The sequence below is a fragment of the Colossoma macropomum genome, unplaced genomic scaffold (assembly GCF_904425465.1).
Source record: "Colossoma macropomum unplaced genomic scaffold, Colossoma_macropomum, whole genome shotgun sequence".
In the NCBI taxonomy this organism is placed as follows: domain Eukaryota; kingdom Metazoa; phylum Chordata; class Actinopteri; order Characiformes; family Serrasalmidae; genus Colossoma; species Colossoma macropomum.
Genome location: NW_023494804.1, coordinates 1,860,877 through 1,988,626, shown reverse-complemented (window position 1 = coordinate 1,988,626; position 127,750 = coordinate 1,860,877). Strand labels below are relative to the sequence as shown.

Sequence of the window (127,750 nt, the reverse complement as noted above, 5' to 3'; positions counted from 1 at the left end):
CGGCTTATTTAGTAGCTACTATTAGTTATTCAGTATCTTCTATGAATTATTTAGTAACTACTATGAATTATTCAGTAACGTCTGTGAATTATTAAGTATCTACTATGAATTATTCAGTATGCACTAAGAATTCAGAGTGAAGAACTGGAGTGGTCCCATATACAGACCTTTGGAGTTTAAGGTGTTTAAACTGGGCTTTAGTTGAAGGTCTGTTGGACTGTGTGTCCAGCGCTGCACTGTAAACAGCTGAAAGGCCTGAGTGAGTCGTGATGCTGCTCTGTGCCTGTAGTCGTGTTTATAACGCTGATAAATCTGTGCAAAATCCCCAGTGACTCACTTTCCTCCCCAGTTACCATGGCGCCTCCTAACACGTCCCCTCAGCGCACGCCCTCACCCGTCATCACTCCCCAAAGGTCACGAGCTGCATAAAACCATAATTATGATATAATACAGTGATGCATTCACAGCACATTGTTCCTCATATGTAACATGAGACACGAGACCAGCCATGCAGGCAGTAATTAAGCGTTAATTGAGAGAAATCTTACCATTCAGACAGTCAGTTACTCAGTCAGGCTGGTGCTCAGACACCATCGTCACTAGAAACAGTGGTGCGCCATTCGGCTAAATGTAGCAGTGGCTAATTTATGTGGTGCGATAATGAGCCTAATTAAAGAGCTGACAGTGTTATGAATGATAGAATGGCTAATGTGATTTCATGCAGAGAGAAAATGAGAAGAATCTGTTTTCTGCACACAGAGGCCTCTGCTGAACATACAGCGGCACCAAAAAGTATTTGGACGCTACACCTGTTAAACCGATCAGGGCCTGTATCCTACATTTGCCTTGTACTTTGTTTATTGCTGTGACATCTTCTTATAGTGTTCGTATTTAAAAAAAGATGGTTCTTCAAGGGTTCTTTAGTGAAGAAAATGGTTCTATATAGAACCATGAACACTCAAAGAACCCTTTGCATGATTAAAGGGTTCTTTGCATTGCGAAAGGGTTGTTTAGACTGAAGAAAGGGTTCTATCTAGCACCAATAAGCGTTCTTCTATTGTTACAGGCCTGACATCATAACATCATTTTTGGTGTAATGTAGAACCCTTTTCAAAAATGTTCTATATAGAACCATCTACAGCACATTCTGAAGAACCCTGTAATCATGCGAAGGTTTCTTTGAGTGTTTATGGTTCTATATAAGACCATTTTCTTCACTAAAGAACCCTTGAAGAACCATGCTTTTTAACACAAACATTGTAAGAAGATGTCACAAAAATAAACAAAGTACAAGGCAAATGCAGAGAACCAGAAAAGAACCAGAAAGAACCAAAGTATCAGCAGAGGTGGTCTTCGCACTAGGCAAGGGCAGGCAGCCAACTGGGGCCCTCATGAGCCAAGGGCCCCACAAAAATGCAGATTAGATATACTGTACACGTTGATGTTCAGTAATCTATTCTGAAATTTATAAACAATTTTAAAATAGCTGTTATTTGAGATTGTAGTGATTATTTTCAGTCATTTCATTGCTTAAAGGGGAACTGCATCCATTTTTCAAAAATTCTACATAATAAAATCTTTAAGATGTAAACAGAGTCATTCAGAGTGGTTTGGTGTGAAACGCTCTGTTCTAGATAAACTTACCGAGTCAGAACTGTTCACAGTGGTGGCGATAGGAACCAGACGTCCACCTCTAAAAGCTCCCTCACAGAAAGTTACTACATGAAATGGTTATGAATTCACTGCCTGATGACTGAGACACTGTTTTATGATAGTTTTGAGAACTTCAACTCCATTCATGATGGAGGGATACATGCAGGGCGCTGTGAGGCAAAATAGTCCCCAAAGAAAACTTATTATTTCAGATTTTCCACTATTTCCCATCATCAACATTCCACATAAACTCAGAAGACTCGTGTAGGTTCACTGGTGGTTCTGGATAGTAAATAAAATGTCTATATTTGTGTTGTAGTCATGGCAACCCCTGGTTCCTACCACCACCACTGTAAAGACATCTGAACCATTTCACACCAAACCACTCTGAATCTTTCTGTTTACACCTGACACACTGAGTTATGAAGAAAATTTGAAAAAAATGGTGGAAATTCCCTTTAAGTCTTCAATAATTGTTAGCTACATTAGCCTTGTAGCTGCAGCACTAAAACTAAAGAGGCAAACATTAAAAACCAAAAATGAAAGTTTGTACACAGTGCGGCTCCTTTGTTGGTTTTATTCCAGGCTGGTGTAGTTTTACTTTCCAGGAGCGACTCTGAGAAGCAGTAAACACACACAGCTCTCTCAGGGGGAGAGATAATGAGAGAGAACTCCAGCTCCTCAGCCTTATCAATTACACGGCTTTAATTAGTTTCGGAGGGCCAAGCACAGGCACACCTGCCAGAATGATGCATCAATCAGATGCGTCCCATATAGAATAAATACATAAGGGTCATTCTCCATTGGAGGGGAAACCGTGTCACAAAGCTCTCAGGGCTTAAAAAGATGCTTAAAATATCAGACACAGCTCTAAAAGTCAGTAAGTACATTTACACAGTTAAGCTAAGATTAAATAACACTTTTCCCTGATGATTCTCTGATTTTTCTCTTTTATCCTGTTTCATATTCGCTCTGCATCTGTAGAACAGCTCATCACAAAACCAACTTTCAAACCATTTTTAATGTAAAACAATATTTTTAAAAGTGTTGAACTTAGGAATGTGTATAAAACAGATTCATGTTTACTTTTTATATCATTAACATTAAACTACATTTAAAAATTATGTATTTTATTTAAAAATCTATTTGTCACAGAGGTTGTGGTCTCTGGTGTTATCAGGACTCTTATTTTACATTTTATCACAGTATTTTAAGCTCTATTAAACTGCTTCTTTGGGTCGAGGCTCATCAGAGAGGAAGCATCTCAAGGCATGAGAAGGCGAGTCACACTCGCTCACTTTATTCATTAATTTATTAATGTTTCATTAAATTATTAATATTTTGTTTATCAGGCAGCTCATAACTTCAATATGTCACCGGTGTTTTGTGCTTTAATGGCTGGGTAATTAATATTTTGTCAAAATATGGCCAAAATATCATTTTTATTACTGATTTTAAATAGTTGGACAAGGTCACCTGATCAGCCAACAAGTCAGCCAGTTTACAAAATCCAGAATGTCACTGGAGTCACCGTCACTGGTGTTACACCATATTCATACAACACCAGTGACTGTGAAATATGTTTGAATTAAGCTCCTTGTTGCATATATGATAATAGGAGATGTTAATGGACACATTAAGATTGTTTAGTTTCAGGATGAAAGAAACTGATTTTTAAAAATGTATCCACCTGAATTCCCACTGCAGATGGAGAAGACCCAAATATTCCAAATGTATTTAGTAAATATATTTTTGCAATGTATGAAAATGGCTACAAATGTATTTGTTAAATATATATTAAAATGCATTTATTAGTCTTTGTTATTTTATGTGAAAAAGTTTCCTGCTGGATATGTGAGAAAAGCAGCTATAGCTGAGCTAAAGTTTAAAGCAGAGCAAAATAAGTCAGCGTTTTGGTTTATATTATATTTTTAGTCTGAACTATCACATCAGCACATCACACAGCCAAGACGGTAAAATAGATATAAATGTTGTGGCTCCCAAGGTGGTTTGATTATTGTTGAAAGGACAAAATGGCTCTAATTTACATTTCGGTTGCGACTCCTTACATAGGAGAAAATAGAGGATGGGACTGTGTAATGGAAAGTGTCCCAAATAATGAGGAAATTGAGCCACAAAAACAAAAAAATTAAGAGACTATTAGACTCGGCTAATGTTGGGGTTTGCATCCTCAAGCTGAGTAAAGGAAAAAGCTGTGTAATCACTTTATCATTTTATGTTGAGCTGAGTTTCATTTTTGACAGTGTGGTTAATATGGCAATATAATCTGAAATGCATTTTAGTGTTCAGAATGTATTTCAAGTATATAAAAATACACATCCATATATATTTTTCCATATGAGATTGTCTTGGTTAGTTATTTCACACAGCTGAGGGATTTAATGGTCAGAAACTGTTATTATTTACACTTAAAGAGGTTTACAGCTCAATGCTTTGTTCATTTGATATCCTTCAGATGCTGAAATGTTTTTCACAGCATTTTTGTTGCTTTTTTTACTCAAATGATTCTGAATAAAGAAACATTTCGCCAAACAAACCCAAGGCTGTGCGTTGTGTTTGTAAACAATGGGCTTATATTCTCAACACGATCCTTGCTGTAGATAATACAGGACAGCTTTGACCATGTTTTACTGTAAGTAGTGATTTTGGAAATGTTGAAATTTAATTTAATATTAATACAGGGTGTAAAAGTGATTAATAATCAATATCAGATTGGAAAATGAATTTAACAGATGCTGTAATATTGATTAAAGATTGACTCGTTGATCGATATCCAGGATAGTATGAATAAGTGAGTGTTTGGCACCTCCTGATATAATTATATGAGTTAAACTGGGAGTTCTGTGGCGTTCGTGCAGAAAAGCATGTAAATGTGCATAAAGTGGATTAACACAGATTGAGAAACTGCTTTTTACTGTAAACTTAAACTGAAAGTTTGAGTCACTGTAAGATCAGCTGAAGCCTTCAAACACGGCCAGCCCTGATTTCTGTAATGATCTGTACCAGACAGAGAGAGAATTTATAATTATAATTTATAAATTTATAAAATAGAAAAAGGGTGCCATAAACTAATCCCATGTAAATGTATCATTTATTTGACATTATGTACATGAACATTATCACATAAGTTTTTTTTTAATTGCTTTGGCAACAATTATTCATTACAGTTCATGTCAATAAAGTTATTTATGAATTTGAAATTGAGAGAGAGAGAGAGAGAGAGAGAGAGAGAGAGAGAGAGAGAGAGAAAACAGAGAACGAAAACGCAGAGAGAGAGAAAAGGGTGAGATAGAAAAAAGTTCGAAAAGATAGCGAGAAAAAGAGAGAGAGAGAAGGGGGATAAAGAAGAGAGAGACGGAAAAAGAAGGAGAAAGAAAGAAAGAAAAAAACAAAGAAAAGTAAAAGAGAGAGAGAAAGAAAGGAAAAGAGAGAGTGGGAAATAGAAAAGAGAAAACAACAGAAAGATAAAGAAAAAATGAGAGAAAGAGAGAGAGAGAGAAAGAAAAAGGGAAAAAGAAAGAGAGAAAGAAAAGAGAAAAGGGAGAGAGAGAGAGAGAGAGAGAGAGAGAGAGAGAAAGGGGAAAAGAAAAAGATAGAGAAAGAAAAGAGAAAAGGAGAGAGAGAGAGAGAGAGAGAGAGAGAGAGAGAGAGAGAGAGAGAGAGAGAGAGAGAGAGAGACTGCACGCGGCCCCTTTAAGAGCTCCGCGCGCTGACGTGCGCAGCGTCACTTCCTGCCCCCCGCGCCCACGTGACGGGCGGTCTGTTGCGATGACGTCATTCGGCGGATCGGGATGACGTCAAACACAAAATGGATGTGAGCGAGTCGCGCGGAGGGGAAACACGGAGCGCGCGAACACGGTACGCGGGGCTACTGGGGGGTGAATGTGTTTTGGGGACGAAGAGCGGGGACGGGCTCGGGACAGAAGGAGTTTGGGGCGTGAGGAGCAGGCGCGGGGGCAGTTTGAGGGGGTAAAAGTAGACTGACGTAACGACGGGGAGCTCGAGCTCCCTCTCTCTCTCTGTGTGTGTGTCTCTCTCAGGTACACACAGTAGAGTACAGTGTCTGCTGTGCTTAGAGCGAGAAACACTGTTTTAGAGAGAGAGAGAGAGAGAGAGACAGGAGAGACAGACAGAAGTGTGCATGTGTTTGTTTATGTTGTGGGTATGAGAGAGCGAGAGAGAGAGAGAGAGAGAGAGAGAGAGAGTGTCTCACACAGGGCTACTGCTTTCAGACGAGGCTGAAGTTGACTTCTGGTTGGAATTCTCCGCTCCACCTTAAATGTTCAGCAGTTACATTCTGGCGCCTCTCAGACGCCAGAATGTAACTGCTGCACATTTAAGGTGGAGCGGAGAATTTCAATAAAAAGCCAACTTCAGCCTTAAATAAGAAACCAACTGAAGTACTCTCTCTCTCTGTGTGTGTGTGTGTGTGTGTGTGTGTGTGTGTGTGTGTGTGTGTGTGTGTGCGCGCGCACCATGCATTGAATAATCCACAGTAATCTGCAGGGTTCTTCAAACTTGTCTGCATGACTTCATAGTGAGTGTGCTTGGCCATGAAGTGATGAAGTGACCTGAAGCCTGCTGGAGCTGGAAACTCTCATGTTTACAGACACGTTTAGATAAGAGTCTAATTTAGGAACGACTTATCACCTTTTTTTTTTTAGCACTTGAACAACTTTAAAGGGGAATTCCACCAATATTTTCCAAATTTCTGCCTGAGTCAACCATTGAGATGTAAAGTGATTCAGAGTGGTGTGATGTGATTTCTTAGAGGGATTTCTTTACAGTGGTGGTGGTAGGAACCGGGGGTCTGCAACCACCACTGTGAACAGTTCTGACTCTGTAAGTTTCTCTAGAACGGAGCGTTTCACACCAAACCACTCTGAATGACTCTGTTTACATCTTAACCGTTGAATTATGCAGGAATTTTGAAAAATTGGTGGAATTCCTGTGCTGTCCTGTGGTCAGACATTAATCTCAGTGTCAAATGGACATGCTAATTGGAATATATGTACACATTAGGTAGGCTACATATTGGTGCATATTGCATTTTTTTCATTTTTGCCGCCAAATAATCCCAGCATATAAAGGTTTTGACAGGGTGGACTGTGATGAGGTGGAATTTCATGCAAACATCAGTTTTTAACAGCAAATAAAATGAAGTTTTTGGGAATATTACAAAAAATCTCATAAGTATTCACTCTGTCTATTTTGTGTGCTGTGGTGGACATTATGCTTGACACACCCTGTAAAACAGTAGATTATTATAGATGCACGGTCATATGGGCATCAGACAGACGTTTAGATTTGGCCGATGTTTCAGACTAATATGTGGTAGTGTGTTTACTGAAGAAGAGCAGAATGTTTAGGTGACGCTGGATTACTGCACCAAAATATCTGTATTGTATTAATTTTACTGCATTTATAACCCTACAGAAACTCTGCAGAGCTAATCCAGGTAGATGGCTTAATGACAGCATGTTATTTTTAAGGCCAAGTATACTGGGGTGATGAGGGGGAGGCAAAACACAGAAAAAGTATTATATTTTTCTCAAAATTAATGTTTTTTATATTCAAATAATATATTTTCTGTTAATGTGGAAACGGATATACTTCTGAGCTGGAAAAGTTATGATGAACTATTGTTAATTCAGCTTTTGTTCAGTAATATGTGGCCTGTAATCCTAAAATGTTAATGATGAACTTATGCAATTAATATATTTAAGCTTGAAAAACGCGTGTTAGCAGATTTTTGTCTCTTATGCACAAAGTCAAATGGTCTTTTCATAGATAGACAATCATCAGATCAGATTTCCTCTCTTTAGTATGGTACACACTTAAAAATGGTTCTCCAAGGGTTCTTTTGTAAAGAAAATGGTTCTATATAGAACCATGAACACTCGAAGAGCCGTTTGCATGATTAAAGGGTACTTTGCATCGTGAAAGAGTTCTTCAGATTGATGGAGAACATGTTGTAGATGGTTCTGTTTAGAACCTTTTTGAAAAGGGTTCTTCTCTTGTAACAAATGTGACATCGTAACAATAGAAGAACGACTTTTAGTGCTGTATAGAACCATACACAGCACCAGAACCACTTAATCATGCAAATGGTTCTTTGAGTGTTCATGGTTCTATATAGAACCATTTAGTTTACTAAAGAACCCTTGAAGAACCATCCTTTTTAAGAGTGTAGTCTAGTAGCCTATTTGCATATTATTAAAGTAGATGGAAGTATTTACTGCAATGAATTAACGACTCTTGTAGAACTAAACACAGTTACCTAAAATCAACACTGGCTAAATTTTATTTCTCTTTTTGGTGTAAAATTAAAAGCACAACAAGAGCTGAACCAATGCAACAGAAGAATATTAAACCCTAAAAAAGAAAATTAGGAACTAAATATTGCAATTCCATTAAACTTTCCATTGCATTTAACACAATAAATGCATATATATAATACTGTCGCTTTTACAAGTTGTTGTTTAATTTTATGTGTTTATTTACATATATGCCCACACAGTTTATAATATTTCACACGTATTTCCTCTTCTCTTCATTATTATTATGTTGGAGGGTTTTGTAACAACAGTGCCGATAATATGCATTTTAAAATATAATCATTTTGCTGCTGTTTCTTACTATATTCTCTCTTCTTCCAGGGCTGAGATGGAGTCTTTGGTGCACTACAGTAGCCCTGGCCATGCCATCTCACTACTGGGTGTCCTAAATGAGCAGCGTTTGAGGGGTCATCTCTGTGATGTGGTTCTAGTGGTTGGAGAGAACCGCTATCAGGCCCACAGAAGTGTCCTGGCAGCCAGCAGTGAGTATTTCCAGTCTCTGTTCTCCAGAAGGGACTCGGAGAACCGTGCAGTCATCCACCTGGACTTCTGCGAGCCTGATGCCTTTGAGATTGTGCTGAACTACATCTACTCCTCGTCCCTGTTTGTGGACAAATGCAGCCTGGCTGTCGTACAGGAGCTTGGCTACAGCTTGGGCATTCCCTTCCTGACCAACATCATGTCCACCAGGCCGCAGGTGTCTTATTGCGTGTCCAGAAAGAGGCTGTCTTTCTCCGAGGAGGATGACGGCGTGTACCCGAAGAGGAGTGTTATAGTACGCCAAAGTGGGATGGGTGCCACTCACAGAGGAACTTTCTCAAACCTGCAGGGAAAAGCACCAAAACACACAGACACGACCTCAAACGAGACTCCACCTGCTCGAGCTTTCCGAGAACAGACTCACCTTTCCTCAGGATATGTCGAACCAAATGAAAGGGGGACGAAGGTCCAACCTGTTAGCACGAATGCTAACGCACAGACAGAGGATGGTGACTCCAAACCTATCATTTCTTCCCTTCCGTCCATCCTCAAAGGCCACGAGTATAGGTCACCCTCCGGAAGGCCGCAGTTGACCTCCTCGGTATCCTTTAGTGAATCTGTACAGCTTGCCGGCTTGCACTCTGATCATACCGATGACAAAACTGGAGTGGAAAAGGTGGAACCTATGTATGATTCAAAGCCAGTTTCTGGAAGCCAGCACGGTCCGCATAACCAAACCATAGACAGGAGTGGACCGCTCATTAAAAGCTTGCTGAGGAGATCCTTGTCCATGGACAGTCCAGTCCCTGTATTCTCTCCAGTTTTGGAGCTGAAAGACTCTCAGAGCAGAGAGCAGTCTGTCGTAAAATTAGCGATGACGAAAACATCAGGGTCACCATCACCTGAAAGCAAGCATCAGATTTCCAAACATATGCCACCCCTCATTCTCAGGTCCAAACAGCATAATGCGCTAGACAAGGAAGGCACTCAGGGAGCTGAGGTACAAGTCAAAACGGAGCCCAGCAGCCCACTCGCTGACCCCTCAGAGATCATACGTATCACCGTAGGGGACAATCTACCCGTTAGCTTCAAAGATTTTCAGGCTAACTTTGACGAAGGCCCTAGATACTTCAGTCCTTCAAAAAGGAAGATGAAGCTAGACAGTAGCTCCAACCCGTTTAAGAGATCCAGGGTCTTAAACGAACACCAGTTTATGCATGAGGATGGCACATCCGATGAAACCCCTCACAACTCCAAAGCAGACGACAGCAATCAGGAACCTGGGGAGCTGAGGCCCAGCAAAATGTTCAAGTGCTGGAGCTGCCTGAAGGTGTTCAGGTCAAACGCTGGCCTCTACCGGCACGTCAACATGTACCACAACCCGGAGAAGCCGTATGCATGCGACATTTGCCACAAGCGCTTCCACACCAACTTCAAAGTGTGGACGCACTGCCAGACACAACATGGTGTGGTCCAAAACCCTGCCCCGTCGTCCAGCTCTTACTCCGTGCTGGACGAGAAGTTCCAGAGGAAGCTTATAGACATAGTGCGAGAGCGGGAGATCAAGAAGGCTTTGATTATGAAGCTCAGGAGAAACAAGCAAGGTCTGCAGGCACAACCCTTTGCTAAGAAAAACCGAAGGTCTAGATCTTACGGGTGTCCCTATTGCGGAAAAATGTTCTTTTTCCAGTCGCATTTCAAGCTGCATATGAAAGTGCACACTGCTGAGAGAGCTAGCATTGATGCGCAAGAAGATGATGATCTACATGAGAGGCAGGACCAAGCTGGGCATGTCAAGGAAAACGAAAACAAAGATGTGTTTCCCTGTAGGTTGTGCAATCAGAAACTGCTCTCTCTGGCAGAGCTGGAGGACCATGAGAGAGCTTGCAGGTATGCAACAGTCTGCCCTTACTGCGGCCTTAGATTCTCCAACACCTTGGTGAAAAAGGACCACGAGGCCCACTGCAAGTACAAGAAGCTGACTTGCCTGGAGTGCATGCGCACGTTTAAGTCCTCTTTCAGTATTTGGCGGCACCAAGTAGAAGTTCACAACCAGAACATGATGACTGTGAGGGAGCAGCTGACCCAAGGCCACCAAGATGTTAACCGGGATGCTGGGGATGCCCTAAGATCTATACCGCCACCGTCTAAGGAGTCCATGGCACGGGTCGATTTGAACAGCAGAGAAGAAGCAGTTTACAGCGACTCCTCGGCTCCCGCTACCTTCGATTCCGAGGATTCTTCGTCTTATGTCCCAGAGGATTTGAGCACAGGTCCGAGTGAGCTGAGGGTGAAAGAGGAGCCGCAGGAAGCGGCAGTGACGGACAGGGAACAAGCCACTGGCAAACCTGCACCCTTGGAAGAGCCAGGTGTTTGGCCTTGCGAAAAGTGTGGCAAGCTCTTCAGCTCCCACAAAGACCTCGAAAGGCACCAGGAGCTTCTCTGCCACATCAAGCCCTTCATCTGCCACATTTGCCACAAGGCGTTCCGGACCAACTTCCGCCTCTGGAGCCACTACCAGTCCCACATGTCATCCTCAGAAGATTCGGGGACTAGACAGGTGGACAGACAGCCCTCGTCTCCTTCCACCCCATCTCCGCCTCTGACCATCGCTATCCAGGAGCCTCCAGCTTCAACAGCATCCCCACCAAAAGTGACCCAGGCTGCAGTGACCAGCTCAGAAGAGGAATCCCAACGGTCCAAGTCTCCAGTGTCCAAGCCTAAGAGGCTGGAGCAAGAAAAGTCCGAAAACGGAAGTGGGCAACGTGCTCTTGGCCGTTCGGATAGCTTGGACAAGCCAGTAGCTTCTCAGGAATCAGACACCCTCTTCTATCATGCCCCGACTTTGTCTGCCCTTACCTTTAAGAGGCAGTACATGTGCAAGCTTTGCCACAGAACCTTTAAGACTGCCTTCAGCCTGTGGAGTCACGAGCAGAGCCACAGTCATCTGTAAGGGTTAGAGTTAGAGAACCTCATGTTAACAGTGGAGATGATATTTAAAAAGCTATCTCAGAGTGCCGGGGGTGTTTCCCAAAGCAGGATTTCTTGTTAAGCTGCATAGCTTAAGGAAAAAGTGAGGGTTGTCCAGTGGGACTAACCTTGACCTCACCTTCTATTGGGCAGGCTTGACTTTTGCCTTAAGTTATCATGCTAATTGTGATCAAATCACCATAAACGGAAGTCGTTCTTTCTGGCTGTGGGCTAAATTTTTCTCCTGTTACTCAGATTCAAGTCCAGATGTAGAGCCTAGGTCGGAGTATGGCTTTGGAAAATACATGGACAGTCTCAGTGTGCACAAGACCTCCAGATGAATCAATTCCGTGAAAAGAAACGTCCTTCTAAGTACAAATACAACTGAGATGACACACTTTCCTGCAGTTATTGGGCATCAACGGTCAACGGACAACTCTGTGAGATGCATGTACAGAGACTTTTACTCTCTTTTGTCTCCTTCGCATTTCAGACTTGCTGTCAGGTTTTCCAAAATGTACTATACTCTACAGGTCTGCTTAGAAACCTGCAATAACTCTGTTCAAAGTGCTTTGCATAGGATGTGCAGGAGTTTTAGTGGCCTTTACCTTTCTTCTGTTCATTCGCACTTTTATTATGTAATTCCAAAAAAGTCTTTGTTGCGCTCATTCAGCAGTAAAAGCACATTAGATCCAAATGACTATTATTCTCATAGGCAGTATTCAGAGGGTGAAATTATGGTCGATGTACTATACAGTCATATGCAAAAGTTTGAACACCCCCAGTCAAATGCCAGGGATAAATATAGCATTTTGTTGTGAATTTAAGTGCACAGTTTCCTTTTTCTAGGCTGAGTTTAACACATTGGGGAGAAAAAATAACAGCATTTCCTCCAATGTGTTAAATTCTCTATAAAGGATGTGTCTTATTTTCACTTAGAAAACATAGTTTGGCCAGGGGCGCACAAACATTTGCACAAACGACTGTACATCTAAAATCCGTAATCAACAAGCAGGACAAAATGGACAGAACTGACCACACAGAGAAGTGATCACTCTGTGCTCCTGCATTTCTCAAAGATTTGGACTAAATGAGATTTTATTATTTACATATATAAAATGCTTTTGGGTTGCCTTAATACACACTTCTGGTTCTTCAGGGATTCTTTAGTAAAGAAAATGGTTCTATATAGAACCATAAACACTCAAAGAACCCTTTGCATGATTAAAGGGTTCTTTGCAAAGTGAAAGGGTTCTTCAGATTGATGGAGAATGTGAGGTATATGGTTCTATCTAGCACATGGTTAGCAACATCTATTATTACAAGCGTTGTAACAGTAGCAGAGTGCTTTTTTTGGTGCTATGCAGAACCCTTTTCAAAAAGGTTTCTTTCCACCATGAAAGGCTTCTTCAGAATGATGGACAGTGAGTTGTTTATGGTTCTGTTGTGCACCAAAAAAGGGTTCTTTTATTGTTACAAGCTTGACATCGTAAAAGCAGAACGCTTTTCGGTGCTATATGGAACCCTTTTGAAAAAGGCTGAACACATGGTCCATCAATCTGGGGAACCCTTTCACCCTTTAATCATGCAACAGGTTCTTTGAGTGTTCGTGAACCGTTTTCTCTTCTAAAGAACCCTTGAAAGTAAGTGTTTACAGAAAATTTACAGAAAAGTTTTGTAATTTTATAAAATCGCTCCCCACCAATAAGTTTAATTTCATAAATCCAGCCTAAATGTGCATGGGTCAAGGTTCTGGACGCCAGCGGCGCAGGATATGAGAACTTGCTATTGTTTTTTTTGGGGGGGGGGTTTGTGCACATTTACAGATCCAAGAATCTTACACACAGTTTCTTGTTAGGCTTTTTTATTTTTTTCGTTTTGTTGATTTGTTTTAAAAGTTGTGCTCTTGGACACTTTATAGAGTTTCTCAGTAGTTGAATTCAGAACTTTGTGGAATATATTCAGTGATTGTATTGAACAAATAGAAGACTTTATATGTACAAAGAGGCTGGTAGGGAGTGAAGTTCTGTAAGCTGCGTTAAGTGAAGTGCAGTGTACACGATTCCCTCGTAACCGTATGTACAGAACGTGCAGTATCTGTGGGAGTACTCTTCTTGTTATTAACGTTATTAGAGTTGGAGTGAGCCTTAGGACATTCGCACTCTATCAGTACTGTATCAGTACTTCAGCCGCACTGTAGTGTAAGGGTTCCTTACTAAAGTAATACAGTAATTAATCAAGTCATGATGCAAGTAGATGGTAAACTACATGGTTTTTGGGTTTCTTATATACAGTACCTCAGCTATGCCTGATTAATGTAAGAGTTATTAAAAGCTATCGAAGCACAAGGGGGTTTAAATATGGTTTTTTTTCCCAGAATTTTCTCAAAATAAAGGAATATTTAGCATTTTTTTAGGCTGATGACCACTTCCTGTATCTGTAGGGTCTGTGGCGTTCCAGCAACTGCCTACTGGCTTTTACACCGATCAGGCATAACATTATGAGCACCTCCTTGTTTCTACGCTCATTGTCCATTTTATCAGCTCCACTTACTATATAGGTGCACTTTGTAGTTCTACAGTTACAGACTGTAGTCCATCTGTTTCTCTGCATACTTTGTTAGCCCCCTTTTACCCTGTTCTTCAGTGGTCAGGACCCCCATGGACCCTCACAGAGCAGGCACTATTTGGGTGGTGGGTCATTCTCAGTGCTGCAGTAACACTGAGGTGGTGGTGGTGTGTTAGTGTATGTTGTGCTGGAGTTTTTAACACTGTGTCCACTCACTGTCCACTCTATTAGACACACCTGCGTTGTTTGTCCACCCTGTAGATGTAAAGACAGAGACGACAGCTCATCTCTTGCTGTACAGTTTGTGTTGGTCATCCTCTAGTCCTTCATCAGTGGTCACAGGACGCTGTTGGCTGGATATTTTTGGTTGGTGGACTATTCTCAGTCCAGCAGCGACACTGAGGTGTTTAAAAACTCCAGCAGCACTGCTGGTCTGAACCACTCAGACCAGCGCAACACACATTAACACACCACCACCACGTCAGTGCTGAGAATGACCTATCCATGGGGGTCCTGACCACTGAAGAACAGGGTAACAAAGTATCAGAGAAACAGATGGACTACAGTCTGTAACTGTAGAACTACAAAGTGCACCTATATAGTAAGTGGAGCTGATAAAATGGACAATGAGCATAGAAACAAGGAGGTGGTCATGTTATGCCTGATCAGTGTATTATAAGCAGGAGAGTCAGGCTTTCTGTTCTTCTAAAGGAAAACATGCCAAAATGATGGTCCGTGATATCTGACCATACGTTACAGATGCAGCAGATGGAGATTAGGTTGAAAAGCGCTGAAACATTCCTTGCATTTTACTGGCTTAACTGTCTCTCTTCTATTGTGGCCTGTGTCGTGCAGAGAAATATTAAAACTGAAACAGTTATTCCTGATATGCTGCGTGCTTTCGCCGTCTGTCACCTGTGTAATGATAAATTGTTGGGATAGAAAAGTATTTTGGCTCCGATAGTGTTGATCTGTGGAGATACTTCACAAGAAGTCGGAAGGATCCAGCGCTCGGTTTCGTCATCACACCCACGTGACGTCCAATATCACGTTTGTAAAAGGTTTTAGGGCAAGAGCTGAGAGTAGAAAGGCGGCGTGTGACATAATTTCCTCTTTATTTGATTAATCAGCTGCTTGTGATTCTGTTTGAGTATATAACATGTGCTTCTCCATTTAGATTCTTCGAAGATTGTATGACCTTGAATGAGACGATTAAAAATCTTAATTATATATAATTAAAGGCAACGTTTGTATGTTCTTTGTTGACTTTTGTACCAATATTTTCTCTGTTTAATGAAAAAAGGTTTATCTTTTTTGGTATTTCTGTGGTATCCCTGCAATAACTAATATTTGTAATTACATGAATTGTTCTGATCTAATGTGGCTTTAAAAACTGCATCAGTTTTTGTGTTTAGTGCTTCTTTTCTACTGTTTCACTGCTTGCTTTCTGAAATAAAGGTTGATCCTGTTTAACAGGCTTCGACTACTTCCTCTTTCTGGTTTAGCATCATCTACTTACTGTCATTCTTGAGTTTCCTCTAAACTTTCCGTCTGACGTGTGCTAAAGACAAGGGTTCTCTATAGAACCATGAACACCCATAGAACCATTTGCATGCTTACATGGGTCTTTGCATGGTGAAATGGTTGTATATGTTGTATATGTATGTATATGTGTTGTAAACAGCACCAAAAAGAGTTCTGCTATTGTTTTGATGTAAAGCTTGTAACATCAGAAGAACCCTTTTTCGGTGCTACATAGAACCCTTTTCAAAAAGGTTCTGTGTAGAACCATATGCAACACATTCATCAATCTGAAGAACCATTTCACCATGCAAAGAACCATTTAAGCTCGCGCATAAGTGCTCATGGTTCTATACAGAACCATTGTCTTGACCTAAGAACCCTCGAAGAACCATCCTTTTTTAAAGAGTGTACATTTTCCATTTTGTAAAGTGTAAAGTTTGGCATATACTGCACAATAATAATCTACGTAAAGTTACTGTATAACCTGAAACATGCTAACATGTAAAACTGTAAAGTTAGCATAGTGTTTTAATATACCTAAACTTTACATTTTACATGTGCTACCTGGTTTCAGGTTATACAGTAACTTTACATTGTTCATTACTGTACAGTATATGTCAAACTTTACATTCTCAATGTTTTAGCATGTTTCATATAATACAGTATATTGTCACTGTCAGAACAAAACCTCCATTTATTTAGTTATTTGTTTGTTTATTCGTTTATTTCATTTTGTTTCCCAGAATTTGAAAATGCAAACTGCCCTTTACATTGTGCCCAAATTTCAAAATTAATGGACCAGTACAGAACTAGAGAAAGAGTGCTAGTATGTTTGTATTGTGCATATATAGTATTTATTTTTACATTTTAAATGTATTTCATATTGTACAGTATATGCTAAACTTTACATTTTACATGAGCTAGCATGTTTGTGTATATTATATAGAATTTATTAATTCTATATTTATTAATTTATTAATTTTACATTTTAGGTGTGCTAGTATATTTAATTGCATACACTATATGCTAAACTTTACATTTTACATGTACTAGCATGTTGTATAGTATATGCTACACTTTGCATTTTAGATGTACCTGTATGTTTTATATTATTCAGTATACGCTAAACTTTACATTTTACATTTACTGGCATGTTGTGTAGTATATGGTACACTTAACATTTTCGATGTGCTAGTATATTTCATATTATGCAGTATATGCTATACTTTACATTTTATATGTGCTAGCAAGTTTGTATATAATATATAGAATTTATTTTTACATTTTAGATGTGCTAGTATATTTAATTTTATATACTATATGCTGAACTTTACATTATACATTTACTGGCATGTTTGTATAGTATATGCTACACTTTACATTTTAGATGTGCTAGTATATTTCATATTATACCATGTTTGCTAAACTTTACATTTTACATTTACTGGCATGTTTGTATAGTATTTGCTACACATTACATTTTACGTGTGTTTGTGTTTTTCATATTATACCATATTTGCTAAACTGAAAGCTGGTGGGTGGAGCTTTTAGCCATCGCTGAGCCACTATTATGCTAAGTTTCAAATCATACTGAGTGCTAAACTTTACATTTTATGTGTTTGCATGTTTTACGTTGCACAGTAAATGCTACACTTTGTTTTACATATGTTGGCATGTTTTATATTATAGAGTATGACAACCATTACATTTTACATGTGTTTCTGCATGTTAGATTTCATGGTTTATAGAGTATCCTATGCTGCGTTTTTCACCAGCCAAATAAAAGCTATACTGAATGTACCAGCAGGCTTTAAAGAGGCTGCTGCTCAGGAAAAAGGAGAGAAACTCTTCCAGTAATGGTTTACACACTTTAAAAATAAAGGTGCCAAAAGGATTCTTTGGCGTCAAGAACCACTTTCAGTTCCCTAAGGAACCTTTCAGTGGATTATTCTTTAAAGAAGCATTTTTATAAGGATGTGTGACGATGAAGAACCTCTTAAAAGTATGAAGGACGTCATGTAAAGGTTCTATATTAATTAAAGGTTTATCCAAGCCGAGAACCATTGAGAAATTCTTTATTTTCAAGAGTGTAGGATCTGGGGCGTCAGTGTCATTGGTCAGCACCGTCCTTTGTGAAGCTGAGAATTGCTGAATCTATATTTGGTTCATATTCAAACAGTAGAATTGGCTTCATGCAGCTGGAAATGAGTCACTCCACAAAACTCCAGTACAAAAAAAAACCTCAAGGTCGCTTTTTAATTCGCTGCATTTTCCGGGGCCAACTGGAAAAACAAAGTGACCGATGGCATCAGCAGCGTTTTCTCTTTTTTCGATGTATTTTTATGCTCTTCAGTTTCAGCTCTAACAAGCCCTTCAGTGGGTGAACATGTTTTAATGAATACAGCTCAGTCATTTCCTTCGAACACGTCATGAACCAGCTATGCAGCAGTGACTCAGACATGACACTGGAGCATTAATGTAGCATGCTATGCTAACGTATAATAAATCCACCTGAATCACAGGGTTTTGAGGGTGATTCACTTTTATTCTCCCAAACAAAAAAGCCACACATTATTACACTGTACAAAATAATAATTAGGGTTTATAGGCAAGATTAAATTGTACACTGTACAAAAATAACAATAAAATCAGTGTAATAGTTTCCAGACAAAGCTAACATTGATCCTACTGCATCTGTATTACTATACTGATAATGAGGGACTAACTCACACAGTAAGACTGCACAATGTATCATTCCTTAATCGTTATCACAATATTGGCCTTATCAATACTGATATCACAGTTTGCAATATGGAAATGAGCCCAATTAGAGTTTTTAAAACTGTGCTGGATATTTTGATTAGATTTGTTTTACATTTCTGCATAATTTAATAGTTAAGATGTAAACAGAGCAGTTTGGTGTGAAACGCTCTGTTCTAGAGAAACTTACCGAGTCAGAACTGTTCACAGTGGTGGTGATAGGAACCAGACGTCCACCTCTAAAAGCTCCCTCACAGAAAGTTACTACATGAAATGGTTATGAATTCACTGCCTGATGTCTGAGACACTGTTTTATGATAGTTGTGAGAAGTTTTTGGCCTTAAACTCCATTCATAGTGGAGGGATACATAATATGCAGGGTGTTATGAGGCAAAATAGTCATCAACATTCCATATAAACTCAGAAGACTCGTGTAGGTTCACTGGTGGTTCTGGATAGTAAATAAAATGTCTATATCTGTGTTGTAGTCATGGCGACCCCTGGTTTCTATCACCACCACCACTGTAAAGACACCTGAACCATTTCACACCAAATCACTCTGAATCACTCTGTTCACATTTAAACCACTGAATTTATACAGCAATCTTGGAAAATCTGAGAAATTTTCCTTCAACCATGTTACATTACTGGTTCACCAACAACGTAATACGTTATTGCACTATAATCGTAATTCTTGTATTTCGTCCATATCATGCAGCCCTCATGAAGTAGTGTTGGTTACAGATACCAGGCTTTTCCAAACAGAGACAGAAAGGAGAAAGAGACCCTCTTCATGTTCACTATGGATGTGAGAGATGATAAGTGAGAGAAGAAACTGACTATTTAAATCAAAAACTGAACCTACATTGATCTGTGGGACCTGATTATGATCATGGATTAAGTGTTCCTAAATAAATGTAAAGGAATTGTTTGGCTACAAATCAAATAGACACAGCGCCCGCAATGGTTCTATTTAGAACTATGAGTTGCATATAGAACCATTTGCATGCTTAAATTGTTCTCTGCATTGTGAAATGGTTCTTTGAATTGATGGAGAATTGTGCTGTATATGGTTCTATATAGAATCTTTTTGAAAATAATGTTCTACAAAGCATCAGAAAGGGTTCTTAAATTGTTACAAGCTTGACATCATAGCAATAGCCGAACCTTTTTGGTGCTATACAGATATATGTATATGTATATATGTGTGTGTGTGTGTGTGTGTGTGTGTGTGTGTGTGTGTATATACATATATAGATAGATACAAAGAACCATATACAACATATTCTCCATCAATCTGAAAAATCGTTCCACCATGCAAAGAGCCATTTTGCATCAAATGGTTCTATACAGACCTCACTGTTCTAAACAGAAGCATTGCCTTTAATAAAGAACCCTTAAAGAACCATCTTTTTTGAGTTTGTAATGTAGTTGATCAGCCAAGACATGTTTGGTGTCTATTTTGTTAGTTTTAGCGCTGGTGCTACGAGGCTAATGCAGCTAAAATGCTACCCAAAATGTTTTAACAACACACGGTCTGAGGCAACTTAAGCATGCATGCTAATTGGTGGGGTATAAGCTTCCATTACTTCCATTCCATTACTTTCCATTACTTATTAGCTACGTTAGCCTCTTAGCTCCAGTTAGGGTTGGGTGGTATCCACTGTTTTGTACCTTGAAATCGTCTCTGAATATCACCACAGTATACAGTATTACCAAGTGGCAGAAACGTAAAAGCGGCGTAACTGACGTAAAAGCATTTACATTGCTTTTGTGCCATCTTGTTCAAAATAAAATAATCAAAAAGTATAGTTTGCTAACATGGTCATCAAATAAGCACACAATTTTCAAGCCATCATTCAACAGAAGTCAAACCATCTTTCTAACAATCACTAACTGTTAAACAGAGCAGCTAACTAGCAGAGAGGAGCTGGTTAGCATTAGCTTAGCGAGCTCTATTCACCACAAAACATATTTAATTCTGCCTAACTAAAGCGCCGACACAAGTTTAGATGATATAGACTCATATCTGAGGTGGTGAAGTCGAGCGGCTGGCGCTGAAGGGACAGAAAGGAGAAATTAAACCTGTTTTGTGGTGTTTGGATCTTAATGTGAGCTTAGCGAGCAGCTAAAGACCCAAAAAGAGCCACACACCACAGTACAGGTCTGAGTCTGACTGACTGCTGCTCTGCTAAACAAGCATAATGTGTTATTTAATATTTTTATATGATAAAAAACTAACATCTGACAGAGTAAAAAGAGGAGTGAGTGACAAAAATCAAAGCTGTTCTGTGGTGTTTAGGACTGTAGCGTTTTGGCTAAGCTAATGAGAGCTTAGTTAGCAGATCAAATGTGCCACACAGCACAGCACAGGCTCGGTTCTAGCTAACTGAAGCTAAACTGATTCCTGTTTGGAGGATAACCCGAGAGAAGTGACTGGTTTTAGAGTGAAAGCTTGTGAGTGGAGCTCTTAGCTGTTGAGCTGCTATCACCTCACTTTTATTGAGGTTTATCTCATTTTTCCCCTCTTTCTATCAGTGAGCTCCGAAACCACCAATCAGTGACCCTTCTACAATATAAACAAGTGGAAATTGGCTTTATTTAGCCTTTCAGAGGTGTAATTTTTAAATATCGTGGTATACTTTATTACCGATATACCTCCCAACCCTAACTCCAGTCTTAAAACACTAAAAAAGCAGCAAATAGGTCTTGGCAGATTGACTACGTTTGAAGTAAGAAGGGGAAAAACTGTGTAATTGTTTTGCCAAACGATTCGTTAAAAGCAAGCACAGATAATAAAACCTCTTATAAAGCTAAAGTGTCCTTGATCAGCCTCCTCATCGTGGTGCTCACAGACGTCCCGAGAGAATCTGTGATTTGGTAAGTGATTTTGTACAAATAAGGCTGGACGTCTTTCAGGCTCGTGTCGAACACGTTGTCGACTTCAGACTGAGTGGGCATCTTTGGCAGATACTCGTGCCGGTTGATGACTTCCACGATGTTGATGACTTTCTCGCCCAGCTTTTCGCCCACTTTCTCTCGGCATATCTGTCGCTCCTGCTCGTTGGCCAAGTTCACGACGTTGACCTTTATGGTCCACACCTCCCAGGGGATGCACTCGTCAGAAAACGGCCAGCGGGACTTCTTCTTCTGGTAGAACTCCAGCGAGATTTGGCCCATTCCGTCACTGCCGGAGTTGCCAAGAGCATCCTACCAAACAAACACAAAAAACAACCAAAAGTTCATGGTTATTGTCATTAAAACGACGTTTATAGCAGTGATATAGCTCTGTACTGAATAAAACAGACATTAGAAACTCATCTGACAGAGCAGGAGATAGAAGTAATAGCTCTCTTGGTGCTTTAGCCTTAAAGGGCTCATATCATACACTTTCCTTGTTTTCTGTATTGTTTGTTTTGTTGTGCAGTTGACAAAAATGTCACTATTTTTACTGAAATCAAAATAAATCTGTTTTTTGCATATTCACAGATGTAAACAAACCCTGCACTCTTTATAGCATTTATATAACTGAAGAAACAAAGTACATTATTGATCAGCGACAGTGAATAAAGTCACCCTCAATGTATGTCTGAATAAATGTTGGTTTATTGAAAGATGGTTCTTCAAGGGTTATTTAGTAAAGACAGTGGTTCTACACACAACTGTGGACACTCAAAGAACCATTTGCATGCTTAAATGGTTCTTTGCATGGTGAAATTGTTCTTCAGATTGATGGAGAATGTGTTGTATATGGTTCTACATAAAGCTGATATATATAGCACCAAAAGGTCAGATGAGGTAATGTGAGATGAGGTAATGGAGTGGGGTCCTCAGCCCAGAACAGCACACGGTTAGAAATAAAGGTTCTGTTCAGGTACATTTCTCATTCATCAAGCCACAAACAGTGTAAATGTTCCCTCAAAGCTCCAACAGTGGTTTTAAGGTCTGATTGTGAACCTTAAATAAGTTTTTCCAGGTGAAAAGTTCGTATTTGTACCTTTTCATAACCGAATGTTTTAAACAGAACAGTAAAATAAAAGCCTGGAGACGAGACGGGGTGTGTGGAGTCAGTACAGCTTAGAACATATCATTTGAGTGGATTATGGTTCAGTTATGTTCCCTGACTAAAGGTACTGAGATGGACCCTTGAGGGTCCCACCCCAGTGACAAGAGGGGGGACTGCCCCAGAGACAGTTTAGCACAATTTCCTTGGTTTTTTTGGGACAACTCAGATTAACGCTTGTGTTTGTAAAGCCTTAATCTTAAATAATTCTTGATGTCTTACTGTTTTCTGTTTTGTAATGGGTGTAAGCTGTTTTTCCACAACAGTGAAAATGTCTTCAACTATTATAATATTTTTGTCATATCGCCACCCTTACTGACTCTTTACGTTGTGTTATTTAGTAGATCTGACAATTTATAAACAAGTTTACAGATTATATTCCATTATTCACAAAATCTATACTGAATTTGTTGTAAGGATGCCTCATTGTTGCTGGTTTATTTGATGTTTTTACTGCTCTATTTTAGTATGTTATGAAATAATTTTATTTCTATTATTTCTTATGTCTATTTTCTCAGTTGTTTCTCTAGCTTTTTTATTTGTTTTCACTGCATATTTTATTGCTATTTTATGCCTATTTCTTTTTGAGCCTGTATTTATTTTAATTTTCTTTGTTCATTTTGTATTGCTAGTTTTTATTCGTTTCAGTTGATTAAATTTCATTTTAACTTCTTCAATTCCTGTTTAACTTGCTCGGCTATACTGTAAATGAGGGTCAACCCTCAATATACTACGAGCCAAAACAAAGGTTCTTTGACTGAAAGATGGTTCTTCAAGGGTTCTTTAGTAAAGACGGGGCTTCTATATAAAACTTTGAACACTCAAAACCATTTGCATGCTTAAATGGGTCTTTACATGGTGAAATGGTTATTAAAACTGATGAAGCATGCGCTGTATATGGTTCTATATAGAACCTTTTTGAAAGGGGTTCTATATAACACCAAAAAGGGTTATGATGTCAAGCTTGTAACAGTAGCAAAACCCTTTTTGGTGCTACACAGAACCACTGTCTTTACTAAAGAACCCTTGAAGAACCACCTTTTATTTAAGAGTGTAGTCAAAATATGATGTAATGGCTTTTTTCATCTCCATTCACTTACACAGCTTTGTTCAAAAGTGCATTAAAATAGAAAGAAACTACTGTCCTGCAGCTGCAGTCTGGACCCCACGAGTGTCCTGTATCAGCAGGTCAGTCCACTGTACCTTAAACTCGCCCACTGCTTTCCTGATGACCCGGTCCAGCTCGTCTGAGGACACTCGGACGAAGGTGAAGTCGATGAAGTCGCAGTCTATGTCCTGAGTGCCCACCGTGCCGATGGAGTAGGTGCCCTCCTTCTTATAGTGGAACTTGCCCGTGCTGCGGTGCAGCAGGATGGTGTGGAGCAGAGCCAGCAGGGCCTCATCCACCTGCCGGCCCTCCAGAGACACCTCCAGCACCTCTGAGCGGCAGTTCATCTCGAACAGACACGAAAAACGTCCACTATTTTAAAACGAAAGCCGATTTTAAGCGAGTGAGGCCGAAGTTAGACGAAGCAGTGGCGCAGCAGCTGCTGTCATCTCCTGCGCTGCGCAGCTGCTCTTTCTTTAAAGCTCATAAACGGCCGTTTTCCGCAAAAGAGAGCTCGGAAATTTATCGGAGAAAGATAGTAACACGTTTCTAAGCTTATATGAACCACCAATGTCTCTTGTTCGCGTCTGTAAATCTTACTTTGGGAGGATTTTACACGCGTTCTTCCTCTCCAGATTTGTAAACAGACCTCGGCGTTGGACGGCGAGGCGGGAGGGACGTTTCAGTCGTGTCAGTAAAAGGCGTTTCAAATAACAGAAGCGCGGTTTGGACTTGTTATTTGTTTTTGGGGGGGACAGTTCTCAACAGAACTCACGTTTCTGACACCCAAAAGCCTATACACCTCGTTTCATTTTTATGGAGGGTTGTATGTAAATGGAGATAGGTGTTTTGGGTTTGTGTGAGGGCTCTTATTATGAAAATAATATAAGACCGTGTTGTTCAAAGGGGTGAAATGTGACTACTGGTGGGAAATGACGAAGTGTCTGGCATTTTAGAGGGAATCTCGAACAGAAAAGCAATTTAATTTAGTATAATTGTAGTTTGTGGTGTTGACTCCGGCTCAGATCTTTTTAATGGTATGCATAAAGACTTTATTACAGCTGGAGAGACAGATAGTTGACTAGAAATGCTGTGATTCTTCACCAAAGTGAAATTTTGGTGCATAGGATGGAGGTGAACTGCAGCTGAGAAATAATGCAGAGGACCGTGGCCAGCTCTCCTCTGGCTCCCTCTGTGAAGGTGAAGTTGATCAATTTCGGCTTTCACACGGCAGCAGATTTGATCGATCTGCAACCAATACAACTATGCAAAGGTATTTTACACCACAGTATCAGTACTGACACATTTTATTAGTATTAGTCCTAAGCCGAGGTGAAAAAGGACGACAACCGAGTTCAGTTCAATAATAGCAAGTACTGTTTTGGTGCAGGTTCGTTTATTCGACCGGACTTTTGAGTTGTAGTTTCAAAAGTGAGACGTTGAATGTATTTAGATTTGAGGGGTGTGGCGAAAAACTACAATTCCCATGACGCACAGCAGCAAGACAAGCTAACAACGCAAGCATCAGAGGAGATTTTACAGCTGGGAGCTCTGAGATGAAAGTTTAACTCTGTAAAAAAATTAAGATTATACAAACTATACATCTAATAATCTGATAAAACCACTGTATTAGTCTGTATACTAAAATTTTGAACTTTGATCATTACTTTTTGGTCTGTTTTACAGCTGCAAATGCCAATGTCAATGAAAAAATACTTCTTTTTAATAATAATTCTGTCAGTGGTCATTATTTATTATATATTAAAACCATTTTTTCCAAATTATTAATGTGTAGCCTGTTCACCACCATTAGTTCGGGAGTTATGTGTGGCTGTTAATTACTAATCAATGAGAATATGATTGACAACAATAAAATACTAACAAGATATGTGTATAAAATCAGTAATTCACCACTTATTATAGCATCCATGCAATGTTTTATTAAAAAAGAAACATTCACACCATTTTCTGTTTTTTATTTTGAAATATTCTGCACATATCCCTTTATATCTTTTTTAAAGACTTAAAATATCCATACACACTTAAAGAAGATGGTTCTTCACAGGTCTTTAGTAAATGCAATCATTCTATTTAGGACCATAAGTTTTGTATAGAACCATTTCACCATTCAAAGAATGATTTAGGCATGCAGATGGTTCTATATAGAACTCATATTGTAAATAGAACCTTTGCCTCTGCTAAAGAAACCTTGAATAGCCATCTTCCTAAAGTGTGATGAACAGCATGGCTGGTCACCAGTAAAACCAGCATGTGTTGTGTTTTGGAAAGCAGAACTAGACCAGCATGAACCAGTTTAGACCAGTGTGGAGCGCATGCTGGTTTATGCTGATCTATCAGACCATTTTACTTTATGAATATAATAACCGTAGGTCAAAAATAAGACAATTACAAACAATTTTAGTTTGTCATTGACATATTATTGTGCTATTAACAGTGCTATAATGTGTTGTTTTTGTAGAAACAGGCATCACTCAGGAAGAAGCAGTTGAGGTTTTGCAGACATTGCGAGATGATGCCCAGCTTGACCAGCAGAGGGCAGCAACAGAAAGCCTAACAGCGCTGGACCTCCTGCACCAGGAACAGACTCAGGGCAGCATAGTGACGTTCTGCTCAGAGCTCGACGCTCTTCTCGGAGGGGGGCTTCCCGTGGGAAAGACCACTGAGATATGTGGTGCTCCAGGCATCGGAAAGAGCCAGCTGTGGTAAGACTGAAATAGAAACTAACTGGCCACTTTATTAGAAACACTTACCTCGTGTGTCCACTAACTGGCTAATTTATTAGAAACACCTACCCTGTGTTTCCAATAACTGGCCACTTTATTAGAAATACCCACCTTGTGCTTCCAATAACTGGCCACTTTATTAGAAATACCCACCTTGTGCTTCCACTCACTGGCCACTTTATTAGAAACACCCACCTTGTGCTTCCACTCACTGGCCACTTTATTAGAAATACCCACCTTGTGCTTCCAATAACTGGCCACTTTATTAGAAATACCCACCTTGTGCTTCCAATAACTGGCCACTTTATTAGAAACACCTACCTTGTGTTTCCATTAACTGGCCACTTTATTAGAAACACCTGCCTCATAGCTCCACTGTGTAGGTGTACACTCACAGACTGTAGTCCATCTCTTACTGCACAGTTTATCAGCCTCCTCTACCCCAGTCATTATGGGTCAGTTTCTGACCCCAGGATAATGTTGATTTAGACAGAAGATATCGTCTGCAGAATTATTGCAATTAGCAGTGTCATTGTGGGCCAAATTCAGTTAGGAGCACTTTGTAGTTCTACAGTTACAGACAGTGGATGTAGATATAAGGAAGTGTTCCAAATAAAGTGCTCAGTGAATGTAATTACCAACCTGACTGGCTTCTAAATCCAAAATATACCCCAAATAGTGCCAAATTGGCACACTGGAACCCTTTTTCTGGACAAGCTAATCCAGTTTACTTTATGTTTTCCTATTGTTTTTGTTCCCAAAGTTTCTTTTCCAAACTGAAAATCTACATTATAATCTTTTTATAATCTGAAGTGACCTTCAAAGTATGTACAGTCATATGCAAATAATTGAGCACCCCCATTACATGTTACATGTCAGTCAGATTTGACCAGTGAATTTTAGCATATGTGTAGTTAATTAATTATATAATTAAAGGGAAACTCCACTTTTATTCAATAAGTGGTGAAGACGTAAGCAGAGCGGTTCAGAGCGGTTTGGTGTGAAACGCTCTGTTTTAGAGAAACTTACCGAGTCAGAACTGTTCACAGTGGTGGTGATAGGAACTAGACGTCCACCTCTAAAAGCTCCCTCACAGAAAGTTCCTACATGAAATGGTTATGAATTCACTGCCTGATGACTGAGACACTGTTTTATGATAGTTTTAGAGAACTTAAACTCCATTCATGGTGGAGGGATACATGCAGGGCACTGTGAGGCAAAATAGTCCCCAAAGAAAACTTATTATTTCAGATTTTCCACTATTTTCCATCATCAACATTCCATATAAACTCAGAAGACTCGTGTAGGTTCACTGGTGGTTCTGGATAGTAAATAAAATGTCTATATTTGTGTTGTAGTCATGGCGACCCCTGGTTCCTATCACCACCACTGTAAAGACATCTGAACCATTTTACACCAAACCACTCTGAGTCACTCTGTTTACACCTCACACACTGAACTATGGAGGAATTTTGTAAAATTGGTGCCATTCCCCTTTAAGTCTACTGTATACATTTTTGAACTAAAGACAGAACTAAGGTTAGAACAACTGAACAAACGAATGATTAAATACAGGCTAAGCAATAGATAAATCTTGTACCACCTGAAAGAGACTGAAAGACCAGTAATTTGCATATCAGCATTTAATAAACTATCAACACATTTGATAATATCAGTTATCGACCCGAGGCACATGTGTCAAACACAAGGCCTACTGGCCACGTCAGATTCATGGCACAATCCTATTTGGGCCACAAATTCTTATAATCTTTTTACTAAAATTAGCCCTTATTAGTTTCACAGTGCGCTGCATTACAATCCCCATCATGCACTGCAACATAATGTGCACTCCAACCCCGCCTCCCCCACAGTATTCAAAGGGACAGCGGTTACACCACAAAAAGAAAAGATGCCAGGTGTCTAATTAAGGCAAAAACCCCTACCTCCCACCTCCTGGGGACATTTAAAGAGGTCTATTGTAGAGGCTATTTTTACACACACACACACACACACACACACACACACACACACACACACACACACACACACACACATATATATACAGGGTGTCCCAAAAAATATCATTTGAGATGTGAGTATCTGAGTAACTACATGTCCTGTGCAAACGAAATTAAACAGGCTTCATGTTTAACAACACAAGATTTATTTATCAAAATTCGAACAAGAAATTCAGAGGGACGTAGATTTAATAACCGATTTCACAGCTTCACAAATGTAATATCTTCCGATACTGGTGGCCGTCCAGATCCCTTTGTCCTGCACAGACGGCCTTCCTCTGAATTTTTGGTGCCATGTCCAAATCTGCTTTCCAGTTGGTGCATTATTATTGAATTTTCTGGAAAATGCTGCTGCACACTCGTTTGACAGTGTTCGAGCATATTCTAACACACAACATGCCTTTTCATTTCTAGTGAACGCTGTTCTCAACCTGAAAAAACAAACATTAAAAATTACACATTTTGTTAAAATTTGAGATCATTTGAGGGAGAATTGGCTGTTATTAGACTACGAAATGATGTCAGTTTTTTTGGGACAACCTATATATATATATATATATATATAATGATGTCGTTTTTTAGTTTTTGTCATAGTATGAAAGTGTCTGTTGCCCTTTATACTATGTATAAATTTCAGGATTTACACACCAAAAGAAACGACCCAAAAAGACTTGACTTACTTACCATTGACTTACATTAAAAGTAAAGTAGCTTTTTTCTTTCTCCTGTAAAGTTACCATTTTGGAGACAGGAAGTTTTGTTCCGACAACAGCAATATATATATACATATATTAATTTATATATATATAAATATAAATGTATGTGTGTGTGTGTGTGTGTGGTACATGTATGTATGTATGTATAATTTGTTTGGAATAGTTCAGGTATTCATGTAATTTTTCAAGATCTACCACAAGTGTCTATATTTTGCTTTTTGCAGTTTTGCCATATTTTGAATAACCAATGGGCAGTTCAGGTCATAGCAAAATGTTAATTACAAATGGACTAAAATTGTATGTCAGGGGTGCACAACTCCAGTCCTGGTGGGCCGGTGTCCAGCACGGTTTGGTGATTTACCTGCTTAAACACACCTGATTACATGTGTCTGCTATTTGGCAGGTTTAGTGAGTGTGTTTGAGTAGGGAAACCTCCAAACTGTGCTGGACAGCAGCCCTTCAGGACCGGAGCTGTGCACCCCCGTCATATGTGTTCTCTGGCCCACCGATTTGTTAAGATTTTTTTAATGGCCCTTTCAGTGGTTGAGTTTGAAACTTCTGACCCAAGGCTACCAGTGAGAGGAGTTCCAGGAACTGGGCCGGAGCGCCGCTGTCCTAGAATACGTCTGTGTAACCCAGATTTAAAGTGGTGATATCACACACACTCCGTGTTGTTCTCCCTCAGCATCCAGCTGGCTGTGGACGTGCAGATCCCGGTGTGTTTCGGAGGTTTGGGCGGGAAGGCTGTGTACATCGACACAGAGGGCAGTTTTGTGGTCCAGCGCGTGGTGGACATGGCAGAAGCTGCAGTAGAGCACTGTACTTTACTGGCTGAGGATGAAGGTAAACGTCATTAACCCTTTAAACCAGAGCTGTTTCTGCCCTTTAACCCAGTCTTCCTCTTTTAAAGGGCCCATATCATGGAAAACTGAATATATATATATATATATATATATATATATAATATATATATATATATATATATAATTTTTTATATATATACAGCTTTGAATTCATTGTTTTGTGATGTCATTAAAATGAATGCATTTGCATATACCTGCCTTTTCAGCCTACAGCAGTTTAGCCCCGTCCACTCACTCTTAAGCTACAAGGAGTGTTCCAGCTTAGAATGAATAAGGTACACAGTACTAGGCAGCGAATCAGAACAGAGATCATTTACATATATCAGTCTTAAAGTGTTTCAGTCCGGACTGCTTTTTAATGAGGCACAGCCAATCAGAACAGAGCTCATTTACATATAACAGGCGTAAAGGCGCAGTAACAAAACACACTGTTTAATTGTAAAGGATAAAGGAGAGTTTGGAAAACGTATAAACAAAAAGAATTGGGTATATAAAACCTCACAAACATCGTAAGTGGACCTCAGGGGAAAATGCAGGATATGAGCCCTTTAATAGCTAAAGCAGTGTGTCAAACTCAACCACTAAAATGCCCATATTAAAAAATCTTAACAAATCTGTGGGCCAGAGAAAAAAATGTTCTTATTTGGTTTTTAATTAATGTTGTGCTGTAATCCAAACTGACCATTGTTTATTCAAAATACGCAAAACCTTCAGCAGTAAAATATAAGCACTTGTAGTAAACCTTAAAATATTACATGGATATTTGAAATATTGAAAATGTAAACGTCCCCAGGCGCTCAGTCTTTTAAACCTGCCTAGGTGCTTGAATTACACACCTGGCATCTTTTCTTTGCTGCATGTTTATAAAGACTTGGGCTCAGTTTCTGAGCTGCTGAGCTGACGTTCGGTGTTTATGTTGGTTAAACTGCAGCTGAAATACATCTGGTGTGTTTAGGTGATATGACTAGTGTGGGATTATGTAGAGACTGCTGTTGGGGTAGGATAGTTGCACTACATTACATTGCAGTGCATGCTGGGGACTGTAGTACAGTGCACTGTGAAACGGGCTAACATTAATAGAAAATTAAAACACTTTTTGCGGGCCGGAACGGATTGTGTCACGGGCCTGATCTGGGCCTCGGGCCTTGTGTTTGACACATGAGAGCTAAAGTTAACCCATCCTCTACACACTTCTGCACATTTTAATGCACAATTACTGTTTATTTAACATATTTAGGAGAATATAGGGGAAATATATATAAAATGTGCCCTAAGCAAAAGTTATGGTACATTTTATATTTTATGTTTTATTGCTGTCCAATGTGTTAAACTCAGAAATAAATAAATAAATAAATCTCATAGATTTGAGTGCAACTTTATAAAGAAAGACATGCAAACTAATGGAATAGAAGCACAATTATTATAAACTATATTGAGACTTATAAACTATTAAGGTAAAACAGCCTCCACTAATTAGGCACATGCTACCATGAACAAATGCACTTTCCAAAAAATATGACATTAATGTGAGTTTATTTATATATTTCATACACAGTGGTTTACAGAAATAAACATATAAGGTTGACCAAAGATAAATTGCTAAAAACAGAATAAAAAAGACAGCATATCAGAAGACGTCCTAAGAGCTCTGATGGTTTGTCTTCTGCTGTGCCTTTCAGACAGTCTGTGAGCTCTCAGACTGATCTCAGTGAGCGATGCGGAGCGGACTGTGAATTATGGAATGTAAATTTTTTTCTCATGTTTATTCTCAGAGCAGCGAAAAGCACTGGAGGAATTCACCACGGAGAAGATTCTCTCCGGCATCTTCCTCGTCCGTTGTCATGGTTACGCAGACCTGCTGGCCGAGGCCTACCTCCTGCCGGACTTCCTGCTGAAGCACCCTGAGGTGTGCGGGTGTACAAAGGGCGCCACCTGTCTGCACTGCAGGCAGGGAACTGGGGTTCACTGGTTGAGCTAAGTCGGGGATATGGCTAAAATATAACATCACGATACGGGTTACGATATTTCGTTTTTTCTGCGGTTTGGGAACAAACTGAAACAGAGCACAGTGATGTTTGTAAACATAAACTAGTCACTTTATTTTTCACGTGGCCACTGTATTTCGAGGTTATGGCTGAAATATCTGCTTGGGGAGCAGAAGTGTCGTTCTTTACCTTTTTTAGTGAAGTCAAAGAAAGTGTACTTACTTTTTAAGTTATGGTTTTGTCTAATTAAACGTCTCCGAGGCGTTTCTGGGACAGTGTGCAGTTTGTGGCAGTCAATAGTCCACTGTAGTCGTGCGTCATTCTGTAGTCCTCGTTATGCCCATATTAGGAGCTCCGGGTCTGAGCTCCATTTCTCTATGGCCAGAATGAATAGGGTTTTCAAAAAATCGCCTCTAGCGCCCTGTGTTCAATAAAAATGTTCAGAACCCGATGCGTTTTGTCCCGTGTACATTTACCGAATATCACTGAATCCTCCGAATTACGAGGTCGTAAAGAGCTATAATACTAATATTGCTACATGTGAGCTACAGCTACTGCGCATCAATTTGACATCACTAAACTACACGAAACTAAGGTGGACTGTGGCGGTGCTCTGACCAGCTGTGGTATCTTATCAAAATGTTCTACAGTAGTGCATAATTACAGGTTTACCTCTAAATAAAAACTCTAGGTGGGATATTCTGATAGACTTATCAAAAATACTACCCGTGTTAAACTACGAGGCGGAATTTAGCTTCTTTTTTCACAGCTTCCTGTTTGAATATTCCTGTTCCATCTTAAATGGTGCAGCTGCTGCGACTGGCTATCACAAACATTAGCAAACGAGATAAAATACTGACCTGTCGGTTCTGTGAAACAGCAAAAATAATTTACTCAGCTGTTAAGTGGAAATAGAGAAACCTCCTCATATCAGGCCTTTCAACCCTCCATGAAGCTGAAGTCAGCTTTTTGTTTGACTTTTCCCGTTCCACCTTAAATGGCGCGGCAGTTCAGAACGTGACTGCTGCATCATTTAAGGTGGAATGGGAAAAGTCAAACAAAAAGCTGGCGAATGTCCTGAGAAAATGTCCCCAGAAAAATGTTACCAGCATTAAAATAATAATGAGGATGTTCTGAGAGCCTAAATCAGTTTATCAGGGTGAGCAGTGATCATTAAGCTGAGTCTGTACCGGATCAGCCCGAGTTCAGGTTCGTTTGTAGAGCTTTTCAAATCAAGCTAAAAGGAAAGATCTATCATGTTTCAGTGAGCATCAGATGAAGAACAGAGAACTACAGGGAAACCTGCTGATTTTGTTCTGACTTTTTTTCATCTCCCCTCAGTCTGAACAGGGACATGTACACTGACAAAGCCGGATTAAGGAGGCTGCCAGTCTAATGACGGGAATTCAGTGTGCAGTAGCTTTAGCTCACATGTAGAAAATTTCATATTTCAACTCTTTAACGATCCAGTGGTATTTGGGAGAAAAATGTACACAGGACAGAACGTATCGGGTTCTGAACATTTTTATTGAACACAGGGGGCGCTAGAGGTGATTTTTTGAAAACCCTATTCATTCTGGCCATAGAGAAATGGAGCTCAGACCCGGAGTTCCTAATATGGGCATAAGAGCGCTGACTACAAGATGACGACACGACTACAGTGGTCTATGCAGCTGAGTGAAGATGAAATTATGGCAAGAACAGCAATGCTACACACATGAACAGCACAGAGCTTCAGCGGACATGAGACTGTAGCTCCATAATGACTCAGTGTTAGCACTGAAAGCTGCTCAAAAAACACAACCAGATGACGAACTGACAGTTAAACATCACTGTTCGCTCCTAACAGACTCACTTTAACTGGTTTACATGTATATTCTCTATATAACTGGATTCTGCCCTCACTAGCAGGCCGCAGGTAGCAGAAACTAGCTGGCTAACAGGCTAACGCTACAATAACAAAAGAGATACTTTACATTTACCCTTTTTAATAAAGCTTTACTTAAAAACAGAGACATAGAAAAATTAAAAACTGTGACCTGTATTCCTGTTATGAGCCTAAAACGTCTGTATTTAAACATAAAAATCCCAAATAGCGCCGAACTAACCCCGCTAGCTTGATGCTAACAAAGCTAGCTTAACTGCCATGGTAAAAATACAAGGAGCATTACTGAAGCGCTGGTTCAAAAACAGATTTCTACATCAGACAGAAAGGGGATACTTCATGGCTCTCTGCCTGTATCTGATTCTCAGTGTAAACACAATTAAACAGATTAAACTAAGTGACTTTATTAGTGTGAATAATCAGTTTAGCTATAAATGAGATCTGACTGAAGCGCTCTCAGGTTCATGTTTCTGTTCACAGATCAATAAACAAAGCTGGCATTTGGCCAGACTAATACATGAAGTCAACCTAAGTATGATGTTCTATTTTTGAAAATAATCATATTTAAAATAGCATTTGGTTAAACGTCTACATGTGGTAAAAAATTGCAGTTAAAAAATCAGCCCCCTAGCAGAACCACTGCGGCCCACAGGCTGAAAACCACTGATTATCAAACGATGCAGTTGATTGTGATTGACTGCTTTCATCATTTGACAGTCCTGTTAACGACATACTTAATTAACAAGTTATGCTTTCATTGGGTTTACATTCTGTATCAATAGCTTCAAGTATGCAGTTCTGACTTTTTACTGTTTTGATGTCCAAAAAATGTCAAAATGGTTAAACCCACATTCCTTCCTTCTCCAATCACAGGTGAAGCTGGTGGTGATTGACAGCATCGCCTTTCCTTTCAGGCACGACTTTGACGACCTCTCTCAGAGGACCCGCCTCCTAAGCGGGCTCGGCCAGCAGCTAATCCAGTTAGCCACCGAGCACAGCGCCGCCGTATGAGCTTCTATAGCACACTCATACTGTACAATACATGTCTCTCTCTTTTTCTCTCTCTCTATGTCTCTCTACCTCTATTTCTCTGTCTCTGTCTCTCTCTCGATCTGTCACTGTCTCTATTTCTCTCTATCTCTCTCATTCGCTATCCCTCTCTTGTTCTCTCTCTCCCTCTCTATCTATGTATGTATCTATCTATCCTTCTCTCTCATTATCTTTCTCTCTCGCTGTCTTTATTTCTCTCTTTATTTCTGTCTCTCTCTTTTCATCTTTCTCTTGTTGTATCTATCTATCTGTATTTCTAGCCATTTCTCTCTCTCTCTCTCTCTCTCTCTCTCTCTCGCTCGCTCGCTCGCTCGCTTTCAGATTGTTGTGTTTGTTTGTTGTTAGGTGGTGCTGACCAATCAGATTACAACCAAAGTCTTAAATGGCCAATCCAAGCTGGTTCCTGCTTTAGGTAATCTTTACTGTCTTAAACTGTGTGTGTGTGTGTGTATATGTGTGTACACAGTAGCTACATAATGTTCATTTAACATATCGCTGCTGTTGGAACAAAACCTTGTATCTCCATTTTCGTCATTTTTCTGTTTTTGGCATAGTTTTAAAATGACTGTTACTCTTTACATTGTGTGTGAATTTCATGATGAATGGACCAAAAGAAACGACCCAAAATGACTTTTAAAAAAGTCTGGTTCCATTGACTTACATTAAAGGTAAAGTAGGTTTTTTCCTTCTCCTGTAAAGTTACTACTTTGGAGATACAAAGTTTTGTTCCGATAACAGCAATATGCAGTAGCTACTTAAGGTTTAGTTAACATATTCAATAGCTACATTATGTTCAATTAACATATTCTGTAGCTGCTTAATAATATATAATAAATAATAGATTTAACAGCTAATATTCAGCAGCTGTGCTCAGCAGAGCTCCAGTGCGTGTGCTCATGTTTTGGCCACAATAAAATTTCCAGCCTATTTGAAAACATAAAGATGTTGTGGTGTATTGTTTATATTTTCTGTGTAAATAATTACATTTAGTCAGGTTTTGACATATTTTTTAAAAAGTAAGTCTGAATTGTACCATAACAATGAAATCAAATCTGGGTGAAATTTGATGTTTTGTCTTGTTTTTGTTTTGTTTTTTTGTTTTTCAGGTGAAAGTTGGGGTCATGCAGCTACACAGAGGCTGATCCTGCGCTGGGACGGAGCTAAAAGGCAGTTATCTTTTACTCATATTTTAGAGACTGTCTTCTTTTGTGAGGTTGAGTAAAGTATTGATTAGATAAAGCAGGTATTGATGATAACTAATTGGATAATTGTTTTCAGGGTCCGGGGGGTCTAAGAGGTTATTTTAGACTCCCAGCACCCCCTGTATTTCACGCCTTGTTCTCAGGTGTGTAAAAGGTAAGCACAGTGTGTAATACACACACAGAGACATGCAGCACTCTTAGCTTGTCTGCTGGTTCTGAATGTGCAGCCTGACGCAGCAGAACGGAGCGGGTGGAGTTGGGTTCGGCGCTCTGCTCCAGCGCTGGCTCCGCTCTCGAGTAGTGAGCGCTGTTGGCAGAGGAAGCGAGAGAGCATTACGTAAAAACTCTCTACCCTTCACCTCTGTGGGAGAGAGAGTGAATCACTTTACTCCAAAAACTGCTTTAACTTCTGCACACCATCTTCATCGCCCTCACACCGTCACTGCGCTCATCACCCAGCAACAGCGGCACTGAATATACCTCTCTCTCTCACTATATCTCTCTCTCTCTCACTATCTCTAGTTCTCACTCTAGCTCTCTCTCTCTCTCTCTCTCTCTCTCTCTCTCTCTCTCTCTATCTCCAGTTCTCTCTAGCTCTCTCTCTCTCTCACGTCTCTCACTCCATCTCTTTCATTCTCTCATTTATCTCTCTCTCTCTCACTTTCTCTCTAGTTCTCACTCTAACACTCTCTGTCTCTCTCTCCCATCTCCTCTCACTCTATCTTTCTTTCTCTTATTTATCTTTCTTTATCTCTCCTTTCTCCCTCTTCCTCTCTCTCTCACACTTTCTCTCTAGTTCTCATTCTAACACTCTCTCTCTCTAGTTCTCACTCTAGCTCTCTCTCTTTAGCTCTCAAATTCTGTCACTCTCTCTCCCCCTCCCTCTCTCCTTTCTCCCTTTTTCTCTCTATCTCACTCTCTCTCTTCTCACCCCATCTCTTTCTTTCTCTCATTTATCTGTCTTTATCTCTCCTTTCTCTGTCTTTCTCACTCTGTCTCTAGTTCTCACACTCTCTGTTGCTCTTTCTCTCTCTGTCTTTCTCTCTAGCTCTCACTCTGTTTCTATATCTCTGTCTCTCCCATCTCCTCTCACTCTTTCTCATATTTATGTCTTTATCGCTCCTTTCTCCCTCTTCCTCTCTCTCTCTGTCACACACACTTTCTCTCTAGTTCTCACTCTATCTCTCTCTCTCTCTCCCTCCCTTTCTCTTTCTAGCTCTTACTCTAACTTTCTCTACCTCTGTTGCTCTCTCCCTTCTCTCACTCCATCTTTCTTTTTTATTTAGCTCTCTCTATCTCTCCTTCTCTCTCTCTCTCTCTCTCTCTCTCTCCCTCCATCTCTGTCTCTCACTTCACTTTCTTCCTCTCAGTTCTTTCCATCCCCCTCCTCTCTCCCGCCTTCTTTTTCTCTCACTTTCTTCTCTCTCTTTATCCTTTCTTTATATCTTTCTCTCTTTACTCCATAAATCTCTCTCTCTCCCTCCCCGAGTGATAAAGCTCAAGGTCTCCTCACATCATTTTCTCCGAATCTGGAACGCTGCTCGAGCAATAAACACACAAGGTCACCGCAAAGGAACTCGGTGCGATCGTCCACTTATGGAGATGAACTGCATCTGGAGGCCTCACGGTGGGCTCAGGGTGGGCTCACGGTGGGCTCTGCTGCGCTGCTGTAGCGCTACAGAGAGCATAAAGCTGCAGAGTTAAAGGGACAGTCCAGCCAACAATCAGAATTCACACAGAAACCACATGATCAGGTCTATGAGAGGTTAAAGAAGAGCTGCACGCGCTCTGAGACGAGTGGAACACGGGAAAAATAGATTCGTTTTAATAAACGATCCCTTTAAATTCACCTGTTCGCTGTTTCTGTAGGTTGGCGTCTCTCTTCAAGTCCCCGAGCCAAAAGGAGGCCACTGTGGAGTATCAGATCACGGTAAGTATATTAATAAAGGGAATAATTTCAGTAACATCAGCTGTGAATAAATCAAATGTATGAAATACTGCTGGTATTGTTGTGTTCAGCGCTGCAGCGGTTCCTGATTTAAAGATGTAGAAGCTGTGAAGTGAGCGCGACTGTCGGCCGCCGTACCTGTGGATCTGATTTAGGTCGTCATGTTTGGCCTAATTTCTGTCCCTTTTTCAGGGTCAAGGTTTCAGAGATTCCAGCGTTCCAGCTGAAGCTCAGCCCTGCAGCCCCGCGGCAGCAAACCACAGCAAGCGACCGCGCACGGCAGAGCAGCGCCGTTAAGGAACCCTTTCAGAACAGTACTTTTATTAAAAAGATGGTTCTTCAAGGGTTCTTTAGTAAAGGGAATGGTTCTATATAGAGCCATGAACACTGAAAGAAGCATTTGCATGCTGTATAGTGAAATGGTTCTTCAGACTGATGGAGAATGTGTTGTGGATAGAACCTTTTCAAAAAGGGGTTCTGCTGTTGTGACAAGCTTGACGTCGTAACAATCAAAGAACCTTTTTGTTGCTATATGGAATAATTGTCGAAAAGGTTCTACACCCTTAAAAAGATGGTCCTTCAAGGGTTCTTTAATAAAGTGAATGGTTCTATATAGAGCCGCGAACACTCAAAGAACCATCTGCATGATTAAATGGTTCTTTGCATGGTGAAATCGTTCTTCAGATTGATGGACAACGTGTTGTGTATGGTTCTTATATAGAACCTTTTTGAAAAGGTTTCTATATAGCACCAAAAAGGGTTCTGCTGTTGTTACACTGTCAAGTTTGTTACAATAGAAGAATCCTTTTTGGTACTAAGTAGAACCATATACAACACATTCTCCATCAATCTAAAGAACCTCTTCAACATGCAAAAAAAACAGTTAAGCATATAAATGGTTCTTTAAGTGTTCATGGTTCTGTATAGAAACATTGCCTTAACTAAAGAAACCTTGAAGAACCTTCTTATTGCACTTTCACAAAAATATACAATAAATCAGAGATCGCTACACTCAAAGGTGGTTCTTTAGTGAAGGGTTAGAAACATAGGTTCTCTGTAGAACCATTACATGCTTAAATGGTTCATTGCATGGTGAAATGGTTCTTCAGATTGAAGGAGAATGTGTTGTAGCATCAAAAACGGTTCTGTTATTGTTATAAGCTTGACATCGTAACGATAGCAGAACACTTACTGGTGCTGTATATTATGGAGCCCTGCTGGTGACATCTCATAAATAAAAATAGTGCGTGGAATGAGATCCTAATGCATGGCCACGACTTAGTAAGGTGTGGGAATGAGATAATTAAGTCGTGGCCATGACTTACTAAGGTGTGGGAACAAGATCCTAATGTGAGGTCATGGCTTAGTAAGGCAAAATCTCGTTCCCATGTCTTATTAAGTCATGGCCACAACTTAATTACCTCATCCCCATGCCTTACTAAGTCGTGGCCACGCATTAGGATCACGTTACCATGCCTTACTAAGCTGTGGCCACGACTTAATTATCTTATTCCCACGCTTTACTAAGTCGTGGCCACGTATTATTTGTGTTTATACAGGATGTCACCAGCAGGGCTCCGTACCATAGAACCATTTTCAGAAAGGTTCTATATAAAGAACTGAAGAATGTGAAGAGTGTATCCAGTCTAAAAAGGTATTGAATTAACCTGACTGGAATATGTGCATCATTTCAACATTAATAAATCATCTTATTAACACAGTTATTATCAACAGTCAGTAAACTGACAGAAACTGTGTTGGTGTAATAGGTTTTATTTTAAGTGTAAGTTCAGTAAGTCTTTCTTCTGATAATGACGAGTTATTAATGAAGTGTGTAATTTACATTGTTCTGCAGATAACTGTTTTTATTAATACACCTTTTTCACTGAAACTTTGTATCAGATTATTTATTTCTGATATTAAAGCAGTAACTGCTCTTTATTACTCAAGATACACCGATCAGGCCTAACATTATGACCACCTCCTTGTTTCTATGCTCATTGTCCATTTTATCAGCTCCACTTACTATATAGGTGCACTTTGTAGTTCTACAGTTACAGACTGTAGTCCATCTGTTTCTCTGATACTTTGTTAGCCCCTCTTTTACCCTGTTCTTCAGTGGTCAGGACCCCCATGGACCCTCACAGAGCAGGTACTATTTGGGTGGTGGATCATTCTCAGCGCTGCAGTAACACTGACGTGGTGGTGGTGTGTGTGTGTTGCGCTGGTCTGAGTGGATCAGACACAGCAGTGCTGCTGGAGTGAGAGTCACCTGCTCTGTGAGGGTCCATGGGGGTCCTGACCACTGAAGAACAGGGTAAAAGGGGGCTAACAAAGTATCAGAGAAACAGATGGACTACAGTCTGTAACTGTAGAACTACAAAGTGCACCTATATAGTAAGTGGAGCTGATAAAATGGACAATGAGCGTAGAAACAAGGAGGTGGTCAGAATGTTATGCCTGACTGGTGAAAATGTGATGAAAATACAGCACTGCGCTGAAATCAGAGCCCTTCGTTTATTTGATTTCCAGTCAGAACAGCCTAAAAACCCAGAGAACCTAAACCTGTTTTCTTTCTAATGCGGTTAGTATTGGTCTTGCAGGTAGACAGTAAACATGTACTAATTAAACCCTTTTTATAATGTTCCACTGACCAATAAATGACCGATATATTTCACCATATTTTTCTCCTCTTGATGTGAACTGGGTCCTAATCACAAGGTTGCATCTCTGGCTCCGCCCACACAGAGCAGTTTCAGAGTCAGAGAAGTTCAGCAAGCTAGCCCACCTGTGGCTGCCTGTCGCTCGTTCACTCGTCCATTCCTTTATAAACATGTTGATTTGTCCGTCTGTCTGCACGTCTGTCCGTCCGTGACCTTTTCATCCAGTTAGCATCACATAAAAGCTAGATCATGATTTCGGTTCTGTATGAGGGGCGGAGCTGGCTAGGAGTGTTGGACAGAGAGCTGTCAATCAAGTAGCTCATTAGCCACGCCCACACAGCTCTCAGATAGGGCCGATTAGTCGTGTTTTAGCATATTTGTATCATATTTTTCATTCAAGGTTTGCTAGATGCGTTATATAACGTTCATGTTTAGTATCATACAATCATTTTTAATAGTTTGTGTTCTCTGGAAATTTAAGTACAACTTATTCGTTTTTTTAGACAAGCCGAAAACATATACTTGCCATAAAATTACCCAGAAGCCTCGACAACAAGATGTGTCAGTGTTTAGTGTGTCCGCTCTTCACCCTCATTACAGCTTCCATTCTTCTCAGGAGACTCACTTTCAGTTTCTCTGCAGACTCACCTCCAAAGTTCAGTCTTAGAAGCTGGTTGATGATTTTCTGAAGTAATCAAACACATTCAGTGGTGTTGAGGTCTGGACTCTGGGGTGGTCAGTCCATCGTTCAGCTTTGTTTGATGTGTCCGTCTCCTTTTCTCAGTGAGGTTCTTCTTGACAGCTACACATCCTTTCAGACCCACAGCGCTGAGTCGTCTTCTCACAGTGGAAGGATGGACAGAAACACCTGTGGATGTTTTCAGATCTGATCAGCTTGATTTTCTCCTCTCTCTCAGAGATGAAAGCTTTAAGTGCTGTTTATCTGATGGGGGCAGTTTTGGGGTCGACCAGGTCTTTGAGGTGGTTGTTAGGAGCCCCATTTTCTCTGGAGCTTCTAATCAGTTTTGGAACTCTAAACTTCAAGCAGATTATTTTAAATCTAATCTCAGAAATATCTCCTCCAAAATGAATAACTTGTACTTAAATAAATGAAAGGGTCTCTGATTCTGCGCAGTGCTGTTACCGTATATGTGTACGCGTCTGTGAAAGTGCGGTTGATGTATCTCTTTAATTGAATTATACCCTGGAAAGCCAGCAGTGTATCAGCACGCAGGGCATGTGGGTAAAATATGAGCACTTTATCTAATATATCCTTGGCCGGAGGAGCGTAAAGGGCTGGCAAGAAATTCACTCAATATCTCTGACCAGAGAAGCGGGCAGTGCATTCTTCATTTTAATATATTACCTTATTTATGCAGTACTTTACTTATTCATACGTGGATTCTTCTAGGCTGCTGTATTGACCTACACATGGACTTCGGTGGACATCGCTGGAAGGACAATAAGACAAACCAAACCTGCAAACAAAACAGAAACTCACTGTACACTTTTACTTTCTAATTGCTCAGTCCAGGCTCCGCCCACCAGTGTGTTCTTTCGTGACTACTGTTGCTATGTTGGACACGTTTTACAGAACGCTGGTAAAAATATCATTCGGCCTAATGAGAAACTGTAGAACAGACTCAGTTTATATCACAATACCTACATTTAGAGTCAGTTATTCATTCAGCCTAATGAGAAACTGTAGAACAGACTCAGTTTATATCACAATACCTACATTTAGAGTCAGTTATTCATTCAACCTAATGAGAAACTGTAGAACAGACTCAGTTTATATCACAATACCTACATTTAGAGTCAGTTATTCATTCAGCCTAATGAGAAACTGTAGAACAGACTCAGTTTATATCACAATACCTACATTTAGAGTCAGTTATTCATTCAGCCTAATGAGAAACTGTAGAACAGACTCAGTTTATATCACAATAATGTAGGTATTGTGATATAAACTGAATCTGTTGAACAGTTTCTCGTTGTGTTTAATGTGATTTTTTTCCAGCATTCTGTAAAACAACAGCAACAGTAGCTACGAAAGACCTCATTAGTGGGCGGAGCCTCGATAGATCAATTTAATTGTGATCAGTGTGAGAGAAGTTGGACAAACCCTGGGTAAACTGAAAAGATTCATTCTGAGCTGATCAGTGTGTCTATTGACTGCCCAGTTTGTGTTTCCATGTGGTCAGGATGACCATACGCAGCTCTTAATCTGCCTATAATGCAATTAATCATTATTTTTAGCCCTTTTAGCAGAGTGGGAGTAAATTCTAATGGGGTTAATAACTGAGCTGATTATCTGGCAACCTCTGTTTAACGCAAAAACACTCAATAGAACAGCAGCAGAACAGTTAATTCCCAGCAAGGCCGAAATCTGCAACAGTTATTTTTAGCCAGAGCTCTGATGTCCTATATACACTCACACTCACTCAGCTATAGAGCTTCACTTGTGGAGCTTTTCCAGCAATAATCACCGAACCACACGGGCCGCTTTTAGAGTTTGGAGTGAGAGCCGTTCGCCGGTAATGTTCATTAAACGCTCCACACGACTCCCACTATTGCTCTGTCACAGCCAATTAGCCGACAGATTTCTGTAGTTGTTGGAAACTGCTTCTGACTTTCATGTGGGTCCATTTTGTATGAAATGTTAGCAGGATGAGATGTCCACTCACTGGCCACTTTATTAGAAACACCTTGCTTCCACTCACTGGCCACTTTATTAGAAACACTTTGCTTCCACTCACTGGCCACTTTATTAGAAACCCCTGCCTTAGCATCTTTTGATGCTGTCATCTTCTAGCCTTTCATCTGTGGTTGGTTTCTGACCTCAGAGTCTGGATATTTCTGTGTAATGGACCACTCTCAACATACAACTGACGTGTTTCTAATAAAGTGGCCAGTAGAAGCAGAAGGTCAGTGTTTCTAATAAAGTGGCCAGTGAGTAAAAGCACAGGGTGGGTGTTTCTAATAAATTGGGCAGTGAGTGAAAGCACGAGGTGGTGTTTCTAATAAAGTGGCCAGTGAAAGCACAAGGAGGGTGTTTCTAATAAAGTGGCCAGTTATTGGAAGCACAAGGTGAGTGTTTCTAATAAAGTGGCCAGTGAGTGAAAGCACAAGGTATGTGTTTCTAATAAAGTGACCAGTGAGTAGAAGCACAAGCTCAGTATTTCTAATAAAGTGGCCAGTGAAAGCACAAGATAGATGTTTCTAATAAAGTGGCCAGTGAGTAGAAGCACAAGCTCAGTATTTCTAATAAAGTGGCCAGTGAAAGCACAAGATAGATGTTTCTAATAAAGTGGCCAGTTATTGGAAGCACAAGGTAGGTGTTCCTAATAAAGTGGCCAGTAAAAGCACAAGTAAGGTGTTTCTAATGAAGTGGCCAATGAGTTAAAGCACGAGGTGGTGTTTCTAATAAAGTGGCCAGTGAGTAGAAGCACAAGGTGAGTGTTTCTAATAAAGTGGCCAGTGAGTGTAAGCACAAGGTGAGTGTTTCTAATAAAGTGGCCAGTGAGTGTAAGCACAAGCTGAGTGTGTTTCTAATAAAGTGGCCAGTTAGTGAAAGCACAAGGTAGGTGTTTCTAATAAAGTGGCCAGTGAGTGGAAGCACAAGTTGGGTGTTTCTAATAAAGCGCTGGGTGAGTGAAAGCACGAGGTCAGTGTTTCTAATAAAGTGGCCAGTAAGTGTATCCAGGCTTAACCTGTCCAGGTAAGCGGACTCAGGTAAACGGTTTGAGGTGACGATTAGCTCCATGTTAAGCTGGGCCACTATGAGCGCAACCGATTGTCCTGATTTACACTAAATGTACAGGAACTGATCAGGGCTGCTGATGTAACGAGCTCTCATTATGGATGATGTAATGTGAAAATATCACTTTGAAGCACCAAAAACAGCGGTGTTGTGTACATGTTTAACATATATTTACAAATAATCTACATAAGCTGTAATAAACATACATTGGTCTATAATACAGTGTAATAAACACACCGAACCGCATTTATATATTTAGATAAATAGATTTGATGCACCGCGTGACGTCACGCATTAAAGTGCCGCTTCAGTACAACCCCACCTTCTCACACACACACACACACACACACACACACACAGAGGCGCTCCCCGGGGTTTTAAAAATACATTCTTGCACGCGTGCACGCGCTCTCGCCTGATTGGCGGAGGCATGGTCCGGTGGGCGGGGTTTATCTATATTTTCACCCCCCCCCCCATCCCTTGCCCTCTCCCTCCGCTCTGACGTCACCGCAGCCCATTACGCGAGTCTCCGTGCGCGCCACCTGGTGAGTGTGTGAGTGCGCGCGTGTGTGTGAGTGTGTGTGTGAGTGAGAGCGAAAGAGCGAGAGTGCCGCGCGCGCTCCTGCTCATGACTCAAAAGTAGCAGAGACTCTTCATCCCCCGGCTCTCTCTCTCTCTTCCTCTCTCTCTGCCTCTCTCTCGCTCTCTCTTTCTTTCTTTCTCTTTTTCCTCTCTCTCTCCTTCTCTCTCTCCGGGAATGAGAAGCGATGGCCGCGTGCGGCAGCGAGGAGAAAACCTACCGGCGTTTCCTGGAGCTTTTCTTGCGGGAGATGAGGCCTCCGCTGCCCGAGGACGGCCCTCTTCCCACCCGGCCCTTATCGGACTCTGTGGCGGAGGATGAAGTGGAGGGAGAGACCCTGGACCTGTGCCTGCAGCACCTCTGCAAATAGTTGAGTAACGATCAGCTTTTTTTGGGGGGGTGGGGGTGAAATAGTCTAATTAATTTAATTAATGCAATTATACAGCGCATTATAAGTGACATTCAGGTACAGCAGTAGTACAGCAGTGTGTTTTCACTCTCTCCTCCAGCAGAAGTGAACTAGGTAGGTGACATTCAGGCCAAAGCAGCCATCTGGCCAATGCATTCATCAATACAGTACAAGGCATTATGGGTGAACACAGGAGGTGGCATTTAGGCTAAAACCCACCTCTCCAAAATGCATTTGTTCCTAGGAGAGTAGAGAGAGATGACACCCATTCAAACAGCTTAACACCAGTACCGGTATGTGACCCTCAGGCAATAAAAACAGATCAATAATAATAATAATAATCTTCAAAATCCTGTGCACTCACTTTGTCTGCTTGTTTGAAGTCTCCGTTCCACCTTAAGTGGTGTAGGAGGCACATTCTGGCTCCTCAATAATAATCTGCAAAAATCCTGTGCACTCACTTTTGGCTGCTTGTTCGAATTCTCCGTTCCACCTTAAATGGCGCAGCAGTTGCATTCTGGCGCCTGGCGCCAGAATGCAACTGCTGCGCCATTTAAGGTGGAACGGAGAATTCGAACAAGCAGCCAACTCCAGCCTCGTCTTTTCGCACCGAGGTGGATGAAAAACATGCTAAATGTGCACTCACTCGTATAAACGATGCCCCTACACTTTGTGCATGCTCCGCCAATTAAGGTGGAACGGATAATTCCAACAAATCCAGCTTCGTCTTTCCGCACCGATGTGGATGGAAAAACATGCTGAAAGTGCATTCACTCTTACAAACGATGCCTTTGAGCCCTCGTGCATGCGATGGACACAGCTGGGGGCTATAATCACTAACTTATCGCTGTCTTATAGCATGCACAGCGTAGGCTTATGTCAAGTGCTGCACTTGCATTCGCCCTCGTGCCCTTTCTCAGGTGCCCCTGGGGGTAAATCCCCATCTTTTGCGTCACCGTTTTGATGAAGGTCGGTGGTCTTCCTCATCACCTCCCTCCATTCACTTATTCATTCATTCATTCACTGGGAGGACATGGTTGCGGTCAGAGTCGTGCAGTGTGGATGATGTCTGTCGGTCAGGGTGATGAATAAAGGCTAGAGATGATCTTTATTCCTTTTATTTTTCATGCATATTGGCGGTTACCTTTCGTTTTCCTTCGCCATTGCCGTCTGTGAAGACGCGCTCGGGGGATATGCGGTTTTTTCTCTTCCCGCCCGTTTTCCGTCAAGCCACGCCCCTCCCGCGCCGTGATTGGCCACTAGTTCGAACATCATAGTTCTATTTATAGATCTACATGTAAATATATGCGCATAAGAACGAAATTATGTGTGTGGAATGCATAGAAATGTCAAATATATGTTTATATACGAGCGAATAAAAATTAAGGAGGTGAAAATTTTTTATTTTAACGCAGAAAGGCGGGGCTTGCCTGTGGAATATAAATACTAGCCAATGGAAAACTAAGAGGCGAGATTTTCAGCCAATCACAGCGCAGGAGGCGGCACTCCAAGCCAATCCCGACGCGGTTTGCCGCAATACCGGTGGAAGAAGAAAAAAAGCCGTTAGTCTCGGTTGTAAAGCGTCATATCGCGATAAACTGATTTCTGCGCGAGATCTGAGGGTGCATTTTATAAAAACGTCACTCCAGTTTCTAAAATTAGATCATGAAACTCACCAAACATCGTGGTCAGAGCAGGAAAAGCGTGAAATAGGCCTGGACATTAATTAAGACCATGTGCTACGTCTAATGCCAGCCTTATTATTCAGTTATTAATCTTAAAGCATATTATTCAGCAGCTATTATGAAATATTCAGCAACTACTATGAAAGTGGTGCAGTTGTGAGAGTGAGGAATGGCAGCCTGGAGCTGCGGTTCTCGTTCCAGAAGCAGGTGGTTCCTGAAAGCGTTCTCCATTTCAACTAATTCATTTTACATATTATATAATATAACATATTATATAACATAATATAACATTATTCAGCAGTTATTTCATACATGCACCTTTTTAGAGACTGTGGGACTCTTGAAAAAGATGCCTCTTCAAAAAAGGTGGTTCTTTAGTAATGACAGTGGTTCTATTTAGGACAATGAGTGCTATATAGAACCTTTCGCATGCTTGAATGGCTCTTTGCATGGTGAAATGGTTCTTCAGATTGATGAAGAATGTGTTGTATATGGTTCTTTTTTATATAGCACCAAAAAGGGTTCTGCTATTGTTAATAGCTTGACATCGTAGCAATAAAAGAACCCTTTTTGGTGCTGTACAGAACCATTTTCAGAAAGGTTATATATATATAGAACCATACACAACACATTCTCCATCAATCCACCATGCAAAGAACCATTTAAGCATGAAATGGTTCTATTTGAAATAGAACTATTCTCTTTACTAAAGAACCATTGAAGAGTCATATTTTTTAGCTACACACATAAAAATGGTTCTTCAAGGGTTCTTTAGGAAAGAAAATGGTTTTATATAGAACCATGAACACTCAAAGAACCCTTTGCATGATTAAAGAGTTCTTCGCATTGTGAAAGTGTTCTTCAGATTGATGAAGAATGTGTTTTATATGGTTCTTTATAGAACTTTTTTGAAAATGGTTCTATATAGCAAGGGTTCTGCTATTGTTACAATCTTGACATCGTAACTGTAAGAGCCCTTTGGTGCTTTATAGAACCATTTTCTGAATATTTTGACATTTTCATATACCTGATTCTGTATAGAACCATTGTCTATACTAAAGAACCCTCAAAGAACCATCTTTTTTAAGATTGTTCCATTAACATCACATTTTTCACCAGTTATTTCATACATGCGTGTGTTTTTTTGAGATGGTGGGACACCACTCTTAATCAAGATGGTTCTTTAAGGGTTCTTTAGTAATGAGAAAGGTTCTGTTTAGAACTATGAGTTCTATATAAAACTCTTTGCATGCTTGAAAGGTTCTTAGCCAGGTGAAATGGTTCTTCAGATTGATAAAGAATGTGTTCCATATAGATCCAGGTATATGAAAATGTCAGACAGTGGTTCTATACAGCACCAAAAAGGGTTCTGCTGTTGTTACAAGTTCGACATCCTAACAATAGAGGAACCATTTTGATGCTGTGTAGAACCATTTTCAAAATATTTTGACGTTTGAATATACCAGGTTCTATACAGAACCATTGTCTTTACTAAAGAACCCTTGAAGAACCATGTACAGGACTGTACTCTTAAAAAGATGGCTCTTCAAGGGTTCTTAAGTAAAGACAATGGTTCTGTATAGAACCTGGTATATTCATTTAACATCATGTTTTTAGAGACCGTCAGACATCACACTTAAACAAGAGGGTTCTTTAGTAAAGAGAATGGTTCTGTTTAGAACTATGAGTTCTATATAAACCCTTTGCATGCTTGAATGGTTCTTTGCAAGGTGAAATGGTTCTTCAAAGAAGATGAACCCTCAAAGAACCATCTTTGTAGGTTCCATTAACATCATATTTTTTACCAGTTATTTCATACACGCATGTTTTTTTCGAGACTGTAGGACTCCCTCTTATAAAAGATGGCTCTTCAAGGGTTCTTTAACTAAGGCAGTGGTTCTATTTAGAACCTTGAGTTCTATGTGGGGACCATTTGTATGCTTAAATGATTCTTTGCATGGTGAAGTGGTTGTTCAGATTAATGGAGAATGTGTTGTATATGGTTATTTATCCTCCTGAGACCTGGTGATTAATTCGCGTCCTCTGTGGGGGACATAAGTCCCCAAAGGACGTTTCAAAGCCATATAAGCTACAGTGCTGAAACCTGGTGTGCCATGTAGAGACACCCTGGCCTTTACAGTGATGTATGATTTGTTGGGGTGAGTCGATCACAACAGGAGTTCTGCCTCTTCGAAATGGCTGCCGTCTCAGCAACCACATTTTATGGCAGCGAGAGAAATAAGTTGTTGAAAAATATGCATTAATGATGCTTCTAAAGCCTATAGTTGATCTGTTTTCAGAGCAGTTCTTTATTGATATGCATAAAAGTTTAACCACCTAACAGTAGACTTTTTTTGATGGGGACAGTGGAACTAACCAGAAATCTATGGTATCACAGGTGACAGGAATTCGACTGAGGCAGAGGAAATTAAAGGATGATCTCATCCCTTTTAGGGTTAGAAGCAACAACACGTAAGCTGAGCAGTTAAACACATCACTGTGCTTTACTGGATCTATTCTATTTCTTTTTGGTCCTCATTTTTTTGTACCGCCAGTATTTTAAGTATAACTTTTACTGCTAAATGGACAGCTGGAATAAGTCTATGCAGGCGTTTAATCTCAGGATCTGAGCTTTATTTAATTTCCTAATTTATTCAAAAATCTCCTTTTAGGTAATTGTACATTTAAAAATTAAAAATTAAATAAAATTGAAACATTAAAAATAAATGAATTCTCTTCCTTCTGCATTCATACCTAAGATTCATCCCTACTATTGAACAGTTTGCTGCTAAATGACACCCAAAGCTGAACTGACTGGGTGCCCTGGGTTTACTCTGAGCAGCACAGTGATGATCAGGACTTTGAAGACTGATGACGAGGTTTTTGAAGTTGATGCTGATGTTGAAAGGCTTTGGTCTGATGCAGTAAAGGAAACAAGAAATATGACATCAAAGTAATTACTATCCAATGTCCTGTTGTCCACTGTAAAGGTCATTACATAAAAAATAAATAAAAAGTATTTTTGAAAAAAAAATGCTAATTCTGCTAATAGACTTATTTTATCCTAAAATTACAGAAATCCTCAAACTTTAATTTTTCTGGGTCTCAGGAGGATAAAGCGCCGAAACGGGTCCTGCTGTTGTTACAAGCTCGACATGGTAACAGTAGAAGGACCCTTTTTGGTGCTATATAGAATCTTAAAGATCTCTGAACAGATTAATTTCCATTGCTAAAGAACCTTTAAAGAACCATCTTTAGGAGTGCACTAAAGCTCTGCCCTGTGTTGTTGTGGTCGAGTTGATGCTTCTGGCTGTGATCTGAACCTTCAGCTCTGTCAGTCTTCACTCTCTGGACTCCACAAAGGAAGTATTATTCTCTCTGTTTGTGTTTCATTCAAATATCCTCCGCCTACACTCCTGCTTTCTCCGCCCACTCTGTCTATACTGTGCTCGCACTCATATGTATGCATGTTATGAATATATATGCGAATATATATTACGTTATTGAATAGGTTTCAGTGTTTATAGGCCGCTCTCAGTGGTCATTACTGAACGGAGAGTCCAATTAAGATGTAATATTACTGTTTATTTCTGCCTGTTGGTAATTATTAGTGGTGTAATCCATTGATTGTAAGGCTGCAGTTTAACTGCATCTTTTTTTGGTATGTTTGAATAGATTATAATCGATATTTTGTAACGTTCACTAAACTGTGCACTAATTTTTTGGCCAAAATAAAATTCTCAGGCTATTTACAAATATAAAAAAAACAAAGAAAAGTGTGTAAATGGCATCTTTGTGTGTTCAGTATGTCTGTAAACATAATTCTGATTCAGAAGATGAGTCATGGTGAAATTCATAAGTTTTCACAATACTTTTCCTTAAGAATTATGCAAAAGTTTAAGCACCCCAGTCAAATTCCGTATTCCTGTTGATTTTCAGTGTAAATAAATTAATAACAGAACATTTTACTATACAGTTACTGTTTATTCGCTGAGTTTAACATACTGGGGGAAAAAAATAAAATATAAACGTGCCTTAATTTTTGCACAAGCCACATTTTACGTTTTTTTTTTTCCTGAATTATATTTGGCCATAAAACAGTTTAACTATGATATAACACTGCGCTATAATTGAACTATATGCCATTACGCTGTATGTAAGCTGTTATCTTTGGTTACATAAACGTCGTCTGGACTCAATCAGCCTTTCTGCGTTGTCTCATTTACTTTTTTCACAGCTGTGTTTACAAGCTGATGTTAAGGGGTATGTGACTGTAATCAGATGATATTCGCTCCTAACATCAACACTTGGCTGATTTATTTTTATTTTATGGTGTAAATAATGGGGCCCAGCACACACATACGCTATATTTGAATTATGTTGCTACTCCTTATGAAAAATATGTAATAATAATGTAGCGCTCTTCCTATAATAAAGGCAACTCTGTGTAAGAATTCAAAAAATTAGCTTGACCCATTGTAAGCTACGTTTACATTACAGGCCTCACTGCTCAAATCTGATTTTTTGCTCAAATCCGATCTCTCTGACTCGATGGTTCACACTCGGTTAGGTCAGTGACTCAAATCTGTCATTAATGTGACGAACCGGCGTCCTGAAATGACCCTCATGAGCTCATCCTACTCAGTAACGTCACGCGAATGAATCACGGTCATCATCAGCACAAACTAACGAGCAGAACGAGCTTCGCTGAGAAGATCATTAACTCTGATCAGCTCTCAGCTTCATTATTAGAGCGAGACGAGGGAGAAAAAGGTGAGATGAGCTGCTTTTCCACCGTTTACAGGCTTTAACTTCTGTTCGGCGCTGCTGCCATGGTAACGCTGAATGATGGCACAGTGGAACAAAGCACATGAATTCCGATCTGAGCGTCACATTAAGGTCACATGGCCATGAATCAGATGTGTATCCGATCTAGGACCACATATGAAAGTGGCACAGGTCGGATTTGAAAAGATCAGATTTGTGTCCACACAGCTCTGAAAACATCTGATCTGAGTCACATTAGGGCAAAAAATCAGATTTGTGCCACATCAGCCTGGTAATGTGAACGTAGCAATAAAGTAAATAATGTTTAAGCTGCACTATGTAAGTTTTGGGATTGGTGGACATGTGTAATTGCATGCAGAACATGTTGTAGTGTGGGTTGTGGGTTAGCTCTGAATCTGCTGATTGAAAGAGAATTCAGAGAGAACTCAGTCTAAACTTGGTAAAGTTGAGGCCTAAACATCGAGCCAGGCCTTCTTTTTGAGTCTGCGTGTGATGTTAATACGTAAAGACGTACGACGTGGTGTGAAAAACTCACCTCTGACATTTAAATGATTATTTCAGGCTTTACAGGGTGACTTGCAGCAGTGCACACTCACCATATTTTAGCCTGTATTTATTCTCACTCAGTAACGACACTTCTTTCAGTTTTAATGAAGAAAAAAATGTACATAGTGGTGTTTCAATACATAAAATATCGAATTCAGAATAAAAGAAAATGTGTGCATCATCCTCAGTTCATCTGTACTACTGTATGCCAGCACAACACTCTGTATGTAAACTGTTGCTTTGGTTACATAATCCTCATCTGCGCTCAGTCAGGCCTTTTGTATCACCTCGTTTACATGGAGTGACCAGTGTTGCCTCGTCAGAGGGCAGCTTTTCACTGCAGTATTTTCACAGTACTCTTATTGAGGTATTCCACTGATCTTGCAAAACCCCTACATAACTAAATGGTTGAGATGTCGTTCAGAGTGGTTTGGTGTGAAATCCTCCATTCTAAAGTCAGAATCGTTCACAGTGGTGGTGATAGGAACCAGACGTCCACCTCTAAAAGCTCCCTCACAGAAAGTTCCTACATGAAATGGTTATGAATTCACTGCCTGATGACTGAGACACTGTTTTATGATAGTTTAGAGAAGATTTTGACCCTAAAATCCATTCATGGTGGAGGGATATGTGCTGATTTTAAAGGACAAATATCACATTATTCTTATATTCAACTTTACCTGATTTTCATTTTTCCACTTATAGCATTTGTCTGATTTTATATGCCAGTTTTTTTCGACATGGCCGTTTTCCAAACTCTCTTCATAGAAGTAAACATGGTTTTGTTACTGTGCCTTTAAGACTGATCTAAGCAAATGAGCTTTGCTCTGATTGGTTACCTCAATCAAAAAGCAGTCCAGGCTATAACACTCCTTGTAACTTGAGTGTGAGTGGGCAGGGCTAAACAGCTGTAGTCTGGTCAGGTGGATATATGTAAATGAGTAATTTTGTGATGTCGCTAAATCGAAACATGCCAGCTTAGTTGAAATGAAATGAACCTTTTAGCCAACTGTGCCTGAACACATCGGAATTAGACCTCCGCATTTAACCTGTCCATGCAGTGAAACACCACATACACACTACTGAACACACACACTAAGGGGCAGTGAGCACACTTGCCCGAAGCGGAGGGCAGCCCTATCCACGGCGCCCGGGGAGCAGTTGGGGGTTAGATGCCTTGCTTAAGGGCACTTCAGTCACGTGCTGTCAGCTGAGGGGATCGAACCAGCGACCTTCCTGTCACAAGGCTGGTTCCCTAACCTCCAGCCCACGACTGCCCCCTACAGTTGTTTCCATACCGTCACTGTCCAAAACACCCAAACATCTCCATTTTTGTGATTTTTCATTTTGCGAATAATGTGAGCAGCTGTCCTTTACATTGTATGATAATTTCATACTAACTCAACCGACAGAAAAGCTCCAGAATTGCTTGGCATTGAATCTCATTACATGAACTTGCATTATAAGTGAAGAATGTTTTTGCCCTCTCCAGTAAAGTGACCATTTTGTAGATACTGCTTTTTCTTTGGACAGTGACGATGTACGGACTGTACTGACAGGCGCTTTAACAGTGTTTACATGCTTATATTTAAAGAAAATGTCAAAAAAATCGGTTTTGCTAGATATGAGCTCTTTAAAACTGGGCCTCGTGGTTGTGGATCTGGAATTTAGACCCAGAAGTCTGGTGGCGTTTTCCTCCTCGTTCTTTTCACGGCTGAAGCACCGGCTCTGCGCTCGGTGATTTAGCTGAACGTGTGATTATTTTGTCTCTGGGTTGAAGATCTAATAATAGAGCAGGCAGAGAGGTGGAGATCCCCTTTGTTCCTCAGCCGCCGGAGCGGCAGGACAGCCGGCTGTGTGTGTGTGTGATAAAGACAGGGAGAAGGCAGTGAGTTCTGGAATATGTGCGGTGGTTGTCTGTACATGTTTTATAAGGCTTATGATGAGGTGTCAGTATTTTGGCATGCGTCTGTGTGTGTGTGTGTGTGTGTGTGTGTGTGTGTGAGGTGTTGTGGGTGTGTGTGGGTGGAGGCTCCTGGCAGTGCGTAGTGAATAGGTTTCTTTGGTGACGGTAGCAGTTCGTGACTTCATTTATAGTAAATCTTATCATTAGAGACGCTGTTTATTCAAGCAGAACACTTCTGTAGATTCCGACCTCAAATACAGTGTATTAACTGTGTTATACTGTATATAAGCAGTAATATATCCCATGTTTACTGCATTATTCCATATATTAGCAGTCATATATACATTAGCAGATGCATAGTATTTTATATTAGAATAAATATTGACAATATTCACTATTATACTGTATATTAGCTGCACAGTATACAACATTAGCTGTATTGAAATGTATTTGAACAGTAATCCATGCAACATTAATTGTCATACTGTATATGAACAGTAATATACACAAGTAGCTGTATTATTCTGAATATTAGCAGTTATATGTATAAGATGTACTGTACTGTATGTCACAAGTAGTATGTACAATATTAGTTGTTATACTGTATATTAACAGTACTATATACTATATATAGGCAGTATTGAACTATATATTAGCTGTAATATATACAGTATCAAATGTTCTGTTTTATCACGTTGTGCATTAGCAGTAATATATACCGTATTATCTATACAGTGTATATTACAGCTAATATTGTGTGTTACATCACAGCTTATACTGTGTAGTAGCTGTAATAAACACAATATTAGGTATATTATACTGTATATTAGCGGTAATATATAGAGTATTAGATGTATTATTCTATTATACTATACATTAGAAGTAATGCATATCGTATTAGCTGTGTTGTACTGTGTATTATCTGTAATATGTACAAAATTAACTTTTTATACTGTATTTTAGCTGTAGTACACAATGTTAGCTATACTATACTGTATATTAGCAGTAATATATACCGGATTAGTTGTGTTATACTGTGCATTAGGCGTAATCTGTACAATATTAGCTGTTACACTGTTATATAACATTGGATATGCTGTGTATTAGCAGTAATGTGTACAATATTAGCTGTGATACACTGTATATTAGCAGTAATATATGCAGTATTAGATTAGATTAGTATTGTTTTATTACGTTGTGCATTAGCAGTAATATGTACCGTATTATCTATACAGTGTATATTACGGCTGATATTGTGTGTAACATCACAGCTTATACTGTGTAGTAGCTGTAATAAACACAATATTAGCTACATTATACTGTATATTAGCAGTAATATATATATATAGTATTAAAGACATTATTCTATTGTACTATACATTAGAAGTAATGTATATCGTATTAGCTGTTATACTGTGTAGTAGTTGTAATATGCACAAAATTAACTTTTGTATACTGTATATTAGCAGTAATATATACTGTATTAGTTGTGTTATACTGTGCATTGGCTGTAATCTATACAATATTAGGTGTTACACTGTAATGGAACATTAGATATGCTGTGTATTAGCAGTAATGTATACAATGTTAGTTGTGATGTTCTGTATATTATCAGAGCACTAAAAGTGTTTATTAAAGCTGTGTAGTGATTGTCGTTCATGATAAGGACGTAATAAAAGTATTGTGATGATCGCAGTGTATTGAAAATACACTGGGTAAAAACACATCTGTGCTGTTGTGGGATGTCAGCAGTAGACGAGGAAGCGTCCTGCAGGGATTCGGGAGGTTTCTTCCTGCCCCCGCTGAGACCATGGGGCGTCCTGACAGACAGTAATTGAGAGAGGAAAGCTCTGCTAAACCTCATTAAAGCCCCCGTCTGCAGCAGCTGTAAAGCCACACGGAGCGGCTGAGGGGCCGGCGTCACGATACGCAGCTCCATCGCGTCCTGATAGAATCAGTGACAGAGGAAATAGCTGCGAGGGGGAAGTATTTGCATGTTGCACCAATCGCCCACTCACTCGCTCGCTCGCCGGCTGCGTGGGAGGTGTTTCTGATCAGGATTCAGCACTGTTTTTGCCTCATAGTGATGATGGTTGGATTTCACCCCACGATTTTGGTCCCAGATCAGTGCGAAGCAATGAAGTCCAGCGAGGATTCGGCCATTAGGGAACAGGAAGTGATTGTGTGAGCCGTCGCCTTCGGCTAAACCACCGCGGGCGAACGAGTTGAAGCAGCCGATTCATCACACCAGGCTCAGCTGTGCAGCCACAGCGTCCTGAGCAGCCACGTCCTGAGTGAACTGCATTATACCCTGTAAAAAAATTAAAAATTAGTGTTTGGGCTGCTTTAAAATTTGAGTTAACTGAAGTTAACGGAACAAGAATCAACTTTTTATTTGTAGTTTAAATAACTCAACATTTTAACTGACACTTTTTAAGTTAAAGCCCCAAATGTTTTGGTGTAGGTATTATTGCATAGACTCTTAGTCCAGCACTAGGCTGATCTGTAAAAACAAGCGTTTGTAACATACGAATATTATTCCATTAGGAAATTATTCCATTTAATCTATTTCATTTTCTGCTTACGTCTAGGGACGCGCGATATGGCCAAGATATAATATCATGATAATTGAAAACATTTTCAGAATACATGACATGTGTCAATATATTTACATTTTCTTGGGTTTGATTTGTTGGAACTGACAGAAAAAAACCTTGAACTGCTACGATTAAAAATATTATCAGCAAATATGAGTATAATAATCTGCAATTATTGCCTATTAAACAGGACTAATTATTCTGTCTTTGTAATGAAAAATCCCTGCTGAAAAAAGGCTACTAGGATTAAAACCTGTTGGTTTTGCTCTCTAATAGGAGGTGGCTTAATGATTACCATTAGAGACCACTAGTTTCCTGTAGGACACCTTTAGATCCAATTAGGAAACCATCAAATGCATCTAGAATCAATCCCAGAACACCAGTTAAACCATTAGAAGTCTTTACACTGTGACATCAACCCATCAGGAAAACACAGAATACAGGAAACAACAGAACGATTTAATGGGTTCTATGATTTTCTTTAAGTGCTGATGGTGTCCAAGATGTGCTCAGAGAAGCATATTATGTCATAATTTATCACGATAATGATAAAATATCATGTTTTATCGTTATCGTGATATTCCGTTTCGGGTGTTTAGGTCTCTCCCCATTCAGAGAGAGGAGTTTGGTCTTGTATGGCTGGGAATAACTGCCCAGCGGCGTTACCAAGATGACCACCAAGTGAACAGACTGTTCAATGAGGACTTCCATTGTTAGCTACATTAGCCTTGCATCTCCAGCGCTGAAACTAAAGAAGCAGACTTCAGACACCAGACGTGTCTTGGCTGATCGAGTTAGAGGAACATTTAGCAAATTAGGAATCTTGATTTTTAAATGAAATGTTGTTTAAGCTGCAGAGCGATTAGCTTATGAAGGCCTTTAAAGTAGCCTAACGTTCCATCTCAGCAGCGCGTTGAGCAGCACATCCACAGATGCTCCACAGCTTTGATGCAGCAGTTGGGAGTGAACGTGTTTCACTCATTTCTGGTTCGTTAGTGGGCCGGACAGGAGCTTTCGAGATGAAATGATCCTGCTTTGCTTTCGGGTCAGTTTGGCCGAGGGCCCTTTGGCATAACATTAGAGCTCAAGGCCTCTTCAGACGTAGCGGGAGCAGCTGCTCCTGAGACGTGGCTGTTTAGCTGGTACGCACACACATAACACACGTTCTTGTTTTTTTTTCCTCCTTTTGTAGAGACATAATCAGATTTAGATTTCAGTTCGGGCTCAGAACCAGCTGGCATGTCCGTTTTCTGTGCCACATGAGGAAGGATCACAAGTCCTGATACTGCAGGCATCTCCAGTTAAAGCATCACTCAGACTCGGAGCTTCTCTCTTTGTGCTCTGATTCTTGGCCTTTTCAGTTGTAATTAAAGGAGCATAAAAGACGCTCTGCATTGCTAGAGCACATGCAGACTTTGTTCTGTGACCTGTGCAAAAAATAGGCCTGTTCTTTTGTGCTAAATGGGTAGCTGAACCAGACAGGGCTAAAAAAAGTCTGCTTGTTTTCCTGTGTTAGTGCAGTCAGAGAGGACGTGACCATTTACTTCAACATGAAATAGTCACAGTGCTTGATTATTCCAACTGCAGTTGGGATTCATAAAGCTGGGCGATACGGCAAAAATGTAACATCATGATACTTTTCACAATACACCAATCAGGCATAACATTCTGACCACCTCCTTGTTTCTACGCTCATTGTCCATTTTATCAGCTCCACTTACTATATAGGTGCACTTTGTAGTTCTACAGTTACAGACTGTAGTCCATCTGTTTCTCTGATACTTTGTTAGCCCCCTTTTACCCTGTTCTTCAGTGGTCAGGACCCCCATGGACCCTCACAGAGCAGGTACTATTTGGGTGGTGGATCATTCTCAGCACTGCAGTAACACTGACGTGGTGGTGGTGTGTTAGTGTGTGTTGCACTGGTTTGAGTGGATCAGACACAGCAGTGCTGCTGGAGAAACAGATGGACTACAGTCCATTTCACCATGTTAAGCGTGAAATGGTTCTATATAGAATGCACAGTTCTAAATAGAACTATCCCCTTTGCTAAAGAACCCTTGAAGAACCATTTTTGAGTTTATCAGAGCCACTCCCCAGTTTTAGTCTCCGTTTCCCAAACGCTTTAGCCGAGCGCGCTAACGTTACTCCTCCTAATAAACAGACACACGTTCAGCTCCGTCTCCTCATTATTCACCACCATCACTGTAATATTTCATCATCAACATTAACACACGAAGGTGATCAGAGGGGCGGTGGAGATCGAGTCTGCAGCGTCTGAGATCTTTAAAACGCAGAGTTAGAAAAGAAAATCATCTCACAGTGAAAGCAGCGTTTTACAGTAGAAATAAATGGAGCTCATTATGCTGGTAGTGAACTATGCTGCTGAGTCAGCTGCCTAAAAACCATAGAAACGGACCTTAAACAGAAGTGAGGACCCTGTTGGGGTTCATCCTAAAGTTAGGACAGGATTTAGGAGGTTTAGTCTAGTTAGGATGTTTGTGTGATGCTGTTTTCTTATCTGGAGTTCATGATGAGATTATGAAGGTAGGAACTGTTATTCTGGAATAGCTACTGTCTGAAATTCAGTCTGTACTGAAGTCGCCATGGAGACTAAACAGATAAGACGTTTCTGTAATTATGACCCCTCTTTAACACAGATTGAAATGCTTTTTTTATTATGTAAATGTTTTTGAATAAAGCTGCAGTCGTGCTGTCCGTTTTATCTCAGCACAGCTGTCTTTCTTCCCTCATTGCTCGCTAGCAGCTCAACGCAGAGTCTCAACGTTTCACACAAAGAGTTCATCTGATAACAGAGTTACGGGGGAAAAATTTTCAATTGATTATTTAAAAATATCCTAGTCAATTACCAATAGCGGCGTAATGGCCACTAGGGGGCTCTGCAGAAAGGGGCTACAGATGGATGGTTGTTTTCCCTTTTAGGGATAATGCAGGTAAAATTAATGTTGACCTAGAACTTTCGAGGTTAAAGTGTTCTTCCTCCAGCCACTGCTGTTTACAGAGGCAGGGCGCTAAACTCCAAGCTGCTACAGGCTAACATGTCAGTCCACATGATGACCTTGGAAATGATGGATAAACAGACGGAGCGCTGGCTATAACTGGAAAACTACATACAATACCTACATACAGTGGGTAAATAAAAGAGGGGGAGGGCCACCTCAGACTTGGAAAATTCATAGAAGAAGAAAATCTGTGAAAAACTGAATTTTCCTCACTTTCTTTTTAAATAAAAAAGGTTTAAAACGTACCACACAGTCCATATATGGAAACTAAACAGCTAAAAAAGTCTGTTTTGAATTAATTGTTAATTGTGATGTCACAAAAACAGACACATTTACATATATTTGCCTATTCAGTCTACAACAGTTTAGCCCCACCCACTCACGCTGACGTTATAAGGAGTGTTTCAGCCTGGACACACAGCCAGTGAGAAAAGAGCTCATTTGCATATTTCAGTCTTAAAGGTGCAGTAACAAAACAGCCTGTTAAATTCTAAGGAGTTATTTGGTACTAAATCACATAATAAGCCACAGTATTGGTCAGAAAAATAGTTCAGCGCTAATCATTTCTAGTAGTCAATTCATCATGAACTGTTCACATAATGTAAATGGCAGCTGTCGTTATTAAAATATAATAAAAGCAACAGCAACGTCGCGTTATACTTGTGATAAATAAATACTGATACGGACGTTAACTTCAGTGCCGAGTTGTTAAGCGTCTAACAAACAGTCCTGTAGTTTCTGACAGGGTCATTTGGTGAATGCCAGGCCTCAAACGCGCTCCTTGCTCCAAACACTCACCAAGTAATGATTGTTTATTGAGAATTGATTAGGTCTGATTTAGCTTATTGGCCCCTGTGAGCCCGAGGCGCTTTCACTCTCTCTCTGTGGATCCATCAGTCCTCTGAGGCACAGCTAGAGCCGCCATGCTTGTTTTTATTCACGCTGTGGCCAGAATGAACTGGTCCAAGCTAAGGCAATCAATACAGCCCAATTTAGGGCAGCACACAGCCAAACGTGGCAGAGAGACAGAGAGAGAGACAGACAGAGAGAGAGAGACAGATGGCTCCTCAAGAATTCACCTTTTACCCAAACGTGCCGATCAGGGATGACGCCTTCCTTCGCTGTTATTTCAGCTTCTTTGAAAGATGATCATTTTTTCTAGGACAGACGTTAATTAGGTCTCCGCTGAAGGTCTCTTTGTCCCCTACTTCTGCAGTGTTCTTCCTCTCGGGAGGTCAGGGCTTGACCGGAGACTTGAAGCCTGGTGTGTCGCAGATTTGCATCTTTACAGATGTGAGATTAGGAAGAAAACATCTTCCTGTGCTGGATCTACTGAGTCTTTTTAGCGCACAAATACAGCTCCGTGTATGAAACCAGTGACTGCTTTAATGCACAGTTAATGTACTGCATATGCAATCAAATTAAACTTTCAATGCAATTAAAGTGTGGCTTTCCTCAGCCAGTTTTCATGACTTTTCTCGCCCTCTTTCAACTGGGTGTAAAAATGTTTTGGTGGGAAGGAACATTTTGTACTCTGTTAGAAATAAAGGTTCTGTACATTTTTCCTTCTTCAAGGTATGAACAGTGTAAATGTTCCCTCAAGGGTCCAACAGTGGTTTTAAGGTCTGATTGTGAACCTTAAATCAGTTTTTCCAGGTGAAAAGTTTGTATTTGTACCTTTTCATAACCGAATGTTTTAAACAGAACAGTAAAATAAAAGCCTGGAGACGAGACGGGGTGTGTGGAGTCAGTACAGCTTAGAACATATCATTTCAGTGGATTATGGTTCAGTTATGTTCCCTGACTAAAGGTACTGAGATGGAGCCTTGAGGGAACCACCCCAATGACAGGAGGGGCACTGCCCCAGTGACAGTTTAGGACCATATCTAGGTCGTCCCGTAGGCCTGAGTGATATGTAAGTCTGATTTTTTTGGACTAATATTCTGACTGTGATTTAAATTTCAATTATTTTGTAAAAGTTAAGGTCCAGGCCTGTCCTTTGGCCAAGAAGACCAGAGTATTCCGTTTTTTCTGCCATATACGGCACAATTGTGTCTCATCTACAAGTATCTGCAGTTAAATTTAAGAGAATGTTGTGGATGATATAGGTTGTATTTAAAATGCATGCAGCTCTTGTGATTTGAAAATTCTTTCAGAATATGATTTTGATAAAAGTTGATTCATCTTTTAGCTCTGGCGGTATCTAAAAAATAATAAGCACAATATATTTCTGTTAAAGAGTCAGGATTGTTGAGTATATCGCCCATTTTATACTTTCTTTAGCTTATGTTTTTTTTTCTTGCAATAAACTAAATTAATGGAAATCACATTACATAATGCTACTTAATAAACTCACTTCTTGGTTTGAAAGCTGCAAACACATGCACTTGTGAGCTCCTGCTGGTGTAGGTTCATCTCTTTAATTCTGTTCTTCTCTTTATATGACGCACAGGGCTGTTTTTCACTGAACTCTAATTTGACTAGAGCTTGTTGATGGCTTCACTACCTTGTAGTTCAATCTGGTTTCAAATTCTAGTAAATCGTAGAAAATATTTTTTTGATGTGTGAGCGCAGAGCAATTCGTCTGCTAGGTACACATATCATGTGGCATCCTCTATGACGGTCACTTCTCTTGAAATTGTAAAAAATGGTTTGTTGAACCTAAAATGTGGTATCAACCAGTTTACAGCCTTGTTTAGACTGCCAGCCCAAATCTGGTCTTATCCAGATTGTATCTAGATTAATTTTTGATAGTCTGAACAGCAAAAAAAACCCACATGAAATCAAATTTTTGTAAATGGGATCCAAACCAGATTTGGAGCTGGTTTGAAATGCGACTCCACTCGGATTATTACAGATGTGTCTCAGTCTGGACGCTCTGGCCACTCAGATTGGATTTCAGAGTGTCTTTCGTGTCACTCGCAACGCGACAAACAACGACAATGTCAAATCCAGTGATGAAGTGATGAAGTGCTGGGAATTCAAGAAGAGCTCCAAAGATCCCTGATAATGAAGAGAATTCCAAAGAGTTTGGAGGGCGAGATGATGCTCCTCCATCTCTCCTGCATCCGCGTATGAAATATGCATCTCCACCGTAGCTACATAGTTACGTCGTTACCATGGCAACCCACGCAGATAGACTGGTGATGTCTGGACACGCAAATCCAATCTGATCACTTGCAGATAACAGAGTGGACAGTCGTCTCAAATGATCTGATCTGAGAAACAAATCTGCAGTCTGAACTCAGCCTTTGTTCAGCCTATTTTTCACGCAAAATAAACTGATTTAAATAAAGCAAAGCAAAAAATAACGGCTCAGATAAACAAAGCAATGTTCATCAATCCAGATCTCGCAAACTCTTCAAATAGATCTCTACCGGTTTCCATGTTTACGGTTACATGCTTCTTCTTCTTCTTCTTCTTTTCTAAATGCCAAGAGCATGAAGGATCTGGTTTCGCCCCAACAAGCTCTCATCTACCTATGAAACAAATAAAAAAGGATAAATAGCACCTGGACCGAGTTACATAAGCTCCTCTAAACCACAAACCACAACACGGCTCGGAGTGTTGTGCAATGTGCTTTTGACTGTAGAGATGCCAGATTATTATAAAACACCATCGCCGTCACGGCCCATCTCGAGGGTCCTCCAAGGTCGTCTTCCCTGCAGCGCTTCATTTGTTTAAAAGAGGTCTGTCACCTTCTCTTCAAGCGCAGGCCAGCTAATTGAATGGAAATATGATTGATTCGCTGCTTCTCAACAGTCACATAGCAATTAGGCTGAGTGGGTTGGATGCTGCTTTCTGTCCGTCTCGGGTGGGTCAGTTTTCTTATGCTGCTGCAGGGGTCCATTAGAAAACCTCACAGCTTTGCAGCACAGTGTTGACGGGAGTCTTTGTGATTGTGTCATGCTTTTTACAGAATATGGACAGAGTGCTGTATTGCTATTGTACCGCTGCTTTTTATGACTGCAGTAAGCTTTGCAAGATATTGAGAGCACAGTAGTGAATCGTTGATGTGACCCATTTTTCACAGTAGCCATAATTTTTAATGCAATTTTAAGTCACAACAGAACATGTTTGATTCTGGCTAATTGAAACACTGAGCTTAGATGATGTAGATTCAGATCTGAGGGAGTGAAGTCGAGCAGCTGGCGCTGAAGGGACAGAAAGGAGAAATGAAACCTGTTTTGTGTTGTTTGGATCTTAACATTAGCTTAGCGAGCAGCTAAAGACCCAGACAGAGCTGCACACCACAGTACAGGTCTGATTCTGACTGACTGCTGCTCTGCTAAACAAGTATAGATAAAAAACTAAAGTCTGACAGAGTAAAAGTGGAGTGAATGACAGAAAACTGAAATCAAAGCTGTTCTGCTGTGTTTGGGTTTGTAGCGTTTTGGCTAAGTTAATGAGAGCTTAGTTAGCAGATCAAATGTGCCACACAGCACAGCATAGGTTCGGTTCTAGCTAATATGACACATATTTAGAGGATACTTGAGAGTGCAGAGTGGAGTGACTGGTGTTGGAGTGAAAGCTGAACACGTTCTCTGGTAAATGGAACGGTTGGCCTGCTAACTAAGCTATCGTTAGCTTAGCCAAAACGCTACAATCCTAAACACCACAGAACAAGTGTGGTGTTTGGGACTGTAGCATTTTGGCTATGCTAATGATAGTTTAGTTTACAGGCAGGACATGCCACACAGTGCAGCACAGACTCGGTTCTAGCTAACTGAAGCTAAAATGACCAGGTTAGAGGACATCTGAGAGTGCAGAGTGGGGTGAATGGTGTTGGAGTGAAAGCTGAATGTGTTCTGTGGTATGTGGCACATTTGACCTGCTAACTTAGCTTATGCTAGCTCAGCCAAAATGCTACAGTCCCAAACACCACACTTGTTCTGTAGTGTCTGGAACTTAGCATTTTGGCTAAGCTAACAATAGCTTATAGTTAGCAGGCCAAATGTTCCACATACCACAGAACACATTCAGCTTTCACTCCAACACCATTCACCCCACTCTGCACTCTCAGATGTCCTCTAACCTGGTCATTTTAGCTTCAGTTAGCTAGAACCGAGGCTTGGTTCTAGCTAACTGAAGCTAAAATGACCCATTTATAGGACATCTGAGAGCGCAGAGTGGAGTGACTGGTGTTGGAGTGAAAGCTGGTGAGTGGAGTTCTTTGTTGTCACTGAGCTGCTATCGTGATTAGTTTTTCCAAGGTTTCTTTTTCCCATCTTTATTTCAATGTCGCCTGTCATTAAGCTCCCACAGCACCAATCAATCACCCCTCTAAAAAATAAAAGGGTGGAATGTGTTTATTTGGCCGTTAGAAATTGGAAAAAAAATTGACTTGTCATCACTTGCGATGCCGGCATCATTTTTTAAAAACTTATTACCCCCCAACCCTGGAACCCTGGAAAGTGTGGACTGGACCAAACCATCTCACAATGTGTCCTTATTTTTCCAGTTAAGATGATCTGAAATCATCAAAAGTGACTTTAAAATGGGTGTCAGAATTGAGAAATGTGTTGTTCGGTAGTTCAGCGCCGTGCCTTCACTGTACGACTGAAATATAAGAAGAAACCGTATGACTGTAGGAGGGTTGAGAGCTTGGGCTGGAGCTCTGAGTGGTTCTTCTTGAACTAGAAGGTTGGATCTCCTCTAAACAACAGAGACAGGACTGAGAGAACATTGAGGAACAGGGAGGAGGTGGTCTGTGGGGGTGAAAGGGGAAATGTAAGGTTTATAGAACGTTAGATTGAAAGGAGGAGGAGCTTCAGGCACTGCCCTCCTCCCAAAGTTTGGTTGTTTCATAACTCCATCTGTTGTGCACTTATAGTGACCTGTTAGTTCGGCAATACTAAGGCAAATTGGCTGGTGTGCCAATGGGATAGGATGTGCTTAGTGATTTCCTTTGTAAGTCAATCCATTCAAATCCAGTGTCCCAGCCACAAGCAGTGGCCTGAACGCTTATTGACCTGCTGAGCTTGCAACATTGTGGAACAACAAGACTGCTTACAGGCTGTATATGTATCTGTGATATCTGTGATATTTTATTATATTCTAATTCCACAGTGCTTTTTAAGTGCACAAAGACAGGCAAGGACGGCAACACGGAAATCCGAGTTAAGCCGCCTGGGCAGCGTTGGCGCTTTTCTCACCCAATACATGGGTTAGCTTAGCAGCAGGCGGTGCTTTACTTCCTCTTGCTGTTTGATTTGGTTCCTGCCTGTTTGCGCTGTTGTTCTTTCTCCACCCCTGCTCTCCTTCGCTCTCTTGCTCCTGGCTTCTTGCTCTCCTGCCCTCTGTTCATACTTCCCTCCATCGTCCCTCTGTCCTCTTTCCATCCAGCTCCTTGCTGTCTGCCTCTCTGCCTCTCTGTCCAGCTGACCAGGCCTGTGAATCGGACTCTCCTGGGCAGGGAAAATAACTTGCAGTAGTAATCTCTTAATCACCAGGCCACTCTGGGATTACCAGGCAGGGATGTCCCAGCCTCACAGTCCTAGCCTTGGCCTCGGCCCGCAGGCTGTCTGCTTAACCCTCCGTCCCTGGGGATCTCCGTGGCGCGGGCCTTTACCCTCCTCCACCTGCCAGCCGGGAATCCGTCCATTTAGCAGCCTCTCAGTCTCATGATCGCAATGAGCAAGTGTTTCTTTTTCTTTTGGCAAACAGATCGAGGAATAATTGGAGTTAAAAGATGGCGACGAGCAGGGATTTTTTTTAAGGCTTAAGGATATTTTACAGCCAACAATCAGCAACAGGGATGTAGGTCCCAGATCTCAGGATTGCAACTGTTAACGATAATAATACTAATAATAATAAAACGTTCTGAACTTTACACTAATTTGGAGTAGTCTAGAACCATGTGTGCTTATTTAAGTTTGGAGCTTTGCACTTTGTACTTTGTACCGTTTAAGGATCCCCCTGTGTTTATCAACAACTTACACAAATAGCATATCATACTCAAACTGAACACGCTATTTCCTGCTCAGTGGGCACCATTGTATTGAAATTGCATCACAGATCGCGGTGCCAATTTTGAGTCGGGGGGATGTTCAGATTTTTCCCACTTGGTAGTCAGAAAATTCCGAGGCCCCACTTATGTTGTGCCAGGTGTGTTGAATCTGAACTGTCCAGGCTGGTAGATCCCCGGGTCCAGGATTGTGCACCCCTGCGTTTGCTTTTGTTGTTATTTTTAGAGCTTTACTCGTTTTGTTTTAACACACATTTTGTTCAAAGCCAGTTGTAGCATGATTTCTCTCTCCTGTATCACACAGGGTGTTACGGCAGCTGCTAAGCGCTGATTGTACCAGGTGCACCCTGTGAGGAAGCTGATTTGGGTGTTGATGCTGCAACACGGCTTGAAGCCTGTAGTGCAAATTGCCGTAGGGAAATGGGCTTTTACAACCCGCATGTGGAAAAGAAGGGAGTCCCTACAGGTTGGAAAGAACAATTCTCAAAAAATAGAATAAAATATAATAAATACAGGCCTTATAATTGATGATAAGAAAAGCAGTTGTAAGTATTCAGTTCATATTCTGTACAGATCTCTTGATTATCATCATAATTTGTTATTACAGTATTATTACGCCCCTTTCTCTTTCACAAATGGCAAATTTTTTATTCTCCAGTCTTTTGGCTCTGTGTGATCCACCACTCGCTGCCACTAAATCACAACAGTGCCATTATTTGCAGTGGCATACTTCATCTCTTGACCTATTGCTTTATTGCTTAATTTCCCAATCACACGTATGCACTTTGAACAATACAATATATATTGTCAATACATAAATGTGGCCTAAAATATGATCTGATCCTAATTTCAGTCATACAAATAGATAAAGAGAACCCAGTTAAACAAATAACACAAAAAGTAGTTAGTTTTTCATTCATTAATTGAAGTAATCTAACATTAAAGGTCTTTGTCGGCAAAAGTATGTGAACCTCTGCTTTCAGGAACTGCTGTGACCCCCTTGAACAGCAATGACTTCAACCAAGCGGTTCCTGTCACTGTTGATCAGCCCTGCACATTGACTTGGAGCAATCTTGGCATATTTCTCTTACAGACCTGCTTTAACTGTGCTATGTTGGTGGGCTTTCTTGCATGAACTCCATGGCTTAGATTCAATTCATAGCCAAATGATGGCAAGCTGTCCTGGACCAGTAACAGCAAAACATCCCCAAACCATGATACTGCCACCACCATGTTTCAAAGGAAGGAGGAGGTTCATATGCTGGAATGCAGTGTTTAGTTTTGCTAAACATCTCTGATTTAAGCCATAAAGATATATTTTTGCCTCATTTGTCTACATAACGTTATTTCAGTAATCAGTAACAGATGGAAAAACTACGTAATTGTGTTATTTGTTCTATTGGGTTCTTTTTATATACCATTATGATAAATGAAGATCTAATCATATTTTAGGTTACATTTATGTAGAAATTCACAAAATGGGTTCAGAAACTTTCAAACAGCACTGTATATTGCATAAGTTGAAAACTCCAGTTACCCTTTACCTTAAAGTAAAATTTCATAATAAATGAACCAATAGAAATGGTCCAAAACTACTTGGAAAAAAATCTTGTTACATTAACTTACATTACAAGTTACAAATGTTTTTGATACATGTGCCTAATTATATATAATATATATATATATATATATATATGTTATATATATATATATATATATATATATACCTATGCCTGCCTATAGTACTACTTAATATTAGATAGTGTATGTATTTTAGGCATTGATTAAAGGTTTAGTTTGCAGCCTTGGCCGTTACACAAGAAGAAACCCGGTAAGAGGCAAAATCAAATTACCTGACTACTTGAAGCATGTAGTCCTTTTTAGAACAAACCTTACTACAAGGCACCTTATGTCACATTCATCGTCCAAATGTGCTTTAGCACTTAAGATAATGCTTGGTAGGAATGTGCAGATTTTAGAGTCTGTATATTCTATAAACTGCATGTTCAAGCCCTGCAAATGCCCCTTTACTGCCAATACACTGTATAGTAATAGCTTTTAATAACGGTTATCCACAAAAAATCATCTGGTTAGCTTTAGGAAGCCTCTGAGAGTGACTAGAGGAGTATGAAGAAGCGTAGAATCTAACGTACTGTAACGAGTAAAGAGATTTACTAGTGTTTTATCTAGAAAGGAGAATATGCATAAACATACAGTACTTATTTCCTAGCAGAAAACTAGAAATATGTAGATGTGGTGTATTTAAGTCCTGCTGTTTTAAATGCCAGTGTCACACGACGGCATGCCAAAACCAGTAAGCACATTTAATCACAGTTAAGCCTGACAGTTGACGGTACCAATCTGTTCTTAAAATTAGTTTTTCTGTCTCTCCCACACTCACTCGCTCACTCTGTCTCACTCCATACCTCTCTCTTTCACACTTTGTCCCTGTCTTTTCGCTCCTTTTTTTTTATTTAGCCCTCCCTCTCTTCTATCGTCCCACGCGTAATGATGGTTGGTGATGGAGTTTTTTTCTCCCGCGGCTTAGCTTCTCTCCCGACTTGCTCAGAACCGGCTGTGATTGCACTTTGCCTTCCAGCTCGGCTCTGGATTAGAGAGGCACTGCATTAATGGAGTAATCGGAGGACAGCGTACTGCATCCCTCCCTCGTTCTGCTTTTACTTACCAGTAGGGTACGCAGTAAAGAGCATCCTCTAATCACAGCACTGGTATCCTGCGTTCTTATAATCGCATCATAGGAGCATTTAGATCCCTATCTTCATGCACAGTATGGCCGGGGGGGGATGCATTAGATGCAGACCTTCCAGCCTTTGTGTTCTGAAGCCTGTGAGCCACATTTAGAGGGCCAGACTGGACTTAGCTGTTGCTCTGAGTTTGGCTGCAAGTGAGGCAAATACTTGAGAAGAGTTTCTCTGAGGCAGCGACCTTGAGGAGAGTTTTAGCAAGGCAGGGTCTTGAGTTTCTAAAGCTATTTTCATACTCATAACCTTACATTACTGACGTACCTTTGCCACTAATGTTTGGGCTTTGCGTCATTCACTCTTTCAGCCCTTACACCATATTTTAGGATGAACAAGTTTACGCTTACCATGAAAGTACCGCTAAACAGGGTGTGACATTCTCAGCATTAATGGCCAACGGCTTTTTTGTTTCTGAATCATGTACAGAATACACTCTGGCAACAATCTTCTTACAAAAAAACTTTAAAAAACTGGAAAAACATTTGTGTCACAGATGTGTTCCCTTTTGCCAGTTTTACATTGCTTTTAGCAGCTATGCATGCATAAAGGAGCTGTTGGTGCTTTTCTCAAGCAGCATGCCTCAAGAAAAGGGGTCTTTAATTAAAATTCAATAAGGTCCAGTTAGAGAAAATTTCTTCAAGCAAAGGTCCGGAGCATCATAATGTCTAACTTGCACCATGAATAGGTGCCATATACTGTAAACTGAAGTAGCCTAGTAGGTATATCAACATCTTATACAATCAACAACTGAATGTCAAACGTATTACGGTACAATTCAGTCATATTTGAACAATATTTATTGTCAGTTTTCTCTTTTTAGAGCACGTCGTGTGAAATAACTTCCCTTTGACTCTCTGACTTTCTTCTCCAACAGCTGTTTCTTGCCTTGTCCTTGCCCTGTGTGTGCATCACTCTCATAATGCACAGATCTGATTGGCTGAGTAGCGTCACGTGTGATATTTACCTGGCTGTTAAAGTGGAACCGTAAAGGCTAGAAAAGTTGCGCAGATTAAAATAGGACCACCCCTTCGAAATTAAATAATCCTGCATAGTTTATCGGTTACAGGTCCAGGTCCAGGTATAATGATACACAGTACACTGCCGTGACATTTTCAACTCATAAAAACTGAAAACACAACTATAAGACAACAGAAGCCGGTACATTACTTTATCTTCAAGGTGACGGATCGGCTTCTGTCCACATATAAGCCCAGCAGGTGGAGTGGATTGTGCAGGTGGATTGCCATGACAGGTTTACTGGAAGAGGGGCTTATGAGACATATCTCAAGGAGAGTTTCCATGAAGAAGATCCTTAAGGAGAGAATCCATGAGGCAGAGACTCAGAGAGTTTACATAAGACAGGGCTTTAAGGATAGTTTTTGTGAGGCAGGGATTTCAGGAGAGTTTCCCTGCCACAAGGATCGAGGACTTGAGTGAAGTAGGGACTTGGGGAGAGTTTCCTTGCAGCAGGGACTCAAGAGAGTATCATACAGCCGCTGTCGCACAAGGAGAGTCTGGATGAAGTAGGCACTTAAGCGGAGTTTCCCTGAAGCAGAGATTGAGGAGAGATCGTATGAGTAAGGGGCTTGAGGAGAGTTTCTGTGCCGCAGAAAGACAGAGAGTTTCCAAGAGGCAGGGACTTGAGCAGAGTTTCTTTGAGGTAGAAACTCAAGAGAATGTCCATGAATGAAACAGAGGTAGACTTTCCATAAAGCGAAGATTGAAGAGAGTTTCCATGAGCCAGGGACTTGGGGAGAGTTTTCATGGGCAGGGGACTTGATGAGAGTTTCCCTGAGGCACATCTTGAAAAGAGTTTCCATCAGGCAGGAATTTGAAAAGGGTTTCTTTGAGACAGAAACCCGAGAAGAATCTCTGTCAAGAACAGTTTAGTGAAACAGAGATTGGAGAAGAGTTTCTGTAGGACAGGACTCTAGCTAGAAGAGTTCCGATGAAGCTAGGATTAAGAAGAGTTCCCATAAGGCAAGGATGAGGCAAAGCTTGAAGAGAGTTCCCATGAGGCAAGGACTTGAGGAGAGTTTCCATGAGGCAAAGATTGCAGGAAGAACTTTCATGAGCCTCAGATTGAGGAGCGTTACCATAGGGCAGGGAATGGAGAAGAGTTTCTATAAGGCAGGGACTCTAGGAGAGTTTCCATGAAGCTAGGATTAATGAAGTTCCCTTGAGGCAAGGATTTGAGGATAGTTTTGATGAGGCGATGATTGAAGAGAGTTCCCAGGAGGAAGAAACTTCCGTGAAGCTAGGATGAGGAGTGTTCCCGTAGGGCAGGGACTTGAGGAGAATTTCCATGAGGCAGGAACTCAAGAGTTTTAGTGAGGCAGGGAGCAACCTTTGAAAGTGACCTTGATAAGGACACAGAAAGTGGACTAGATGGAGCGAGGCGAACAGATGACCTGTTACACAGTGTGTGTGTGTGTGTGTGTGTGTGTGTGTGCACACCTCCCTCGATCATTACTCTGTACACACAGTCCCCAGGCTGTAGAACTGGGGCTGTATGGAGGCTGAAAAGCAGAGATGACCTACATTCAGCAGCCGAAGCTTCCCTGAATCTGGATCTCTGGCGCTCACCCACACCTCAGGTTATTCCAGCACTCCCTTTTTTAGGAGTGGGACGAGGGCCCCCTTGACGCTCTCAGCTGTGCTGCAAGCTGTTGACTGGTAACTTGACTATGCAGCGTCTTGCTTTTGAATGTCTAAAAGAAGATTAGTGGCTCTTACATTGTCTCTCCTTCAGACTTCATCAGATACTGAACAACCTACGAGGAGTAGCTGTGCCATAAACCAGCAGCCTACAGCTTGTCTAGCTGGAGTCTTGCACAAGTTGTGTGGCTGATTATCCCAAAGGTTGGATCTTCTGACCGACCTGAAACTATTCTTGTGTCTTGTCTTTGGGGATGCTGGCCTCCAGCCTTGTCCTTGACAAAACACTGTGCTATATTTTACACTATAAAGCCAAAAGTTTGAGGGCACCTGCTTGTTTCTTCTGAAACGAAGGGTATTAATAGTGACTTTGCCCCTCTTTGCTGCAGTGGCAGCCTCTACTATTCTGGGTTTGCATTTAACTGTATATATTCAACTCGACCTAAAACTCTTTGGCTTTGTTTTCGATCCAGACTCTTGGACTGTTGTGTTGTGTAACTATGGTAGCACGCTTTCCTCTGAGTGTAGATATAAAATTGGTTAGATATGTGTAGGTACACATTGTGTGAAGGCTAATCAGCTTTGTTGTGCAGCGCTGTTGAAGAAAATTAGGTTGGAAAGAAGAAGCTTTTGGTTTTCTTTACTTTCATTAACATAATTAAAGCCCAACAAACAATCCATTTTGAGAACAGAAAAGCAGTGCTGTGTTTATATCAGTAGGGAACCCTCAGAGCCTTCAGGACGTTTTGGTTGGAAACAGAAGGGTTAAAATCTTGAAACTGCCAAAAAATTGACCAATCAGTGTTTTTTTCACCATGATATTTAAATAGATACAACCAAGCGAGCTCGCCAATTGGTTAGGACTTCAGGAGCTGAACTGAAGGCCTTACATGCTAGATTAAGTACCAACATAATTAGGAACTGACTGAGAAATCAATCATGTTTTGATTTACAACAGACAGGACCAATTTTGTGAGAGAAAATATAGATCATCTACAGATTTGGTGATAACATTTACTTCAGGGTTAGGTTTAGGAGTAGATGTAGGTTTTGCTTTGAGATTAAGGTTAGATTTAGGTTTAGGGACAGATTTAAAACTGATCTATCCACAAAGCATCTACAGTGGACCATCCAAATAAAATGTTACCAAAAATGACCTTCTGGTATTTGTAGATATGTCATAGACAGTGACCTGTCTTAGCAGGTTCTGGTTAGTTGCTAGGAATGGAAAACAGTGGTGGCAGCTCTATGCCAGAACTCTGAAAGAGTCACTGTAAAACTGACATATGCAAGCTCAAATATATGATAATGTCTGTTACAAGCTTCAGATAAAACACACATAGAACATCTTTACAAGCTTCAAATGTCCATGTTTAATCTAGAACAGTCAAAAATGTTAATGTTCACCAGCCTTAGCTTAGTGCTAACAACTTTCCCATAACAGAAATCCCAAAGAGGGCTAGCAGAGGTAAAGGTAAAGGTGTTTTTCCCTGAGTTTTGATATTTATGACCTGAACTGAAGGCCTAGCTCTAATAGTCCCTGGTTTATATCATTACAGAAGTGCATATTAGAACGACCTTCCTGAGCAGAGCTGAGTGAAGCCCATTAAACTTGTAAATAAATGTAAAGTGAGGACAGACAGGAATGTGGAACACCAAACGGATGGAGCTATTTAGACTGCCCCATGGCGAGAACGCCTCCATCAGCGGAGCTGCTTTCACTCTCTGGAGACTCAAAAACTCATTCTGCCCTCGTAGCTCACTATATGTGCGAGCGGTGCTTTGGCAGGACATGATCAGATTTATGAGGTTGCTAATTCGTAAGCGTTAAAGTGATCAGTTAAGTGATGCAGCCCAGACTGTGATTTAAAGCTACATGTATTTTTTCAGATTGTACATGTTGATATTAGCAAAAACTCTTTTAATATCCTTTATAGAGACGACCCGGCCTTTGATTAGCTTAATCTGAGTCACTCAGAATTGTAATTATGCACCTAAGCAGCTTTTTCATTTGTAAGACTTTTTTATTATGTTTTATTCATTAGTATATACACTGATCAGGCATAACATTATGACCACCTCCATGTTTCTACGCTCATTGTCCATTTTATCAGCTCCACTTACTATATATGTGCACTTTGTAGTTCTACAGTTACAGACTGTAGTCCATCTGTTTCTCTGATACTTTGTTAGCCCCCACAGTTTGTGTTGGTCATCCTCTAGTCCTTCATCAGTGGTCACAGGATGCTGCCCACAGGACGCTGTTGGCTGGATATTTTTGGTTGGTGGACTATTCTCAGTCCAGCAGTGACACTGAGGTGTTTAAAAACTCCAGCAGCACTGCTGTGTCTGATCCACTCAGACAAGCACAACACACACTAACACACCACCACCACGTCAGTGTCACTGCAGTGCTGAGAATGATCCACCACCCAAATAGTACCTGCTCTGTGAGGGTCCATGGGGGTCCTGACCACTGAAGAACAGGGTAAAAGGGGGCTAACAAAGTATCAGAGAAACAGATGGACTACAGTCTGTAACTGTAGAACTACAAAGTGCATCTATATAGTAAGTGGAGCTGATAAAATGGACAATGAGCGTAGAAACAAGGAGGTGGTCATAATGTTATGGCTGATCGGTGTAGACTGTAATGGATCAACATGATCATTTACACTGATATTTAGTTTGCACCAGCTTTATTAGGTGATTTCTGAGGATATTTTTAAAAGAGTATCTATGAGGCTCTTCACAAACAGTGTATATTATTGTGAAGAAGCTTATTGACAATTTCCTCGTTCCTCTAGAGCTTTGCGTATAAATTTTAAAGACACAAAGCACCACCACCGCCTTAAAACAGGTGTCAGGGTCATCACTTTGTTGTTCTTCAATCATAAATTCACCTTTCCCCCAGTTTAGAGTAGCTCTGAATGAACACACTGACTGTAGCGTTAAACAGACAGATGTGGCGTGGGCAGCTTTAATCTTTGATCAGAACTTTCAGCTCGGAAGTTCAACAGAAGAAAAGTCGAGCCGCGTATCTGGGTCAGCCAGTGAAAGGTACTTTTGTGGACATTGTGATCCAGTTCTGTCCTGTCAAACAACATAACGTCTGCCGTTTGGTGTAGTATGACACCGGAGGCGGCCACCGCAAAGAAAGTCTGCATTATTGACGCCAGCGGTGCCTACATATTTAATACGCCGGTTCTACCATTTGGTTTTCCACGCCGGCTTTTTGCCGCGCACAAAGCCGTCTCGGCCTCTTTCACCCGCTGAGAGTTTTTCATCAGCCTGGCCTTCACCCCCCACCACGGACCACACTGACCTCCCACATCACTCCCAGACTCAATTCAATGGTCCAGCAGGTCGGTATAGATTTCAGTCTGGATTCTTTGGAATGATATGTGTGTGTGTGTGTGTGTGTGTGTGTGTGTGTGTGTGTGTGTGTGTTGGGGTCTCAGGTTGTCTCAGTGTGAAACTCAGCATCAGATCAAGTTCACATCCCACACCGGCACCATTGTCTGTTGACGTATCTACTGTAAGTCGGCTCAGTATTACACAGTGAGAGATGTTATTACAGGACGTAAAGCGCTTATGAATTGTATTTTCGGTTTATTTCAAGTTGGAATTGATTCTGAGTGATGACAGAGCTTGTGTGGTTTGGAGTGAATGTGCCTTTCGCAGTATGATCAGCCATATTCAAGACATATTTTTGACCGTATACAAATTATTAAATTCCTGTTTTCCTTGCAAATATATTGTGTTGCTAACACTGGAAGTAAATACACCCCCAAAACTTTATTTCAACCCACTTAAACCACATCTGGGATTCATTAAGGTGGCACAGACTCGTAGATGTGGTTTAGGACAAACCATGAATCACTGTAAACTATAAAACTGAACAAACCTCACCGTGTAGCTGAACACAGCAGATAGCTGGTTTAGATAATGTGTCATGCCAAATTCCAACCCCCTTAGCATGAATGCACATCATGCAGACATATGGGTGCTAGATTACATTCGTGGTTTCTGTTGTTTCTATTTGTAAACATATATCTTTGGTTCAAAAATCAAAATTAACACACACACACATTATCTAACCGCTTATCCTTCTGGGTCATGGGGAGCGGGTGCTGGAGCCTATCCCAGCGGTCATTGGGTGGAAGGCAGGAAACACCCTGGACAGGTCACCAGTCCATCACAGGGCTCAAAATTGACAGTTAATATAAAAAAAAACAATAGAAATTAAATTTAGTTATTTAGTTATTTAACTAAATGTGGTTGTTTCTAGCTCACAGTAAGTCACACCATGTCCTAAACCACATCTACGCCACCTTAATAAAGGCCTAGATGTGGTTTGAGAGAAGTTTTAGGGATGCGTTTACAGGAAAAATTTGGGTGACTATTGGCTGCTACTGATTGTTAGCAACATTAGCCTCATAGCTCTGGTGCTGAAACTGAAGAAGCACAATTTGGACATCAGACACGTCTTACGTCTGGGGTTGGTGGAAAATTGTCCAAGTTTGATTTTTTGTCAGCAAAACTCTTTGAAACACCCACACATCTCATTTACAACAGTAGTTCCTTAAAGAACCCTCCACTGAAAGGCTCTTAAGGATAACCAGAGTTGGTTCTTCTATAGCATCACACCTAAGAACCCTTTTTAGCAGCTACGAGTATCCACAACACCGCTCTGCTCTTCATTAGAGATGCTCTAATACCAAGGAAGAAGAAGATAAATAGCATCAGCACTGAGCTGAATTATGATCACTAACCGTTTGCAGGGATTTTGTCTTACGTAACTGAAAAAAATAGAATAGAGAAAAAATAGAAAAAGAAATTATTCCCAAAATTGCACCGTTGCCGGACAGCGTGACATCTGACCGTCACAAGCTCGTCCACTCTGTGACTAAGCTGAAGCTGAGGGAGAATGGCAGATGATGATGCACTGCTTCTTCTCGTTTCTGCTCACTCTTCTGTCTAAACTTTAAGAGTCTGACGGAACTCACGATGAGCTCAAAGCAGTTCAGGGCAGCCTGGGTAATTTCGGGTGGGGGGGGTTCTCGTGTCCCGATTGAGCCGCCTCCGCATTGGCCTTCAGCTGTTAGCACTGGGGAGAGTGAGAGAGAGAGACAGAGGGAGAGAGAGCGCTGTGTGAGGGCTGAGTCATAATGAGCAGTGTGCTGACGGATTGAGCCGCCCCAAAGCTCCGCGATTAGCTGCTGCGCTTCAGTCAAGTGCACCCGTGCCACCCCCCCCCCTCCCCCCAGCAGCTCTGAGTCATCCGTGAATAATCGGGACACGCACACCACTCTGACTCATCAACCCGACGGTGGACTGGGGGATCCGGGGTTTTTTAAAGGGTCTTCGAGGACTTGCGCCCCATGTTAAACACGACACAATCCAAAATTATTATTAATTTTCTGTTAATGTTAGCCTTGCTGCTCCCGAGTGGTCCAACTCCTAAGCGTTGGTCCTGTCTTTAGATCGAGAGTTCGATCCCTGGTGATCCTATGGCCGTCTGTGTGGTCGGGAGTCATCTCTGTGGGTGGGTAGATGCCCCCCCATCTCCTCCCATCACTCAGCACGATGCTAGCCAGCGCAGGCATCTGTTAGCTGACGTAACAGAACTGGCGCTTAGTGTTCTCCTCCGAGTGCGTTCAGCTGTCCAGTGACGTTAGGTTAGCGGCAGTTTAACCAGATGCGATGGCTTCACACCTTCACAGGTCTCGGAGGAAGCCTGTGTTTGCCTTCATCCCCTAGCGCTGGGGGTGTTGTGTGACTGGGGGAGTCCGAACTCGTGGGTGGAACTGGATATGACTAAATTGGGGAGAAAATTGGAAACAAAAAAAAGTTTAGCCCTTTTCACAATGTCCTGGACTACAATCCCCATCATGCACTGGAGCGTAATGTGTGCTCTCACCACTTTGCCCAACAACAGTCAATGTGCTTATATTATGCTGGTCAATTTTGGACATTTCCTGCATGAAAACGAGGCTGTGGTGGGAAGAATTGTGGAAGTGTTGTAAAAGCAGTGCAGAGCAGCAGAAAAGCGAGTTGAGGTGGTGATGCTAGTACAGCATATTGCTCAACATGAGCTAACGTTAGCTGACATGACAGAGCTGGTGGTTAGTGTTCTCCTCAGAGCGCATTCAGCTGTCCAATGATGTTGCGATAGCAGCAGGTTGAAAAGATGCGGTGGAGCTTCACAACTTCACAGGACTCAGAGGATGTCTGCGTTTGCCTTCACCCTCCTGGCACTGGGGGTATCATGTGATTGGAGGTGTCCTAACCATTCCCCTGGGTGGAATTGGATACAACTAAATTTGGGAGATACTTGGGGGGAAAAAGCCCTTTTCACAGCCCGGCACTACAGTTCCCAGCATGCACTGCAATATAATGTGCACTCTCACCACCTTCCCCAACAGCTTATATCAGACTGGTCGGCATTTTGAAAGTTTCCTGCGTGAAAACGAGGCTGTGGTGGAAGGAATTTCAGAAGTGTTGTAAAAACAGTGCAGAGCAGCAGAAAAGCGAGTTGAGTCAGTGATGCTAGTGTGGCATATTAAGTGGCCAGTGAGTGGAAGCACAAGGTAGGTGTTTCTAATAAAGTGGCCAGTTAGTGGAAGCACAAGGTGGGTGTTTCTAATAAAGTGGCCAGTGAGTGGAAGCACAAGGTGTGTGTTTCTAATAAAGTGGCCAGTGAGTGGAAGCACAAGGTAGGTGTTTCTAATAAAGTGGCCACATAGGTGTACATCTTATCAAAAATGAGAATGTGATCATGGCTTGTGTTTCCATCGATTTCCGAGTAACCCGGACACCCGTCGCCAGTGGACTGCTGAGATAAATAGATGACCTTATGTTGGACCTTATTCTCAGGTAATGTTTCACAAGCTGACGTTAGCCAAACTAACAAAAGCATTGCAAAAACGTCAGTGTCTAAGTTAGCCAACATGACGTTAGCTTACCCGCATAATAACCTCCTGAAGTTCTTAAAATTAATTTACACGTCAACACTCACGTTAACGCATCTCTCACATGATTTGGCTAATGTCAGATGACCGTTACCTCTGACTGTCTCGTATTGTCCTTCTGGTCTTCGGCTCACACCATGTAAACAAAGGCGGCGCACTCCCGTTTTTCAGTTTGTTCAAACGGGTGAGCGGTCTTACTACACAGTCCTTGGAAGAGTGTTTGGAGCACTTCTGTGTTGGCTGTGATCTGAGATGAGAGGTAAAGTAAGTGTAAAGTGAGTGTTGACGTGTGAGTCGTGATGCATTACCTGAATCGCTCTTTATCTAGCAGCCCACTGGCGACGGGTGTCTGAGTTACTCAGAAATCTATATATTTATATATATGAATAGGTTATATATAGATAGTATGACACACTGTTATCTATAAACATGGGCAGCTGCTGCTACTGTTTTTAGCTATGCATCGTGTAACAGTCATACAGTGTCAGAAGCCACGTAATCAGACTAAAACTAAAGAAGCAAACTTCATAAACCAAACATGTCTTGGCTGATTGGCCACATTTGGGGTACGAGGGGGAAAACAGTATAAATCTGACTAACCCTGACCGCTGCTGGGAGAGTTAAATCAGCTTTTGGCCATCAGCTTTTTCCAGCTCCAGTGCTGCGTTTATGACTATTTTACACCTGTTTGATTCTCTAGTCCTCAGACACCCACTCTACCATCAGTAAGGCCAGACAGAGCGTCCTTTCCTGTTGAGGTCAGGCAGCATGTGGTGATCAGCCAGGTGAAGCCGCGGCCTCGTTTACAGATCAGCCGTGACGCTGCGCTCTGACTGTGCAGGTTTTTCCACGATGCTCTGGCTGCACCAAACATTAGAGCAGGCAGCTGGTGGGTTACATAACTCTGTCTCCAGCTTAGAGCTGCTCTAACCTCCCTCAGACGCCTCGGAGGAGGACACATTTACTCCTCTGTAGCGATGAAGTGAAGGCACTGACCTGATCTGTCGATAGTGGGATTTAGAGCAGAGCTCAGAAAGTGTTTCTTTTTTGCTTTTTTCCTAAATCTGAGGTAAGCTATGTGCAGTCTCGACTTTTTTCCAGCAAGAGTCACAAAGTCTGTCCTTCCAGCCAGGATTGAGTCATACAGTGTTGTAGTTTTTACAAATGTTGATGTACAATAACTTTCACTCATTGGCCACTTTATTAGAAACATCGACCTTGGGCTTTCACTCAGTGGCCACTTTATTAGAAACACCAACCTTGGGCTTACACTAACTGGCCAGTTTATCAGAAACACTCACCTTGTGCTTCCACTCAGTGGCCACTTTATTAGAAACACACACCTTGTGCTTCCAAACACTGACCACTTTATTAGAAACACCGACCTTGGGCTTCCACTCAGTGGCCACTTTATTAGAAGCATCTACCTTGTACTTCCAAACACTGGCCACTTTATTAGAAACACCCACCTTGTGCTTCCACTCACTGGCCACTTTATTAGAAACACCTACCTTGTTCTTTCACCAACTGGTCACTTTATTAGAAACACCTACTATGTGTTTCCACTAAACTGCCACTTTATTAGAACCGCATACCTTGTGCTTCCACTCAGTGGGCTCTTTATTAGAAACACTTGTCGTGTACTTCAGTCTGTAACTGTGTATAGTGGAGCTAAAAGGTAGGTGTTTCTGATAAAGTGGCCAGTGAGGCTGTGCTGAATGCTCTCACAGCTCTGTGATGGCGTCAGCAGTGATGATGGTGATGATGGTGATGTGAGCTGTTTCAGCCAGTCAGCTTCTCCTGGGGAGGAAAGCGCAGCACGGCAGAGTGACGCAGTCTTCTGTTGACAAGTGCGTGGGCACAGAGAGAGAGAGAGAGAGAGAGAAAACGACGATGATGATGATGATGCTTACTCAGCATATACCTCACTCACGCATTCAGTCTCTAATGTCATTGTACTTATAATCCAGACCCACTGAGACGGATATTCGCCCAGTCTGCACTGAAAATGCGCTGCATTTAATAGACTTCCACATAAAAAAACACTCTTTTGTCTTTCAGTTTACTTGCCTTTGGTGATAATTGTGTTGATGTAATATATTTTATTTTTGTGGAAAGTTGTTTACACGTTTAAATCAAGCAAATTCATGCAGTGCGATTTTTAGTGGATGGTAATAAAGTGGTTTGATTCTTTGGGAAACAATGCAATGTAGAATCTCAAATTTCACCACAATTCTATTTGATATTTGATTATTTTGGAATAATTCAGCTATTAAAAAAGACGTACCTTGTGCTTCCACTAACTGGCCACTTTATTAGAAACACCTACCTTGTGCTTCCACTCACTGGCCACTTTATTAGAAACAACTACCTTGTGCTTCCATTCACTGGCCACTTTATTAGAAACACCTACCTTGTGCTTCCACTTGCTGGCCGCTTTATTAGAAACACCCACCTTTTACTTCCACTCACTGGCCACTTTATTAGAAACACCTACCTTGTGCTTCCACTAACTGGCCACTTTATGAGAAACACCTACCTTGTGCTTCCACTGACTGGCCACTTTATTAGAAACACCCCCCCTTGTGCTTGTGCAAATTCTGTTTGATCATATTTGATCATTTTGGAATAATTCAGCTGTTGAAAAAGTGAAAAAACAAATGTAACCGGATGAGGTATTAGAATACAGACAGAAATAATCAACAAATTTTGTACATTTGAAAAAAGCCAGGGTGACTTTTAGGAGTGGACGCTCTCCATATTTTAGTGTGTTCTTTTTTCTCCAAACTCAGTAAAGCTACTTCTTTCAGTTTTAACAAAAAAATGACATAGTGCTGCTTTAAGTCACTAATCTGAGACTTGGTGAACTGGCTGGGGTGAGCAGTGATCGCTGACAGCAATGATAAGGATATAAAAACTGCAGAACAGCTAAGCGTAGCCTCAAGGGTGTTTGTGGTGGCCTGTTTAATTAGTAAAGCGTGAGTGTTTTACTCAGTCAAAGCAACTGAATAATTCATCACAGCGCAAAATGAGACATCATATTTGGCAGGTTGGTTTGGGTCCATCACTCGTAAATGAATCTGTAATGTACATAACTGTAAGTATGTGATGAGTTGACTCAGGATTCCTCTGTCAGCTGAACTTAAAGGAGCATTCCGGCCTAAAACTCAAGTTTAATATGTTATTTATTGTATTATGCAGAATTCTACATATATCACTTTCTATATATCACATTCTGTGCATATTATGTTAATTTTTTCATTCATCAATGTTTTCTTGGTACCGTAGCCACCATGCATCAAGCAAATACATCACACAGCTATTGGGAAACCCTATGGTGTCAGCCAATCCTGACTACCTAGCCAGTGAGCTTTAACTGTAAGTGCAGTTATTTTGAAATGGAAGCCACAAAACGCAAACTCACCGAGCGGAGTGCAGAAGCTGCAGCGCATAAAAATCGCCTAAGCTTTGTTGCTACATTCACTGCAGAGCTCCAAACTGCCTCTGAAAGCAACATCAGCACAAGAACTGAGCATCAGGAGCTTCATGAAATGAGTCTCCATGGCTGAGCAGCTGCACACAAGCCTAAGATCACTATGCACAATGCCAAGCGTCGGCTGGAGTGGTGTAAAGCGCCGCCACTGGACTCTGGAGCAGTGGAACCGTGTTCTCTGAAGTGATGAATCAGCTTCACTATCTGTCAGTCTGATGATGAATCTGGGTTTGGTGGAGGTCAGGAGAACATTACCTACCGGAATGCAGAGCCAACAGTAGAGTTTGGTGGAGGAGGGATGATGGGCTGGGCTGTTTTTCAGGGTTTGGGCTCTCAGTTCCAGTGAAGGGTGATGTTGATGCTGCAGCACAAAGACATTTTACACAGTTATCTGCTTCCAGCTTTGTGGTAACAGTTTGGTGAAGAACCTTTTCTGTTCCAGCATGACTGAGTCCCAGTGCACAAAGCAGCTCCATGAAGGCATAGCTGGGTGAGTTCAACCCCACTGAACACCTTTGCGATGAACTAGAACGGAGATTGTGAGACAGACCCTTTCGTCCAACATCAGTGTCTGACCTCACAAATGCTCTTTTGACGAAATGGACACAAATTCCCACATCTTGTAGAAAGCTTCCCAGAAGAGTGGAGGCTGCTGTAGCTGCACAAAGGGGCAACTCCATATTAATGCCCATGGTTTTGGAATGGGACGTCCAACAAGCTCATGTAGGTGCGATGGTCAGGTGTCCACATACTTTTGGCCATATAGTGTAAATGAGAAAACCCCGTCAGTGCGAGCTCGGTAGGCGTGGGATAAGCCCCGAATTAAATTACTTGTTCAGTGGGGATTCCCCTCTGCAAATCCATCACAGTGCACGCATGTCCGAGCGCAAGACTGCAGCGAGCGTGTGGGTGGGGTAATTATAAATCTGCGTGTTTGTTGCTGGAATATGGACGCAGGCTGCTGTAGCGCAGTGATGCAGCTGAGCTGTCATGTCTGGCTGAATGCACGCTTGTTTGAATCCGTCCTTGCCTTCAGTAAGTGTGTGCGTTTGGACAGCATGTGTGAAAGTGCACAGCTTCGTAGGTCAGATGTTAGATGTTCATGTAGCATTTTATCATCATCATCATCATCATTGTCAAATATAATCTGGTGTACATGTGGCTGTGGGTTTAACCCCTTATACGCTGTATTAAAGGCAGGATTAACTCCAGCAGTGAAATGACATTTGATCATCAGCCTCACAATATGGCACTGAAATGTATGTGAAAGCTTAGTGCTAAACCCCAATCTGCTATCTACAGACATTTCTGCAACAAAGTCATCAGAGTGGTTTGGTGTGAAATGGTTCAGATGTCTTTACAGTGGTGGTGATAGGAACCAGGGGTCGCCATGACTACAACAGAAATATAGACATTTTATTTACAATCCAGAACCACCAGTGAACCTACACGAGTCTTCTGAGTTTATATGGAATGTTGATGATGGAAAATAGTGGAAAATCGGAAATAATAAGTTTTCTTTGGGGACTATTTTGCCTCACAGCGCCCTGCATGTATCCCTCCACCATGAATGGAGTTTAAGTTCTCTAAACTATCATAAAACAGTGTCTCAGTCATCAGACAGTGAATTCATAACCACTTCATGTAGGAACTTTCTGTGAGGGAGCTTTTAGAGGTGGACGTCTGGTTCCTATCACCACCACTGTGAACAGTTCTGAACCATTTAATTATGCAGAAATTCCGACTTGCCCTTATAGTCTTACCTACAAATGTAGCTTAAATGTAAATAAAGTACAGGGTACCATCAAAATCAACTAATCAGACCATTCTGCCTTCTTTGGCTCCTCCCCCATTCGCTGCCACCATGAAATTAAATAAAAGCGATTGAAATTAAAATATCAGAAGTCATATCGCCCCCTACACTTCCTGTAGTGTATTACAGTCTGTCAGAGTGACTGTGTGGATCATATGAACATTATAGAGCTTTTTAAATGAAACAGTAGAAGCCATATCGCCCCCTACACTTCCTGTAGTGTATTACAGTCTGTCAGAGTGACTGTGTGGATCATATGAACATTATAGAGCTTTTTAAATGAAACAGTAGAAGCCATATCGCCCCCTACACTTCCTGTAGTGTATTACAGTCTGTCAGAATGACTGCGTGGATCATTACAGACTGAGTTTGTTTTAAATAAATGATGCGTTTTTATTCCATAATCATCCTACATGACTAATCGAGTTTGTTAACTCATCGTTGCAGCCCTGTAGTAAAGGATAAAGCCCGGCACATAAATGAATTGTATGTTTTTTACATCATTTGTGCTCCATCTCAGCTGCATTAATCAGTGGTGCTACACTTGATCTCAGCCAACGTTGTTCACCCTGAACACAATTCCTTGCGTAACGGTCCGTCTGAGGGGCCGTGGGGGCCGTGATCTTTATTCCAGCGCTCTGATTAATTTGCGGAGGCTGAAGGCTGAAGCTGACGATGGAGATGGAGCCACTGCTGGTTTTCTCTGAAGCTGCACAGCGGTGCCAGGTCTAATCTGGGGATTAGGGCCCTAATCCTGGTGTGCAAGATGCAGGGAGAATGGGGTCCATTTGTGTAACAAGGGTTTTGTTCCTGGAAAAGGAGACTCGTTCACACGAGAGAGCTTTCGGAGATCAGAAGTTGATCTGGAGTGGACCTGTGTGTTCTGTAAACAGTTCCTAAATACTTTTCCATTTGAATTAGCCAGATGTAAGGAGTGTAAAAATCCATCTCAATGTGTGGATCTAAAAGTGGTGATTTAACTGCATGTTAGGATTGGTTATAATCGATTACGATCATGTTTGATACAATAAGTTGTAATTTTTTGGCCAAAATGAAAATTCTAAATTGCACTACTGTGTAAATAGGTCCTACATTTACATTTGAAAAATAATAAGTTCAAAATTATGATTAAATCATATTGATTACGTCAATTTTAGTGCCATACATGTGCCATAAGTTTTCACAATCCACTAATAGCCACAATCAAGGCTATTAGAGATACTGAACAAGCTGGCAGCTAACAAAGGATAGAATTCAGGCTTCAGTATGGCTGTGACTGTGTTTAGCTATGCTAACATACTACTGTTTATAGATAACAGCTATACTAATATGCTAAAAAAAAGTATTTTTCCCCCCAAATGTTGTCAGTCAGCCAAGACGTAACTATAGTTTTGGAAAAAAAAATGTAATTTATAAAAATCCATACCTTTATAGTAAGGATGGAAGTGAAGACAAAATTTAGGCTTCAAGATATATGCTACCGTTGTTTTTAGCTATGCTAATATACCCAAATGTCGATCAGCCGAGACATGATTGGTTTTTGAGGTTAGCTTCATTTGCTGTGAAGTTACCAGGCTAGCAGCTAACAAAAAGGCTTCAGGATGGTCATGACTGTGTTTAGCTCTGCTAACATACTACTCTTTGTAGATAACATCTATGCTAATGTGATAGAAAGTTATTTTTCCCCCAGATGTTGTCAGTTTGCCAAGGTATAACTAGTGTTTGAAGTTAGCTTAATTTGCTGTGGAGCTACAAGGTTAGTAGCTAACAAAAAAGGCTATGCTAACATAAGTGGTGTTTATAGATAAAGGTGCATCATACAGAGTCAGAAACCACACAATCAAGTCTATTGGAGATACTGAACAGACATATTTTCATTTAGAATTTTTATTTATGAAGTATTTTAGAAACAAAATCCAAAAACTCTATTGTGAAACCTTCATTTTTTAGGTATTGTTTTGTCTTTCTCGGCCCACCACAAACACTGCGCTTTGGCCCCCCCAAGACAAAAAGTCTGAGCATCCCTGGTATAGGATAAGGCGCAATGTTTTCAACCCACATGACCTTTCACTCTTTTCAGGCTGTCATTTATTCCGGACTGGGAATAAAACCAGGCCCCTTATGGAAACCCTGCGTGTGCGGATTCCTGATGCCTGATCAAAGGGATTTGAGGTTATTTTGTTTGATGATGTGAGCGTGTGCGAGAGCCGCTGACGGATCCAGAAGGCTTAATGCCGAGCGCGCAGCATCGCCGTTGCCACGGAGACAACCTTGGGACTGGAACTGATTGGCTTTGGCACAACGGAGAGCAAGAGAGCGCGTTCCAGCGCGTGAGTCACTGCCTTAGCGAGTCGTGGAAGTGCTCTTAAAAGTGCTGTAGACTCACTCCAGTCAGGCTTCTTATGCGCTCAGATCGACCTGAAAGGATGTTTGGCCTTTTAGTCAGCATGACACGGTGGAACTGTGTAGCTAATGCACAGTTCTAACTGAACTGAAGTCAGATGATCACGCTGTTTGGCATGCCGTGTCTCTGTGGTACTGCTAAACCGTTGAAACACAATATTCAGAGGAATAGTTTTAGAAAAAAATGTAATTTATAAAAATCAGTACTTTTATAGTGTGAATGGAAGTGAAGACAAAATTTAGGCTTGAAGATTCCAAGCCGTTTTGTCCATTTTATCAGCTCCACTTACTATATAGGTGCACTTTGTAGTTCTACAGTTACAGACTGTAGTCCATCTGTTTCTCTGCATGCTTTGTTAGCCCCCTTTTACCCTGTTCTTCAGTGGTCAGGACCCCCATGGACCCTCACAGAGCAGGTACTATTGCTGGAGTTGAAAAGGCTCGCAAAAGCCTTTTTTGCACCAAATTTAGCTCTAGTGTTGGTCGTCCTTTACTGATTATCTCCTTTTTATTTAAAGTTAATCTAGAAAATGGTATGGATAATAGATTCACAGCGATGTCCTCCTCAGTAGCGGTAACGTTACTCTCGGCTTCAGACATGAACCAACAAGCTAGCTTTTTCGCTAGCTTCGTCCCCAGAGTCTGTGTGTCCCCACAGCGGGCGGAAATTGTCATAGGCTATGTTCACATTACCAGGCTGAAGTTGCACAAATCTGATTTTTTGCCCTGATGTGACTCAGATCTGATGTTTTCCTGAGCCACTTTCATATGTGGTCCTAGATTGGATACGTAGCCGATTCGTGGCCATGTGACCTTAATGTAACACTCAGATCGGAATTCATGTGCTTTTGTTCCACTGCGCCATCATTCAGCGTTACCATGGCAGCAGCGCTGAATAGAAGTTAAAGCCTGTAAACGGTGGAAAAGCAGCTCATCTCACCTTTTTCTCCTTCGTCTCGCTCTAATAATGAAGCTGAGAGCTGATCAGAGTTAATTATCTTCTCAGCGAAGCTCGTTCTGCTCGTTAGTTTGTGCTGATGATGAACGTGATTCATTCACGTGACGTTACTGAGTAGGATGAGCTCATGAGGGTCATTTCAGGACGCCGGTTCGTCACATTAATGACAGATTCGAGTCATTGACCTAAACGAGGGTGAACCATCGTGTCAGAGAGATCGGATTTGAGCAGCGAGGCTTGTAATGTGAACGTAGCTATAAAGTTAGCGATAACAAAGCCCACCCCTGTAGAGGGGAGATATGATTGGTCAGTTTTACTGTCATTTGAAATTGGTCTCTCATTGAATTACTGTTGCTTGGCCCTCTGTAAATTTATAGCTGGACCACCAAATCACCATCATTCTTTCCAGCAACAGCAGATATGGTCAAATTCGGACAGGGGGAGACAAAGGGGCTTTAATTTAACCCTTCATATAATCAGATAAAAGTAGAACTGCTCAATTTTCAATTTTAAAATATGATTTTTAGAATATCTTAGGCCCTGGCGGTTCCCCTCTGGTCAAAACACAACATTTGCTGGTTGTGCTGGTTTTTCTAGCTACATTAGCCTCGTAGCTCCAGTGCAAAAAATAAAGAAAGAACTACATTTAAGGTCAAAGCACAAATTCTGTAGAATGAGGTTAGATTTAGATTTTGCACTAATTTTTCTCTGTATACCTTCCGAGCCGAAGGTCAGCTGAGGGTTTTAATAGGCCGGTCTGTGTGAGGTTAGCATGGGGCAAAAGCAGGACTGTGCTTCAGTGTCACTTTAGCCCACATTACTGTCCTCCTTGGCCCAACTAGGTCATCCTCTCTCAAATAAGACACGCTTCTGGTGTGCACTGAATCTGCCCATCCACATCTTTCACCTTATTTATCCTTCTGTTTTTCTCTCTCACTTCTACTTTTCATGCAGCCGCACACACTCGTCCTCACATTCACAGGGAGTGAGCCTGAAATATTAAGCTTGTTTCTCCTAAAAGATTAATATTCAGTAATGCATGAACGTAGACGGCACTGAGGCTGAATGATGTAGCCGCAAAAATGATCTGTATTATTACTCAAAGCAAAAGTTCAATGATGAAACAAATGTATCTGGCTTTCCCCTTTTACTTCACACTGGCCTTTATATTTAATTATTTTTATTATCCGGGTCATTCTACAGAAAACGTCCACTTTCCTATCTGTCCATAGGAGTCACTGGTGTTACTGATCCTCATTGGTGTTCCACATAATAAAGGAACACCAGAGACATTTTTAATGAACAATTCATTTTACAAAACGGCTGCTACAGAACATCAAACCACATGTTGTCAATCATGGAAAATCCACTAAAATATGGAATTTAATCCATTTGTATTCTATTTTTTCGCAGTTACCTCAGAATAAAGTCGGTCACACCAGTGACTTCAGCTAAAAGCTTCATATGAAATCATGAGCTAAATGAGAAAATCTCTGATAACTGAAAGACTCAGTGGACTCACCATGAGCTTTTCTTCATAGATCCTCAGAAAACAGGTAAAAGGAAGTCGAGTGATGTCATCAGTGTGACTTTTATTTCAAAATAAGAGATTTTTTGTTACGCAGTAACACCAGTGATACGACTCCTGGAGACAACTTTCATTATATATTTTATAATATTTATTTGGCATTTGTTTTCTTTATGTCATTTAAGTCATATATTTCATAGTCATGTTTAGATTATTGCAGTTAAAATAGCAGAAAAACATGTTTTTTACCTCTGAATATGCTTAGCTCATTTTTCTTGTTTCAAGAAATGCTAAAAAGATCTTAATGACATTAAATCTCACTCTCAGTTAATCTCACTGGATCAAAACCCATGCGGAAATATGATATGTGGCAATATATGGATTTTTATATATGGCATGTATTTGCATTATGTGGATTTTCCTTATAGCAAACCTGTATCACTCACATATATATGCTATCTTATTTGAAACTGGCCATTTAAAAAATGGGATATATATTTTAGTCATATGTCAACATATATAAACATATATGTACCACATGTATTTAACCATATGTGATAGAAAGCATTACTTATATATATGTATGGCATGCATATATTATATTTCTCATGTGTGCTAGCTTCATAAGCTAAGCTAATAATTCTTTTTTATTGCATATATGTTGCTGGTGTATTTAATTTATGTTTTAAAACAAGACCTTTAGGGTTTGTATCATACATATGCATAATATATATACCATACACGTATGTTTCATAGGTGGCTGAAAATTTATAAGCATAATATATGGATCACACATATACTTTCTGTCTGATATATGTCTGATGCATATTTCATACATATGTCTGATACAAACCCTTGCCCATATATCAGATTTCGATACGGGATTGCTTGAAACAAATAAGAATGTTCAAACAATATATGCTAGTATTCTTACAATGAGAAATATTACATATCGCTGTTGTCGGAAGAAAACCTCGTATCTCCATTTTTGTCGTTTTTCAGTGTTTGACGTATTTAAAAAAATACCCCTGACCCTTTATATTTGTAAATTTCATGATGATGGACTAAAAGAAATGACCCAGAATGACTTGGTTAAAAGTCTGGTTCCATTGACTTTCATTAAAAGGAAAGTTGGTTTTCTTCTTCTCCTGTAAAGTTATAATTTTGGAGATATGAAGTTTTCTTCTGACAGCAGCGATATATTACCTACATTAAAGATGCTTTAAGGGTGTAATGTTTTCAGGGCTACACAGCTCAGTTTGGAGCAGCAGACTCAGTGCTGTAACCAAAGTGCTGCTTTCCATACTGAGGAAAAAGGCATTTGTTTGGCAAATGCGGTGCAGGGAAACGCAGAGGCAGCGCAGTTTACTGTATACAGTACAGGGTGTTTGAGCTTAAACAGTAGATCCCCTCGGGGTGTGCGGTGCTGTCTGTTTTTTGGGTGTGTCTACAAACTGACAAAATATGTTACTAATAGACTCATTTCAAATGTGTATCTAATTTCCACACAGATAAAATATCTTGCATAAACACAATTACTGACAGAAGTCAGTGCATTAGAGGTGTAAAAATCCATTGATTTTAAGGTGCTGATTCAACTGTATTGATTTTAGAATGATAGAATTTATTCTAATCTCTAGATTTTTTTGGCTAAAATAGAATTCACAAGCTATTTTCAACCATAAAGATTCAAAGAAAAGCTTTTGTATTGTTTATATTGTCAGTATTCCATTGCTGTGTGACTAGTCAGTCAAAGTTTTTTAAGTGTGCCAAAAATAATGCAACTATTTTATTTTAGAAAATGAGCACTTATTGATGAGTGTTAATGAGTGTTATAATCAAAAATGTTGCAGTATTATTTGGTAAAATAATAACGCCTTTCATAACAACTGACAAAGGCTTTTTTCAACAAACATCAGTTGTCATAACACTTGCTGAGGTGAAACAGCAACCTTTATGACATCCTGCATTAGCAGGAATAAACCTTATAAATGTTTATGTAGGTTTATGTCCTTACAAATGCTAAAAAGTCTTACTTTTCATTCTAATCAGTTCTGAAATTCCACAGTCGTTGCAGTTAATTTACACCTTTAAACAGCACTGCGTTTCAGTGTAGTTGTGCAGTGTATAGACGTTGCGCTGCATCCCAGCACTAATAATGCATGTGCAATAATACACAGCCGCTAACTGGATTACAGAACTCCATCCAGACTGGACAGAGGCTCAAATCACTTTCATTTAGATAGTGGATCTTCATTCTAACACAGTCTGCCTCTGTGTAATTTCATTTTCTGACGCAGTGCCGTGTCCCCGTCCGAGAGAGAGATCCAAATTTAATCGGCCCGCAAATCCAGCACACACCTACTGTCCTCACTCCCTCCCTCTAACCTGGGCCTTCTCACCCAATCACCCTCTTACTCTCGCTGTAATCTCTATCTTCCTCTTCTGGCCTGGCGGCAGGCCCTAAGCACTCCACTGGTCACTTTATCAGAAACTCCTCTGTTGTACTGATCCACACAGTCACTCTGACAGACTGTAATACACTACAGGAAGTGTAGGGGGCGATATGGCTTCTACTGTTTCATTTAAAAAGCCTCTATAATGTTCATATGATCCACACAGTCACTCTGACAGACTGTAATACACTACAGGAAGTGTAGGGGGCGATATGGCTTCTGTTTTGGTGCAGCGTAAAAGACGAAGATAGAGTTGAGGAATAGTTAAATTAGTAAAGTGAATAATAGTCAGTAGATTAACTGATTATATAAATAAATTTTGGTTGCAGCGCCACGGTTCATAGCTTGGGGTGAGACCACAGAGCTGAATTCCTGCAGATGGAGGGTAAAGGAGAGTTTATGTGTGTGTGTGCGTGTGTGTGTGCGTGTGTGTGTGTGTGTGTGTGTGGAGGCTCAGTGGGCAGCAGGCCTGCCCGGGTGTGGGCACTAGGGTGCCATGCCAAGGAGGGCACAGGCCCAGATGGATGCGAAGCATGGCAGGCCTGTCTCAGTCCGTCCAGAGTGCAGGGCTAATGGACTAATAGACTCGATTCCAACAGCCCGATTAACTCAGAGAGAGAGAGAGAGACAGAGAGAGAAAGAGAGAGAGAGACCTGCTTGCCCAGCGAAAAAAGGTTATGGATATGCCCCTTACTTTATTCAATTTACAGACGAAATCCTGGAATTTGATAAACTCTCTGAAACAGAAAAGTAGTGGAAGGTTAGTAGAAGGTCAAAGTGCTGCTTTGTACGATTTGTACAAGAACACCACAGCTTGAGGGAAAATGGATTGGCATATTGATAATTTAGTACCATTAGCGCCCACACTAACAGCACTAATATAATATACATATACATATGCAGACACAGGGGTGGCGCCATGACCCCAAAAGTGGTGGAGCAAAAGAAAACAAAAAGAAAACACAGCTAGCTGAGTGACAAAATGCAGCTAGACCAGTGACTAACTAAACTACCTTTCATGTCATGCAAACAACATCTTTAGAAACCTGTTCATGAGAGTTTTTGTGATATTGTGCCTTCATTCATTTTGGTTAAACAGCTAAAGTAGACCAGATTACACATGGGGGTGTTTCGATTATTGGTCAGACATTTTGCAGGGATGCAATAACTTTGTTAGGGTAACATTTACCATATTGAAAACATGAAATAGAGACGCTCAACGTCTATGTGTATCATAAAATAAAGCAGTAATAATAATAAACTTCTTTCTGCTTCTTTATGACTGTTTTATTAGTTTGAATTTAACCCGCTGGGGTCCACAAACAGGGTTAACTGTTTGGGAAATGTCCCGCCTCCCAGCTGAAACGAAGATTCTGATTCGTTCTGCCAAGGAGACTCTGTCTTTGTTCGTGTCTGTTGGTCAACATTCCGTGTAGAGTAAATTCTTTATGATGTAGCCATCCTGAGCTCAATCAGAAAGTGGTGGGTCATCGACCCAGTACTGTAAAAAGTGGTCAGGTGACAGATTAAAGGAAAAACCAACATATCGCTGCTGTCAGAAGAAAACCTCATATCTCCAAAATAGTAACTTTACAGGAGAAGGAAAAAACTACTTTACTTTTAATGGAACCAGACATTTCTCCAAGTAATTTTGGGTCGTTGCTTTTGGTCTATTCTTTATGAAATTTGCGCACAATGTAAAGAGCAACAGGTATTTTCAAATTATGTCAAAAACAGAAAACCGACAACAATGGAGATACGATGTTTTCCTCCGACAGCAGCGATATATTGTTGAGTAAGGTGGTGGGCCACTAAGACCCCCCAGTGCTCCTTGGCTTAGATTCTACAAGTCTCTGGAGCTGAACTGGAGGGATGGAACACCGCTCTTCCAAAGGATATTCCCTAAGTTGGTGTTGTGTCGATGGTGGTGGAGAATGCGGGCTAACACGTCACTCCCATAGGTGTTCAAATAGGTTAGGGGTCGGTAACATGCGGCTCTTTTACTGTCCTGTTGTGGCTCCACAGCAGAATCAGATTAGTAGGTAAAAATAAAATAATCCTCCTTTACAGTAAAATAAAGCTCTGCTGATCGTTCAACACAGTTTAACAATAAATGGTCTTAAACTCTGGAGTTAATGTAGAACTGCTGATTCACCCTTTAACCCTGAAGATCAGCGCAGACTGCTGGTCACCATAGCAACACAGACAACAATCTCATCTAGCTAGTATATAACGAAACGGCAAAGAGAGAGATTTAAGACGAACGTGGATGATTTAGAGACGAATGGACTTATTTGTGTTTATAATCACTCCAGCTGGTTTGCTGGTACGTTTAATCTGCAGTGAGAAACTGACAAACACTAAGAAACACAAAGCTGAAGGCAGTTTCTCGTTCGAACATTTGAACAAGAAGCTGGCGAAAGAGACTGACTTCACGGCGACTTCAGCCTCGTAAAAAGTTGAACATTGAGAGACATTTTACAAGAAACTGTTCTACTTTTGAGGAAAAGTTTCCTGCCAGAGATGCGAGAAAAGCAGCTATAGCTGAGCTAAAGCTTAAAGCAGAGCAAAGTAAGTCAGCGTTTTTGTTTATATCTTTAAGCCTATACTAGAAGATCAGCACGTACTGAGACATATTTACAGCCAAGATAGTAAAATGGACATAAATGTTGTGGCTCCCAAGGAGGTTTGATTTTTGTTGAAAGGACAAAATGGCTCTTCTTAACATTTGAGTTGCGACTCCTGAACGAGATCTGGTGACTGTGAAGGCCTTAGAATATGATTTACATAGTATTCACCCCTCATGCCCTATAGATGGGGGCATTGAGACCACTCCCATCAGGATAGAGATGTTTCATCTTAGTGTAAAGGTGTTGAATGCACTCTCCCACTTGTGGAGACTATAGTGAAAGATGACTCATCTGACCGTATCACCTTTTCCTCCATATCTCTGTAGATCAGTGCTGCAGCTCTACTATAATATCTGTGTAGTTCAGATGAACTATCATCATTGACACCTGCCTAGAAGCATCTGCACTGGTTGTCCTTCACCACTCATTTATTCATGTTTTTCTTATAATTTGTCATCCATCTCCATGTCATTTTGGACCGTTTCTGTTGGTCCATTCACCATGAAATCCATACAATGCAAAGATAAAGAGATACTTCAGTGTATCTTAATGAAAAGGAACAGTTTTTGAAATGCAGTTGCCTACGCAGAGGAAATAAACCAGTTGCTTGGAGATTTATTTAGTACTTTAATTGAGTTACACTGACCTCCATGATTTCCTGCAACACTGAGACAGTCAGCGCTAATAAGAGCTTTGATTTAAAAGGTCTTAATGTCAGAGATGCAGAAAGGTTCTCTCTCTCTCTCTCTCTCTCTCTCTCTCTTTCTCTCTCTCTCCCCCTCTCTCTCCCTCTCTCTTTCTCTTGCACTCTTTGTGTCCCTCTTTGTGCTTTCCTCTCTCTCTCTCTCTCTCTCTCTCTCTGTGTTGTCAGTTGAAGGTATGCAAAGCTTTTTAAACCCGTGTGACGTCAGCAGCTGCTGAAGAGAACAGAGCGACTAAAAAGAAAAGGTCTGCAAGATGTGTGGGCGTGATGACGATATTTCCCTCTCCCTCCACCTTTCTCTCTGTCTCCCTCCACCTTTCTCTCTGTCTCCCTCCACCTTTCTCTCTGCCTCCCTCCACCTTTCTCCACATCTCTCTATTATTCACCCCCCATATATTCAATACACACACATATATATGTATTTATGTATTTATATTTATGTAGTGTGTGAGTGTGTTAGTAGTCCCTGAGTCATCCTCAGAGATTAACTGCATTCTGCACACACAAACATCCTCACACAGCCTCACAGCCAAATACTCAAATAATCAAAAATTTGAATACTAAAATAGCCAAATACCATATACTCAAACACCCATATACTCAATAACCCAAATACCATATACTCAAATACCCAAAAACCTATATACCCAAATATCCATGTACTCAAATACCCAAATACCTATATAGTCAAATAATCAAATATCCATATACTCAAGTACACATATACCCAAATGCCCAAATACACAAATAACTAAACAGCCAAATACCCAAACACCCAAATACTCAAATCTGAATTCTAAAATTAGCCAAATACCATATATTCAAATACCTATCTACTCAAATACCCACACATCCATATACTCAAATACTCAAATACCCACATACCTATATACCCAAATACTCAAATACCCAAATACTCAAATTCCCAATATCTATATACTCAAATACTTGTGTACTCAAATACCTAAACAACCTAATACTAATACTAATAACACCCTAAAACATACATAATTACTCATACACCCAATTACTCCAGTACCCAACTACCTAATTATTCAAACACCTAAATACTCAAATACACAAATCCACTATTAAAGTTAGGCCAAAAATGAAAGACCCCCCCCCCAATTATATTTCTAATTCAGCCTTTTGATTTTCTGAGCTCTGATCTTTGATGTTTAATATTCACCATTAATGGGCTGTTTACTTGCTTGTTTTATTTCAAAGAATATTAAATATTGCACTTAAAAGAAACGTGTCCATTAAATGCCTTTGTTTAACTCTGAAATCTGAAATGACCATTGGGGTTTTCTGCTTTAGCCAAAAAAAACTGAATGTAAATATTTATAAAATAAAAATAATAAAAAAGTTTCATTTTGTATGTTGTTATTATTACTCGGTAAAAACAGCCCACCTGCCGTGTGACTGATGTTACCTGGAAGGCGCAATAAAAACATGATGTATGATTCATCCATTAAAATGGAGACGTTTTTTAAGTAACTCCCGCTGTTTGATGTGTCAGTTGTATCTGCGTGTTGTCCCTCGTGACGTTGTGACACACTGTGATGTACATTATTCAGAGAAGGGCCGATAGATCATTCTGAGTGATGTCACTGTGTGCATCACTTGTGCGCTGCTTAAAATTTCAGCGGCGCCGTCCGGCGACCCTGCACACGCGCAGCCGCGCGCCGCAGCGCAGCGTTGTGTAATATGATGGGTCCTGCGCAGAGGTGCAGCTGCTTTTAACTGGAGCGTGAAGCTCTCAGGGGAAGAGCCGCACGCACAGAGGACACGCGCTCATGTTCTCACGCTCGCGTTCTCGCAGCGCTGAGAGAGGCGGAGATCTCGCAGTCAAGGACAGCTGAAAGTTAATGTAGCGGCTCTGTGTCTCCCCTCACTGCAGCAGCGCCTCCGCCGGCCGAGCCTCCCTCACAGTGACGTCAGAGAGAGGCTCCCCAACACACCCTCTCTCTCTCTCTCTCTCTCTCTCTCTCTGTCTCTCTCGCCCTCTCTCTCTTTCTCTCTCTCTCCCTCTCTATCTCTCTCTCTCTCTTTCTGTCTCTCTTTTTCCTTTGTCTTTCTGCCTCTTTCTTTTTCTCTTTTCTCCATTTTTCTGTTCTTTTTTCTGTTTGCCTTTTCCTCTCTTTTCTCTCTCTTTTCATCTCCCCTCATCTCTCTCTCTCTCTCTCTCTTTCTGTCTCTCGCCCTGTTCTCCTTTCTCTATTCTCCTTTGTCTTTTTTCTATCTTCTCCTCTCTTCTCTCTCGTCTTTTTCTCTCTTCTCTTTTTCTGGTCTCCTCTCTTCTCTCTTCTCTTTCTCTCTTTCTCTATCTTCTGCCTCTCTTTTTCTCTGTCTTCTCTCTTTTTTCTATATCCTCTTTTTCTGTTCTCTCTTGCTGTCTTTTTCTCTCTTTCTCTATCTTCTTTCTTTTTCTGTCTTCGCTCTCTTTTTCTATATCCTCTCTCATTCTCTTTCTCTCTCTCTCTATTGCTCTCTATCTTCTCTCTCATATGCCTTTTCTCTAGCTTCTGTCTTCTCCTCTCTTTCTCTCTGCTTTTCTTTATTTGTCTCCTCTATATTTCCCTTTTTCTCTACTATCTCTATCTCGGTCTCTCTCTCTCTCTGTCTCTCATTTCCCCTATTCACTCGTTTGTCCTGTATATATTACACCTGTTCATGGTCATGGTCTGTATTGTTCTTTTTAAATAAATAAATAAAATACATACAAACTGTATGTGTGTGCAGACACTCTCTCTCACTCGCTCTCTCTCTCTCGCTCTCTCTCACTCTCTCTCTCTCTCTCTCTAATCTTCATTCCTTTGCATGCGTCTGACTCGCCCGTTGTTTCTCACTAAGCGGACAGTTCCTATTGGCTCAGCTCTAATGTGCTGAAGTGCCTCGACCTATTAGGATTCCCCACCTCAGCAGCCCCCCACCCCCTCCCACAGCCCCTCCCCACCCCCAGGTAGTGACGAGCGTGCGAGTGAGAGGGTGATTTCTATGAATGGAAACGCGGAGGAGGATCCCAGAATGCACCAGTAATCAGCGCACGCTCTTTCCATCTCTCTCTCTTTCTTTTTCTCTTTCTTCTTCTCTTTCTCCTTCAGGGCATCACCTCGTCCTCCCCCACTTTACTCTCTCTCCCTCTCTCTCTCTCTCTCTCTCTCTCTCTCTCTCTCTCTCTTTCATCTTCACGTCTGCATCTAACAGAGCGTGTTCTCTCCTTTACCTCCTGACACTAATAAATGACTCCTGGAGTCTGAAGAGGAGGATCGTATGTAGCTCAGAGCTCTTATGCAGTGTCATAAGCTGCTTATGATCAATTTTATAGCAGTTCTTGTTCCACCAGACGTTTTGTGCTTTTTGTTGCCGCTCAGTTTTCTTTAGCTCAGTTACTGACATGCGGACTGTAACTGTGTGACGTACAGAAGCAGGTTGATTAATATGTTTATATCGAGCTGGTTACTGTTCAGGTGGATGTGAATAGTTTTTATTCCCTCTGAGTCTCTGTGGTTCTCCGTATCTAGAGCAGCCTGTCATTGAGCCGTCCTTGAGACCCAACGCTCCACTTTCCAGATCACACAGCTGCTGTTCTAGCTTCCTACATTGTGTGTGTGTGTGCGTGTGTGTGTGTGTGTGTGTGTGTGTCAGTGGTTTTTTTTGGATATTTTCAGGACAAACGTTATGAAAATTATTACATAGACAGATCACTATTAATCCTGGAGGGAAAGTCGTCTATTACAGCAGCACAAAGAACATAAATAGCGAAACGAGCAGAAGTATTGTTGTATACTTTTTGTACAGATGCATAAATAGAAGAAGTATTAAATATATAATAAAATATACTAAAACAACCATAAACTATAATGTACAGTACAAAAATAAGTAAGTAAAATTGCATAAATGTTATGCAGATTATTACATATATATAAAAATATATTAGGGGCTTATTATTGTTATTGGTGCATGTAGATATTTAAATATATGCAACACTTATTAGAGCTTACCATTACATATCAGACATATTATTTTTATTAGTGTTATTATTAGTAACATTTGTCATCATCATGATTGCATATGTACTTATGAATGTGTGTGCGTATAAAAACAAACCTATGTACATTTTGTGTTTGTGTGGCTCTGTGTGTGTGTGTGTGTGTGTGTGTGTGTGTGTGTGTGTAGCTGCTCAAAATTCTAATTACAAAATTATAATTCTGGTGGTCCGTTCTGGCCTGTATGGGGGCGATAGCTGCTGCATTCCTCCCACCACCCAGTCCATCCCCACGGCAACCCAGCATCACAGCAGCGTCGCCATAGTTACGGCAGAGCATCAGTTGTCAGCTTCATGTTGCTACGGGTGCAGGGGCCGAGACGAGAGCGGGTCACCTGAACGGAGACTAATGATGTCACGTCATGCGACCCCATGTCGAGCACAGAGCAGCAGGAGACACGGTGCATCATGGGAGTTTGAGTTTATTACCATGTTCACCTGCTTTTCTCACTATCATGGTTTTTGTGTGCTTCGTTATATTCATCTTCCTCGTTCAGCTTCGTTTTCGTCGCAGCGCCATCCTCTACAGGGTCTACAGGGAACACACTTAAACAGGATGTTTTTCTGCACTTTTTACTGCGCAGATTCTGTTTATTTGCTGCTTTTGGCATAAAGGAAAAACATAATATTCAAAATGTGCCTTTTCCAAGGTCCCAATATGTTGAATATGCTGGAGCCACATGCGGCTCTTTTACTGCCCTGTTGTGGCTCCACAGCAGAATCAGATTAGTAGGTAAAAATAAAATAATCCTCCTTTACAGTAAAATAAAGCTCTGCTGATCGTTCAACACAGTTTAACAATAAATGGTCTTAAACTCTGGAGTTAATGTAGAACTGCTGATTCACCCTTTAACCCTGAAGATCAGCACAGACTGCTGGTCACCATAGCAACACAGACAACAGTCTCACCTAGCTAGTAGCTAACGAAACGGCAAAGAGAGAGATTTAAGACGAACATCAATAATTTAGGGAGGAATGGACTCATTTGTGTTTATAATCACTCCAGCTGGTTTCCTGATACGTTTAATCGCAATGAGAAACTGACAAACACTAAAAAGTCAAATGTTGAGGGACATTTTACAAGAAACTATTCTACTTTTGTTTAAAAGTTTCCTGCCGGAGATGCGAGAAAAGCAGCTATAGCTGATCTAAAGCTTAAAGCAGAGCAAAGTAAGTCTGTGTTTTCATTTATATTATATTATGTTATATTACACACACATTATCTGAACCACATATTATACCATATTTAAGCAGTAGAACCCGAGAGGTCATGTGTGTTATCGCGAAATAACATCACAGCTGTGATTTGGTCATCGTAGATCATCACAGCCGTGATGTTATTGGTGATAACACACTCCTCGAGTGTTCTATTGCTTTTATACAACAGTTAAATAAAGTGATAAATTAATAAACTGGGCCGTGAACGCGGCGTTTAATATGTTTTAATGTTCGCAGTTCCTTCACCAAATTATAGTTCCTTAACGAGCAGCTTGTTGCTACGTCAGAGTAACGAGCTCCGCCCACTCACTGCACAGCCGGCAGTTCGTTCTCCAGCTCCTTACAGTAAATTCCCAAACTGTCATCACCACTGAGCAGCTTTTCAGTCGGCAGCTGTGACAGAAGGACAGCTAAACAACCTGGAATCAGCCAGAAATGAACCCAACACAATTCGCCAAACGTGTAGTCTGATCTTCAGAGTCTGACCAAATCAGACTGAGCCATGAAACTGCTGCAATATCAAGTTCAGCTCAGTTTTGTCAGTTTTTGCCAGATCACTATTAAAGTTGTTTTGTTCCAGCCAGTCTGTAAAGCATCTTACAGCCCATTTAGTTTGGCGAATGGTGTTGGGTTCATTTCTGGCTGATTCCAGGTTGTTTAGCTGTTCTTCTGTCACAGCTGCCGACTGAAAAGCTGCTCAGTGGTGATGACAGTTTGGGAATTTAGTGTGGTCTCATCTTCAGAGTCTGACCAAATCGGCTGTCGGTCAAATGTGATCTTAAAAGTGTCCATTTTCTGTTTGTTTCAAAGTACGAAGTAAAAACGTTCAAATGGCTTGAGCGTCTCCTACAGCTGTCAAAGTCGTTGCTTAGCAACAGAGTCTCAGCGAAGTGATACAGTGTTTGTGAGAAAACGTGATGTTATGGTGAAATAACAGCAGTTAGAACGCTTCTCAACCAATCAGCTTGCGTGGCCGGAACTAACTGTTGTATATTATATTATTAGTTTTTAGTCTATACTAGGATATTAGCACATTTTGAGACGTATTTACAGCTAAGATGTTCAACTGTTACACCAGCGAAATGGACATACATTGTTGTGGCTCACAAGGTGGTTTGATTTTTTGCTGAAATGGGACAAAAGGGTTCCTCTTAACATTTGGGTTGCCGAGTCCGTGTTCAGTATATTGTTCAGTCTGATCTTTAGCTTTTCCGTTGTAATGAAACATGGCTATGAAACGTGGCTTTTACGGCCTACACGGAGTAAATCAGAGGAGCGCTCGTCCTTCGCGTGTCCGTTCTGTGAGAGATTAGAGGGCTAGATTATTAGCGGGTTTTCACCATGCTGTGTAAAATGTGGACAGCTGACGTTATTAATTCAGCAGAATGTTGGCAGGCCGAGCCGAGCGCTCGCAGACGGAGCCGTGATGGTGGTGGCACGTTGACACAGAACACGCTGGGTTCGGGACATTTTGGTTGCAGAGGATAAATAATAACTTTTCCCGTTTCTTAGATCGGCCTGTCTTTAATGAGGGAAGTCGCACCTCAGCCCCATCGTCCTGCCTTGGCACGTCTGGCATTCGGTCATTTCTTATTTACTTTCATGTTAACCCTTTAAAGCAGATCCAAAAACCTTCCACACTGCTCTGTTGATAACATGGTTTTTCAGTAGGGCTGCGCAAAATGACAATATATGTTGTTATTGTGATAAATTATGTCATAATACAATACAATATGCTCTTCTGATCATATGGTGTTTATCGTCAGTGCTTGTAGAAACTGACCAACTGCATGTTTCATTATAAAGAGAGAAAATTAGTCAGTTTAGTGCCAAATATTGAGTGAAAATCACTGTGTTCACAGTTTTTGATAGTATTTTTAAAATGTTTTAAAAGCTTAAAAGCTCTACTGGTTCTTTTTTGTCTGTTCCAACTGATCAGAAGTCTAAAAAAAATATCAGGACATATCGTGTATCGTGAAAATATTTGGAAATATTGCAGTGTTAGATTTTGACCATATCGCCCACCTTTATTTCTCAGTGTTTATTTTGATGAAAATTCGTAGATTTTTACACATGAATGTACTTCACAGTTCAGTGGCCTTTTGATGTGAAGGCCTTTCGCACCCAAAGTCATTTATTTGTGATATTTATTCATATGGCAGCAGCTTCATTAGAGCATGTGTGTAATTGATAAACTTTTGTTTATTATTGACTATATGCTACAGATACAGCAGATAGAGATTAGGATAAACAATGGTGGAATATACCTTTGAAGGTTTAACCTCTTAAGTGGCAGCTTATTACTCAGTTATTAATGTCAAGACTTATTATTATTCTAATGTGAATTGTTCAGTATCTACTATGAATTATTTTGCATTAGTTATGAATAATTCAGTGTCTACTATGAATTATTTTGTATCAGCAAAGAATGATTCAGTATCTGCTGTGAATTTTTTCATATTATTTATGAATTATTCAGTATCTACTATGAAATATTTTGTATAAGTAATGAATTATTCAGTATCTGCTGTGAATTATTTTGTATTATTTATGAATTGTTTAGTGTCCACTATTAATTATTTTGCATTAGTTATGAATAATTCAGTATCTACTATGAATTATTTTGTATCAGTAATGAATTATTCAGTATGTGCTGTGAATTATTTTGTATTGTTTATGAATTATTCAATATCTACTATGGATTATTTTGTTTTAGTTATGAATTATTTAGTATCTAGTACAAATTATTCAATATGTGCCACAAAAGTATTTTCTATTAGTTATGAATTATTCAGTAACAACTATGAGTTGAAGTGTATTAGTTATGAATTGTTCAGTATCTGCTGTGAAGCTAATGTGTGAGGCCTGTAGAGTTTAAAGGGTTAAAACGTCTTCATTAATTAACACTATTCTGTTTTTTTAGTCTGGCTGTAAATGTGGACCCTCAGTCCTGTCCCTCAGCACGGAACGCTGTTCTCCGTTCTGCAGGGATCCCCTGTCTGCACGGCGGAAACGCTGGTTGCCAACATGGCTATCAGTTCTTATGTAACACTGTAAAGATCCTGCTGAAGCTGAAAGTGGAGTGTCAGGCCCTGATTTCATAATATGTACTGTAATCGCGGCTATTTTCAGCAAAGCCACAAGTACCCAGCACTTATCTAAGCGGAGAGCTGTGCTGAGTGTGGATGAGGTGAGCACTGAGAGAGCCTCTCCTGAGTGTCCAGGCCTGTACAGCAGCGAGAGGATCATAAAGCACGGTTAAAAACCAACCTACAGTGCCGTAGGACCTGTTAAATGCTCCATACAGTTCACTGAAGTTCACTACAACAAAGACTCCGCTGAAAAAAAGACCATTAGGATTAAAACCTGATGGTTTTGCTTTCTAATAGGAATTAGGTTACATTAGAGACCACTAGCTTTCTGTAGGACAGCTTTAGATCCAATTAGGAAACTATCAAATGCATTTAGAATCAGTCCCGGAACTCCTGTTCAACCATTAGAGTCCATTAAACTGTGATATGAACCCATCAGGAAAACACACAATACCATTAGATTAGGGGTGTCAAGCTCAACCACTAAAGGGCCATATTAAAAATCTCAGCAAATCTGTGGGCCAGCAGTGTTTTTATTTAATTTCTACTTAACATTTTGCCATTGAATACTTATAATAATTATAAATAAAAAAAAAAATAGTTTTAGTTTTTTTTAAACTGGCTATTTGCTTGAACTAGACACCAGGCTTCTTTTCTTTCTCTGTAACCACTGGCCCACAGATGGTTGGTGGGGGAAGGTGGTCAGAACCATAGATATCCATACTTAGATGCCATCAGAAACTGCTGTGTCTGATCCACTCGTACCAGCACAACACACTCTAACACACCACCACCACGTCAGTGTTACTGCAGTGCTGAGAATAGTACCTGCTCTGTTAGGGTCCATGGGGGTCCTGACCACTGAAGAACAGGGTAAAAGGGGGCTAACAAAGTATGCAGAGAAACAGATGGACTACAGTCTGTAACTGTAGAACTACAAAGTGCACCTATATAGTAAGTGGAGCTGATAAAATGGACAATAGAAACAAGGAGGTGGTCATAATGTTATGCCTGACCGGTGTATATAGGCCATGATTTTCAGAATTATCTGCTGACTGTGCGGAAAGAGTGCTGGCCATTTAGTTCCGGTGCATTGTCTAATTTTTTTTTGTTATTATTTTAACAGTGTAGTGCTTCTTTCTCTCCCCAGATCACCTGAGATGCCTCCTAAAATGTCTGTGCTGTCTGCACAAACATATAACTCTCTGTTTGTATCTGCATTTCTCTTTTTCAGTAACTGCCCGTTCACGCTGGCCGCCGCTCTGGCTCGAGGGACGGCTGACAGCATCCTGCAGAGTGACCTCTCCATGTATTACCTCAACAAAAACGTTGAGGACGGCACAGAAACGTTTCCTCGTGAGTAGATTACGCGACTCTTCCTCGTGCTAATCCACTGTCTAAGCCAGATTCCCAATTCGGAGAGCCCGCATGGTCCATGTCTTTGCTTCATCAAAGCTGAGCTTGGACCAAACAGTCATAAACATTGATTACCTGGAGCAGGTGTGTGGTGAGCCAGGTAAACAATGGTTAAAGTGATGGTTTGGCCAAACGCTAAATTTGCCTGATTTGCAACCTTACACCAATTTTAAACCCTGGAGCTACGAGGCTAATGTAGCTAGCAAGTAATTATCACTCATTCGCCTTAAACTGTGTGGAGGTGTTCAGTGTCTCTGATAGACTTGTGGTTTATGACTCTGTATGACTCACTGATATCTATAAACATGGACTAAAGTACATTAGCATGACTAAAAACAGCAGCAGCAGCTGTTCTGAAGTTTGTGCCTTTGTCCATTTTTTATTGATAACATAAAACACAGTGCTAAAACTTAAGCACTTAAACTCCAGACACCAAAAAAGTCTTGGCTGATGAGCTACATTTGGGGTAAGAGGGGGAAAACTGGATAAATTCAATTTTTTTGCCAAACGTTTCCTTTAAGCAACACTGTAGACCATTACATAAACCTATTTGTACATCCCGAACACAAAATCACATTCAGTTATTATATTTAAATCACCATTTAGGCCTTTAGGGAAAGGATTGGGAACTAAAAAATACATTTTTAGTCTATTTTTACTTAATAGTATCATCACGCTTGTTGATTTAAACTCTGCACATATTGTAGTAATGCTTTTATTTCATTGTTAGGTTTTGGTTGGAAATGAAAGGGTTAAAATCTTGAAACGCCCAACAGAAAATTAGGATTAGGATTGTTCTCTCTGTGGTATCTGGGTAGATACAGCCAAGCGAGCTCTCCCATTGGTTAGGACTTCAGGAGCAGGACTGAAGGCCTTACATGTTAGATTACACATTGCAGTTGGACCAATTATGTGAGAAAAATGTCACTCTAGTTCTTCTGGAGGTTCTAGATACATGACTGGCTGTAAATATGAGCCGAAGTCTAAGCAGGTTTCGGGTGGTTGTTAGAAATGGAAAACAGCAGCGTCTGAAAGAGTCACTGTAAAACTCATACATACAAGCTCAGATATGTGTTAATGACTTTTACCAGCTTTAGTGTTTAATTTAGAACAGCCAAAAAAATTCATATGTACCAGCATTAGCTTAACGCTAACGTACTATTATAAATCCTATATGGGCGCTAGCAGACAGTAGCATTGTTGTAAAGGTGGGTTCGTTCACAGAACGAAATGAAGGCCTAGCTCTGGTACTCAGTTTGCCACTGAAGCTTTGAGTTCACTACAGATTATAAAGACTGGGTGTCTCACACTGTCAGACTGGGTTTGGGCAACTGAAATATTAGGGATCCACACTGAACGATTAGAGATCACACACTACTTAACTTTTAAGCTGAACTGAACGGAGCTCACTGAACTCTCATGTTCTCCTGTTACTAGGAGACGCAAATAAACAAATGTGGAGCTGCTGCTGCTGTTTTCTCTGCCGTTTGTGCTGAAACAGTAAAGAAGCACCAGGTAAACGTTTAACTGAGGATCATGGATTTAAAATGTGATCCATTGTTTTTTTTAGAGTTTTAAATGTACATAAACTCAGTCGTGCCTTAAACTCAGCTCATTAAAAAGCTTCGCTCCACACGTGAGAGACTTTTCGCCATGTTTCTTTGTTTACTTGCTATATTTCCTTCTTCCGCTCTCAGTTTTCATTGGTTGTTGCAGGAATCTGTTCAGATTGAGTCGCTGATCAGTTTACACTAGATTACTCTCAGAGTCGGGTCGAAAAAAAATCAAATGTTTAATAAACTCCAACTGGTCTGAAACGCGATCGGGAGGCAGTAAATCTGAGTCTGCGCCGCTCAAACACCACTTAACTCTCTCCAACTGTCGACTCCAACTGACCCAAACATCTGCAGACTAGAGCCGACCAGCTCAGACTCAGCCAGACTGAGAATCGGGGCTAAAATCGGGGTAAAAGTTGTGTAGTGTAACCCCGGCTTAAGTTATTCAGTTGTAACGTTTAGCAGTTTTTTTCCTTATGAAACTTCCACAAAGTTCACGCTGATGCCATTTTATTCATATCACCTACTCACACACTGAAAACCTTCTGACTGGTTTTATTTGTATTACATAAACTAAAAGTTCACCATCTTCATTAAAGCAGGTTTTCTCCTGCTCTTGTTTTGTTGCAGTAGCATCTTTATGTGCATCAGAGTGCCTTTGAATGCACCGCTGCTGTCTGAAATTGTTTGACATCGCTGTTCATTTCAGATGACACTCGTGACCCCAAAAGACGAAGATGATGATTTAAAGTCCTAGAAAGGCTCAAACGAGGAGAGAATCTGTTCTGAAGTTTTGCAGACATGCAGAGATCAGCCTAGCGTTAGCGGCGAATGTAGGCCATCCTGCACATTTTAAACCCTCTCCTATTCGACTGCGAATTCAGGTCACTTACTAACTTCACGCTGGCCTGAATTGCTTTCTTAACTTTCTATATTCGAATAGAAATGGCAAAGGAATTGAAAGAGGGAACGATTGTGAATGCTCCAGACGGCTTTCAGATGAATTAGAAGAGAGAGTTAACGTCTGGCTTCGGGCTTTAGATTTCTGCTCGTCCTCCATCTGCGTTACAGGTGCTCGAGCGTAAAGGTTTGTTATTTCTGAGTGTTTAATGTCACGTCCCATCAGATTTGCTTCTCTTTGCTGTCTTTGCTGCAGATCGACTCCTCTGGTTCATTCGTGTTTGTATTGAGAGAGAGTTCAGCAGATTGGCGACAGCATAAACACTGACATCCTATGAGCTCACAGTGCTGGGCGGCATGATACAATTCAGTATTGCAGTATTTTGTAAATAGATCCCGGTATCAGTTACTCAGTAATCTCAAATACATGAGTAAACACAAGCATTATCATCATCATTCAAATTGCAGGCCACAAGGGGGAGCTACTACCTCTCTAATCACTTGTGCGTTACTAGCTATGTTTCCGTCCACACATTTTTATATGTGAACAATATTTAATGTGCAACAAAGTATTGAATAAAAGTTCCAACGTTTGCGTAAAAATCTGTACACTCGCTTGAGGTGGATAAACGTTTTTTGGTGATAAGGAAGAAATACGCTAATTTATGACCGAAATGCATTCAACAAACAAATAATATATATGTTAATAGAATAAAAAATGACTATGTATTTGATTGTGTCTTATGCCCTATTAGAGCTGGATTACTTTATTCCATTGCTGTAATTTGAGTGATTATCAAGGAGATCTGTGATTTTAATCCAGTATGAAACTGCAGTGTCTGTAGAGTCTGCTAAAGCCTTGACTTCACTACACGACTTTTAAAGTCCTGACAGATTATAACAGACTGGGCGTCTCACACTGTCAGACTGGGTTCTGCAGATTTTTTTGGATCCACACTGAACGATTAGAAATCACACACTGCTCAACTTTAAAGCTGTTGCTGAACCGAATGGAGCTCACTGAACTCTCGCAAACTCACGCAAACTGTCGCAAACTCACGTGTTCTCCGGTTACTAGGAGACCCAAATAAACAAACGTGGAGCTGCTGCTGTTTTCTCTGCCGTTTGCGCTACACAGTAAAGAAGCAGCAGGTAAACATGTTTAACTGAGGATCATGGATTTAAAATGTGATCAGTTTTGATAATTTTAGAGTTTTAAATGTACATGAACTCGATTGTGCTCGTGCTTTAAATTCAATTCATTAAAAAGCCTCGCTCCACACGTGAGAGACTTTTCACCATTTTTCTTTGGTGAAGAAGTTTTTTCTCTCAGTTTTCATTGGCTGTTGCAGGAATCTGTTCAGATTGAGTCGCTGATCAGTTTACGCTAGATTTCACTCAGAGTCGGGTCGAAAAGATCAGACAGGTTTGATAAACTCCAACTGGTCTGAAATGCGATCGGGAGGCAGTAAATCTTAGTCAGCGCCCCTCAAACATGACTCGACTCTCTCCAACTGTTGACTCCGACTGACCCAAACATCTGCAGACTAGAGCCGACCAGCTCAGACTCAGCCAGACTGAGAATCGGGGATAAAATCGGGGTAAAAGTCGTGCAGTGTAACCCCGGCTTTAGTAATAATTCCACCTTCTATAACAGGCTGAACACAGACCTCCTTCAGTAAAAGTACTCTTGTTCCAGTCGACGTCACAGTAATGTAATAAAATCAGGTAATAGAAAACGGCTCCATGTTTTTCTCTTTTTTCATTTTAGAGACCTGAAGACGATGATAACCACTAAAAACAACCTTAATTTGACCCAAATTAATCCTCAAATTCATGACAACTCGATAAATCCACCACATTTTTGATGATGGTCGAATTACAAGGATAATACCACAATTAACTTGGTGCTAACATAACAGTGCAAATTCCATAGGAACGCAAGTGAAAGTGAGCATTATATTAGCAGTGGTAATCGCATAAAGAAAAACTGTTTATAAAGTGAACATTTCTCCATTAAATAATTAAACTTACTGTTTCCCAGTAAAGTATTTTGGTATTTTTTGAAAGGCCATACTTGGTTTGTTATTGTTTAGTTAAGTCAGTTTTTACTGTTTGATTTTTAAAATACAACCTCAGATAATATGTATTAAAAATAGAGTTACAGTGTTTTGATACGGCAGCAGCGATAAGCAGATTATCTGTGAGGGCCGGATTAATGTTAACTGATATTATCGTCATCACAGACTTCTGGCTTTAGCTTTAGCTTTAGCTTCTAGAATTGTATCCTAACTGCAGCTCAGAGGACGACAGGTTCTTCTTTTGAGTCTCGGTTCCTCTCAGTGGTTCTTCCTGATGCTTTTCGAGGGGGTTTCTACTGAGGGGCTGAGAGATGGAGAAGGTGAAGATATGCAGAGATGGAGAGAAGGAGAAATGGAGGGATGAAGTGATATAGGGATGGAATTGGAGGGATGGAGTGATAGAGGGATTCAGTGTTGGGATGGAGAGAGGGAGTGATGGAGGGACAGAGAGGGAGGGATGGAGAGAGGGAGTGATGGAGAGACAGAGAGAGAGTGATGGAGGGATGTGGAGAGGGAGTGAAGGAGGGATGTGGAGAGGGAGTGAAGGAGAGATGGAGAGAGAGAGCGATGGAGGTATGGCGAGAGAGTGATGGAGGGATGTGGAGAGGGAGTGAAGGAGGGATGTGGAGAGGGAGTGAAGGAGAGACGGAGAGAGAGAGCGATGGAGGTATGGCGAGAGGGAGTGATGGAGGGATGGAGAGAGGGAGTGATGGAGGGACAGAGAGATGAAGGAGGGCAGACAGACGTGTGTCTCGGGGCAGCAGCGGCTCTGAGACGGCAGATTAAATTTAGATTGTGCCCTCAGAGACCAGCAGGCTTTAAAGGAGGAGCTCACTGACCACATAAACAATAAACAAGAAGCAGCTCTGATGTTCTGACCTGATCAGAAACTGAAGGAATTTTCACACTAGAGCTTTGTCCTCAGGACTGCTCGCCCAGGAGCGGAACAGAGAACCAATCTCAGTTTATATCACAATACCTACATTTAGAGTCAGTTATTCATTCAACCTAATGAGAAACTGTAGAACAGACTCAGTTTATATCACGATACCTACATTTAGAGTCAGTTATTTATTCAACCTAATGAGAAACTGTAGAACAGACTCAGTTTATATCACAATACCTACATTTAGAGTCAGTTATTCATTCAGCCTAATGAGAAACTGTAGAACAGACTCAGTTTATATCACAATACCTACATTTAGAGTCAGTTATTTATTCAACCTAATGAGAAACTGTAGAACAGACTCAGTTTATATCACAATACCTACATTTAGAGTCAGTTATTCATTCAACCTAATGAGAAACTGTAGAACAGACTCAGTTTATATCACAATACCTACATTTAGAGTCAGTTATTCATTCAGCCTAATGAGAAACTGTAGAACAGACTCAGTTTATATCACAATACCTACATTTAGAGTCAGTTATTCATTCAGCCTAATGAGAAACTGTAGAACAGACTCAGTTTATATCACAATACCTACATTTAGAGTCAGTTATTCATTCAGCCTAATGAGAAACTGTAGAACAGACTCAGTTTATATCACAATACCTACATTTAGAGTCAGTTATTCATTCAGCCTAATGAGAAACTGTAGAACAGACTCAGTTTATATCAGTACTGTGAGGATGAAGCTGATCTGTAAGTTAAGCAGTTCTGGGAGTTTCGAGTGTGAGAGGTTACCTGAGGGCTGTGCGAGTGCAGGGCAGTGTAGAGACACAGGTGAGTGAGTGAGTGAGTGTGTTTTAGTCTCTAAGGGAGATGTAAAAGACGCAGAGAGCAGAAGAAGAGAAGAGAAAAGAATAGAGAATGTCAGTTTGAGCCTCCGGAGACTGCAGCAGGAGAAACATCTACAACCTCTCTCACTGTCTCTCTCTGACTCTGTTTCTTTTTCTTTCTCTCTTTCTCTCCTCTTATCTCTATCTATCTATCTATCTATTGATCGATCAGTCTATCTCTATCTATCTATCTATGTATCTATCTATTGATTGATCAATCTGTTTATCTATCTATCTATCTATTGATTGATCAATCTGTTTATCTGTCTATCTATCGATCTGTCTATCTATCTATCTACCTATCAATATATCAATCTATCTATCTATTGATTGATCAAAATTATTTTATAGTTTTATTTTTATTTTACTTTTTTGTCATTTTAAATTATATAGTCTTTCCTTTAATGTCTTGCATTGTATATTTTGTATTAGCTATATTTTTGTTTTATTCCTAGTTTAATTTTTTTTGTTTATGCAGTGTTTTTTTGTTTATTGTTGCCCAATTTCAAGTACTCAAGTACGACAATACAGTATCTTAAATCTTGAATCATTGTGGGTGGATCTTAAACATGCTGTGCAAGACGGCCAAGAATATTACAGAACTAGAAGTGGCTGAGAGGAGGAGTGGCTGTGATGTCTGCTAAAGGGGGTCCTTTTGCACGTCACAATTACTATTTTTTCCTTCGTTATCATTTTAAGTAATTAAAGTATAAAATATCTGTGCATGAATATTTGCAGAAAAAAAATGTAAATAGTTTGCTGCAGAGGTTGCGTTCTTTTTATCTATCTCTCAATAAGTTTACATTTTTTAAATTTATTTCTTATGTTTCTGTGTTTTGCCCTGCAAAAAAATATTCAATGATTAATTTCTTCTTTTAAAATTTTGTTTTAATCATGTTTTAGTCATATTTTCATTTCCATTCTCCTTTATTTTACGTTACTTTTTGTACTTTAAGTTTTATTGTGAATTATGTGTATTTTCTCATTTGTAAAGCACTTCGAGTGACCGCAGTGTATGAAAGGTGCTCTATAAATAAACCTGTCTTGCCTTGCAGAGATCGAGGCGGTGAAGCTGGCCCGGCTGGTGTTTAATAAGCTCTGTGAAACGTGCTGTTTGTGGCTGAAAGGCATTCCGACTCGCCGCCGCGTCCAGCCGTACTATGAGACGTCCATCCATGCCATCAAAAACATGCGCAGAAAGATGGAGGACAGACACGTGGTCATCCCGGACTTTAACACACTCTTTAACCTTCAGGTACCACACACACACACACACACACACACACACACACACACACAATGGCCCTTATTGATCAAAGTCAAATCTGATCGCAGATTTCACCAGAAGTGTTATTTTTCATCAGTTTCTTTGGTGTCTACAATCAAACTCACGTCAGGTAGGAAAACGTGTAAATTTTAGGTGTTGCAGTTTAAAAGCCTGAAAAAAATTATTGTGGTTAAATAACAAAACCATTATCACTGTCATTTATCAGACCAATAATAAGAAAAAATAACAATAATACTAACAATCTTTGCACATAGCAGTCCAGTACAGAAGTGGATGTACTTATTTTACATGCACACTGGTTTCTTTTACACAGAATAAATAAAAAGAAAAACGTGAGAATTTATTAATATAAAATCACAACATGCTTCTGTTATTATAAGTGCAAGTCTTAAGGGTTAATATGTAATAATTCATTTTGGATCACATGATGGCAAGACATGCAAACCAGTCACACTTACTGCGTCCTTTTAAATTTCCTTTAGGAATAGCCGATGAATTAACCGAGTACTCTCACTATCTGGATCTACTGCTGAGGGCAGTTCTGCAGGGAGTGATGGCCTTTAATAGCATTGTATTTAATCAATAAAGCACTGGCCCAGTTCTTTATGGAGCCCAGAGTGGTGGTATGTACGTCAGCGCTGGCTGGAGGCTGTTGATAAATGAATGGTTTTTCCTGGTGCTGTCGGCTAAACAACAGCAGCACTCGCTCTCAGGCAAAAGCAGATAAAGTGACCACTCTCACTGACCACAGTACACTACCATCAGACAGGGAGAAAAGCTGGTGGTACCGACTCGACTCAACTTTTTTGGTTCTCCATTAGGCAAATCTGGCACCTGGTACTATTTTTGGGATCACCTCTGTCAAGGTTCCAAGTAAAGATCTGCACAGGACTGTTTTTTTCAGTCCCGCTCCCACAAGATTTGATCCGGTCCCACAGAAAATCGAAATCATTGGTCCCGCTCCCGCCCGCAACCAAGAGGTTTTGTCCCGCTCCATCAAAGCGAACTGACATCCAGTATCTGACACAGTTTATTCGCAAACACATGATTCTCTGCTGAAAACACAGCAGTCGTGGTCATCAGGCTCACTGTGAGTAACTTCACCAAACGCTGTTCATTCACCATTTAAACACAGAGCAGGAATTAAACCACAGAGCGGCCATTTCTGGTGTTTTGATGGGCAGCTGTGGCCGTCGGACAGAAGGCTCCACCGTCTCTGTAAGCTACGAGAATTTGCGTGATCACAGGCTCGGCTGCTTCACAGCTCTTTAGAACGACTTCATTCATTTTAACTGTCTGTACTGTTATCATTTCATATTGTTTATGCGTGATTTATTGATCGTTCTACTTTATTTAGGCTGTTCAGTAACTTGCATGATTTCTCTTTATGCGTGCTTTGTCCCGCTCCCGCCTGCAGTGGGCTGGTTTCCTGCCTGCTCCCGTGAACAACGCTGAAAATTAGTCCCACCCATTTAGCCTACAGCACTTTAGCCCAACCCATTCAACCTACAGCACTTTAGCCCCAACCATTCAGCTACAGCAGTTTAGCCCCACCATTCAGCTACAGCAGTTTAGCTCCACCATTCAGCTACAGCAGTTTAGCCCCACCATTCAGCTACAGCTGTTTAGCCCCACCATTCAGTCTACAGCAGTTTAGCCCCACCATTCAGCTACAGCAGTTTAGCTTCACCATTCAGCTACAGCAGTTTAGCCCCACCATTCAGTCTACAGCAGTTTAGCCCCACCATTCAGCTACAGCAGTTTAGCTCCACCATTCAGCTACAGCAGTTTAGCTCCACCATTCAGCCTACAGCAGTTTAGCCACGCCCATGCAATCTAAAGTACTTTAGCCACACCCACTCAGCTTAAAGCTGAACAGAAATGTTGATAGTGGGAAAAAGATAAAAATCTAGAACATGGGCTCTTTAGTAGTGGACCTGTACATCCACTCAGGGAAAGTTGCTCTTTATTCTCCCTCCTTTTCACACGTTAATGACAGCTGAGGGATCCTTCAGTAATGAAGTGATTATTCTCACCAGTGAGGAACTCATCCCGTTTCACCAGCTGTGTAAGCCAGTAAATGACTCTTAAGCTGCCGATAATTAAAACCGTTCGACGAGAGAGAACACAAACGCTTTTAATTTGCATATTCATAAATCGTACCAACATTTAATTCAGCTGCGTGTTCTAATCAGAGAATGGGAGACGTCTGCAGAGGAGAGGCCTCGGGTTCGCTGCTCGTGTTTTACAAGATTAAAGAACATAATAAGAGGTGAAGATGCATTACTGCAGGTCTTTAAGGCTCGTCTAATACTTTCATTAGACACTATTATTGCTTTATTACAATGCTCGGCGTCCTGGAGTGGTTTTCAAATACAAACCTTTATTTTTCAAGCCCTTTTTAAGCAAACGTTGTGTGTTTACATGCACGCAATAACCTTATCATAATCAGATTTCTGCAGTTATCCGATTATTAAAATCGTCTTGTAAACAGCACACTCCGATCTAGAAATCTGATGAAGAAATCTGATAAAGAGGCTGGATTTTAGCTCAGTAATCAGATTTCTCAGTGCATGTAAACTCTTACTCTGATTTCTTTCGGATTTCTCAGTCTGAGCATGCACGAGATCAGACGGTGGTATCGGTGATAAGCAAGCAGCGTCACTGCGAGACACAGCAAAACACTATTGGAGTGGCGCTGAAACCAAATACGAAATAGAGGATATAAATATTCATCTTCTAGATGATGTATGTTCATATTTTCAGGTAAAGTGGCACGATGAAGCATGAAGTTTTACGTTAGAGTTTTACGTTACGTTTACGTCACGTCTTCTGTGAGTTTATTGGCTGGTTATAAAGCAGAAATCTGATTACTGTCAGACTCATTTAGACCTGGAGTTTCCCCATTATCTGATTACTCAAGTGCATGTAAACGTGTTGATCGGATTACTGACAAAATCTGACTTTCTCCAGTTATCGGATTAAGTGCATGTAAACACACTCAGTGTTTCTATGCACAAACTGAAATGCAGCGAGAAGAAAAAATACAGATCAGTTAAAAATGAACAAAAATTAAAGAGCATAGATCACCGAAAACCTATATTCCTTAAATTTCTTCACTTTTTTAAACAAAGGAGTTTGAAGTAGTATGTATGCATTATTAAATATTTCATATATTCCAGTCACTTAGCAGCCCATATGGTCCATACAGTGGAAACTAAGCTACAAACGTGGCTTGTTTTGAATTCCTTGTTTTTGTGAAGAACACTTTTTGGTGCTATGTAGAACCCTTTTCAAAAAGATTCTGTGTAGAGCCATATACAACACATTCTCCATCAATCTGAAGAACCATTTCACCCTTCGAAGAGCCCTTTGAGCATCCAAATGGTTCTTTGAGTGTTCATTTTATCATTTTATATAGAACTGTTGTCTTTACTAAAGAACCCTTTAAGACTGTTCTGGGTGCGAATAATCAATGTCAGTGTCATAAATGGACTTTAAATAATAAAATAAATAAAATATGAGAAAAATGTAGAATATGGACTCTTTAACAGAACTACTTTTAAAGAAAGAAGGAAGAAATTCTAAGATTTTTTGAATTAAAAGCTGTTAAAACATCATAGGTGACATTAAAGTGGAATCAGAAGCAAAATAAAGCAGTAAAGCAAACTTTAGGATTATGTTTAAGAACATCCCAGGCTGTTTTAGGGCTGTGCAGTATGATAAGATACATCATTATTGTAATAAATTATGTCTCAATAAAATAGAAAGTGCTTGTATAAACTGACCAACTGCATGTTTCATTATAAGGAGAGCAAAATTAGTCCAGTTTAACTGATTTAGTGCCAAATACTGAATAAAAATCACTTTGTTCACAGTTTTTGATAGTATTTTTTAGGGGTGGGGAAAAAATCGATTCTTAGATGCATTGTGATGCGGACGTGAACGATTCTAAATCGATTCATAAATGTCAAAATCGGTTTTCTAAATATTTAATTTATAACGTAATGTTGACAGAACGCAAAAGGCAGAACTGAAAGTGGGTAAGTGAAGCGCCCGGACAGTCTGTGGCGGCACATAACAAAAACACAACTGGGTGAGTGAGAAATCTGACCGGTTCCCTCTGCATTAAAGCCAGGTTAGATCAGGAGTCACAACACAAATGATAAGAAGAGCCATTTTGACCTTTCAACACAAATCAAACCAGCTTGGGAGCCACAACATTTAATGTCCAGTATGTATTAATGTCCTAGTTTAGGCTAAAAATATAAGCAAGAGCACAGATTTACTCTGCTCTGCCTTAAGCTTCAGCTTTAGCCGCTTTCCTCCCATCTCCACCAGGAAACGTTTCCTCAAAAGCAGAGCAGTTTCTCATAAAATGCCTCTCAGCGTTTGACTGTTTTACGAGGCTGAAGTCGCTTCTTATTCGCCAGCTTCTAGTTCTAATTTTCCCATTCCACCTTAAATTCTGACTGAGGCACCAAATGTAACTGCTGCACCATTTAAGGTGGAATGGGAAAATTCGAAAGAGAAGTGAGTTCATTTTCGCAACTTTTTAGAGAAAGACAGTCTCTCAGCAGATTTAACCAACCGCGCTGCTTATAAATGCGAATAAGTCCTTCAAATGTTCGTCTTAATCTCTGTTTTTTCGTTCGTTACTGGCGAGGCCTGACCTCGCGGCTGTGTTACCTACTGTCTGCTGTCTGTTCTCAGTCGTTGAGAACCAGGACTTTCGCGCTATGCTGCACACTTTGGAGCCGAGATTCAGCGTCCAGTCTCGAAAATACCACATCACTTCCATTTGATTTATTAATAAAAGATATTTTAGATATTTAAAGCAAAGTATTTGTAATGATCCATAATGCATTTACATTATGGATCATTACAAATACTTTGCTTTAAAACTACCAAGTCCTCAGACAGTAGGAAGATAGAAATTCTGTATAGAGAAAAAAGATGTATCGAGATGCATCGATAATCGTTTTGTAATCGCATCGCAGCCTCTGAATCGAATCGAATCGTGAGGTGCCTAAAGATTCCCACCCCTAGTATTTTTTAAAACGTAGGTTCTTTTTTCTCTGATTAGATCAATCTGAAAAGATAAATATTGTAAATATCGTGTATGGTGAAAACTTCTCGAAGTATCATGATATGATATTTTTGCCATATCGCCCAGCTCTGTGCTGTTCCGCTGAGTGTGTTGTGTTTGTGTTGGGGTGTAGGATCAGGAGGAGCAGGCGTTTTTCGCCGTGTTTGATGGTCACGGTGGAGTGGATGCGGCCACTTTCGCTGCCAATCACCTGCACGTCAACCTGGTGAGGCAGGAGATGTTCAGTCAGGACCCGGGAGAGGCGCTGTGCCGCGCCTTCAAACTGACCGACGAGCGCTTCGTACAGAAAGCATCAAGAGAGGTCAGTCTCTCTCTCTCTGTCTCTCTCTTTCTCCCTCCCTCTCTCCCTCTCCCTCTCCTGGTCTCTTTCTGTCTCTCTCACTCTCTCTACATAGGAATCCACTTTAATCTTATTTCTTAAAGCTTTTTTTAAGGAAAAGTCCTGCGCTGTGAAAGAACCCGAATGCCCCACATTTATTCACCTTGTTGTGTTGTATGTTCATGTATTTGTCCACTTCATTGTACATCATACGTGTGTGTGAGACAGAACCTGCGCTGCGGGACCACTGGGGTCGTGACCTTCCTGCGCGGCCGGACATTGTATGTAGCCTGGCTCGGAGACTCGCAGGCCATGCTGGTGAAGAAAGGACAACCTGTGGAGCTGATGAAGCCCCACAAACCGGACAGAGAGGTAATTAGTAATTAGGGGTTGGGATAAAGTGATTGGGGGATATAGTGATTAGGGGTTGGGATATAGTGTTTGGGGGATATAGTGATTAGGGGTTGGGATATAGTGATTGGGGGATATAGTGATTAGGGGTTGGGATATAGTGATTGGGGGATATAGTGATTAGGGGTTGGGATATAGTGATTGGGGGATATAGTGATTAGGGGTTGGGATAAAGTGATTATGGGTACAGTGATTAGGGGTTGGGATAAAGTGATTATGGGTACAGTGATTAGGGGTTGGGATAAAGTGTTTGGGGGATATAGTGATTAGGGGTTGGGATATAGTGTTTGGGGGATATAGTGATTAGGGGTTGGGATATAGTGTTTGGGGGATATAGTGATTAGGGGTTGGGATATAGTGATTGGGGGATATAGTGATTAGGGGTACAGTGATCAGGGGTTGGGGTACAGTGATCAGGGGTACAGTGATTAAGGTACAGTGATTAGGGGTTGGGGTACAGTGATTGGGGGTACAGTGATGAGAAGTACAGTGATTGGGGGGATATAGTGATTGAGGTTGGGGTACAGTGATTGGGGGTACAGTGGTTGGGGGATATAGTGATTAGGGGTACAGTGATTAGGGGTTGGGGTACAGTGATTGAGGGTACAGTCTGTCCAGGGCAGTTTGGTTGTTTTGCTGACTGATATTTGTAGCCGTGACGTATGGAATGTTGTGTTTTGTTCGTGTAGGATGAGAAGCAGCGGATCGAGGCGTTGGGCGGCTGCGTGATTTGGTTCGGGACGTGGAGAGTGAACGGCAGCTTGTCCGTGTCGAGAGCTATAGGTAAAAAAACACAACACACATCACACTGCAGAGGTTATAACTGTACACACACAGGATGTTTAATAACACTGCACTGCCTTCCCTGCAGCACGCTGGGCTCTCATTTTTGTGTTTGTCTCCTTTATCTGATTAAAATCTGCCCTCAGAGAGAGAGAGAGAGAGAGATACAGTGAGAGAGAAACAGAGAGAGAAAAAGAGAGAGAGAGAGAGAGAGAGAGACAGAGAGACAAAGTGGAGGGGGAGAGAGAGAGAGAGAGAGAGAGAGAGCAGACAGAGAGAGAAGAAAGAAAAGGATGGACAGAGAGAGAAAGTATAGAGAGAGAAAAAAGAACGATAGAGAGAGAGAGAGAGAGATTGGGCCTGAACAGAAGCTCAGATGTCAGCAGGGAGCCCCTCTGTTCTGGTTCAGATCCAATCAGACCAGCAGCAGAAAAGCCTGTAACAGTCTGTGTTCTCTGACCGCCTGGAACCTGCACTACATCCACAAGTGGAGCTTTTTAAGGACTTTTATCCACTACAGCGCTTCAAAAACAACCAGCAGAGCACTCCACAGGAGAGTAAACACTTCTGAAAGCAGAGGGAAAAATACTTTAAAACACATAAAAATACCTGCAGAAGGAGTTCAGGACTTTCCTGGTCTGAAATAGACTCACTTGTCAAATTTGTCACGGGACGGCTTGATAAACAGCACAGGCCTCTGGGTAGATTTATTTATGTGCTTGTTTGTTTATTTATTACCTCCTGTGCCTCCTACAGGCAAATTCCTCATGAGTCACCGCGGCCTGATGGCCGGTAGATAATCAATCCACAAATACAAAGACAGCTCAATCAGATTAACCTCTAATTCTCTTAAAGCGCTGGGCTCGGATTGCTGGGCTGTTTCCCAAATCACGAATTCGCCAGGCAGCTTCGTTACAGTGCACAGTAGCTCTCCTGCATGTTAGAGGCGAGCAGACTTAGGTGATTTAGGCCCAGTCCCATTTCTTACTTTTACCCCTACCCCTTGTTTTCGAGTGTTGCCCCTTGGAACTGAGTTACAGGGTAGTGGTTGAACTCTTCCCTCTGAAATGGGACCCTCAAATAAAAAGAGCATCACTTCATTAACAGCTACCAGCGCTGCTCTGTAGGCGACCCTGCCAGTCTGCAGTGACAGCAGAGGAGGGTAAAGTTCAGCTCCTCACTGCTGGGCTTTAGTTACATTTAGGGCATTATATGACTTCAAAGAGGGGGGCAATTATTTATTATCACCCACCCCTAATTCTTCAGTGATACGAAGCTGAAGTCAGATATTCACCAGATTCTCGCTAAAATGTTCCCGTTCCACCTTAAATGGAGCAGCAATTACATTCTGGCCTTTCAGGCGTCAGAACTGCTGGACTATTTAAGGTGGAACGGGTAATTTAGCAAGCTAGCTACTGAGACATCAGCACTACTAGTGATTTTTAATGCTTGTTATGAAGAAAAGGACCAAAATACACCGAAATTACATTAAACTAAGATAAAACAGTGGTTATCATAATTTTTAACAGAAAATTCTCACATTTGTGGGTTTCTTTGGTCTCTTGTTCTCCATCTTGCTGGTTTTTCTTTTTTTCTCATAACTCTCTGTTTGGAGTCTCTGAAAAACCTCCGTTTGGAGGGTCATGTAGCCCCAACACTTCACCCTCCCCCTCTATCTTAACAAGAATCAGGACACCCTACCCCTAGACAAGAACACGCAAAACAGAGGGCTAAGGGCTGAGTTGTCGGGGCGAGGGGTGAAATGGGACTGGGCCTTAGAGTCTAATGTGAAAGGGAAGTAAAATGACTATAATGCACTGATACTGCCTGTAGAACTACGCTGTACTTCTTTGGTTTAAAAGATTGTAAACAATCTGAATAGGTTTCATACTGCATCTATATTTGCTGTATTGAATAGTAAAAACATGACTGTGACTGTTAAATTTAGTTTTAGTTTCAGCCAGCAATGAGAAAAGGTAGGCATGTTTCTAGAGTTTGGGTTCTGTATGTCTGGATGATACGGCCAAATTTAAATTGCCCTCTCCAGGCTCCGCCCACAAATGTGTTCTTTCGTAGCTACTGTTGCTAGGCTGGACGAGCTTTACAGAACACTGGTACAAATCTCATTCAGCCTAATGAGAAACTGTAGAACAGACTCAGTTTATATCACAATACCTACATTTAGAGTCAGTTATTCATTCAGCCTAATGAGAAACTGTAGAACAGACTCAGTTTATATCACAATACCTACATTTAGAGTCGGTTATTCATTCAGCCTAATGAGAAACTGTAGAACAGACTCAGTTTATATCACAATACCTACATTTAGAGTCGGTTATTCATTCAGCCTAATGAGAAACTGTAGAACAGACTCAGTTTATATCACAATACCTACATTTAGAGTCAGTTATTCATTCAGCCTAATGAGAAACTGTAGAACAGACTCAGTTTATATCACAATACCTACATTTAGAGTCGGTTATTCATTCAGCCTAATGAGAAACTGTAGAAACTGAATAACTGAGTCTGTTCTACAGTTTCTCAGAATGGGATTTTATCAGTGTTCTATAAAGTTCGTCCGACCTTGTGACAGTAGCTACAACAGAACACTTTTGTGGGCGGAGTCTTCAAATTTTGCTTCCACCAAAGTCAATCGTTAATTCTGAACCGTCTGTTTTCCGTGTTTGTGCAGGAGACTCGGAGCATAAGCCTTACATCTGCGGCGACGCTGACCACATCACGTTTCCCTTGGATGGCACCGAGGACTACCTGATCCTGGCCTGCGACGGCTTCTACGACACGGTGAACCCGGACGAGGCGGCGCGAGTGGTCAGCGACCATCTGCAGGAGAACAACGGCGACACCACCATGGTGGCCCACAAGCTGGTGGCTTCGGCCCGCGACGCCGGCTCCAGCGACAACATCACGGTCATCGTGGTGTTCCTCAGGGACCCGCGGGCACCTCCGCCGTCAGAGGAGCCGGAGGAGGAAGGGGAGGAGCCGGGGGAGGAGCCCGTGGAGGAGGAGGCGGAGCCGGAAGAGGAGGAGGAGGAAGAAGAGGAAACTTCGCAGAGCGAGTTAGTTTGTCAGGACGGCGGAGGAGAGAACGGCGGGAAATCTCGCGGCGGCTGGCCACTGCAGCAGTGCTCGGCTCCGGCCGATTTGGCGTACGAAGATCGCATGGATTCGTTTACGGACAGAACCAGCCTGAGCATCACCGGGCCAGAGCCTTTTTCAGAAAAAGGCTGCTTCCGGATGCCTCCGGAGGCCCGAGGCCCGCCAGTCAGAACCTTCTGGCCGGACCTGGGGGCGGGCGGAGGCCGGGTTCGGCGCCCACGCTTGGAAACGGAGGGTTACTGCGGGCTTAGGCACCAAAAATGGCCTAAATCTCAAGTCCCCTCGTTTACAAAACCCATGACTGGACAATGGCTAGAGGCGGCTGCTCTGTTCCCCCAGCAGGGGAGGAGAAAGAGAAGGATGGAAGGAGTGGTGCTGAGGAGGGAGATGAAGAAGCGGCGGATTTTGAAGGCTCGAGAGCTCCACTGCCCTTCGAGCCCTCACCCTAATGTGCCCTATCCGCTCCGCTGCATAGAGAGCAGGCCCGGGGTCGCCCTGCCTCGCGTAACACACGACTAAAACCGGGTCTAAACCCTAAACCTGCATTATACTGCTCACCCTCCGACACTAGAACACACTCATATTGTCCGCTGTGGGTGCAAATATATACATATACACGTACTCAAACCACACTGCAGAAAATGACCTCTTGGCATCTTAAATGTCAGAAAAATATCTAATATTTTTCACCATGAGATTTTTTTAGGAATAAGATTCAACCATATCGTCTTATATTATAATAAGATTCATTATTATGACATTGTCGTTGTCGGGGAAAAACCTCATATCTCTAAAATGGTAACTTTACAGGAGAAGGAAAAACTTGGAAAGGAAGTTTAAGTGACAGGATTTTATTCTAAGCCATTTTGGAGCGTTTCTATTGGTCCATTCATCATGAAATTTTAACATAGCTTTAAAAAAGCCAGTATTTCAAATCATAACATACTCTTATAATATCTTATAATACATCTTATAATATTTATTACAGGGTGAATCACATAATGTATATAACTAATAATATATAGTAATCTTATAAATACTATAATGAATATATAATTAAGTGGTATATTGTCAGCTTTTTAAAAATGCAAAAAAATTGAAAATCATTTTTACATTATGATAAAATTCTATGATGAATGCACCAACAGACCTATTACATAACATATCTTCAGAATATATTATAAATGTAAATATTAAAAGATTCACCCTATTTTGTGGTGTTTGGCCTACTTCTATTTGGGGTCATTTTATTAAGCATCTGCACCTGAGATCCGTAGTGAGATCATTTCACATCACACACCCATAGAAATAGGTTGAATAATCTGATTATACTCTCATAATGAAAAATATCAGACATACTGCCAACATTTAAGATGCTTCACTTGGCCAAGAGAGCATTTTTGCAGCGGCCCTCCTTCCACTAATGCCTAATATCTGCCAGCCCGCCAGAACTGTTCATATTCACACTGAGGGTTAAGCAGACACATCATCCGCACCAGTTTATGGTCGAAAATTCACTTTTTACCATCCTCACTCACTTCAGACTTAATCACGAAGCCTGCAGTATCATCTAGTAGGCAGACAGAGTTAGCGGAGAGATTTCTGAGGGTTTATATGCAGGAATAGAATATTACTTCTTTATTGTCTGTGTTGTTAGGGCTGAATTGTCACCCCCCTTTGAGAGAGTTCTTTAGGATCGCCTCTGAAATCTTAACCTCAGCTTATTTCAGCTTTCATTTCTCGGTTTCTGTGACTCTTCTGCTCGTTCTGGTTTAGCTGTGAGGCTGCTATGTTTTTAATTAATTAGGTTTGATGTACAGTTAAAGAAACGGATTAAAGAAATCATCCCTGAGTGGATGGAAGCCACTGTCCTCATTTGTGCGTCGTACATGATTGTTTTTGTAGTTTTCAAGCTTGGTCAAAGTTCTGCAGAATCTGCCCAATCCAGATCTCCTAGAGGAATACGGTTTATCTCAGAGCTACCGGTGCAGACTCTTCAGGTCAGAACTGTGAATTGTCCTATCCAGGCTCCGCCCACAAATGTGTTTCATAGCTGCTGTTGTGAGATTTACAGACCCCCACTTAACGTACTGAGGAACAGCAGAACAGACTATATCACAATACCTACATTTAGAGTCGGTTATTCATTCAGCCTAATGAGAAACTGTAGAACAGACTCAGTTTATATCACAATACCTACATTTAGAGTCGGTTATTCATTCAGCCTAATGAGAAACTGTAGAACAGACTCAGTTTATATCACAATACCTACACCTCTGTAGGCGGAGCCTGGACAGGGCCATTTAAAATGGATTTCTGCCACATCATCCAGACTTATAGAACCCAAACACTGGAAACATGTTTATCTTCCTTTTCTCATTGCTACAGGCTTTTGGACTGACGCTAGACACACATTTAACAGCCACAGTCATGTTTTTACTATCCAATACAGCAAATATAGATGCAGTATGAAACCTATTCAGATTGTTTACAATCTTTTAAACCAAAGAAGTACAGCGTAGTTCTACATGCAGTATCAGCGCATTATAGTCATTTTACTTCCCTTTCTCAGTTTGACCATGGTTCTTGTTCAAAGCATCACTAAATCCAGACTGACTGTCTGATTATGATGAGAAGCATCTCCAGGTTACTGTTAAACAGAACACTGGGATTGGTGCAGCATTCGGCTTTTTCTTCATAGCATAATGGCAAAGCGGAGATGTACTTCCCTCATGTGTCTCAGTTGGCAGTAGTTTATTTAAAGCAGCATAATTTGTGCCTTCTCTGTGTGTCACATGCTCTGAGCCTATGTGATTAATCATCCTGTCTCTGGTCCTTCTTAATGAGGATGCTTAATGAGAAAGTGGAGAACGCATCTCAAATATTTCCCACAGAATATTCATTTCCTTGGCAGACTTTTGTTCTAGGTTTAAAAATATAGAATATAGAAATGCCAGTAGTTGTTTTATCAGTAAGCGCACTAGCTTGAGCAAACAGACGGGCTCTGTTATGACTATGAGTTTGACGTTAGCCTTTCTTAGCTACTGTCGGGGGGAGAGGGGGGCCCATCCTACCCCCCCAGACTGAACGAGGACCATTGTGATCTCCTGAAGACCCAGTTACGTATGGCTGTGGCATCATGATCTCCAGATTTTAGGGCCAACACTTAGACTGTTGAAGCTTGTCCAACACCCTCGACATTAGCTATGAAAGAACACATTTGTGGGAGGAGCCTGGATAAGCCAATCATCAGCCTAAAATATCCATAATCACACCTTGCTTTCCTCCCAACATGCATAGAAACTGATGCTGACCTATTTCCACCATCACCAAGCATTCACCCAACAGGGATAAAGCTTCATAGATGGACGTCACCCTTGCGTGGCCATCCTATGAACTACATTACCCATGATTCTGCTTGTGAGATGTAGTTCTTTTCGCACAGCAGTATGGCTGCAAACTCTGGCCTGTTTTCTTTCATCCATATCCAGAGGAGGCGTCTGTGTAACCTCACTCATAGAGCTGTGTTTAGGTTACAGGTGAGGAGGAGGTTCTACTGACCACCTGGGCTTCTGGAGTGCTGCCTTCAGGTCTTATCAGATGGTCCAGTTTTTCCACCTGCGAAGCCATAATTCTGAAATCTTTATTTTCAGTTTAAACCTTGTCGACTGGTTAGCTAGTCTGATCTGTTTTGACATCTTTGTAGCGTTTTTACCATTTAAAAAGTCAACATAAACATCACAGTATCTCTTCAAATAGACCACAGTTTTCGACTTTGTGCTTAAAGTCCTTTTGTCAAACCAAATAATCCAGTTTTAATGTGTGGAAAAAACAAAATAATGGCATTTTCAGTTCAAAACGAATGGAGAGTCAGATCGGACATCCGATCTGAGAAATGAGAAATGTCCTGTCCAGTTTTGTCTGCTGTGTGTGCAAGAGAGCTGGATATGACTATTTATGCAGAACACAAACAAAACAAACAAAAAAATGAAAATAAAAATAATAATAATTTCTTCCTGCCTGGAAATCTACCTACCTTCTTTATATGTAGATTATTGTGCTTTTGGTCAAAAGGCCACAACAAACATTGCACTTTGGCCCCCCAAGACAAAACGTCTGTGCAATGGATTGAAAACTAAAATTGAAAATTCAGTTAAAATTGAAAATCAAATAAAATTGTAACTGAAATTGAAAATTCAATTGAAAATTGAAAATTAAATTGAATTGGAATTGAAATTGAAAATTCAGTTGAAAATCAAATGAAATGGTACGTGGCATTTAGAAAAATAAAGAACATACCACTGCTCACTACAACCATGATTGAAAGAATCGGATGGATTGAAAACTAAAATAGAAAACTGAAAATTCAGTTGAAAATTGAAAAACGAATGGAATTGTAATAGAAAGTTCAATTGAAAATTGAATAGAATTGGACATTTGAATTTAGAAAAATGAAGAATTGGCTACTATTGCCCACTAAAACAAAAGGTGAAGGAAATATTGTTTGTATACCTTTCACAATATGTGCCTGATATGTTTGACATATAGGTATTAAAATAGGACACTATTACATACATTTCATCTACTCATGTGCATGTTTTAATATATAGGCATATACGTGTTCATATTGGCATATATTTGAATATTCAGAAATGTCACATATGTTTTCAACTGGAGCAAATATATCCATATGGGAAGGTTAGTACGCCAGGAACTCCGAAATAAAAATTGTCTCCCACTTGTAACTACGATTGAAGGGACGTTCATGTATGACTTTCAGGTTATTTACAGTGATTCTGATACCACATGAAGGCAGCATCTTCAGGGTTCACTAAAAGCCAAGCCCAGGATAACAGCGCTGATCTCATGTCCATCACAGCGGGCAGATTTATTTGGCATCTCACAGTAAACGGGTGGTATGATTTGGCTGGTTTGAAGTGCGTCGGCTGGAGCAGAATGTAAATCAAGATTGAGAATGTACACAGAGCCCACATATCCATTCATCACTAGGAGGATCAAGAAGTTTGCCTGAACTTTTTGGAATGTATCTGTACTGACGCCCCCCTCCCGTCTTCAGACGTACCACATTAGCTTCTTCGGGAAGTCTAGCGTTCCTGATTCGGCGGATGACACTAGCCGTTTTTCTTCTTTTCAGCATATCTGAGTTTTATATGCATCAAAATCAGGATGCTACTTTGTGAGGCGCCCCGGGCTGGACTGTTGTGTTGTTTATTAGGATATGAAAGGCAGTCATCTTTCACATTTGAATATAAACGTCGGTTTCCGTCTCGTTCGGACGGTGCTGAACCGCAGACTGACCTGAACCGAGTGTAGTTAGGCTTAAGCTAGGCTGTTAATGAACTATCCTTCCGCCTTTGTCATAGTAATCATAGTGACTGAAAAGGACCTGAACCCGTTTCCCTCATTT

At 40.8% G+C, this 127,750-nt stretch overlaps 4 protein-coding genes across 4 annotated transcripts; 3 read left to right on the top strand and 1 right to left on the bottom strand.

Annotated features, from left to right (window-relative positions):
• The first annotated feature begins 5,463 nt into the window (after positions 1-5,463).
• On the top strand, positions 5,464-12,345 carry zbtb21 (zinc finger and BTB domain containing 21). Its single transcript, XM_036594403.1, has 2 exons — positions 5,464-5,532; positions 8,334-12,345. Exons 1-2 carry the CDS (start codon positions 5,483-5,485, stop codon positions 11,443-11,445), a joined length of 3,162 nt encoding a protein of 1,053 aa, XP_036450296.1. The 5' UTR covers positions 5,464-5,482; the 3' UTR covers positions 11,446-12,345.
• Positions 12,346-19,195: 6,850 nt separating this feature from the next.
• On the bottom strand, positions 19,196-24,165 carry atg101 (autophagy related 101). Its single transcript, XM_036594402.1, has 2 exons — positions 23,581-24,165; positions 19,196-21,524 (listed from the first exon to the last, which is right to left on the bottom strand). The coding sequence occupies exons 1-2, from the start codon at positions 23,830-23,832 to the stop codon at positions 21,120-21,122; spliced, it is 657 nt and encodes a 218-aa protein (XP_036450295.1). The 5' UTR covers positions 23,833-24,165; the 3' UTR covers positions 19,196-21,119.
• A 46-nt stretch (positions 24,166-24,211) lies between these two features.
• On the top strand, positions 24,212-38,343 carry rad51c (RAD51 paralog C). The gene is made up of 9 exons (XM_036594401.1): positions 24,212-24,758; positions 25,965-26,208; positions 29,649-29,806; positions 31,599-31,732; positions 34,570-34,701; positions 35,092-35,158; positions 35,853-35,913; positions 37,818-37,878; positions 38,089-38,343. Exons 1-9 carry the CDS (start codon positions 24,641-24,643, stop codon positions 38,191-38,193), a joined length of 1,080 nt encoding a protein of 359 aa, XP_036450294.1. The 5' UTR covers positions 24,212-24,640; the 3' UTR covers positions 38,194-38,343.
• Positions 38,344-45,089: 6,746 nt separating this feature from the next.
• ppm1e (protein phosphatase, Mg2+/Mn2+ dependent, 1E) lies at positions 45,090-123,036 on the top strand. The gene is made up of 7 exons (XM_036595103.1): positions 45,090-45,271; positions 104,794-104,915; positions 112,350-112,549; positions 117,805-117,993; positions 118,240-118,383; positions 119,112-119,205; positions 121,898-123,036. The coding sequence occupies exons 1-7, from the start codon at positions 45,090-45,092 to the stop codon at positions 122,839-122,841; spliced, it is 1,875 nt and encodes a 624-aa protein (XP_036450996.1). The 3' UTR covers positions 122,842-123,036.
• Positions 123,037-127,750: the final 4,714 nt, after the last annotated feature.

What these genes read in the sequence shown, in the direction of transcription:
- zbtb21 (XM_036594403.1), top strand. Translation starts at nt 5,483, where the DNA reads ATGGATGTGAGCGAGTCGCGCGGAGGGGAAACACGGAGCGCGCGAACA. An exon ending in ACACGGAGCGCGCGAACACG is followed by an intron (nt 5,533 to 8,333) that starts GTACGCGGGGCT and finishes CTCTTCTTCCAG; the next exon opens with GGCTGAGATGGAGTCTTTGG.
- atg101 (XM_036594402.1), bottom strand. Translation starts at nt 23,832, where the DNA reads ATGAACTGCCGCTCAGAGGTGCTGGAGGTGTCTCTGGAGGGCCGGCAG. An exon ending in AAGCAGTGGGCGAGTTTAAG is followed by an intron (nt 21,525 to 23,580) that starts GTACAGTGGACT and finishes TTTGTTTGGTAG; the next exon opens with GATGCTCTTGGCAACTCCGG.
- ppm1e (XM_036595103.1), top strand. Translation starts at nt 45,090, where the DNA reads ATGGCCGCGTGCGGCAGCGAGGAGAAAACCTACCGGCGTTTCCTGGAG. An exon ending in CTGCAGCACCTCTGCAAATA is followed by an intron (nt 45,272 to 104,793) that starts GTTGAGTAACGA and finishes TCTCTTTTTCAG; the next exon opens with TAACTGCCCGTTCACGCTGG. An exon ending in ACACACTCTTTAACCTTCAG is followed by an intron (nt 112,550 to 117,804) that starts GTACCACACACA and finishes GTTGGGGTGTAG; the next exon opens with GATCAGGAGGAGCAGGCGTT.
- rad51c (XM_036594401.1), top strand. Translation starts at nt 24,641, where the DNA reads ATGCAGAGGACCGTGGCCAGCTCTCCTCTGGCTCCCTCTGTGAAGGTG. An exon ending in ATCGGAAAGAGCCAGCTGTG is followed by an intron (nt 26,209 to 29,648) that starts GTAAGACTGAAA and finishes GTTCTCCCTCAG; the next exon opens with CATCCAGCTGGCTGTGGACG. An exon ending in CGCTGGGACGGAGCTAAAAG is followed by an intron (nt 35,914 to 37,817) that starts GCAGTTATCTTT and finishes CTGTTTCTGTAG; the next exon opens with GTTGGCGTCTCTCTTCAAGT.